Source organism: Bos indicus, chromosome 16 (genome assembly GCF_029378745.1).
Source record: "Bos indicus isolate NIAB-ARS_2022 breed Sahiwal x Tharparkar chromosome 16, NIAB-ARS_B.indTharparkar_mat_pri_1.0, whole genome shotgun sequence".
Taxonomy (NCBI): domain Eukaryota; kingdom Metazoa; phylum Chordata; class Mammalia; order Artiodactyla; family Bovidae; genus Bos; species Bos indicus.
Window position 1 is genome coordinate 74,444,238 of NC_091775.1, and position 140,967 is coordinate 74,585,204.

The 140,967-nt window shown below is 50.3% G+C and overlaps 3 protein-coding genes and 2 long non-coding RNA genes across 11 annotated transcripts; 1 reads left to right on the top strand and 4 right to left on the bottom strand.

Moving 5' to 3' along the window:
* Positions 1 to 739: 739 nt before the first annotated feature.
* Positions 740 to 1,723, bottom strand: G0S2 (G0/G1 switch 2). Of its 2 annotated transcripts, none has more exons than XM_019976936.2 (2): positions 1,577 to 1,723; positions 740 to 1,430 (listed from the first exon to the last, which is right to left on the bottom strand). In XM_019976936.2, the coding sequence occupies exon 2, from the start codon at positions 1,395 to 1,397 to the stop codon at positions 1,101 to 1,103; it is 297 nt and encodes a 98-aa protein (XP_019832495.2). In that variant the 5' UTR covers positions 1,398 to 1,430; positions 1,577 to 1,723; the 3' UTR covers positions 740 to 1,100. The 2 variants fall into 2 exon arrangements, with proteins under 2 accessions (XP_019832495.2, XP_019832496.2); XM_019976937.2 differs by having other exon boundaries at positions 1,581 to 1,683.
* Positions 1,724 to 15,259: 13,536 nt separating this feature from the next.
* LOC109570806 (uncharacterized) lies at positions 15,260 to 24,104 on the bottom strand. The gene is made up of 3 exons (XR_011560949.1): positions 24,028 to 24,104; positions 17,733 to 20,887; positions 15,260 to 16,066 (listed from the first exon to the last, which is right to left on the bottom strand). It is a non-coding gene; the product is annotated as an uncharacterized lncRNA (long non-coding RNA).
* LAMB3 (laminin subunit beta 3) lies at positions 22,211 to 72,530 on the top strand. 5 transcript variants are annotated; one of them, XM_019976742.2, is made up of 27 exons: positions 22,213 to 22,508; positions 22,676 to 22,840; positions 24,297 to 24,420; positions 28,795 to 28,868; positions 29,107 to 29,245; positions 30,630 to 30,694; positions 31,758 to 31,912; positions 46,100 to 46,214; positions 46,699 to 46,772; positions 51,094 to 51,285; positions 51,790 to 51,853; positions 52,113 to 52,306; positions 54,171 to 54,291; positions 55,032 to 55,220; positions 57,420 to 57,575; positions 57,901 to 58,097; positions 58,296 to 58,407; positions 59,032 to 59,410; positions 60,767 to 60,927; positions 61,066 to 61,286; positions 61,577 to 61,774; positions 62,327 to 62,471; positions 66,172 to 66,379; positions 67,675 to 67,816; positions 68,210 to 68,386; positions 69,355 to 69,508; positions 72,047 to 72,530. In XM_019976742.2, the coding sequence occupies exons 6-27, from the start codon at positions 30,667 to 30,669 to the stop codon at positions 72,181 to 72,183; spliced, it is 3,519 nt and encodes a 1,172-aa protein (XP_019832301.2). In that variant the 5' UTR covers positions 22,213 to 22,508; positions 22,676 to 22,840; positions 24,297 to 24,420; positions 28,795 to 28,868; positions 29,107 to 29,245; positions 30,630 to 30,666; the 3' UTR covers positions 72,184 to 72,530. The 5 variants fall into 5 exon arrangements, with proteins under 5 accessions (XP_070624762.1, XP_019832301.2, XP_019832298.2 ...); XM_070768661.1 differs by lacking the exon at positions 29,107 to 29,245 and having other exon boundaries at positions 22,211 to 22,508; XM_019976739.2 differs by lacking the exons at positions 22,213 to 22,508; positions 22,676 to 22,840; positions 29,107 to 29,245 and having other exon boundaries at positions 24,221 to 24,420.
* A 910-nt stretch (positions 72,531 to 73,440) lies between these two features.
* On the bottom strand, positions 73,441 to 104,514 carry CAMK1G (calcium/calmodulin dependent protein kinase IG). 2 transcript variants are annotated; one of them, XM_070768663.1, is made up of 14 exons: positions 104,287 to 104,514; positions 103,290 to 104,164; positions 94,754 to 94,874; positions 88,785 to 88,913; positions 85,795 to 85,869; positions 83,067 to 83,205; positions 82,297 to 82,420; positions 80,536 to 80,611; positions 78,760 to 78,872; positions 77,928 to 78,006; positions 75,962 to 76,049; positions 75,313 to 75,731; positions 74,420 to 74,547; positions 73,441 to 74,285 (listed from the first exon to the last, which is right to left on the bottom strand). In XM_070768663.1, exons 2-13 carry the CDS (start codon positions 103,381 to 103,383, stop codon positions 74,457 to 74,459), a joined length of 1,548 nt encoding a protein of 515 aa, XP_070624764.1. In that variant the 5' UTR covers positions 103,384 to 104,164; positions 104,287 to 104,514; the 3' UTR covers positions 73,441 to 74,285; positions 74,420 to 74,456. The 2 variants fall into 2 exon arrangements, with proteins under 2 accessions (XP_070624764.1, XP_019832539.2); XM_019976980.2 differs by lacking the exon at positions 103,290 to 104,164.
* LOC139176450 (uncharacterized) lies at positions 100,882 to 103,283 on the bottom strand. The gene is made up of 2 exons (XR_011560950.1): positions 103,136 to 103,283; positions 100,882 to 101,167 (listed from the first exon to the last, which is right to left on the bottom strand). It is a non-coding gene; the product is annotated as an uncharacterized lncRNA (long non-coding RNA).
* Positions 104,515 to 140,967: the final 36,453 nt, after the last annotated feature.

The window sequence follows — 140,967 nt, forward strand, 5'->3', positions numbered from 1 at the left end:
GAGTGAAATGTCCGTACCTGGCAAGGGCAGGAGGAGAGTGGCTTCAGGCTCCTGCCCCTAGCTACTTCTTTAAAAGCCACTGTTCGTCACTTTTTATGCTGATATGCTGAGCCCTACAGAGCCACGGAGACTAGTTATTAGCACAAAGGAACCTCTGTCCCTGGAGGAAGGGGACTCAAGCCTGTGATGACCAGTCTTTCCCCCTCTTAAATGAGAGCTTCCCACTGTGATTCAGTTTGTGAGGAGGAAGGCTAGGTGGAGCTAGACATTCAATGAAATGTTCTTGGGAGATTGCCTTCCCTCTTCTCCTGGCAGCTAGCTAGTTTTCCTCCTTGCCCCCCTCGCCCCCAAATACAGTTAGGAGGGAAGAGCTGTTAACAGGGCCCTCTGGTGCACAGGTGTGAGATGGCAAACAGGTTCTCTGCCCTAGAGTTAAACAGCATCTCTCTTTCACTTACTCTAGCTTGTTTATCTTCTGAGCTTGAAATGCGAGTCTGGTGGGACTTAGAAAAGCTTCTGTCTTGCCATTCTTAACACAAAGCAAAAATAAATTCTCAACAGGCTTACAAGCCTGTAACATCAATATCAGAGTCGGGGAGCAGTGAAGCGAAAGTTGCCTGGTCTTCAGTGGACGCTCAGTCCACTGGCCTTAGGTAAGACCCCAGCACTTCAGCCCTCCCTGGAGCCCATGCTAGGCAACTGTGCCCCCCTCCACCCCCTCAGGAATCAGATGCTGAGATATATACAAAACGTTTTTTTATTTCAAAACGCAGTCACTGTAATAATAATAATAACAACAACAATAATATAAAAAAGCGTTTCTCCTCCTTTCACCCTCGTGCAAAATGCCAGATGCACTCAGGTGGCTTGAAGGTACCTAGCTTTGGACGTGGCGTCTTCCTGCAGTGCTGCACAGCAGCGAACTCAATCCCAAGTTCCTTTTGGTGGATCCGCGTGGTAGTTCAGTTCTAGAAGTCGGTGGCTTCTCAGAAGCAAGTTCAGACAGCACAGGACGCCCGCTCGAGCCTGCCCTTCCGGCTCTGGCGCACTCGCCCCTCTCCGGGGTCTCGCTTCCCTTCCCTCCGCCGGCCCCCGAGCTCCTAGGAGGCGTGCAGCCGGTTGGACAGGGCCCGGCAGCCCTGGACTGCCTCCAGCGGCTTGCCTTGCTCCCGCGGGGCCGACTCCCCCCGGGCGGCCCGCAGCTCGGCCAGGGTCGCCTCGCGCTCCCGCCGGCGGCCGGCGGCCGCGAAGGGGCCGCACACGGCCTCCATCAGGCCGAGCACGGCGCCGAAGAGCGCCAGCACGCCGCCCAGCACGTACATTCGCACCAGCTTCGCGCTGGGCTTCTGCGCCATCAGCTCCTTGGCCAGGGGAATCAGCTCCTGGACCGTCTCCATCTGGGCTGCGGGGCTCTCGGGGTGGGGGGTGACCTGCGGGAGCAGCGGATCGGGGCAGGGGGACCTTCAGCCTCCGGAGGCCGGCTGCAGCTCCCGGCTCTCTCGGGGGGAGGCCTGCAGGGAGTCGGGGGCGCACCGGGGACCCCGCGTCCCGCCGCGCTCCTCCGCGCCGCGCTCACCTACAGGGGCGCCGTCCGAGCTGGGGCGGCGGTCGCCGTGTGCGTGGGCCCCGCGCCTCTGCGTTCCGCTTCTCGCCTTCCTCCTAGCCTCGGGATGGGGACTCAGCGCCCCGGGGCCGCTTATATTTGTTTCTCCGAGCCCCGCCTCCTGGGCTCCCGGGACACCGGCCAGAGAGAGGAGGGGGAGGAAGGGGAGAGGCGGGGCAGGCACCTTGGGGTAGGGGCCACGAGCTGTGCACGCCGCCCCGGCAGTTGCTAGCCCGGGATGCGGGGGGCGGGGGCCTGCGGCCGGGGGCGGGGAGGAGGGCCTGGAAGTACAAAGGTGAGGACCCGGAGCCCCGGGAGGAATCCGCGCCCATTCCCGACCTCTTTCTTAATGGTGTGGGTGGATCACAGCTTCCCTCATCCGGGGAGGTCTGGAAGGACCCCTGGTGAGGACACCTGAAAGTGAAGTCAAAGTCGCTCAGTCGTGTCCGACTCTTTGCGACCCCATCGACTGTACAGTCCAGGGAATTCTCCAGGCCAGAATACTGCAGTGGGTAGGCTTTCCCTTCTCCTGGGGATCTTCCCAACCCAGGGAGTGAACCCAGTTCTCCTGCATTGCAGGTGGATTCTTTACCAGCTGAGCCACAAGGGAAGCCGGGGTTCTACTTAACTGAAAAATTAGTTTTCATAAAGAAAGTTTGTCATTTTCCCGCACGTATAGGGAATTGAGGTAGAAGGAAAGAAGAGGGATCCGGTTATGAAAACAGAAAGGGTCTCCAGGCTCTGCATAACGAACGAAGTTTGTGCTTATAGTTATATTTCTGTCTGGTCTAACTGGTTTAGTCATGGGTGCTTGCATTGCTAGGGTCACTTGATGGATAACTATTCATTGAGGCTGCCCTTTATGCACAGATGTGTGTGTGTGTGTGTGTGTGTGTGGTGTGATGTTTGTGCCGTAGGGGTTTGTACTTCTGTGTATCAGGGAACTGCCATTAAATCCAAACTCCCCACTACCACTTAAGACGTGAAGTTGAGCACTGGGGCGAGGTGAGCATGGAAAGGTGGGCCTTGGGGAAAGTTTGCTGGCCTGAACTGCAAATATTTACTGCGTTCCTCAACAATTATTTGCCACTCCCCTGGACCTGGGGGGCAGCGCGGCTGTACCAGCTCTATTTAGCATAGAAACAGTTTAGGAGCAGAAAGATGAGACTAGACCATTAAGGTAAGAAGCTAAAAAGTAGAGAATACCCTTGGAAGCATGAAGAAGGTAAGGTTGATTTTAACCAGGATTAAACTTCATCACCTTAGTGGCGTGGGGCGTGGGGAGGGTGGGTGGGGCAGGGAGGGTTCCGGTTTAGCCTTGGTTATCCATAGATCAGAGTTAGTTAGCAAGTAGGGGAAAAGGAGAGACCCTGGGCCAAAGCCCTTCAAGCAGAGAAAAGGAGAGGGCAGGAAGAGGATGGGGAAATTGGACTGGCCAGACAATTGCAAAGGTCAGTGATGCAACCTTGCAATAGCTTGGCAATGTCAGTCAGGCTGAGCCCGAGGGGAGGGACCCGGAAAGGGCTGTTGCAGGGATTACCTATTGGGCTTGTTGGAAGTTTTAACAGTAATTTTTCTTGGGAGTCTGAGGCAATTTCCTGGACAAATGAGTTTAAAAAGACAACAGTAACACCTGCCCTTCACCCTGTAGTTCAGTTAGTAGGATTTGTGTGCAGCTTGGGCAAGGTTACCTAAAGAGCTTATTTGAAATTCTACATTTTAATCTGTACACAAGCAGGCAAGGTGACCACGGGCCAAATGGGGATGATTCCTGGAGCTTGTGTCCCCTACTTATTATTCCTTTAACCTTGTCAGGCAGGAAGCTTCTGTAACCAGGGAGATGAATATCAGTCTTGGCATTTTCTTTGACTCTTTCTTACAATTTTGGAGAAGTCTTTAATAACCAACAGAAGTGATCTGTGAGCTTTCCCAAGAACTATGTGAGTCTGAAGTACTGTGACTTCTGAATGAGCGTGCGTTGTCATCTTAACATGAGGACTTTCACGTGGTTTCTGCTCTGAGGGTGAGTCAGCCCCTTGGAGCTTTGGCCCCCAAACTCCAAAATGGACACTTCAGTGAGCATTTCCGGTATTTCTGTAACTCAAGAGACACAAGCCGCATGTCTCCCAAGGTCAGCAAGCTGTAATTTATCTGGGGTTCCCCTTTCTTGTGACTAACCCTGGCACATCACGTCACCTCAGATGAGTTCCCCTGTTTCCCTCTCTGATAACCTGGCTTTGACCCCGAAGGCCTTACCAGCTTGCTGGCCAGGGCTGGGCAGAGGACAGGAGCAAATGGCAAGGACTAGGGTGACTGGTGGATTTGCTGTTCCTGGTTTAGGTGGTAGCTAGGGCTGAGTGCAAGATGGTGGGAATAGAAGGTTGAGAAATCCAAGGTCACCAATGCTAGGAATTTCTGACTCTGCTCCTCTGTCTGGGTGGGAAAGAGGCCAACCAGGGTAGGAAATTTGTATGCAGGTGAGGAAGCAACAGTTAGAACTGGATGTGGAACAACAGACTGGTTCCAAATAGGAAAAGGAGTATGTCAAGGCTGTATATTGTCACCCTGTTTATTTAACTTATATACAGAGTACATCATGAGAAACGCTGGACTGGAAGAAACACAAACTGGAATCAAGATTGTCAGGAGAAATATCAATAATCTCAGATATGCAGATGACACCACCCTTATGGCAGAAAGTGAAGAGGAACTCAAAAGTCTCTTGATGAAAGTGAAAGTGGAGAGTGAAAAAGTTGGCTTAAAGCTCAACATTCAGAAAACAAAGATCATGGCATCTGGTCCCATCACTTCATGGGAAATAGATGGGGAAACAGTGGAAACAGTGTCAGACTTTATTTTTCTGGGCTCCAAAATCACTGCAGATGGTGACTGCAGCCATGAAATTAAAAGACGCTTACTCCTTGGAAGAAAAGTTATGACCAACCTAAATAGCATATTCAAAAGGAGAGACATTACTTTGCCAACAAAGGTCCGTCTAGTCAAGACTATGGTTTTTCCTGTCGTCATGTATGGATGTGAGAGTTGGACTGTGAAGAAGGCTGAGCACCGAAGAATTGATGCTTTTGAACTGTGGTGTTGGAGAAGACTCTTGAGAGTCCCTTGGACTGCAAGGAGATCCAACCAGTCCATTCTGAAGGAGACCAGCCCTGGGTGTTCTTTGGAAGGAATGATGCTAAAGCTGAAACTCCAGTACTTTGGCCACCTCATGTGAAGAGTTGACTCATTGGAAAAGACTCCGATGCTGGGAGGGATTGAGGGCAAGAGGAGAAGGGGACGACAGAGGATGAGATGGCTGGATGGCATCACTGACTTGATGGACATGAGTCTGAATGAACTCCGGGAGTTGGTGATGGACAGGGAGGCCTGGTGTGCTGCGGTTCATGGGGTCGCAAAGAGTCGGACGTGACTGAGTGACTGATCTGATCTGGGAAACTAAGCATGTGATTTGACTGTGCTGATGTCCCTTGAAAGATGCAAAACCTTGTATTGAATCCTGCAGGTCAGACACAGAGTATTTAAGTCAAGGTCACAGTTGTAGCGCAACAAACCATCCCCATTTGCCTAGGGCTGAGGGATTTCGGTAAGATGCGGGACTTGCACTGCTGAAACCGCAACAGTTCCAGGCAATCCAGAGGCCCTTGCTGTTGTTCAGTCGTTAAGTCGTGTCCGACTCTTTGTGACCCCCATGGACTGGAGCATGCCAGGCTCCTCTGTCTTTCACTATTTCCCAGAGTTTATTCAAATTCTTGAGTTACTTTCATTTCATGTACCTTAATTTTAAACACCACTTTATCCTACCATTCCCTGACCAATGCCCTGCTTTATTTTCCTTCATAGTCCTTTATGCTTGGATTTATGTTGATGTAATTATGAATTTGCTTCTGTGTTTTCTTCTGCATTGTCTGAGGATAACCTTTATGATGACCAGAACTTTGTTTTATTCTTTACTGGCTCCCTTGGGCCCAGTATAATCCTTGGCACATAGCACGTCCTAGATAGGTAACTATGGGATTAATTGGAGAAGGCAATGGCAACCCACTCCAGTACTCTTGCCTGGCAAATTCCATGGATGGAGGAGCCTGGTAGGCTGCAGTCCCTGGGGTTAATGAGTGTCTTCCCTATTGGACTGGCAGGGGAAGAGACTATGGTTATTAAGTTTGCCTGCAGTCAGACTTTTAGTAGATACTCAAAGAAGCATTCAGGGTTTATTTGTGTATTTTTTTTTTTTCTTTTGGGGCAGATTTTTTTTTCCCTTTGTTTGTTTTTAGTTCTCTGTTTTCTAATCCACCTCAAACACTACCACCAAATGAATCTTCCTAAAATTAAGTTTTTATTCTTAAGTGCCTCTTGAAAGCCTGGATGGTTTCTCATTGCCCACGTGATGAACTTTTGGATTCTGCATGTTCAGTTTATTTGGTCGATATTCTTGGTTCCAGGAACTCTACTGTCTGATCTTCCCTATTCACCCAACCTCATATCTCATTCTTCTTCAGCAAGTTGCCTTTGTTCCCCAGACAGGTTTTGCACAGCCCAAGAAACAATTCCTTCTTGTTGCTCATGGCTCACCTCTGCTGCCCCTCTTCTTCCTACCTGAAAAGCTCTCCTCTTTCTGCTCTGTCTTCCTCCTTCCAGGTTAGGTGCTCCAAGAGGCCCCTGCTGCCTGCCCTCTCCAATTCTGTGAATTCCAGCTGCCTTTGTGGCTGGCACTGCCCAGGTTGGCACTGCATTGTGTACTGGTTTGTAGAGCACTTGCCTTATGTCCTGGGGGCTTTCCCTGTGTCTACAGAAGGCCAGGCCTTTGTAACATTCACAGTCCTAACATCTAATAGGAGTCCAATCAATGCTAGTCGCATTGACCTGCAAGTCAGAGCAGGGATAATGGTTGCAAAATGGTCAGTAAAGACTCTTTGGGGAGGTTATTTTAGGGACAGTGTCTTGTCCTTGGCTCAGAGCCACGGGCTTGAAATTGCGCAAGACCTGGCAACTCGGCTGAGTCCCTTCCACTCTGACTCCCTCACCTTTCACTTCCATTTCCAACCGAGTGTCTGACATTGCAGTGATTGGCTCACTCTCAGGCACCCTTCCAACCTGCTCCCAGGACCCCAGGGCCTTGACAAATCAATACTGAGGAACAGACCGTTCATAGACATTTTGCTTTTGTCCCTCATGGCTTCTGGCCAAGCAGAGCCACTAGTTGCTGGAACCAGCAGCATGGGCTGGGAAGAGAAATGCCCTGCAGCCCACATAGCACACACCCAGTACTGTACTCTACAAGTTTTTTTTTTTTTACTTTATCATTTTTTGTTGGAGTATACTTTGCTTTGCAATGTTGTATTAGTTTCTGCTGTACAACAAAGTGAATCAGCTATGTGTATACATATATCCCTTCCCTCTGGAACCTCTCTCTCCCCACATAACCCCTATACTTTACAAGTTTGAATCCATGCAAGGAACTTCCTTCAAGCGCAAGTACTAGCTGGACTTAGTATGGGGTTCTGGGGTCAATCAGACTTGGGTTCCTTCAAGTCTGACTCCTCTTTCCAGGGTCTGATCTTGGACAAGTGACTTAACTTCTCCAGTCTCCATTTGCTCATCTGTAAAAGGAGGGCGATGCTCACACTAGGGCCCTATGATGGGCTTGGCGGTCTGGTGCGAATGAAGCAGGTGATTGAGTCGTTATTTACTCTTCAGGTCTTTGCCTCCTGCTCCATGTCAGCAATTCTCTTGGTCCTGTATCCTGGCCCAGGACATTCGTGTTCCCTAGGTGGGAGTGGCGGCAATAAGGACCAGGATCTTTGCTGATACTTTGCTGAAGTATCAGCCATATGTCTGATACTATGTCAAGTATAGCTATAAAAAAAAGCAGAGCACAAAATCCTCCTTGTCTTCAAGCAGCTTATCGTCAAGCAGAGGACCCCAGACATTAAATAAGTTATGACAGTCTACTAGGATGAGCACAGTCAGAACTGTATGCCAGGGAAACAAACAGAATGAGAAATGTATGGATCCGATTTAGGGAGGAGATGGTCAAAGAAGGCCTGAGAGTGGGTGATGTCTGAGCCGTTAGGGTGTTAAAGCAGGGTCCAGCAGGGTCCACGGCCTGTTAGGAACGTGGCTGCACACCAGGAGGTGAGCGGCAGGTGAGTGAGCGAAGCTTCATCCAGCACCCATCACTTGCATTACCGCCTACCCCATGCCCTACCAGCCCCGCCCCCATACGTGGAAAAATGGTCTCCCAGGAAACCGGCCCCTGGCGTCAGAAAGTTTGGGGACCGCTGTGTTAAAGGATACATAGTGTTCACCAGGTGATTCTGGGAGGGAAAGGAGGGGTTGAGGACTGGGGCTTCAGGATGAGAGAGGCCTGCGCAGGAAAAAGGGAGGATGCATGAGAGACATCGCACGGTCCAAGAGGAGGTCTGAGAGGTGGATGTTGGAGCATAAAGGCTGGGTTTGGGGACATGGCAGGAGAGGAGGAGGAAGTATTGGTAGGAAGCAGGAGGCCGACATCAAGCAGTTACATAAACGGTCACCGGCTTCTGCCATGCCTGGGAACGGTCACACACTCCCTTCTAGAGGCACATTCTCCTTGGCTTCCGTGGTATCAGATTCTCCTAGTTTTCCTGCTGTCCTATTATGGACACTCTTTAGTTCTTTTCTCACTTTTGCTTTTCATCTAACCTCTCAATGTCAGCATTTCTCAGGACTTAGCCCTGGAGCCACTTTTCTTATCCTGCATGCTCTCTTTAGGTAATTTAGGGTGCTCCCAAGCCTTCTATTACTGCCTCTTTGTAGATGACATACAAATCTGAGCTCTAGACCTGTGTGTCTCCCTTCCTATTCTACATTTCCACCTGGACATCTTGCAGATATCAAGCTTACCATGTCTAAAGCTAAATTCAATATTTTTACTCCATAAACTTGCATAACTTTCTTTATTAATCTGCTGCTGCTGCTAAGTTGCTTCAGTTGTGTCCGACTCTGTGCGACCCCATAGACGGCAGGCTCCCCCGTCCCTGGGATTCTCCAGGCAAGAACATTGGAGTGGGTTGCCATTTCCTTCTCCAATGCATAAAAGGGAAAAGTGGAAGTGAAGTCGCTCAGTCGTGTCCAACTCTCAGCGACCCCATGGACTGCAGCCTACCAGGCTCCTCCATCCATGGGATTTTCCAGGCAAGAGTACTGGAGTGGGGTGCCTTTGCCTTCTCTGTTCTTAATCTAGGCCTTACTATTTACTTAGCTGCTCAGGCCTAAGCCTGGGAACCATCCTTTGCTCCCCTCTCTCGGTCATCTCTCATATGCAAACACTCAGCAAGACTTGTCATTCTACCCCTTAAATATCTCTTGATTTTATTTGCTTTGTATCCTCTTTGCCACCCTCCTAGTCAAGGCCCCCATCGTCTTAGCTGGACTACTACTGTGCTCCAAGTTTATCTGTCTGCTTTGGGTCTTGATCCATTCAATCCAATCCAGTCCAATCTAATCCAGTGTGATCTTAAAAAAAAATCAAACCATGTCACACTTTTCTTTAAAACCCTTCAGTGGACCCCACATTGCCCTTTGGGTAATGGCCCAGATTCTTGGAAGTTCACCCATGATCTTGTCCTTTGTTTTTTCCCAGTTTCATTATATATATAATTTCCCTCAAGCTTCGCTCTCTCAATGCCACCCACACCGTTATGTTCTTTCACAACTTCAGGTCCTTCCTCATGTTGTTCGTGTCCCTTAGAACACTTTCTTCATGTTTCTCGCTTGACCTTGTGAACTCTTACTCACCCTTCAAGTGTCACCACCCCCCCACCTCCTCGTGGAGGCATTCCCTACTGCGCAGATGAGGCTAGTTCCCTTTGCTGCACGTGCCCACACAGTCACCTCATTGTCCCTGTCATAATTATTGTCTGTGTCCATTGCAGGACTGTATGCTCTGTGAAGGTAGGAAGTATCTCTCTTCTGCTCAGGACAGTGTTCTCAGACTAGCACAATGCATCACTCGTCAAGGTCTTTAGTCATAGCAACAGTTTTTCCAGTAGTCATGTATGGATGTGAGAGTCGGACCATAAAGAAAGCTGAGTGCTGAAGAACTGATGCTTTTGAACTGTGGTGTTGGAGAAGACTCTTGAGAGTCTCTTGGACTGCAAGGAGATCCAACCAGTCCATCCTAAAGGAGATCAGTCCTGAATATTCATTGGAAAGACTGATGCTGAAGCTGAAACTCCAATACTTTGGCCACCTGATGGGAAAAACTGACTCATTGGAAAAGACCCTGATGCTGGGAAAGACTGAAGGCGGGGGTAGAAGGGGATGACAGAGAATAAGATGGTTGGATGGTGTCACCGACTCAATGGACATGAGTTTGAGTAAATTCTGGGAGTTGGTGATGGACAGGGAAGCCTGGCGTGCTGTAGTCCATGGGGTTGTAAAGAATCAGACATGACCAAGCAATTGAACTGAACTGAACTGATCAGTTTGTCTTAGATTGAATGGGTTATCTTATAGGAAGTGGGAACCATTGATGAATTTTAGGCAGCAAAATAGTTCTGGCACATAATATTGAGCAGAGGTTTGTGTGCTTTACAATAGGTTATTGTTGGTTATTCATTTTAAATATAGCAGTGTGTACGTGATCTTCCCAAATCCCTAACTATCCCTGACAATTGTGTTTATTTTCTAAGTCTGACACAGCCACTTTTAAGAAAGGGAGATTATCCAGATAGACCTAAACTAGCAGGTGAGCCCTTCAAAGGAATTGGGCTCTTCCTGAAGAAGAAATTCAAAGTGTGAAACTAATTCAAAGTGAGGGAAAATCTCCTTTGTTAACTTTGAAGATGAAGGAGGCAATGTGGCAAGGAATGTGGGTGATCGTGGCTCCCAGCCAACAGCCAGAGAGAAAATGGGATGTGTGTCCTGCAACCATAAGGAACTGAATTATCCTGCAGGTACATCAGCTTGAAAGAAGACCCTGAGCTCTAGATGAGAATGTAGCCACCTGAATATTAGCCTTGGGAGTCTCCGAGCTGCTGTGCTCAGACTTCTGAGTTACGTAAGTGGGAGCTTATAATTGAATATTATTTTAAGCTACTAAGTCTGTGAATTTGCTATGCAGCAATAGGGAGCTAATGCAAGGAGCATGCTAGGCGCTCCCGCTGGGACGACGGGAGAAAACCCAATGAAAACTTGATGAGGATTGTGAAAGAGTCCCCAGGATAAGGAGAATCTGGCTTCGATTATATGGCCCACCATCATAAGCACTTTCTGAAGACATCTTGTACTTCCTTGCCTTTCTCTGTTTCTGTCATGTTTACCCAGAAAGATTTAACCATGGTTGGAGTCAGCTATCTGCTCTGTATCTATTTGCACCCAGTAAACTGGAGACGTTTGTCCAATTAGGGTGTTTATTTTCGATAAATTTGAGATCACAAATTGAAAATGAGCAGTTAGCTATAAGTTAATGTTTTCCTAGTCATTTTTCTTATTCTCTAAAAAGACTTTCCCAGACTTTCTCCCCTCTTCTCAAACAGGCTATTATCCTCTTCTTTCCTCAGGCCTCACACCCTGGAAGGAATGAATAGGAGGAATCAGAGAGGAGCTGCTTCATTTTCCAACCACGAAATCTATCTGCGTCAACACATACGTTCTCCACCTTCTGTCACAGTACCAGGGAGGAGGCATCCTCAGTTCTTCCTATAGAGAGCTGCCCCTTCACTTCATCCTGGCTCACCTATTTAAGGTCTTGGGAATCTAGGAGTAACTTAGGTTGCTTTGGGCTGCAAGTGAGAATCTAATCCAAAACAGTTTAACAGTAAGAAAGCGCTTTAGTTTCACAAGACAGGGTTTCCAGGTTTAATTCAGAAGTGTGCATGCATGCATGCTAAATCGCTACAGTTGTGTCCGACTCTTTGTGACTCTATGGACCATAGCTCGATAGGCTCTTCTGTCCATAGGGATTCTCCAGGCTCTAGTACTGAGTGGCTTGCCATGCCCTCCTCCCGGGGATCTTCCCAACACAGGGATAGAACCTGCATCTCTTATCTCTCTTACATTGGCAGGCAGGTTCTTAACCACTAGTGCCACCCGGGAAGCCCTCAGTGGTGTAACATTATGAAAAAAACAAAACAAAACACGGTTCTTTCCCGTGTTCCATCTTCAGCATGGAGATTGCCACAGTCTGGCTCACAAGGTATTTTTAAGATAGCTTCCTCTGTTTTAGGCATCGTATTCACTATGACAACCCCTGGTGAAAGGACAGAGGCTCTTTGTTTTCTTTTATCACCAAAGAAACCTTTCCTAGAATCTTCCTAGAGACTTACTCTCATTGGCCAGAACTGAACTAAATGCCCATCCCTAAAACTGCATTAAATGATGATCTCCTGTATTGCAGGCGGATTCTTTACCAGCTGGGCCACACAAGAGAAGCCCAAGAATACTGCAGTGAGTGGCCTTATCACTTCTCTAGCGGATCTTCCTGATCCCAGGAATCGAACCAGCGTCTCCTGCATTGCAGGGGGATTCTTTACCAATTGAGCTATCAGGGAAACAAAAGCTACTTATGCAGGAAAGGATTACCGTCATGACCTTAGATTAGTGGTTCTCAAAGATTCTTCCTGGAGCAAGAACAGTGTTACCTGAGAACTCATGAGAAAAGTAGGTTTTTGTTGTTGCTGTTTTGGAGCCCTACTCCAAACCTACTGAATCAGAAACTCTGGATGCTGGAGTAGCTATTTGTGTTTTTAAAAGCCCTGTGGGTCATTCTGACCCATGCTAAAGCTTGAGACCCACTGGCTAAGGCTAATCTTTGAACTGGGGAAAGGACAACAGCCCTGGGGACTTGAAAAGCCCTGGGGATCTTTAAGCAAGTAGGAAGGAGGCTAGGGATTTTGGATAGGAAGTCAACTTCCTGCCAGAGCCTTCCTCTTTCCTGAATAATCATTTTCTCCTTTATTATGGCATCCCATCAACATACAAACATACTCTAATATCTGTGTCTTAAAAAACCTAGTCCATGACCCCAAATCACTGTCCAGCTGCTACCAGCATTCTTTGCCCCTCTTCATAACTGGAACTGTTTACTAACAGTTGTCTACAATCACTGTATTTCTTCATCGACCATTCATTCTTTGACCCACTTCCAAATGGCTCCCATTAGCACCATCCCAACAAAATCTAATGGGAAGCTTACTAAATGAACTGAATTTTGTCCAACAGATAGAACCATTTCTTCCTTCTAGAAACATTTTCTCTCTGCTTCAGGGTCACTGTGCTCTCTTGTTTTTATCATGCTGTGTTAGTTGCTTCTTCCTAGCTCTTCTTCGTTACATCTTTCTCCTCTATCAGCCAGTGGTTCTCAGTCTTGAATACCCATTAGAGTAACTGGATAGCTTCTAAAATTTCTGAAGACCAGATTGCATTCTAGGCCAGTTAAATCAGAAATCCCTCCAAGTAGGACCCAGGCATTAGTAATATTTAAAGCTGATTCCAGTGTTCAGCGAAAATTGAGGATCACTGCCCTTGAGATTGGGGTACCATAGGGTTCTATCATAACCTGCTTCTCCACCTGTATTATCTCCGTAGGTCTGGGGTTTTCAGCTCTGACTCTACTTTAGAATCATCCTGGCAGCTTTTAGAAATTACCATTGCCTGGAAGTTCCCCCAGATGAACTGATTCCTAATTCCTGGGGTGATTCCAATGTGTAGCCAGAATTATGAACCACTTCAAAGAGGATTTCCTGTAATTCCATGGATTGAGGCGTGGTGCTTTCCTATAGGAATTTCTGTAGTGATGGAAATGTTCTAAATCTGCGCTGGATTTAAATGTTCTAAATCCAACATGGTAGCCACTAGCTTCATGTGGCTGTTGAGCACTTGAAATGTGGCTAAAGTGTCTGATGAACTGAATGTTTAATTTTATTCAATTTTAATTAACCTAAGTTTAAATTAAATAGCCTTGTAAGTGTGGCTAATGTCTACCATGTTGGATGGAACACTATATGCTGATTCTGAAATCTGAGCTCCAGGGTGACACATTAAGCTGTCCTGGTACCTCTTCTTGGGTATCGAATATAGTGTTTTTAACTTAATAAACACGTAAAAATGGAACTTTCTCATTGTCTTTTTCAAAATGTACTCCTCTCCTAGTCTTCCCAATCTTGGTAAAATTTTAACCACATCCTTCCCAACTTTTAAAGTCCCAAACATGGAAACCAGCTTTTTGGTTTTGTTTTGTTCTTTTTTAATTTAAATTTATGTATTTTAATTAGAGGCTAATTACTTTACAATATTGTATTGGTTTCGCCATACATCAACATGAATCCACCACAGGTATGCACGTGTTCCCTTCTTTGCCTCATCTCTTTCAGCCAGTTTTCAGCAAGCCTTGTTTGCTTCCAGATATGTAACTTGGCTCTGTCTTTTCACCTCTAGCACCTGCCACCTGAGCTAAGCTGCCTTTATTGCTCACAAAGAGTAGTCAAAGCTAGAGTCATTGCATCCTTAATACATGCTTTCTAAGACTGTTGTATGTATTACCTCGTTAATCCTACAAACAACCCTACAAAGTGGGTAAACTATTGTCCCCACTTTTGAGATGGGTAAACTGAGGAACAGAAAGCTTAAGTAGTGTGCTTTGGATCACACAGCTAGTCAGAGGCAGAAATGGGATTCAAAACCAGATTGTCTGACTCGAGGGTCTGTATTTTTCACCTTCACTTTTCTTTTTCTCTAATTGGTTACAAGGCCCCATGTCAGTGGTCTTAATCCTGGCTACAACTTGGAATCACCTGAGGAACTTTCAAAAATACCAACTTCACGACCCCCCAGCCCATGTGTGTTACTCAGTCGTGTCCGACTCTTTGTGACTCCATGGACTGTAGCCTGCCAGGTTCCTCTCTCCATGGGATTCTCCAGGCTAGAATACTGGAGTGGGTTGCTTCTCCAGGAGGTCTTCCTGACCCAAGGATCAAACTTGGATCTCCTGTATTACAACAGATTCTTTACCATCTGAAGCACCAGGGAAGCCCCCACCCCCTAGGCCTGGGGGCATCAGAAATTTAAAAAAAAAAATAGGGAATTCTCCTAATTTAAACACATAACCCAGTGTTTAGAAACCACCCCCTGTCTGAGACATGCCCCTGTCCACATGTCCCACTGGTTTTAGCTCCCACCTCAGTCATACAGTTCTCTTCCCTTCTTCCTACCTCCAGAAGACGCCACACTCTTTCCAGCCACAGAAATTTTGGACTTCTCTTTCTTCTGCCTGAGACACACTTTTCTGTTATCCCCTAGGGCTGAGTAAGACTTCAGAGGTTCTAATCCCTGAAAATATTGAGGGCTCTAATCTGCCCTTGTAAATAAAAATAAAAACAGTATTAAACTTTAAAACATATGTAGGGGAGACAGAACTCTAATTCTGCCCGAGGTGCCTGTTGTTGTGTCTTTTAAAATAGGTACTCGGGGCTGGTGCACTGGGATGACCTAGAGGGATGCTATGGGGAGGGAGGTGGGAGGGGGGTTCGGGATGGGGAACACGTGTACACCCGTGGTGGATTCATGTCGACGTATGGCAAAACCACTACAATATTGTAAAGTAATTAGCCTCCAATTAAAATAAATAAATTTATATTAAAATAAAAAATATATATATATTAGATTTAAAATTTTTCAAAATAAATGTTGTTGCCTCTACTTTGCCGGCACCTTAGATACGTGTTTAAAAAAAAAAAGGAACTCCATCCCACAGCTAACTGGGTCTAGGTGGCTGTGTTTGTCTCAGTCCATTCATTCACTGGGGCCCACCAGTGCAGGGCTGGCACAAGCTTTGAGGGGGGCATTGAGTCCTGCCTTGCAAAGTCCAGCCCTGTATCTCTCAGGCTTATCCCGAGGGTCACCTCCTCGGAGAGAATTCTCTTACCTATCCTTTCCAAAGTGATACTTCCAACACTCCGAGACTCCCATCTATCATATCACCCTGGTTTAAAAAAATTTTTAATACAAAGCACTAAAGCTTCAATTGTCGAAGTTTACTTCTTTATCATGTGTCTCCTCCGGAAGGGAAGGGTCTATCTTGTTTGCTGGTTTTTTTTTTTTTTTTTTTGGCCTAGCCTAGTGCAATGCCCAGTATAAAATTCATGTTCAGTAATTATTTGTTTTTTTTTTTAAATAACTGTACTTATTTATTATTTATTTTCGGCGTTTCTCTGGTTGTGACGCACAGCCTTCTCGTTGTGGTGGCTTCTCTTGTTGCAGAGCCTGGGCTCCAAGGTGTGTGGGCTTCAGCAGTTGGGGCCCATGAGCTCAGTAGTGGCAACTCCCAGGCTCGGTAGTTGTGGCACACGGACTTAGTTGCTCTGAGGCACGAGGGATCTTCCCCATCGAGGGATCGAACTCGTATTGCCTGCATTGGCAGGTGGATCCTTTCCCACTGAGCCACCAGAGAAGCCCCAGTAATTATTTCTGAAATGAAAGAATGAATGAATGCAGGCTGGTGTATGGGAAGTCATAGTGAGTAGTTTCATCGCAAAGCTGATGGGTCATATTGGGTTCTTACCATGTAAATGGCTGTCTTCAGGGGGTGAGATGGGAGAAGTGAGTTCACAAAGAGAGGAGACTCCCGGCTGGTTAAAAGGAGGAAAGAACCTGGTACCAGCAACCCGGGGAAGACATAGAGCTAAGGAGAGAGGTGGCAGCGGGAACCGGCCGTAATGTTGGATGGATTCTGGGGACAGTGAAAGCTGAATGTTTCTTTTTAGGTTGTAATTTCCCTATGTCATCTTCATATTTTCAGTAAAACCTCTCAAACTCAGCAGCTGTGTCTTTTGTCTTTAGGAGAATGGAGAAAGGACCACACATTCTTGTTTGGGGCCAAAACAGGCTGGAGCGATCAGGGGCGGCATGAAGAAATTGTAAAAAGGAAGCTAAGCGTGCTTGAGAATAAGCAGCGACTAGAGAGAATTTGCATCATCTGTTAGCATCTCCCTAGAATTCTCAGAATTAGGGTTGTTTGCATAATAGAGGAAAGAGTGACTCGGATAGCGAAAGAAGATGAGATCCCTCTGGCTGCATGATTAATGAGTTGTTTGGCAATGATGTACTTAATGTCTGTGTCCCAAGAGACAGTAGTCGCCCTCTGGACAGGGATGCATCTGATTTATTTACTACGGGGTCCCTGGATGCCTGGCATTGGGTGGGTACTTAGTAAATGTTTATTTTGTGAATGAATGGCTCAATATGTCTTTGTGTTTCTTGGTCAAAAGTCAGAAGGGTTTGCTGAGACGTGAGGAGAAACTGGAAGAAAAGCTCAGAGTCTGAGGATGAGGACCAGGCAGAAGCTGTGGGCGGAGGGGGTGTCAGTGAGCAGGCTGCTGTGCCGGGAGGATTCAGACCCAAGCTCAGGCCCTGAGGATAACTGGTGAGGGGGACCGGGTCCTGTTAGAGACCCAGGCAGAAAGGCCAGAAGAGCAGCTGTCAGGATACACAGAGGGATGTAAACGAGAGATGTCGCCCGCAATGCTCGTGCCAGCCCTGGGACATTGCTCGTCCCCAGTGAATGAATGGACTTAGACAAACTCATACACCTAGACTCAGTTAGCTATGGGATGGAGTTCCTTTTTTTTTTTTTTTTAAGTTGCCAGTGTTTTAAAAAAAGATTTTAAAACCGTGGACCATTTTTTAATTCTTCATTGAATTTGTTACAGTATTGCTTCTGTTTTATGTTTTAGGATTTTTTTTTTTAGCTTCAAGGCATATGGGATCTTAGCCCCCCAACCAGGGATCAAACCCGCACGCCCCTGCACTGGTGAAGTCTTAACGACTGGTCACCAGGGAAGCCCCTGGCCTGCACGCCCCTGTGCTGGCAAAGTCTTAACCACTGATAACCAGGGAAACCCCTGGGGTAGGGCTCTTAATGGACCAGGCTTGACGCTCATCGGCCAAGGGTTGAGATAGGCCTGAAACTCCTGGCGGAAGGACAGGCAGGGGCTGACAGACCTCCTGCTACGCGTGTCCCTTGGCTCTGGAAGTGACCAAGAACCCTTGAATCGTGTTTAGTTCTTACTTCCCAAGACCTTCTCTCCCTTTGTGCTCTCCCCTCCCTTGGACCCATATTTACCCAGTTCATTACCTCTCAGGCTTCTTAAAGCTTGGATGTCTTGAGGACCCGGATCCATGGCTCAACTCCAGAAATGTTTCAATGCCAAATACTGAATCTACTTCCAATTTGACTCCTGGCCATTCTGTCCCCAGCCATGGTGGACTGGGCAGGAAGCACAGCCGTGGAAGTCTGCTGATCAGTGGATCAACTCCTCGTGAATTTTCTCACGTCCTAATTCTTAAGGGGATAAAAATGGTGTTTCTTTTTCTGGATGATTTTCTATCTATGTTGTCTTGAGAGGGAGTTATAGGATGATATTCACGACATCATATTCGTCAAACACGCTTTGGCAGGTTTTTCCTTGCATCAAGGATTCACACTAGCACATCATGCTGAGTTGCCTCAGTCATGTCCGACTCTTTGTGAGCCTATGGACTGTAGCCCACCAGGCTCCTCTGTCCGTGAGATTCTCTAGGCAAGAAGACTGGAATGGGTTGCCATGCCTTCCTCCAGGGGATCTTCCCAACCCAGGGATCAAACCTCTTATGTCTCCTGCATTTCTTTACCTAGTGCCACCTGGGAAGCCCCACTAAGACATCAGGATACATTTGTTGAGCCTTTAACTATGTGTAGACAATGGGTGCGCGTAACTCAGCAGATAAAAAGAGTGGCCAAGGTTTGCCCTTCTCCTTAAGGAGTTTGCAACCCAGATTTGGGAGCAAATCACAAAGTAACTAAATCTTGAATAGCCCTAAGTATGTAAATATGAGAAAGAAGGGATTTACAAGACAGATTAGAACTGGTTGTTAATTGAATTGTATCTGTAAAGTCTACTACTGGAGTTTGGGAAGAATTTACAGAAAATAGCAGAGAAGCCATCACCTATCCAGAATCTAATCTGAATCTTGGATTTAGAATTTGGCCAAGTACACAAGAGGTGGGAAGGGCAATATAGACAGTCAGAGCCAGATGAAAAGAGCCTAAGAGTGGTCAAGGGAATGAAATGGCTGGATCAGAGCACTTGTGTAAAGCAAGGCTGTGTGAATTAGGGCCAAAAATGCAGCTTTTTTTCCAGCAGGACTCTGGGAGCCTGACTGTGGACTCTGTCTGGACTTTAACCTGGAGATGGTGGAGCGTGTATAGGTCAAAGTGCTTACCAAATCCAACTTCGCAAATGGAGCGCTAAGCCAAAACTCACAAAACAAAATGCAGTAGGAAAAAGTGCAAAGGCCTGTATGTGCTTCTGTATGTGTGCACCTGTGTATGTGTTTGTGTGTACATGCATGTCAAGAATAGCACAAATTCAAGACGACACCGAACGTGGATGGTTTTAATGATATTCGACTTGAAAAAGATGGAGGCGTTGATGCATCTATAAACTCATTATGAATCCTTGATGTTTGTCTGGGAAAAGCCTCCTGCACATCAGGACGCAGCAGTAGAAGCAGAGTCATAGTCTTTTCTTCCCCCAACTCCTCAAAGAGGACCATTTTGCTGAAGTGAGCCCATATCCAAATAGCTTCCCGAGCCCTTTCCTGTGGGAGAGTTTTATTCTCACATGCTATTTCCTCCTGGGTTTTTCTTGGATGTAGGGCCAACTTTGCTTTCTCAGATCACTGTGCATTTTCATGCAGAGATGGCTGAACCACTTGAGATGATGTCTTCAGAAGCTGTCAGGGAGAAAAAGTATCAGTGTGCAACCAGGTGACTGAGCATTTTTCTGTAACTGAAGGGTGTCCTGGGAAGTGAAACTCAGGGCTAAAGCGAGGAGAGTCCTGATGGACTAGGATGGTTGGTTAACAGCATATCAGAATCTTCTTGAAGATTTGCCCTCATCCCCAATGGGTTTTCCCTTAGAGTCTGGAGTGATGTTAATGTCTCAAAGATATTTACCCTCTGGGTACCACTTGTAGAGATGTCACTGCCTGTGCTTAAGGTTTTTCTATGAGGCCATCTTGTGATGCTTTGTTGCTGTTCAGCTGCTCAGTCGTGTCCGACTCTGCGACCCCATGGACCGCAGCACGCCAGGCCTCCCTGACCATCACCATCCCCCAGAGCTTGCTCAAACTCATGTCCATTGAGTCGGTGATGCCATCCAACCATCTCATCCTCTGTCGTCCCCTTCTCCTCCTGCCTTCAATCTTTCCCAGCATCAGGGTCTTTTCCAATGAGTCAGCTCTTCGCATCAGGTGGACAAAGTATTGGAGCTTCAGCTTCAGCATCAGTCCTTCCAATGAATATTCAGGACTGATTTCCTTTAGGATGGATGGTTGGATCTCCTTGCTATCCAAGGGACTCTCAAGAGTCTTCTCCAACACCACAGTTCAAGAGCATAAATTCTCCAGCACTCAGCCTTCTTCATGGTCCAACTCTCACATTCATACGTGACTGGTTTTGCAAATCTAAAACATTCACTATGGCCATTTTCCCTACCAGTTTCCTTGAGGAGTCACAGTCTATAAATTATTCTGTCACGAAAATTCTATTTTTTTTTTTTTATGAAAAGCAAATTCTGTCAGTTTGGGGAGGCCAAACATTGAGTGGGAAGAGCAGGGATTTGGGGAACTTAAGGATCCGCTGTTGGATTCTGGTTTCACCACATACTGGTTGTGGTGGACAATACTATGTGGTCACTAAGTCCTATTTCCTTTTCCTCCTGTGGACATGCAGAAAGATCTCTTTGGAGCCCTGTGAGTAGTTCTGCCCAGTAGGTCCTAAGCACATGACTGTGAAGCCTGGGGTAACTGGAGAGAGTTCCTCGGTGCCATGTAACCTTGTCGCCGAGGCTGTTAGGACCACGGTCCTGGCTGCTGCAGATACGAGATGGCAGCTGTCCCTGGGGAACTGTGTGGAGCAGAGGCCCCCTCCTCTCGCCGTCGTCTTGCATTGCACTCAGCGCAAGCAGCAAATAAACGTTTGTCGGTTGTGTTAAGCTGCTGAGATTTTGCAGTTAGTTTATTACTGCAGTGACCTCATGGACTGTAGCCTGCCAGGCTCCTCTGTCCATGGGATTCTCCAGGCAAGAATACTGGAGTGGGTAGCCATTCCCTTCTTCCAGGGATCTTCCTGACCCAGGGATCGAACCTGGGTCTCCTGTATTACAGGCAGATTCTTCACTGTCTGGGCCACCAGGGAAGCCCATATTGGCTAAAACACTAGTTCTGTGTCTTCATCACTTCAGGCTGCTGTAACAAAATACCACAGATAGGTGGCTTAAGCAACATGGTATTTATTTTCACAGCTCTGGAGGCTAGAAGTCCAAGATCAAGGTGCCAGCAGAGTGGGTTCCTGGTGAGAACTGGCTTCCTAGCTTGCAGAAGACTGCCTTCTGGCTGTGTTCTCACTTGATGGAGACAGACCCTGGTGTCTCTTCCTCTTCTTCTAAGGGCACTAATCCTGCTATGAGGATTCCACCTTCATGACCTGATGTAAACCTAATTATTTCCCAACATCCCCGCCTCCTGATACCATCACATTGGAGTTAGAGTTTTAACATATGAATTTCTGGGGATACATATTTAGTCAACTGCATTTGGAAACCTTGAACAAGCTACCAAATAATGCTGAAGCTATAAAAAAGGGAATAATAATAAATCCTTCAAACAGCCACCCTAAAAGTCTGCTGTGATGCTTGAATGAGCTATTGTAGATGTGATGTTGAGTGATGCCTTACTTTCTCACACATTTACTAAGGAACTGCGTTAAGTGCTTTCTTGAAATAGATCTAACAACCTCAAGAAGCAACACTTCCTAAGAAGGGGAAACCACGTGTTATGAAATATACAAAGATGTAGAAAACTTGTAGATCACTGGGGCAGTCTGTGGGTTTAGTGGACAAGGTTCAGGGCAAAGGAGGGAGCAAAGAGAGGAAAGATGAATCACTTGTAGGTGGACAAAATCTCTCTCCTTCTGAAACATTTTACTTTTTATTTTTTACTGATTGTTCTAGTAAAATAGCCTTATTGTGGAAGATGAGAGCATCAGAGGAACTGTAAAGAGATGAAAAATGTTAACATTTTGGATATTCTCTCCCTGTCCTCTGGGTATTTTTCCTTTTTCTTTTTTAAAATTGAATTATAGTTGATTTACAATATTGTGTCACACACACACACACATATATATGTACACACATATTCTTTTTTTGACTCTTTTCCATGATAGTTTATCACAACATACTGAATCTAGTCCCCTTCACTGTATAGTAAATGCTTGTTATTTTTCTGTTTTATATATAGGAGTGTGCATCTGTTAATCCCATATTCTCAAATGATCCCTTTCCCCTCCTTCCCCTGTGGTAACTGTAAATTTGTTTTCTATGTCTGGATCTGTTTCCATTTTGTAAACAAGTTCCTTTGTACTATTTTTTAGATTCCACGTATGAGTATTATCATGTAATATTTTTCTTTCTCTGTCTGACTGACCTTATTTGGTATGATAATCTCTAAGTGCATTCATGCTGCTGCAAGAATTTCATTCCTTTTTTATAGCTGAGTAATATCCCATTGTACATATGGACTTCTCGGGCTGCTCAATGGTAAAGAAACTGCCGGTCAGTGCAGGAGCCACAGGGACCACAGATTCGATCCCTGGGTCTAGAAGATCCTCTGGAGAAGGAAGTGGCAACCCATTCCAGTATTCTTGCTGGGAAATCCCATGGATAGAAGAGCCTGGTGGGCTGCAGTCCCTGAGGTCACAAAAGCGTCGGACACGGCTTAGCCTAAGCAACAGCAGCAGAAAGCAGAGGCTCCAGAGGGAAAAAGTGCCTTTTCTCTGTCACCCTCAGACTTGCTGGGCAATTGCTCCGAGGTAAGGAACAAGCTGCGGTCCAGACCAGCTTTGACTCCTCTCTTTATCAGGTGTTGGACTCTGGTTTTATTAACTCTTGGAGGCCATAAAACAATGTCGGTTATGCTCCAGCTTGCTCTTCTGCCCTCTGTTTGTAAACACCCCACCCCGTGTCTTTCCCTGTCTAGGAAGGCCAGAAGTGTCACCTTGCTCTCAAGGAACTTAGCTCATCTGGCCCCCTGAGTGCCTCTCTTCCTTTCGGGTCCAGATCATTGCTCTTCGAGAATTTTACTTCGCCCCAAGGAACAGAGTGGAATGGGGGACCCGAGGCCTCCCAGTTGGCCCACTGTCTGGTAAGAGAGCTGTCAGACATCTGGATGGAATGGGGTTTGCTTTTGTTACAAGCAGCTGTGAAGACTGCTGCTCATACCCCAACGCCTGTGTGTGTGACGCACACGTGGGGACAGACTTTGATAGAGCACACGGCCAGCCAGGTACTTTGCTGGGAGTCCTGTATGCAGCGTTCCCTTTGATCTTTACAAGGATCCGTGAGGTGGACTGTTATTTGTCCCATTGGATGCAAGTAGCCTTGGCTGTGCAGAGTCACACAGCTGGTGAGTGAAGAACCAAGACTTTCCAACTTTTCTTTCACTTCCAACTCTAGGCTTTTAAGTGCTATCCTAAGCCACCAGCCCTGAAAGCAGGGCATCCTAAAGCTGGAGGGGGCTTCGAGCATGCTAAGTCGCTTTACTCGTGTCCGACTCTTTGCAACCCTATAGTCTGTAGCCTGCTAGGCTCCTCTGTCCATGGGGTTCTCCAGGCAAGAATACTGGAGTGGATTGCCATGCCTTCCTTTAGGGGATCTTCCCGATCTAGGGATCGAACCAGTGTCTCCTGAGGCTCCTGCGTTCGCAGGCAGATCCTTTACTGCTGAACCACTGGGGAAGCCTGGAGGGGGCTTCGAGGGAGCTTTAAAAACATTGTCAATGTCCCTGCCCCTCTGCCCACCCATTAAATCTCTGGCTGGGGCCTGACCTAAGTATATGATTTTGTAAGTTCTGCAAGTAATTCTGAGGGCAGCCTGGATTGAGAACCGGTAAAATCCAACATGTCTATTTACAAAGGATGAAACTGAGGCCCAGAGCAGGGTTCTCCCAAGTCTGTGCTTTTGTTGAGAAGCAGAAGTGGCATTAGGTCCGGGAGCTGTTCAAGTCCATCCAGAGACCCTATGTGGCCACAAGCACTGAAGGGAAGTGCTGACTCCACACCTTCAGGTGCGGTTGATTCCAGACAAGAAGCCAGACACACCTGTGCCCACTCCCCCTCCAACTGCAAGAGGCTCATTTGTCCGTACTCAACCCTCAGACGCCAGTCTGAACAGTAGGAACCTGAGTTTCTCTTCCTGGTGGCCCTTTTAGGGATGACGTTTGGAATTTTAAAGTCCCCTCTGCTAGCGCAGGGAGCCGATTTCCCGAGGCTGGTTTCCCCTGCCCTCTGACTCTGGTCCCTCTTGGCCATGCCCAGTGGGTCCCGACCTCACCTGTGGCTGCATTTCCCGCATCAGGTATAGCCTCTCTCCTCTCAGCCACGTGGCCAGCTCCACATGGCAAATTTGTGGCCAAAGTGCACAGAGGTTGGACTTAGGTTCTGAGAACCTAGTTCGAGGAGGGCAATGACTGGACCGTAGAGGGAGGGGCGGTGGGGGGTGGAGAGGGGCCGTGGTTTGAGCCAACCCGTCTGAGGAGGCGTGGGTGCTGAGTCACTCAGTCATGTCTGACTCTTTGTGACCCCATGGACTGTACCCCCCAGGCTCCTCAGTCCACAGGATTCTCCAAGCAAGAATATTGGAGTGGGTTGCCATGCCTTCCTCCGGATGGAGATCTCCCCGACCCAGGGATGGAACCCCCATCTCCTATGTCTTCTGCATTGTCAGGTGGGTTCTTTACCACTAGCACCACCTGGGAAAAGCTCGGGAATTTGGGAGGTCAGCAAAAGTGGCAGAGATGCCGAGATATTCCTCCTTCTCGGGGGAGCCGGGAGCCAGCCTTCAACCTCACCACACTGCCGGCTGCACTGGGCTATACCCCTCAGGAGGGGGGGGCATCTGGCAATGCACCCTAGGACCTGGGAGATAGGACCTGGAAGAAACTGGGGCCCTGGGCTCAGAGGAGGGGATTCCCCTTCCTCTGGTGACAGGGGAGTTGTGTCATCCAGTCCTCACATTCTATCTTGTTTGTTTAATCTTGTCAGCAATCCGTGCTAACCTTCTCTGTCCTCCCACCCCTTGTGGGGCCCTCCTGTCCTCACTCAGAGCAGCTTCCTGTTGGCATGATGGGGAGATCCTGCCCATATATGCCAGAGGCTCTGAGATGGGGCAGCTGGAGCCCAGTAACTTCTCCACCTGTGCCCACACAGAAGACACTGTCTGCATGGGAAAACAAACAGAAAGTCACCTCGTGGGGGGTGTTCTGGGTGTTTCTGTAGCATCGGTGTTTTCCCAGGAGTCTCTGGTCCATGTTAGTGCTCCAAAAGCACAATTTTCAGATATCAGGTCCTGATTAGGTTTGGGAAACATCAAGTTCAGAGGCTGGTGGACTCTGGTCAAGGCTTACCAAGTGTGGAGGCAGGGAGTTTGGGCCACTTTAAACTCTAAGTAGTGGTTAAGAAGTTGAAGCTCCAATACTTTGTCCACCTGATGCAAAAAGCCAACTCATTGGAAAAGACCCTGATGCTGGGAAAGATTGAGGAGGAGAAGGGGGTGACAGAGGATGAGATGGTTGGATGGCATCACCAACTCGATGGACATGAGTTTGAGCAAACTCTAGGAGATGGTGAAGGACAGGGAAGCCTGGCGTGCTGCAGTCCATGGGGTCTCAAAGAGTCGTCCATGACTGAGCGCCTGAGTAACGGTGGTGAAGAACCTGAGTGCTGAGCAACTGGTCTGGTTTCCAATGACCACTTACTAGGGGACCAAGTTCTTGAAGATGTACCTCACTGTCCTCATTTTCAAAGAAAGGATGATAAGTATCCACTTCATGGGGACACGGTGAGTATGAAATATGGGGATACATTTACGAGCTTAGAACAGGGCCCAGCGCGCAGCGAGCTCGCCAGAGGATGTCAGCTGTGGTTAACTTCGGCCGACTGCCGGGTCTCTCCCAGACCGCAGGCCTGGGCTGATCGAAGTGCTGCAGGTCTGATGGCCGTTCAGGCTGGGAAGGGGAGGGAGGAGGAAGACGGACTCTGTGGAAGAGAGTCACCCTGCGATGGCAGCCCAGGGCCCTGTTCTGCCTTCTCCGGGTCCCCGCCCGAGGCTGGGCTCCAGCCTGAGTTCAGAAAGCCTGGGTCGGGCCCTGTTCTAAGCTTGTAGATGTATCCCCACATTTCATACTCACCGTGTCCCCATGAAGTGAACACTTATCCTTTCTTTGAAGATGAGGACAGTGAGGTACATCTTCAAGAACTTGGTCCCCTAATAAGTGGTCATTGGAACCCAGACTTTCTGAAACCCTGAGTTCAGGAGGAAGACAGACTCTGTGGAAGAGAGTCACCCCACGATGGCAGCCCAGGGCCCCGTTCTGCCTTCTCCGGGTCCCCGCCCGAGGCTGGGCTCCAGCCTGAGTTCAGAAAGCCCTACCTCTTCTCTCTGCGTGAGGAGTGACCGACTGTCTGGGCGGCTGAGCAGCTGTGGCCGGAGTGTAGACACGCCAGCTTTAGTCACATGGCGGATCCACAGGGCCCTTCCTGGAGCTCACCCAGCCCCACAGACGAGGACTCAGCCATGACTCACTGGGTCCAGGTGGTGCCCGAGCCGTGAGTCACCCGGTGTCCCTTCCTCTTACACCTGGGATTTGGCATTCACGGCCTGGACCAGGTTCTCTTACCTTCTCAACCTCTTCTCTTCTCTTCTCCCTCCTTCCCTCCATTCTTTGCTTCGTAGGCCTTTCTCTCTCACTCATCAGACCCTGGCTGATCGCCCTGGCAACATGGACGGCTTGAGCCTGTCAGATGGGTGATGGAGATGGCAGCTTCTCAGGCCACCCCTGAGATGTCGTGAGGGATGGCGGACAAGCAGGCAGAGGGGGAGACTTGCCTGCCCGGACACGGTGTCGTTTCTGTAACCTGGGGGCGTGTGTGCGTTAGTCTCTCAGTGACATCTGACTCTCTGCGACCCCATGGACTGCAGCCCTCCAGGCTCCTCCGTCCATGGGATTTTCCAGGCAAGAATACTGGAGTGGGTTGCCATTTCCTTCGTCAGGGGATCTTCCCGACCCAGGGGACAAACCCGTGTCTCCTGCACTGCAGGTGGATAATTCTTTACCGCCTGAGTCACCAGATTAATTCTGTCAGCTGCCTCTGCCTTTGGAAGGGGGAGCTAACAGAATTGCTGGATGGACAGACGTGAGTACGAGAGGAACAGGGGGTCAAGGAGAACCCCTTTCCTGAGCATTGGTTCTAATAAGCCAAGGCTCTGGGGAGCTGAGGGTGGGGGCTCTGGGGCAGGATGGTGGGTGGCAGGAGAGGAAGGAGACGTGGAGGGGAGGCTGTCGGAGCAGTGCCCAGCTTGCTTTTAGTCCCTGCCAGGTCCTGCCCTTGCTTCTGCCTCTGTATTAGACTTCTTGTCTCTGAACAAACTGAGTTCTGAAGTTTACGGCCGGTGCCTTGGGCCCTGCTGTCCTGGGGGCTGGGGGGTGGGGGCTAGATCCCCACTGGGAAGTGCTCAGCATCCCCGAGGGGTGAGGCTGGCTGGCTGGGCCCTCCTTGGGGTTTGCCAAAGCAACATCCTGGACTGGGCTGGGAACGCGGAATGGGGTGCAGGGGCCCACACAAAGCAATTGGCTTTCCCCTTTGTGAAGCCAAACCACGCTGGGACCTGCCCTGGCCTGCACCTATTTACCTGGGCTCCTGGCCTCTTAAGGGGAGAGGAGGAGGGGCGTTTAAAGGGCTCAGCCTCCTGCTGCCTGCCCACCCCGCCTGTCTGGGGATCTGGGATGGCAGCAGCTGCTCCTTCTGCTGAGTTAACTATTCCTGAGCTCTTCGTCACATCGTCTTCCTGGCGGTGGGTACAGGACAGAGCTCCATGAGCAGCCAGGCTTCCTGGAAGCCCTGCATTCAGGGAGTTGGCAGGGTGGAGAGAGAGACCAGGCAGGTGGGCTTAAAGCCCCGGGGGTGTGAGCAGTGACCTTTCCCTGCAGGGGGCTGTAGGGCTGTGTGTGTGTTCTTGCTGCAGAGGCAGGGCCCAGGAAGGCCAGCTGCTTGTACTGATCCTGGCTTGTTAAGCCAGATTTTATTGGAATGTTTACACGGGTCAAGACGCTAACATGTACGGCAATGTCCGTTTTTTCATCTAAACGGCTTATTGTCCATTTGCTACTTAGGGTATTTCTCCTGCCTATCTAAATCTCTTGGGCTATATGAAAATCTGAGGGTTAGAAATGCCCAGTTTACCATTTAATCCACAAAATCCTCCATTTTGCCCTGAAGGATTCTCAAACCAGTTTCTTGGACACAACCCTCCAGTTCCTGCTTAGGAGACACTGACAGGCTGGACTAGCTCAATTAGAGTCTCTTTTAATAGAAACTTGGAGGTGACTGTGTCCAAACAATGCCCAGGTAGGCTGTGCCCGGCCAAGATCTGGACTGGGTGTCCTTCCAGATCTCTCTAAAAACCCTCGGACCCTCGCCTGGTGGAGGGGAGGCATGTCCTCCGAGACCAGCCCCTGTCTCTGGTCCTGTGACTGTCATTACAGCCACTCGCAGCCCAAAGCCCCGAACCAGGAGCCGCCCAGCGTCCCACAAAGGCAGCTGTGTTCTCAGGCCTGGCGGGGGCCCAGGGGAAGTCGGTCCAGCTGTGCCTCAGCCCTCCCTTCCCACCCCTTGTGGTCAGATCTGTTTTCTGGCCCTCCGGGCAGGCATTCTTGCCCAGTGGGAAGGGCTGGGAGAGCAGCCTTTCCCTGAGCTGGGAGCCGTGACTCACAGGTAGTTACCTGTCCTTGGGCTCCCTGCCAAGGCTGCGAGGGAGCCAGAGGGGAAACATTTAGAGTTCATGCCTGTTGAGTCCTCCTAAGCTTTTCTTGGGTGGGTTGGGCTCTGACCCCTTCCTGATGAACCAGACCTTTTAATCCCCCCTGCCCCACAAGAAGCAGGGGTTTTCCACTTTTTTGCTTTCCCTTGGGAGGGGTCTGGTGCTTTCCAGGGTCCTCGATGTTTGTGTCTTCTTCCCTTCCAGCTCACTGACAGGTCTGGGGCTGTAATACCCAATATGCAAGCCCTGATCCTTCTGTTCTCTGCATGGTCTTCTGTCCAGGGTGGCCCAGGATCCCGGGAGAGGCTGACCTCTACGAGCCTTGGGAAAGCACCCAGCGCAGCGGCTGTCACAATGTGAGTGGCCATCACCCCCTCACCCCACCGGTCCCCAGGAATCCTGGTCTCCAGTCATCACTCACATTTCCCTGGTGCAACCCCCACCCCCCCACAGCAAGTAGGTGGGCACTGCCGATCTTGCCATGAGGCCTCCGGACCGCCTCCACCTGCCCAGTCCTGTCTGGGGTGGCGGGTGGGGGTGCTGTGACGGCAGACGGGTGTGCCAGCGGCCAGATTCCTGAGTCCCGCCCTGCAGCCGGCGACGCCCAGCCGGGGAGTCTCCAGAGGTGAGGCCGTTGTTTAAAAATTGGGAGCCAGGAGAGGAGACCCCCACATTCAAGGGGAGCGTCTCGGAGAGGTGATCGGGAGAAAGAACAGCAGCAGCACGGAGCAAGGTCTGTTACCTGTCTCATCTGCCCCGTGGGGGCGGGGTGGGCCCAGGCTTGTGTGCCTGGGTGTCTGGGGCCTGGCTGCAGGTCCAGATTCCTTCCTCTTCCTGGGAGCTTCAGCTGAGCCCACTGGGATCCAAAGGCTGGGTGTCGAGTCTGCCACTGTTCGGATTGCTTTCTCCCATCTGATAAGCGTCTCGGTGACTTAGAAGACAGCAGGTTCAGAGCTGGGGCTGGACACAAAGAAGGAAGGAGAGGGTGGGCTGGCCTCTTCTAAGAACTTCTCACAGTGCCTAGTTCCAGGCAGGGAGGGGGCGAGGTTGCAGCCCCTGGAGGAAGCCAGATGATGGGTCTTCCTCTTGGGCCACAATTAGCTTTGTGAGCTCAGGCCACCTGTCTCTTCCCTGGGCCCCTGACTGCTCTGATAGGGGATTGGAGGGAGTTTGAAGCCTCAGGATGTTTGATTTAAAGATGTCAGGGGGTCGCCAGTCCCCACCTGCCCCGTCCTGCCAAATCCCCCATTCCTCCATCCAGGCCGAAAGAATGTGTGGCTGTTGTTGGAGCAGAGTGGGCATCTGATCCGAGGCAGAGGTGGGCGCCCCATGAGCAGGGCGGGGCTTGCCTCAGCAGGGCAGCACCCTGCCTCTAGGACCCTTCGAGTATCACCCCCACCCCAGCCTCCTTCAGAATCCCTGCTCTGTGACCTCCCAAACCCCAGCCCTCCTGTACAGCCCCAGTGCATCAATGGAGACATTTTGAGTTGCTCCCAGTTCACATGAATTCCTCACTCACTTTTTAAACACTTCCAGGCCTCCCTCTCTTTCCCCGTTGTATTCCACAACCTGCTCAGCCTAGAGAAGCGGGCACCACAGTCTCACCCTCAGGGTGGCCGTGGCTGATACTGGAGACCATGCCAACAGCAGGAGAGGGCTCCCCTCCAGGCCACCAGCCTCTTTGAGCCACTCGCTGTTGGGCCTGTAGGTGGGCCAGGGCCTGAGAAAGGCCAATCCTCTTTCCTAGGGTGACATTGAGGCCACAGACTTCTCCTGCAAAGGGCCTAGTCCTTTCTGGCTCCCCAACTTGCTCTGTTGACCATGGGGGGCAGGGCAGGGTTGATCCCTCCCATCTGTTTCAGAGCGGGGAGCTGGAGTCCAGGAGGATGTAGTGACATTCTCCCAGGACAGCCTGGAAGTCACGTGCCAGCTGGGACAGGGGGCCAGGTCTCTAGCGTCTTCCAGGTTTTGGCTATAGATGCGCCTGCTGTTCAGAAGTGTCCTAGACCAAGGCCCTGAGTAAAGGCTTCTGAGAAAACTCGAGCCAGAAACAGCAAAGGGCTAGTGCAACCTAGGGGTCTGTGTGGCTTCACACAGGCTGCTTTGCTCTGCCCCAGGTGAGGTCCTGAGTGGAGGTCGCCTCGTCAACTGAAGATGAGGCCGCTCCTTCTCCTGTATTTTGGTGAGTATCCCTTCCCGTCCTTCTGGGGCCTGTCACACAGCAGAGAGGGGACCAGCCGTGGGTGGGAGGACAGTCTACCAAAGTGTGAACATCACCCATCACCCGGGGTCCTGGGGTTTGGAACACTTATCTACTGGGATGCCCATGAGGTTTCTCTGTCCTGGGGCCTCTGAAGAAGATGAGACTCTTGAAAGGCTCCCAAATGTCTTCTTCCTCCTACCTGAGGGTGGTTCATGGCAGCCCCAGTGCTCTGCTGCTGAATTTATTTTCCATCTTCTCACTCTCTAACTGGTCCCAGAGCCATCATGGCTTGAGTTCTCGATATTCAGGGAGCTGCAGCTGTGAAGTGAAAGTTGCTCAGTTGTGTCCGACTCTTTGTATCTCCATGAACTATACAGTCCATGGAATTCTCCAGGCCAGAATACTGGAGTGGATAGCCTTTCCCTTCTCCAGGGGATCTTCCCAACCCAGAGACTCGAACCCAGGTCTCCTGCATCGCAGGCAGATTCTTTACCAGCTGAGCCACCAGGGAAGCCCAGGAATACTGGAGTGGGTAGCCTATCCCTTCTCCAGGGGATCTTTCAGACCCAGGAATAGAACTGGGGTCTCCTGCGTTGCAGGCGGATTCTTTACCAGCTGGTTATTTGCAAAGTGTGACAGCGTGAGTTTTAGAGATAAAGGAGCAGACAGAATGAAAGTCTCTCCCTGTGTCCCCCAGACGGCCAGCAGCCAGCGCTGCTCCATTAACAGGCGAGGAGAGCTGTGGCCAAGCGTGTGTCTGTAGCTCAATTCTAAAAGCCACATATGGATGCCACATTTCAGGATCAACTTCTACTTTTTTAAAGCTGAGAGTTACAGACTATAAAATCAGCTTTTTTAAAAAACCAAACAGCACCAGGATTGCAACCGTTCCCACCACCAGCGGGTCAGAGCATGAAGGCAAGGAAGAGGGTCTAGCCCTGCCAATGGATGACTGCTTCCTTGGGGGGCACTGGGGTGGCCGGCTAGACTGCCCTCTCTTTAGGCTGTGCCCAAGCACCCCCTAAGCCCCTTGTGATTTCAGGCTTGCCCAGCCTCCTGTGTGCCCAGCAAGCATGCTCCCGTGGGGCCTGCTATCCACCCGTTGGGGACCTGCTCATAGGGAGGACCCGGTTTCTCCGAGCTTCATCCACCTGTGGCCTGACCAAGCCTGAGACCTACTGCGCCCAATATGGTGAGGTAGGTTCTTCCTCCACGGCCTCCAGGGGTTGGAAGAGGGCGAGCTGGGGGTATGCAAGGAGCCCGCCACCTGTTCACTGAACACTTAGAGTGGACTAGGTGTGGGCCCAGCCCCATGCACTGTGGGGAATGTAAGCAAAGCATAAGGCAGGATCTCTGCCTCTCAGGAATTTCCACCTTCGATGGGCAAGAGAAAAACATACTCAAAATGACTTATAACTGAACAGCTCCTTTTCCTCTTTTGCTTAATAAAGCTGGAGTTTTTCTCAGCCCTTGGGCCTGGGCAGGATAGTCGCTCAAATCTGGGGCATAAGCAGTAGATCAAGACCAGTCCTTTAGGTGTGTGGAGGGTGAGGTGCCAGCTTTGACGGACGGAGTCAAGGCTGGTGGCACACAGATGCTGGGATGTGTGCATGGCTTGTCTTCTTGCCAGAGCGGGAATGGAGCTGTGCCCTGGCCACTCTCTGCTGCCTTCTCTTCTGCCCATGTTGGGCTAAGGGTGGGGCTGGAGCTACCGGAAGACTGTGTGATTGTAGGCTGGAGGCTGTCCTTCTGGGTTTTCTAATTGTCATGTGTGAAGAGCCAACCTGTTTACCTCCCGTCTCTGCATGTTTGGTCTGCATGTTTCACCACCCTGGGTGAAGCGGGAGGCTTTATTTATTTATTTATTTTGCAGAATTTCCTTTTAATTAAAATTTTTTTTGTGTGTGTGGGATGGATTGGGAGATTGAGATTGAGATAGATACACAACTGTGTATAAAGCAGGTAACTGATGAGAACTGACTGTGCAGCACAGGGAGCTCTACTCAGTGTTCTGTGATGACCTAAATGGGAAGGAAATCCAAAAAAGAGGGGATACATGTGCGTGTTCATATCGCTGACTCACTTAGCTGTATAGCAGAAACGAACACAACACTGTCAAGAAAGCATCCTCCAGTGAAAATTAATAAACATATTTTTGGAAGGATAGTTGCTTAATAATGTTGTGTTAGTTTCGGGTTAGAGCAAAGTGATTCAGTTATCGTCTTTTTTTTAGTTTCTTTTCCATTATAGGCTATTTTAAGACATTGAGCATAGTTCCCTGTGGTATACAGTAAGTCCCTACAGTAAGTTGGTTATCTGTTTTATACCCATCAGTGTGTATCTGTTAATCCCAAGCTCCTAAATTATCCTTCCCCCTGGGAAAATATTCAAATTGCCATTAAAGGACACAGATCGGTGAGGTAAAGCAAAGGGACTTGGGGTTAGCAAGAAGGCTCAGCGGTTGAGCTGATAAGGAGCCCAGCTGAGCAAATCCAGGCATTGGAACGCTTGGCTTATTTAAGCAACTGATTTGTTTTTCAAAGAGCCACTGTGATTTTCCTGCTTTCCTTCTGGGCCTTTCTGGTAGGAACTTTGCTTTTCTTTTCCCTTCAGTAAGTTTGAGGTCTTTCATTGCTCCTTGTGTTGCCCAAGGTGGAAATCACCCAGTGTTTGCTTGTTTCCCAGCTGCCTGTCTCATTTGGCCTTTTTTTTTTTTTTTGGCCCTCAATACACAGATTTGGACAAAGGAAAGAGGGAGGAAGTCGTTTTCCCTCGAGTCCCTGCATCTTTGGCATTAAAAAGACAGAGCAAGAAAGGGAGTGAGCGGCTGATGGCCCAAAGGCAGCTTGGGGTGTCTGCGGTTCCCTCTCTCTCAGCGCTCCTTGTCCTCAGGGCCATGCCTGGCGTCTGACCCCACCTCTGGCCTCACTGCTCCCTTAGCCTCCTGTGTCCTCTTGGCCGCTTGTGATCATAGATGGCACTGGGTCCTGGCTTTGGAGGTGTTGCGCGGAGGTGGCTGTGGTTTCTGCACCTCACCCACTTGGATGTGAGAAAGCCCATCTGACAGTGTTGGGAAAGACAGCCAGCAGCAGGCGAGTCCTCCCTGTGGGCCTAGATTACTCCACCGGCATCAGGGAACCTGGCAGTGGGGAGCTCTCCAGACAACAGAATGAGTCCAGCTGCCTCCTTCCCACTCACCCTCCAATTTTGTACCACTGAGCCATGTCTAAAATTTTCAGGGTGTCCTCTGCTGGGTCCTCTCTTTGGGTGGAGCCACCTTCAGGGATGGGAATCAGGCAGGGATCTGAGGCTGCTGAGAGAGGCTCAGTACCAGGCGTGCCTGGACAGCCGCCCTCCCTCTAGGCCACACTCCATCCTGTCCTGCCCTCTGCCTCTCTCAAATGCCCCAGGGAGCTAACTGCCTCCCCTGCACTTAAGCAGCAGTTTGAGAACACGTGGGAGCTTGCAGAAGAGAAGGCTAGACTTTTGCAACCCAGGGGATGGATAAACCTCAGCTATTTTGCTGCTGTGAAAGTTGAGATGCATTGGTTCTTTCTTCCCCTTGTCTACCAGGGGGAATACATCCATGTAACCTATCGGAAGAGGAGAGGAAGGGCATCTTGAGTGCAGTGTGTAGCCCAAAGTCTGCCACTAACTCATGGTGTGATCTTGGGCAAAAGATCACCCCCTCTAAATCTCGCTTTCCTCTTCCATGAACGAGTGTTAGACCAATGGTCTTTCGTGTCGCTCTTTGCTCCAGTTTTCTTTGGGAATGAGCTGACCGTGGGGAACCAGCTTCTCTCCCCCACCTGCCTCCTCTCCGCCTTGTCTGATTTCTCTTTCCTTCTTTCTCCCCGGCCTCCCCTCCCAGAGGCCATTGGTTGCCTGTAGTGAAGACATACATGAAGGCATGGATACTCCTCTGTCCGAGTGGACCCTGAACCCTCCCCGGGCACACGGGTGGCTGTGTGATGAAAATTAGGAATCCAGATACAACTCTGATGAGTTCTAATTTCAGTTTTTAAGTTTATTTTTATTACTAAACGATATTATTGTAAAGCTATAGTTTATTGAGCACATATTATATGTCTCAGGCATTAGACTGAGTCCGTTTTATATAAATTATCTCAATTAATTTTCACAGTGCTCCATGAGGTAGCTCTTATTATCCCCATCCCCATGGGAAGGTCTGGGTGTGTGCTGGGATTCCCTGATGGAAATGCATAGGAACTGAGTTTTCTGAGTGGCTAGAGATGGTGCTGCAGTGGCCAGGCCCAGCTGGAGAGGAGGGCGGCATGGTACAAAGCTGCCTTGCCAAGGCCTGCCCCTCAGCCCCAACCTCCCCATCCCTCTCTGCCAGCCCCTCCTGCCACATATACACCTTAGTTAAGTCAGAGCCCCCGGTTAGCGCCTCTGTTCTAGTTTCTTGCAGGGGTGACATGGTGGGCCCTGAGCCCAGCAGAAATCACCCGGCCCCTGCTGCCTGCCTGCCTTCTGGGGTGACGTAAACGCAAGTGCACTAGGGATTTATGACTCTTGGACATTGTAGCATTGCTCGCTGCCCCCTGGCAACTCTGGGGAAACTCAGGGGCAGTGGGGACGCCTTCCAGTTCCAAAACGGCCTCTCCCAGCTCCTGACCTCAGAGCATGGCTGCTTTCTCCTGGGCCAGTCTTAGCCTGTCGGCCCATCGCCTCTTCTGCCTACTTTTGTCTCACTGGCTTCATCCTATTGGCCTTCGTGTCCATACTGCAGCCTTGACAAAGGACTTAGGACTCGGCCAGCTTTGCCTTGTCCCCCAACGCCCTGCCCAGCTTTGCTGTTCTGGGTCTCCCTGCCTTGACTACCCATTAACTGTCCGGACTTGAACCCAGACTGGTCTTTACCGAAACTGGCTCTCTCTCTTCCAGCTCCTAGGTAACCTCTGGGTAAACTCACTATACCCTTTCCCCCTAAAGCCCAAGGCATGGATGAAAATGTCTGTGATGTCTCCATACCCTCATTTCCTTCTGTGCTTTCCCCAAGCCGTCGATCCTCATTTGAAAAGGGGAGGGATGATAGCACCCACTTCAGTGAGTTGCTGTGTTCGCACATACTGAGTTCCTTCTGCCGTGTCCAACTCTTTGTGACCCCATGGACTGTAGCCCTCCAGGCTCCTCTGTCCACGGCATTCTTCAGGCAAGAATACTGGAGTGGGTTGCCATGCCCTCCTCCAGGGTTGTGTGGACCACATAAAAAAAGGAGCCAAGTGACCATGGGCCTGGTGTCTGGAAGGGGCTACATGTCCCAGCCCTTTGCCCACTGGCCTCCCGGGACCTGTGTCTGCATGCAGAGGCTGCCCCACCTGTCAATCATTCTCCTGAGCACTTCTCAGATCAGGACGTGCAGTTGCATAATTATTGAAGTCAACCTGCCCTTGGGCTGGCCCACTGACCACCGCACATCTGATTTTCAGTCTGGCTGCTGGATAACCCAGAGGCAGTCGTGGTTAGTGAAGTCTCCTGATGGGGGGTGAAGACTTTCTAGGTCTGGTCCTGTCTCTGACACTTAGAAGAGGAATGTGACCTTGAGAAGGTCATGGCTTCTGTCTAGACCGCCATTTCCCCATTCATGAAATGAGGGAATTAGTCAGCCTTTGTTGGTTCAGCTCTCACACGTGTGCCAGGCTTCTGGCTGGGCTGCATGTGACCCTGAGGGTCAGCCATGATCTCTGCCAGGTGGGCCCTGGCAGGGGCTGAGCCATGACCTTCAGTCCTCTCTGGGCTGGTGCACGCTGCTTGGGGAACAGAGGGGTTTTGCTTGGAAGCTTTCCAGCCCTGATTTCTGCTCTTGACAAAGTCTTCTCCAATGTTGTGTCTGTTCCCTTAGATGCTTTATTTATCCCCCACTCCCTCCCTTTCTGGGGGAAAACTTAATTATCCAGCTGCCTTAATAACAGTCTTACACAGTGCATTCCTCAGGTTAATTAGCTGTGTAAACCAAACAGCTGTCATTTTTATCTCTTGGAAACAAGCTGAGGACCAGTAGCCAGTTGACATCCCTTCCTCTTAACACACACACACACACACCCCACATAAGCACACTCACACCCACAGGCACACACCCAACAACCACTGCCTTTCTGTGTTTGACAGATATCTGTTTTCTTGACCTCTGGCATGGCTAACGTGTACACAGAGAATGTGAGAATGTGTTCAAATCCATCCTGAGGTCCTTGTCCTCTGCTCATAGAGGACTTTGAGCCTGTCTCTGACCAAAATATCTGCCCTCCTGTTTCCCAGGAGATCTTAGCAGATCTGAAACTTTCAAATCTCCTGCCATTGTGAATCTTCATTAGGATGAAACATCGTTGAGTTCTTTGTTTAAAATACAGATGCCCTTGGGAATGGCGTCATATTAATCTATCATCATTTATATTTCAACAAGGGTTTGCTTATCAGAAAATTAGCTGTGGCTTTTGCAAAGGATCCCAAGAGAATGAGACCAAGAATGAGTAACTTTAGAAGAGATAGCAGAAAATGAAAAAGATCACTGCGGGAAAGAGTCGCTATCAGAGGGAAGCAAAACTTGGGATGTGGAACGTGAAATTTGGGGGTCCTGGTTACCAGCTTTGGACTGGGGAGTGCGTCTTGTGGGGTTAAAAGGAGGGAAGGGAGTAAAAAGGTGAGATGGAAACCTGAACACAAACTTGGGCAGCCTCACGACTTTGTTGGCCTGGCCTCTCACACCGCTGCTTCTTGAATCAGGTCCCTAGAAGCTCTCTGCCCTTGCTCCTTTGCCCTCAGCGGTGAAAGGAACCACTGTCAATGGTAGAACTTTCAGAGGTCCAGGAATGCAAACCAACAGTCTGCACTCAGGTCTAGGAGGACACCTCTGTTTCTGGAGAAGTCTGGGCGGGGGGTGAGGCTGCCCTTACTAGGGGAGAAGAGAAGGAGCATCCTGAAAACCACCTCTAGTCCCTGCAATGACCCATGGTTGTCACGTGACTGCTGTGTCCCTCGAAGCCCTACAGGATGAGAAGGTTTGGAGACAGAGCGCCTGGGAGAGGAATTCCTGCTGCTTCTCTTCCTAGTCTTGCGGATTTGGACACATTTCTTAGCTTCTCTAGGACTTGCCTTCCTAATCTGTCAAATGAAGATACCCACTTTGGATCCAATATGCCTACCTCAGAGATTTTGGAAGGATAAAATGAGATAATGTATGTGTCATGCTCAGGTCAGAGTCTCAGTTCAGTTCAGTTGCTCAGTCGTGTCTGACTCTTTGCGACCCCATGGACTGCAGCACACCAGGCCTCCCTGTCCATCACCAACTCCCAGAGCTTACTCAAACTCATATCCATCGAGTCAGCGATGCCATCCAACCATCTGTCCTCTGTGGTCCCCTTCTCCTCCTGCCATCAATCTTTCCCAGCATCAGGGTCTTTCCCAGTGAGTCAGCTCTTTGCATCAGGTGGCCAAAGGATTGAAGTTTCAGCTTCAACATCAGTCCTTCCAATGAATATTCAGGACTGAATTCCTTTAGGATGGACTGGTTGGATCTCCTTGCAGTCTAAGGGACTTTCAAGACCCAACTGTGGTGCTGGACTCTCCAACACCACAGTTCAAAAACATCAATTCTTTGTCACTCAGCTTTATGGTCCAACTCTCACATCCATACATGACCACTGAAAGAACCATAGACTTGACTAGATGGACCTTTGTTGGCAAAGTAATGTCTCTGCTTTTTAATATGCTATATAGGTTGGTCATAGCTTTTCTTCCAAGGAGCAAGCATCTTTTAATTTCATGGTTGCAGTCACCATCTGCAGTGATTTCAGAGCTCCCAAAAATAAAGTCAGCCACTGTTTCCATTGTTTCTCCACCTATTTGCCATGAAGTGGTGGGACCGGATGCCACGATCTTAGTTTTTATCTGAATGTTGAGTTTTAAGCCAACTTTTTCACTTTCCTCTTTCACTTTCATCAAGAGGCTCTTTAGTTCTTCTTCACTTTCTTCCATAAGGGTGGTGTCATCTGTGTATCTCAGGTTATTGATATTTCTTTCGGCAGTCTTGATTCCAGCTTGTGCTTCATCCAGCCTGGTATTTCACAGGATGTACTCTGCATATAAGTTAAATAAGCAGGGTGATAATATACAGCCTTGACATACTCCTTTCCCAATTTAGAACTAGTTTGTTGTTCCATGTCCAGTTTTACCTGTTGCTTCTTGAGCAGCATACAGATTTCTCAAGAGGCAGGTCAGGTGTTCTGTTTTCCCATCTCTTGAAGAATTTTCCACAGTTTGTTGCGATCCACACAGTCAAAGGCTTTGGCGTAGTCAATAAAACAGAAGTAGATGTTTTTCTGTACCTCTCTTGCTTTTTTGATGATCCAGTGGATGTTGGTAACTTGATCTCTGGTTCCTCTGCCTTTTCTAAATCCATCTTGAACATCTGGAAGTTCGTGGTTCACATATTGCTGAAGCCTGGCTTGGAGAATTTTGAGCATTACTTTGCTAGTGTGTGAGATAAGTGCAGTTCTGTGGTAGTTTGAACATTCTTTGGCATTGCCTTACTTTGGGATTGGAATGAAAACTGACCTTTTCCAGTCCTGTGGCCATTGCTGGGTTTTCCAAATTTGCTGTCATATTGAGTGCAGCACTTTCAAAGCATCATCTTTTAGGATTTGAAATAGCTCAACTGGAATCCCATCACCTCCACTTTGTTCATGGTGATGCTTCCTAAGGCCCACTTGACTTCACATTCCCAGATGTCTGGCTCTAGGTGAGTGATCACACCGTTATGGTTATCTGGGTCATGAAGATCTTTCTTGTATAGCTCTTCTGTGTATTCTTGCCGCCTTTTCTTAATATCTTCTGCTTCTGTTAGGTCCATACCATTTCTGTCCTTTATTGTGCCCATCTTTGCATGAAATACTCCCTTGGTATCACTAATTTTCTTGAAGAGATCTCTAGCCTTTCCCATTCTATTGTTTTTCTCTATTTCTTTGCACTGATCACCGAGGAAGGCTTTCTTATCTCTCCTTGCTATCCTTTGGAACTCTGCATTCAGATGCTTATATCTTTCCTTTTCTCCTTTGCCTTTACCTTTTCTTCTTTTCTCAGCTATTATACTCATGCAGTGTAATTTTGCAGTGTTGTGGTATTCATCATTTTGGTCATCGGCTTCAGAACTGAGCTTTCTGAACTTGGTTTCGATGGAGATAAGAGCTGTACTGAGTTAAGGCTTTGGTCAAGATGTTAGTTTATGACAGTGCTTCATAGCACTGGGGCTCCACTCCCACCTGGCCCCAAAACAGGCCCTGATTTTTCACCTTTGCTGGCAATATCCATTGACATATAAATGATGAGGCTTGTGGATCAGAGGAGCTTCCCAGGTGGCTCAGTGGCAAAGAATCTGCCTGCCAAATAGGAGATTCAGGAGACACCAGTTTGATCCCTGGGTCAGGAAGATCTCCTGGAGTAGGAAATAGTAGCCCACTCCAGCATTCTTACCTGGGAAATCCCATGGATAGAGGAACCTGCTGGGCTATGGTCCATGGGGTCGCAAAGGGTCGGACATGACTGAGCACGCACACACACACACACACACACACACAGATCACAGTGGGAGTCTAGTGGAGACTAGTCTCGTCTTGCTGACCAAGGCCTTCAGGGTCCGTCTTTCCCTGCTCACTTTGCTGGGAAGAGTGCTTCTCCAGCACCATGTTTGGCCAACGTCTTATTTTTCTCTTGCTTCTTTTGCATTCTTGTTTGGAGTGTCTTTAACCTCTGAGCAGATAAGCTGGAGTTGGGGAGAATTCTAATAACATGTTAGAGCAAGAAGGAGCTTCATTATCTCATCCCACCCCTGCACTTTACCAATGAGGGAGCTGAAGTGGAGGGAATGTCTTATATGCAGCTGCATTTTTTTTTTTTTTTTTTTTGGATTCCGGCTGTCTTTCTTTTGGCCCTGGCTGACAGCCATGACCCTGACTCCAGCTCCTTAGATGGACATAGGCCGTCTCTGACTTGCTCGGGGGGAGGGAGCTGGCCATGGCTAAGCAGAGCCTGTTTTCCATTTCCCTGCAGAATTCGCTCCCTTTTCTGCTAAGACACAGAGCTTTGATTTGCCTTGCCTTCCTTGTTCCACCCTCTCCACTGTGATTGAGGCTCCCGCTGTCTCATTTGCCCTCCCATAGTTCTCTGGTTTGTCTTCCAGCCAGACTGCTGAGCTTCTAGAAAGCTCCAGGATAAGGGAAGAGGCCCAGCCTTTCCAGACAGAGAATGAGCAGGAGCCAAGCTGGCTGGAGGCCTGACAGACTGAATGGATAATAACGCTGCGTCTCTGAGGTAGTCCAGCCAGGGGAGTGCTGGCCAAATGACCCTGGAGAGGGAGGCAGCTGCGGCTGGGAGCTTCCATCTCTGGGAGAGACAGAGGCATGTAGCACACACGAGGGGAAGGGCCTTGTGTTGAGAATCTCTCTCTCTTTCACACACACACACTCACTCATACTCACACACACACTCTTACACACATACTGCATGTAGACGTACAGGAATAAAATGGAAAGGGAAACTGAGGCCCAGAAAGAGAAGGAATTGGCAGCCTGTCTTCATGCGGGCTTGTGCCATAAGCCACCCTATTTCAGGTCTCCTTCCCTCTGGTTGGTTGACAAGCAGAGCTGCTTAAAATACCTGTCCCAAGCCTGGAGGCTTAGGCTGTGTCTGAGGATTGAGATAAATCCCTCCTTTAGCTACGTTACTGTGATGAAGGCACATAGGTGTTCAGCTCATGAGCCCATCTGATCCATCATCACTGTCTGTACATGTGGAGGCAGGTGGCGGAGGCCTGGGGTGCCCCAGACTGACTGTGAAGACAGGGAGCACACAGGGTGGCAAGACCGTGCTGAGTATCCTGGGCCTTTTGAGTTTGTTTAAAACAAGGCCTGGATATAAAAGTTAATATATATTCAAGGCATTGAAAGTTATTAAAAAATAACTAAGAAAAAAAAGTTACCTGTAATCCCGTTTCCCAGAGGTAATTAGGTTAAGCTGTATGCAGCTGCCATTTTTGTGGGTCAAGATAGCTCAATATTAGCCATTTCGTTTGGTTCAACCTAATATATTGGTGCACTGCCTTCTACCTACTGATTCCTTAAAAAATATGGATTTGTGATCATGATGTATATACAAGCTTCTGCCCAACTTTTTTCATAAAACATTATCATTTTTTTTCATAAAACATTGTAAGCATTTCCCCCATGCAATTAAAATCTTTCTGTCAACAGTCTTTTGAAAAGTTACATAATATTCCATCATTTAATATCAAGGGCATTTGCCGAGTCCCAGGTTGGGTTGTTCTAGCTCCCGTGTCCCACGGCCCAAGGAAAAAAAGAGCCTTGTCTCTGGCACTCTCTTGGCCAGAGAACAGGCTGGGATCCGTTCCCAGTAAGCCCAGAGGAGCTTGGATGACAGGTCACCGGAAGGCAGCTGGCCCCTGTCTCTCCACGGGACACGTGCTGAGCTCAGACAGAGGATGGGCGGTGGAGAAGTTTGCCTCTGGGAGGCCAGGCAAAGTGGGGAGGAGGGTGTGCCTGCTGCCAGGGACCAGAATAGGATCCTAGAGGAGACTCAGATGCCAGTAAGAGGCGGCTTTTGCCCAGAAAGGATTATTTTAAGTGCTCAGGTATTTGTGTTAGCCGCTGACATACGTGCAGTCTCCGCGCTAACTGAGTGAGGTTAGCCTGACAAACTAGCTTTCTTCCCAGAGCATTTTCTCTGCTGTGGTCAGCCTCAGGGTGACCTGAGCCCTGTGGGTGAGACAGAGATGGTCACCCTTGACCGTACTTCTTTGCTGCAATGTCAGTGCACCCAAATGGTTTCCTAGTGGAGAAGAGAGGATGGCAGAGAGGGAGGGATGGAGGGGAGGAGAGAGAGAGAAGAGGAGGGGAGGAGGAGAAGAGAAGGGCGTGGGGAGGGATCCTGTCTGGTGCTGGTGCCGGCACTAGCCATCAGTCATTGGGAAAGTCACAGAGCCTCTTGGAGCCTCAGTCTTCTCACACCTGCAACGGGAATAATATTACACGTAGGGTGGTTGTCAGGCTTAAATAGGTTATTGCACTGAAACTCTTGATACAGTACCTAGCATGTGGTCGGCACTCCAGTCATTTCATGTTGATTTTGGTCATGTCCTCACTCTCTCACACCTCTCTTTAAACTCAGGAAGGGAGGGTCGAGCAATAATATAAATGAAAGTGCGAGCCTTTCCTGAGCATTTCTTGCTGCTGCTGCTAAGTCGCTTCAGGCGTGTCTGACTCTGTGCGGCCCCATAGACAGCAGCCCACCAGGCTCTGCTGTCCCTGGGATCCTCCAGGCAAGAACACTGGAGTGGGTTGCCATTGCCGTCTCTGTGAGCATTTACTATTCATTCCAGAAGTATTTACAGAGGACCTACTAAGTGCTGGGCACTTTGCTGAGCAACTGGAATACAGCATAAAGGAAAGTAAGTTCTGCCCTTGTGGAGTCCACATTCTAACAGGGGGAGGCAGATGGCAAATAAACACTGGGAGCAAACGCACGGACACTAAATGAACAGCTTGTCAAGTGGAGATCTTACTGTGAGGAAGAATGTAGCCCGGCAAAGGATGGACAGTGGCTGCTGTTTTATATAAGGCGCGCGTGCCAGCCATTATGTGAGCACTAAACATCTCCCCACAGTATTTTAAGTACTTCATAATCATTTAAAATTCTTTTTCATTACAGTTTATCGTAGGATATTGACTATAGTTCCCTGTGCTATACAGCAGGGCCTTGTTGTTTATCTGTTTTCTATGTAACAGTTTGTATCTGCTAGTCCCAAACTGCTAATTTAACCCTCCCCCCACCCCACCTTTCCCCTTTGGTAACCATAAGTCTACTCCCTATGTCTGTGAGTCCATTTCCATTTTGTAAATAGGTTCATTTATATCATACCAAAATTATAGTTTAATAAAGCACTTAAGGAAGTGATGAGGACACCTTCAAGCTCCAGGAAGGGGACAATCCTCTTGTTTTGCAGATTGGTGGTGGGAGCTGGAAAATGGGGTGGGAAGCAGAGGCTCACAGAGCCAGGACTCCTGGCTCCCCACCAGGCTTCATCCACTGTTCCAGGCTTTGCTCAGTGGCGCTGGGGGAAGAGCAATGTTGGGTGAAGAGTTTCTGTAACTCAAGGCACAGACTTGACACGTTAACTCTTCCCTTCGGGACTGAGCTGTCAGCTCCACAGGTTCAGCATGTCTGCTGAACATGTGGGTCATGTTCAGATGGTCCACATGTTCAGAATCCCAGAACACCCATTCTGATGGATCTGATGACTGAGCTGTCAGCTTCACAGGTTCAGCATGTCTGCTGAACATGTGGGTCATGTTCAGATGATCCACATGTTCAGAATCCCAGAATCCCAGAACACCCATTCTGATGGATCATCCTCCCCAGCTTAGGGCCTTCCCTGGATGGGACCAAGGTTCAGGGGCTGCAAAGCCTCAGAGACGGCTTCCTGAGCTTTCTCCTGGTTCTGCTGGGTGGAGGCTTAGGGGAAACAGAGGCAAGGGGTGTGGGGAGGTACCATCGCCTCTGCCCAGAAGGACTTGCAATTCAGGGAGGTTCTCGTCCAAGCCTTGCTTTAACATGTGCGTTAATCTGGAGCCCTCTGAAAAGTGTTCTTTCTGCTGGACACAAGGTTTGGGACCGTGGTTACTCAGAGAAAACAGGTTGTATGTGTGTTGCATGAAGAACCTAGGCAAGGTCATGATGTCTCAGTGGTGTGTGTGTGCGTGTATGCGCCAGGGCAAACACATGCAAACATATGCAAATGTATGCACATTCACACATTATGGACAAATTAAAAGAACAAGGGCCAATCCTCTGGCTGTGTTCTTTTCCTTGATGATCTCTGCCCTGCTCTGGAGCCCATGGGGTTCAGTTCAGTCTCTTGTCTCACTCCAGGGTATGGGCAGACCAAGGAAGGTTATGTTTTGGGGGGACCTCCCTGGTGAGGCTGTTTCCTCCTTGGCTGCCCACTTTAACCCAGATCTTCATGGGGAAGAGACCCTGCCTTCAGCCCCAAGGCTGCAGACTTCCTCTGCCTTCCTGACCTTGGGACACCTGCCTACAAAGCTCCATCTGGTTGGACATCCTGGGCTTCTCTCCTGTGGGTCAGTTCAGTTCAGTTCAGTCACTCAGTCATGTCTGACTCTTTGCGACTCCACGGACTGCAACGCCCCAAGCCTCCCTGTCCATCACCAACTCCCAGAGTTTACTCAAATTCATGTCCATTGCGTCGGTGATGCCATCCAACCATCTATCCTCTGTTGTCTTCAATCTTTCCCAGCATTAGGGTCTTTTCCAGTGAGTCAGTTCTTCACATCAAGTGGCCAAAGTATTGGAGTTTCAGCTTCAGCATCAGTCCTTCCAATGAATATTCAGGACTGATTTCCTTTAGGATTGACTGATTGGATCTTCTTGGAGTCCAGGGGACTCTCAAGAGTCTCCTCCAACACCACAGTTCAAAAGCATCAGTTCTTCGGTGCTCAGCTTTCTTTATAGTCCAAATCTCACATCCATACATGACTCCTGTGGGTAGGGGATGCCAAACTGGGAAAGATCCTAAAGTCACAGATGTCAAGTGCTGGAAGGCCTTTAAGATCATCTAAATGGTACTAGAATGTTGGCTTCCTGATGGCTGGGTCTTTATTTTGTTCACTATTACAACTCCAGAGCCCAGAGCAGGGTCTAGGATGTAGTATGGCCTTAATGAATATTGTCAAATGATTGAATGTCTCTACTTCAATATCCACTCAATTGACAGAGGAGAACTAGGACTGAACCCCAAATTCCCTTGTCCTTTTTTCCTGTCCCCTTTCCTAATCCTAAGAAACTCCACTTTCCCCAGGCTGCCAGGATTCAGCGAGATGAGCGATAAAACTCTCTAGCCTACACCTAGGACGTGGTGGTGGTAGTTTGGTCACTGAGTCATGTCTGAGCCCGGGGACTGTAGCCTGCTAGGCTACTAAATCGACGTGAGCTTCTCCTTCTTTCTTCTTTTTGCCCTTAGCACTCTTTGCACATTTCTCTCTGAGGCAAGGTCATATACAAAAATTAAGTTTTTACAGCCTCATACCTCTCTCCCAATGACAGCATCTATTTACTATTTACCTAGCTATGTGTTGGGGGCTGACACAGAGGACTTAAATGGAAAGATGACCAGTTAGTCTTGTTTTGAGAGGCTGGTCGTTCTAAATGTATTAATGAAATCCATGAATCCCTTAGGGGAGCATTTCCATGGAGAGAATGCTCTGGGCTCTCAGTATACACAGGGAGAATTCCCAGTACACAAAGGCCCCACCTGTGAGTCTCTGATGTCTTCCGCAGTGGCAGATGAAATGCTGCAAGTGTGACTCCAGGGTGGCTCACAATTACAACAGTCACCAAGTGGAGAACGTGGTTTCATCCTCGGGCCCCACGCGCTGGTGGCAGTCACAGAACGGTAAGCGCCTGCCACCACCTCCACGTGCAGGGTGCCCTGGGGCCCTTTGGGTTTTCCCATGGCTTTCTTATGGTGGTGGGACACGGGTGGCTGGTGAGCAGAACCTTCTGTCTTTGTATTTGAGGCCTTTCGGATGTTGTAGGTAGAAGAATTTATTGGAGGTTAATGAAAAGGTAAGAAGAGAGAGAAATGCCTTCATTTCATCCTACTTGGTCGCAGTGGGCTTGCTGAAGGAACTGGGCTTTGGGAACAGATCTGTGTTGGGCTGAGGAGTTGAAAGTCTAAAGGTTTTAAAGACATCAAGGGACAGTGGGAAGGAAATTTGGCCGAGGAGACATGGGATCTTGAATAGGTGCTATACGTAGAAACGTACTGGCACCACGCCTCTCTGAGAGGGAGATGGGAAAATCAGAGTTAGATTTCCCGGAGCCTGGGAAGGTAGACAGTCTCTGCTCTAACGTTCCTGGGTTTTGTGTCTTTCCAGATGTGAGCCCTGTCTTTCTGCAGCTGGACCTGGACAGGAAATTCCAGCTTCAGGACATCATGATGGATTTTAAGGTGTGTTTCCTGGGTATGGCAATGGGTAGGAGAGGGGGACTCTGGGCCACGTGGGCTTGGACTCATGGGGAGCTCAGGCTGGAGGTGATGGTACCACATGCGGGGTGGGTCTCCCTTCCTCAGGTTGGGGCAACACTTAACCCTGAGCCTATATCATGGTGACAGCAGAGGTACCACTTCCGGGAGATCAGTGGCACCTCCAGGCCCCCTCTGTCCTCTACCTTTCTGCACCTCCCATCCTCAGCCCATCTAATTAATTCAGCTCTTCCAAGACCAATTCTACTTATACAGTTGTGTAATGACAGCTCATACGGTTGTGTATACTCTGTTTTAATAACTTTGCTGATGAGATGGAGTTTAACCAACAGCAAGGAACTGGCCAAGCCACATGTGAGATGTGCTTTCAGAGCCATTGGTTCGTTCAGTGCCGTTACTTGTCAGGTTTTGAGTCTAGCCTTTGGAGATATGCCTTTTGGAGGGCACATTTTCATTCATTAGTGACAGGGTCTTTTCTTTTCCTTTACAGAGATTTGATTTTATTCCTTCTACGGGAATATTCAAATATTTAATGATAAATCTTGGTTGATGAGAATAGATGATCAGGATAGGTAATATTGAACTGGGAATATAAAGCAATAGGACCTAATTCCTACATGACTGAGGAAGTTGCTGTAAAAACCTCACCTCAAGAATGATAAAAGAGAAACTGTTAGTTGCTCAGTCATGTCCAACTCTTTGCAACTCCATAGACTGTAGGCCACCAGGTTCCTCTGTCCATGGAATTCTCCAGGCAAGGATATTGGCTGGGTTGCGTTCCCTTCTCCATGGGATCTTCTGACCCAGGGAAGATGCAGGGTCTCCAGGGAAGACCCCTGACCCAGTGCAGGGGTCTCCTGCATTGCAGGCAGATTGTTTACCTTCTGAGTCACCAAAGAAGCCTCAAGAATAGGTCTCAAGTATTTTGAGAAATGCTAGAGCCATTTGAATAAATGCCCAGTCCCTAATGGTGACAGCTTTGAGAGGCAACGTTCACTTGGATGGATACTCGTGGTCTTATTGCTTTGTCATCACCCATTCATTTGTCCATTCTTGCTACACACGTATTGAACATCGATTATATGTTGCTAAACAGCTGAATAAAACTAGATCACAATCCTCAAGACAAAGAACCAGTAGCAAGACAGTGGGACGTGTGCTCTGATGTTGGTAGGAAGAAGTACTAGAGACATTAGCAAGGGGGCACCCAGCTTGATCTGTCTTTGGTGGGGATGATCAGAGAATACACCCACAGGAAGATGAAACTTCTTAGGCCGGTAATAGCCAGGAGAAGATTAAGTTCATTCCAGGCAAAGAGAATAGCAAAGTACAAAGACCAAGAAGCAAGAGACAAGAATGTATATAATTGGGGGAGGGGGCAAAAGAATGCACACAGGGTCTGGAAGGGCAAATGTGTGTATGGTGGTGAGAGGTAAGGATACGGGAGGCTACAGACTGAAGAGAGATGAGTTTACAGATGTGAATGGGGAGAAGGAGAGTGGATGAAAGATTCATGTATTCATTCAACAAATGTACTGAATGACTACTACGTGCTAGATGCTGGGGGGACAACTGTGAACCAGCTGGACAGGGGTGCTTGTGGTTTACTGTCATGGCTCTCAACCAGGTTGTATTTGGCCATTTATAGACCAATTTGTGGTTGGCACAGCTGTGGTCATGCTATTGACATCTAGTGAGTGGAGGTCAGGGGTGCTGCTAACCATCCTATAATGATGAGGATGGTCCCCATGGCAAGGCATTAATCAACTCCAGATATTAACAGTGCCAAGCCAAGGTTGGGAAACCCTGATCTGGTGGGAGAAAAAGAAAAAAAAAACCCAGGAAACCAAGAGATAAGTAATGGGAAATTGTGGTGACATTTACGACGGCAGCAGATGAGATCCCAGAATAGGAAATGATGTGGTGGGTGGGCAGAGTGTGGGCAGAAGAACGCAGGTTAGGTGGGTATAAAAAGATCTCTGTGAGGAAGTGACATTTAGCTGAGAACAAAAGAAAGAACCCACCAGGGGAGAGGAGTATCCCAGGCCAAGGAAGCCACATGAACAAAGGCTCTGAGGAGGGAGCAAACGGGCTGTGACTGAGGGCGTGAGGAGATGGAGGTGCACAGTGGCATGGTCAGGAGTTCAGATTTATTCAGGAAGAGCAAGCAGAGGACTTGGATAGATAATCCTCTATCTATCCTCTATGCCTCATAGATAATGCCTCTAATAAAGGAGGGCGTACAGAGGGCCAACAGGTCCATGAAAAGATGCTCAGCATCGTTAGCCAGCAGGGAAAAGCAAGTGGAAACCACAGCGAGCTGGCACTTCATACCTGTCAGAATGGCTATCATCAAGATCAGGGTGCCTAGCAGGTAGGATTCCAGGCTTTCACCGCCATGGCCTGGTTTAATCCCTGTAGTCGGGGAACATCCCGCAAGCCGTGTGGTGTGGCCAAAATAAGACGGGTGAGGTAAGTGTTGGTGGGGATGTGGAGAAAAGGGAACACTTGTTTACTCTTAGAGGGAATGTAGATTGGTGCAGCCACTGTGGAAAGCAGTATGAAAGTTCCTCAAAAAGTTATTAGAAAAAAAGTCTACCATATGATCCTGCAATCCCACTTCCAGTTGTATACTGGAAGGAAATGAAGTCACTGTCTCAAAGAGATGTCTGTAACGCCCATGTTCATTGCAGTATTATTCACAATAACCAGGAGATGCAAACAACCTAAGTGTCTATCAATGGATGAATGGGTAAAGAAAATGTCATGTACACACACACACACACACACACACACACACACACGTGTATACACACACACACACACACCCAGAGTCTAGAATATTCAGCCATGAAGAAGGAGGGAGATCTTGGGACAACATGAATGGATTTTGAGGGCATTCTGCTAAGTGAACTAAGACAGACAGATGAATACCACATGTCTTCACATATATGAAAGAAAGTGAAAGTGAAGTCGCTCAATTGTGACCGACACTTTGCAACCCCATGGACTGTAGCCTACCAGGCTCCTCTGTCCATGGGATTTTCCAGGCAAGAGTACTGGAGTGGGCTGCCATTTCCTTCTCTAGGGCATCTTCCCAACACAGGAATTGAACCTGGGTCTCCTGCATTGCAGACAGACGCTTTACCGTCTGAGCCACCAGGGAAGCCCTATATAGGGAATCTTAAAGACCTGAACTCATCAACGTAGAGATGAAGATGGTGATTGCCAGGGGCTGGAGGGAGGAAGAAATGGGTATGGGGTGCTGCTCATAGGATATAAAGGTCCAGGTATAAGATGCATAAGTTCTGAAGATCTGATGGACAACGTGGTGACCATTATAATTATTAACACTGTACTAGATACCTGGAAGTTGTTAAGAGAGTAGACCTGAAATGTTATCATGACACAGGAAAAGATTATTATGTAAGAGGATAGACGTGTTAACTCACTTTATTGTAATGATCATTCTGTTATATATGACTATCAAATCATCACATTTGATGATGGCGTATATTGCACTGGCGTATATTGCACATCCATAATATCTCAATAAAGCTTGGAAAGAAACAGAGTAGGGAAGCCATTGGAAGGTTTTGAGGAGAGAAGAGTCATAGCCCGTTTTACATTTTAGAAAGGAAGTTCTCTTTGTGTGGAGGTTGGGTTTTTGAACCGAAAGAAGTTTTCCAAGCTGGAAGCTGTCAGCATAAAGACAACATGGAAAACCATGAGAAATGGATGGAATCACTGAGGGCAGAAGTAGGCCAGTGCAGACCCATTGAAGGGTCTCATGCAGGGAGCCATGTGATCAGATAACCCTGCAGGTGAAGTGTGGGGGCGTGGCTTGGAAAGGCTGAGGCGGGCTTGAGTTCTAGGCTGTTGCAGGAATCCAGGCTGAGCGCGATCAGGGACCTGAGCTCTGACCATGGATGTGGGAGAAAAAAGAGGAAAGGACAGAATCAGTGTTTGGCTGTAGGAAGCCCCGTGGGAGAATTTTCTGGCCTGACTGCCTGGGTGGTGGACTGAGTAGGGATCGTGCCTTCTGGAAGTTAGATCTGCTTTCTGTTAGTTTGCAGAAGCAGGGAAAACCTGCTGGGGCCCGTGGTTTGCCAGCAGGATCAGACCGCAGTGCCCCTGAGCCTACTTGCTCCGTGCAGCCCTCCTTCTCCCTCCTCACTGGGGTTCTCAGGGGCCGCCAGCACTTAAGAGCGTCTTTCTGTGACCGTGTCCCCCAGGCGGGGTCACTCAGGCCTCCCTCACCCCCCCACCCTGTGTGTCCCTGCAGGGGCCCGTGCCTGCAGGCTTGCTGATCGAGCGCTCCTCGGACTTCGGCAAGACTTGGCAGGTGTACCAGTACCTGGCTGCTGACTGCGGCTCTGCCTTCCCCTGGGTCCGCCAGGGCCAACCCCAGGGCTGGCAGGATGCTCGGTGCCAGACTCTGCCCCAGAGGCCTAATGGGCACCCGAACGGGGCCAAGGTAGGAGAGGGCACCCTGAAAAATAGGCATGGGGAGAGGTTTCCCACTTCTTGTCACTCATGTGGTCACCCAGGCTTTGGGGAATCTGTGAGAACCCTCCCCCTCCTTCGGGCAGAGCCTTGCTATCTTTCCTGAGCTCCCCAACAGTGACCCCTCTAGGAGAAGTACATGTGAGTGCATGCTCAGTCATGTCTGGCTGCGACCCCACGGACTGTAGGGGTCCTCTGTCCTCGCCAAGATCCTCTGTCCATGGGATTCTCCAGGCAAGAATGCTGGAGGTGGGGTGCCATTTCCTCTTCCAGGGGATCTTCCTAACCCAGGGATCAAACCCACATCTCTTGCGGCTCCATGTAGGCAGGCATATGTTTACCACCATGCCACCTGGGAAGGAGCCCTCTGGACACCCTCAAGACATTTGGCAGGGCATCAAATGGAAAAGAGGACTTCTGGGCTTGGCCACAGCTCACCTCTTCCTGGGTCTCCCCTTACTCCGCCTCTCTGCAGGTCCAGCTCAACCTTATGGATTTAGCCTCTGGGATCCCAGCCACACAAAGTCAAAAAATTCAAGGTCAGTGTGGCTACTCCTCTAGCCCCCGGCCCTGCTTAAGCTCGTAGGGGTATGGTGCTGGCCAGCCACTCATAAGGCCCGAGTCAGGGTTGTGGGGGGTCTTTTCTGTTGTAGGAGGGTTGGGGAAGATGGGTAGTGAGACCAGAGTTCCTTTCCTTATTGTCCTGCCCTAGGAGACTCTGTGTCTAAATTCTGTTTTTTTTTTTTTCCTTTTCCCCCCATACCTGCCCCCTCCCTCCTTGCTGTTTGTTCTCCGCAGAGCTGGGGGAGATCACCAACTTGAGGGTCAACTTCACCAAGCTGGCGCCTGTGCCCCAGAGGGGCTACCACCCTCCCAGTGCCTACTACGCTGTGTCCCAGTTGCGTCTGCATGGGAGCTGCCTCTGCCATGGCCATGCGGACCGCTGCGCCCCCAGTTCCAGAACTCCTGCCAGCCCCTCCAGCGCCGTGCAGGTGTGGCAGCCCAGGGCAGGAAGGGAGAGGGGAGCGGGCGGGGCAGACTGCGGGCATCCTCGGGACCCCTGGAGAGGGGTGGGGCACTTGATTGAAGACTTGAGTATTGACTGTTTTAGCGATGGCGAAGATGAGTGTAAATGGTTATCGTTTTCAAGGTCCCATTTGGTAGCACTTCTTTGGATCTGCTTTATTATTTGAGATGATTTTTATTCAGTAACATAGATGTAAGTATAAGTATACGTGTAAGTAGAAGTACATGCATGGGTATTGCAGGGAGCTCAAGGCATTGATTCTTAGCCCTGGTCATATATCATAATTTCCTGGGGAGCTAAAAAGATCACCGGGATCCCTACCTCAGACACTCTAATTGTATTATTATTATTTAAAGCTCCTGGTGATTCTAACAGCTTGCCAGGATTGAGAGTCCCTGGTTTGGGGGACTTTGAATTCCCTTTAGAGGTGAGATATGGGACAGGAGGAGAGAACAGAGGCTAACACGGATGCTGAGTTCACCCCAGAGCAGCTGAGTCAGATGCGTCAGGGATAGAAAGGGAAGCTCCAGCTTAACAAGTGACCCAGGGGCGTTTGCTGGGAAGCCAGGCTTGAGAGCCATCAGCAGAGGAGAGAGACCCTTGGACCAAGAAGCAGAGGGAGCTGTCATTTCACTTTCCTGCTTCTACAATATTAACAACCGGGAGCAGGATACTTGTTCTAGTGATAAAGGCACACGATGAAATCCTATCAGGTGGCCTGCTAGGGAAAATAAGGGGACAGGAACATTGCGCAGCCTTTTCCTTTCCACTTTCTGGGCCAGTGCTTCCCCCAGGCTGCAGAGGAGGCCAGAGGGAGACTGGTGCCAGGGATGTGACAGCCGTTAGGGCCCAAAAACACAAGACCAGAACACAGGCTGAGTGTGATCACTGGCGTATAAGGATGTAGAGGAGGGCGAGGGCCTGCCCAGCCCCGGTGGTTCTTAACTCTGGCTACTCCATGGAAACACCAGTTTATAAAGTACTGATGTCTGGGCCTTGTCCCTGAGATTGGATGGAATTCGGCCTGAGCATTTATATATATAAAGCTCCTCAAATAATGCTTACGTGCGTCCAGAGTTGAAATCCATGGAGTTAGAGGGAGCAGGCAGGCCTGATGAAGGATGTGCCATTCCAGCTGGGAAGGATCTCGCTGGTGAACAGAGGGGGAAGGGACTTCTAGGAAGGAAGCAAAGCATCAGTACAGGCCACAAGGTGGGGAGACGTGGGGCTTGTACAGGGAGCAGCCAGTTCAGCTCAGCTGTGCTGTTAGGGGCGAGTGGAGGGCGAGCATGGAGCAAACACAGTGCGGGTCCTGGATGCCAGCCAGCGGGTGGTGAGCTTAATTTGGAGGACGATTAGCACACAATTGCTATTCTATTTCTGCACCTTAATGAGTCTAGTAACAATTCATCATCACAGTCTCATTAGCCAAACAACTGCAGTCATAGCTTGTTGGAATATAAATCTCCAGAGGGCCCACAAGAATTGCAGTTTACCAACAAGGCTGTGGGAGCAACCTTCCAGGCGCTGTTTTGCATTGGGCAGTATGGGGATGGCCAAATGCAAGGACCGCGCTTTTAAAAACCCAACAGGAGGAGCAGTGTAGATGTGCATGCATACAAACACACGTGTATGTACACACGCACACGTGCACCACACAAGCCGGCCTCTGGGAGTGTCAGAGGAGCTCAGTGCAGGCTGGAGGAGCTGGGGTCCGAGCTGGACCCTGGGGTCTAAGCCGAGCGGAAGGGTCAGAGAGGAGAGGGCAAGTCTGTCCCTGGGACGCTCCTGTGATGGTTCCTCCTGGTGACCGATGGCCCCGCCCCCAGGTCCATGAGGTCTGTGTCTGCCAACACAACACCGCCGGCCCCAACTGTGAGCGCTGCGCGCCCTTCTACAACAACCGGCCCTGGAGACCCGCGGAAGACCAGGACCCCCACGAATGCCAGAGTATGAGCCTGGGACCCCCCACCTCCCCTGCAACCACTGGCTGGGGTGCTGGCCTCTCTGGGCCGTGATGACCTCCTCTGGGACACGGGGAGAATCTCATCTTTATTAATATTTAAATCTAAACCAATTGCCCTGTAACTAAAGCTCTCCTTGCTCTTTGGGGAAGAAGAGGGCCTGTGAGTCGCATCCTCCCACCGCCCAGACCTCACAGGGACCACGGGCGGGTTCATATTTCTGATGCCACATGCCGTTCGTGCTAACCCAGGTCCTCCTTCCTCCAGCCTCTCCAGTGCTTTATCCTGTGTAGGACACACTTGGTCTCCCTGTTGTCATTCTTTCTCTTTCAGATGGGCCCCTGGGGGCAGGGCCCTTCCCTCCATAAATGAGGACAGCCAGGGTCCCAGCCTAGAGAAGGACAGTGACCCAGCAGGAGACCCATGGTGGCAGTGGGGGAGGGTTGGCATGGGACGTTTGAACAGCTCTCTCTTTGGCCCCACACGGATATCATCCTGGGATGAGTCCCCACACTGGGAGTCGGGAGGCCCGCGTTCTCCGTTTTCCTTTCTTACTGTATGAACTGAAATAAATTAGACAAGCCTCCCTGGGCTTCAGTGTCCCCGTTTTTCAGACCTGGGCATCTTACAGAGTCACTGGGGATGCCAGCAAGTTAGCATGGAGCGTGCTTTGTAGATGCCAACGAGGCCGGTCTAGTGTTCAACCCCAGGAATCTCCTTTTTCAGGATGTGACTGCAACGGACACTCAGAGACATGTCACTTTGACCCAGCCGTGTTTGCTGCCAGCCAGGGGGCGCACGGAGGTGTGTGTGACAACTGCCGGGACCACACTGAGGGCAGGAACTGTGAACGCTGTCAGCTGCACTACTTCCGGAACCGGCGTCCTGGGGCTCCCATTCAGGAGACCTGTATCCGTGAGTAGGGGCTCATCTGTCTATTAATCTGCTCTGGGCTCAACAGAGCACACGTCCCTGAGGACTCACATGAAGTCCCCATGAAGACTTGGGGGCAATTGTTTTGACTTGGCTGTGCCTTCCTAAGCGAGTCACCCAGCCTCTCTGGGTGTCAGTCAATTGGTCAGTCGGTCATTACATAGAACTTATTTTGAGTATGCTGCTGCTTAGTCACTTCAGTCATGTCCGACTCTGCGACCCCATGGGCTGCAGCTCGCCAGGCTCCTCTGTCCCTGGGTTTCTCCAGGCAAGAATACTGGAGTGGGTTGCCAGGCCCTGCTCCAGGGGAATTTTCCCAACCCAGGGATTGAACCCGGGTCTCCTGCATTGCAAGCAGATTCTTTGTCATCTGAGCCACCAGGGAAGCCCTTTTTGAGCATAGGAAAGAAAAAAGTCAACATCAGATACAGTTGCTGCTGTCAGGAAACACAGACTGTTTGGTAGTAGAAACCACACACGCAGGAAAATGAGGGTGCACTTGGCCCGTTTACTTGCCTTTACCAGATCCAACCAGGCCATTCTGAAGGAGACCAGCCCTGGGATTTCTTTGGAAGGACTGATGCTAAAGCTGAAACTCCAGTGCTTTGGCCACCTCATGCGAAGAGTTGACTCGTTGGAAAAGACTCTGATGCTGGGAGGGATTGAGGGCAGGAGGAGAAGGGGATGACAGAGGATGAGATGGCTGGATGGCATCACTGACTCGATGGACGTGAGTCTGAGTGAACTCCGGGAGCTGGTGATGGACAGGGAGGCCTGGTGTGCTGTGATTCATGGGGTCGAAAAGAGTCGGACACGACTGAGCGACTGAACTGAACTGAACTGAACTGAACCAGGTTGTGATGTGGTTTGCTTATTTTTCTGTTTCCGCCAGCATTAAGAACTCCTCTATGGCAGGGATTATTCTTGTATCCTTGGGCCCTAGCACAATGACAGATGAATAACTGATGCTCCAGAAATGTTTACTGAAGAAACATAAGAGACCCAGGAGTGACTAGACACATTCACAGGGGTCAGTGGGGCTTCCTGGGTGGCTCAGCGGTAAAGAACCCACCTGCAATGCAGGGGCCCCGAGAGATGCATGTTCAATCCCTGGGTCAGGAAGATCCCCTGGAGGAGGGCATGGCAACCCACTCCAGTATTCTTGCCTGGAGAATCTCATGGACAGAGGGGCCTGGCAAGCTATAGTCCGTGGAGTTTGAAAGAGTCAGACGCAACTGAAGCGACATAGCGCGCGTACAGCAAGGGTCAGTGAGTTTGTACAATTCGAATCGAAAGCACTCTGATTCAGGTGGATTAATCAGGCAAAACTTTCCAGAAGTAAGAGTCTCTATTTTGAAAGCTGTGAAAGGGGCCAGGTGTTAGGGTGAAAGAAAGTTGGTTCACTTGCGGTTGATATGATCTGCTTACGGAAAGAATGAGAAAAGCTTGGGTTTGACTTCCATTTCCAGCACTACTTGCCGTATGACCCTGAGTATGTTATTGGAACATCTCTGAGCCTCAGTTTCCTCATCTGTACAATAGGGATAAGCATGGTCAATTCTCAGGGTTATGATAGGATTACATAAGGCAACATGTAAGAGTGCCCAGCTCAGTGCTGGCCACAGAGTGGTTTGTTCAGTATATCATGCCAACTGAAACTTTCGTACTACATAACATGTGCCAAGGACTTCCCTGGTCGCTCAGCTAGCAATGCAGGAGAATCCACATTGCAATGAGTTCCAAAGAATCTGCCTGCAATGCTGGAAACCCCGGTTTGATTCCTAGGTTGGGAAGATCCCCTGGAGAAGGAATAGACTACACAGTCCAGTATTCTTGTCTGGAGAATCCCAAGGACAGAGGAAGCTGGCGGGCTGCAGTCCACGGGGTCCCAAAGAGTCAGAAGTGACTAAGCGACTAAGCACAGCACAGCACAGCACAGCAACACGTGCCAAGCCCTGTGCTACCTGCTTTATTCCTCATAAGAGGCCCTATGAGTGTTAAATAATTATCCCCATTTTATAGATGAGCAAACTGAGGCACAGGGGACCTTAAATAACTTGACTAAGGTGGTCAGGTCGTAAGCCAGGAAGTGGGGTAGGGAGGATAAGAATTTGAACCAGAATGCGCTCCCAATGCTCTGCTTTTCCTCTCTGCCGCCCTGGTGCCGCCTTTGTCTTGCAGCCTGTGAGTGTGATCCCGACGGGGCAGTACCTGGAGCACCCTGTGACCCCCTGACTGGCCAGTGTGTGTGCAAGGAGCACGTGCAGGGGGAACGCTGTGACCTGTGCAAGCCGGGGTTCACGGGGCTCACCTTCTCCAACCCGCAGGGCTGCCACCGTGAGTAGAGGGTCCCAGCCTGCCGTGGGGCGGGGCAGCGGCCCTGGGGCCGGCCCTGCTCCCCATGCGGTGTGCCGGGCCGCTGTGCCAGCAGCCTCCTGCAGGCCTGACTTGGAAGGGGGACAGAGCCCGCCCGGGGGAGGCGGGCGGCTGGCCAAGTGGCCAGGTGCTGGGACTGGAGGGAAAGCGTGGCGGCCTGGCTTTCCAGGTTTTCTGCGGGGGAGCGGCCCTGCCGGGTTCGTCTCCCTGATGCGTGTCCTCTGGGGGGTGGTGGGGACAGATTTGGGTGCCCCGCCCCCAGCTCAGCAGCCCCTTTCCTGTGCAGGCTGTGACTGCAGTGTCCTGGGCGCCCGGCGGGACGTGCCGTGTGACGAGGAAACTGGGCGCTGCGTGTGTCTGCCCCACGTGGTGGGCCCCAAGTGTGACCAATGTGCCCCCCACCACTGGAAGCTGGCCAGCGGCCGGGGCTGCGAGCCCTGTGCCTGCGACCCGCACAACTCCCTCGGCCCCCAGTGCAACCAGGTACACTGCGAGCTGGCCCCCACGCCCCTGGAGAGCCCCGGAACGTCCCTCCCTGTGGCTCTCGGCCTTGGCAGGCCCGAATACGTGCGCCTGCGGCGGGGCGTCCTGGGTCTGACTGCGGAGCTTGTGTCCTGGCGGGAGCCCCTGCGGCTGGGGTGCGCCGGGGAGTCCCGCTCGCTGACCCGCTCTCCCCCGCAGTTCACAGGGCAGTGCGCCTGTCGGGAAGGCTTCGGGGGCCTGACCTGCCGCGCCGCAGCCATCCGCCAGTGTCCCGACAGGACCTATGGAGATGCAGCCGCAGGATGCCGAGGTGCGCTGTCTGAGTGGTGGGGGCTACGCCGTGGGGGGTGCGTGCTCGGCTGGGCTTGTGCTGGGGGGCGTGTGGGTCTGTGGTGTCTGGTCCACGGGGGCTGGGCCCTGGCAGCCCGTGAGAGTACTTGGCCCCTGCTAGCCCATCCCCATGTCCCCGTGTTTCTATGTCTCCATGTCCCCGTGTCCCGGTGACAGGAGGGCTGCTTTGCGCCTCTCTTCCCTGAGAAAGCGTCTCCCAGCTGTGGGGCAACCCCCTCCTCCCTCTCCACTGATGCGGAAAGTGAGCCCCGCGGTGGTCAGTTTGGCAAGTGGTGGCGAGAGCAGGCAGACCCCAGTCTGTTCCCAGCCCTGTTGCCCCCGGCGGGGTTGCTCCCCGTCTCTGGGCCTCGGCCTCCTCGCCTGGGAAGGGGCACCCTGCCTCGGGTGCTTGCGCCCGTGATGGTGGGAGAGCAAGCGTGCCCACCCCGCCAGAGCGGGTGCGGGTCAGAGTGCACGCGTGCGCTCGGGGAGCGAAGCTCGGGGCCGCGCCTGCACGAAGGGGCTGCTGAGTGAGCCCCGCCGCCCTCGCCGTGGCTCCCCGGCCTGGAGCGCTGGCCCCTGACCATCCTTTCTCCCGCCCCAGCCTGTGACTGCGACTTCCGGGGCACCGAGGGGCCAGGCTGCGACAAGGCCTCGGGCCGCTGCCTCTGCCGCCCCGGCTTGACGGGGCCGCGCTGTGACCAATGCCAGCGGGGCTACTGCGACCGCGCCCCGGTGTGCGTGGCCTGCCACCCCTGCTTCCAGACCTACGACGGCGGCCTCCGGGAGAGGGCCCTCCGCCTGGCCGGCCTCCGCAATGCCTCCGCCGCCCTGTGGCCCCAGCCGGGCCTGGAGGACCACGGTCTGGCCTCGCGGATGCTGGACGCCAAGAGCAAGATGGAGCAGATCCAAGCCACCCTCGGCGATGCCTTGGTCACGGAGGAGGAGGTGGCCCAGGTGGCCAATGCCATCTTCTCCATCAGGTCATTCCCTCTCCCCACCGAGCCGTTGGGGTCCACGGAGGGGCCCATATTGCTTACAGCCCTTTACCCTCTACCAAGCCTTTTCCTAGGGCTTCCCTGGTGACTCAGAAGATAAAGAACTTAACTGCAATGCAGGAGACCCAGGTTCGATCCCTGGGTCGGGAAGATCCCCTAGAGAAGGGAATGGCACCCACTCTGGTATTCTTGCCTGGAGAATCCCATGGACAGAGGATTAGTCTGTCTAGGGCTAGTCCATGGGGTCGCAAAGAGTCGGATAAGACCGAGCAACTTCCACGTTTCACTTTCAAGCCTTTTCTTGGACACCTCTCTTTTTCACCGTCACTGCAGTCCTGGGAGGTTGGTGGAATGGGTGTTACTATGTCAGTCTTGCCAGTGAGGAAATGGGCACAGCTTGGTGACATGACAGAACCAGCTATCCACAGAGGGGCAGAGTGGGGGACCAGGAGTGCAGGCGCCAGCCCAAGTGCCTGGTGCTCCTGCGGGCGTCAGCTCTGGATGAGTCACCCTGATGGAGGGCATCCGAGAGGCAGGGCTCTGAAAATAACTTGTGTTTGCCTTTGGAACGGGAGCGGTCCCACCCACAGCCCCCTCCTACCAGCAGAGGCCTCTTCTCAGTGAGGTTTGGTTCCGAAGTTTTCATAATGAGTTTTGCCTTCCCTGAGCCCTTGCTGACTCGCTGACCGTGGGGGGCCCGAGCCACCCCGGTATGCGGTTGGCCTTGGTCTCAGAGCTGAGCAGGGAGCCTATGGGTATCTAATGGGCTGGGCGTGCCGGCCTGGAGGGGCCTCCTGAAGGATGGTGCACATGGAGCAGAGGCTGGCCACGGAGAAGGGGAGGCTAGTGGCAGGGACTGGTCAGGTGGAGCTGCAGAGGGCCGGGGAGGGAGGAGTCTCTGCAAACTCAGTGACCATGGGTCAGGGCAGGTGACCCCCTTCGGGCAGAAACAGACCGACAGGTCAGCAGCTCTGGGAGCCCTGGTGGGGAGAGGAGAGACTCGGGTGCCCAGGGTCCAGGCGTGGCTGATGGCAGCCTGTAGGGACCCCAGGAGGAGAGGGTCAGGGAAGCTCCTCGTGGAAGCTGGTGTGGGGACGCAGAGGAGAGCTGGGAGCCTTAGGCTCACACCCATCCAGGAGAGAGAGGTTTTTCTGGATCTGCCTGCCTATGGATGGAGGGAGACGATGCTGGCTTTAGCGTGGCAGAATCCTCTCCCGTCTGCGGCTTTCCCTGATGGCCTCTGTTTCTCCTGACTCAGTAGCTGTTTCTCCGGGGGCATGGCTGGGTCTGGGAAGCAGCCCCTCTCCTGTATTTTAGTGGAAACTTCTCCCCCTACCTTAGGCGGACGCTTCAGGGCCTACAGCTTGATTTGCCCCTGGAGGAGGAGACCTTGTCCCTCCCGGGAGACCTGGGGAGTCTGGACAGGAGCTTCAATCGCCTCCTCGTCACATATCAGAGCAAGAGGGAGCAGTTTGAAAAGATAAGCAGTGCCGACCCTTCAGGTGAGCGGGGTGAGGGGGGAGCGTGGAGACTCCACGCCGGGCCAGGCTTCAGCTCCCCTCCCGCTGGTCCTCCGCCTCCAGGCCTGGGGGGTCCAGGGCTGGCTCAGTGAACCTCTCTTCTTTCCCCTCCTGCACCAGGAGCCTTCCGCATGCTGACTGCAGCCCATCAGCGGTCATCCCAGGCTGCTCAGCAGGTCTCGGACAGCTCCCGCCGGTTGCTGCAGCTCAGGGATAGCCGGAGAGAGGCGGAGAGGCTGGAGCAGCAGGTGGCAGGAGGACCAGGAGCCGGTGGTCCCCAGCTCGCGGCCCTGAGGCTGGAGATGGCCTCCGTGCCTGATCTGACGCCCACCATCAACCAGGTGACGCCTGTTGCGGAGCCCGACTTTCCCCCTCTGGCCCCCTGGCCTGGCTTGTCACACACCAACGGCTGCCCCACCGTTCCCACCGGGGCTGTGTAGACCCCACCACCACCCCATCCATCCTGACCCTCAGCCCCTGCATGGGCTGCTCAGCAGCGACGGAGCCAACCAGTTTCTGGGGGCCCGGTTGCCACAGAGACGTCTGTTGGCTGTTGGCTTCCCAGGTGTGGGATGGGAGTGGTTGTTGCAGAGCCTTGGGGACCCCTTTTGACACCCCCATCTCTCCACAGCTCTGTGGGGGCTCCAGGGAGATGCCTTGCACCCCGGGAGCCTGCCCTGGGGAGCTCTGTCCCCGAGACAACCGCACGGCCTGTGGCTCCCGCTGCAGAGGCGCCCTCCCCAGGGCAGGTGGGGCCTTGTGGACGGCGGGGCAGGTGGCCGAGCAGCTGCGGGCCTTCAGCACCCAGCTCCAGCAGACCAGGCAGATGGTAGGTGTGGCGGGTGGCGGTGGGCACCCGTAGTCAGGGGAGGCAGAGGGGACAGAGCCCCCGGGCGAGTCAGAGCTCCCGTTTGGCAGCCAGGAGACACAATCCCAGAGGTGTCAGCTGACTTGCCCGCATGGCCCCACAGCCAGTGGGGCATCTCAGGTGACTCTAGTGGAAAAGAACCCGCCTGCTGGTGCAGGAGACATAAGGTACTCAGGTTCAGTCTCCCCTGGAGGAGGGCATGGCAGCCCACTCTAGTACTCTGGCATGGAGAATTCCCATGGACAGAGGAGCCTGGTGGGCTACAGTTTATGGGGTCACGAAAGACTCGGACATGACCTAAGTGACTTAGCAGGCGGCAGGCATCACGGCAAGTGAGAGATGGAGGCCAGTGTTTCTACATCACTTCTTGTGAGGCCAAACAAAGCTAGTTACACGTCTCCCAGGTGGATCCCAGGTAGCCAATGCCTGCAGACCCCCACCCCCTCCATGGGGGCCGCCGAGAGGCTCCCTTGGGGACTTTGACCCCCGCTGACCCACAGCGTGTGTCCGCAGATCAGGGCAGCGGAGGAGGCCGCCTCGCAGGTCCAGTCGGACACTCAGCGCCTGGAGACGCAGGTGAGCGCCAGCCGCTCCCAGATGGAGGAGGACGTCAGACGCACGCGGCTCCTCATCCGGCAGGTGCGGGAGTTCCTCTCAGGTGAGCCGGTCCTCACCCTCCCTTGGGCTGATGTGTCCATGCCTGCTGGCCCGCAGGGCCCTGTTTGCTGTCCCCCGATCCCCCACCCCCTACTTCCCATTCCTCCATCAGCGCCTCCTCACCCTTGACCAGTCCGCGTTTTCACCTGGGTGGCTGCTTCCTCTCCCATCTCCTTCCAGCCTCTTCTCCACCCAACAGCCTGAAGCATCTTTGAAACATGTGCAGGTGGGGTGGCATTCCATGCATACCTAACATCCTTCATTCCACAGCCTCTGTCACCTCCTGGATGTGGCTTGGAGCCCGGCTGTTTGACTCACGAACTGTCCTTGAACAGGCCAGCTCTCTATTTGACTCACAAACTGTCCTTGAACAGGTCAGCTCTCGCTAACCTCAGGGGTGCTCTCTCTCTTTCTCCGTCTGGGATGCTGTCTCCAAGGCGACTGATTCTTGCCCTCCAGGTCTGAGTGTACATATCTCCCTCGAGGGGACTTTCCTGATCACCTTCTCTGGTCAACCCCCTCCCCCAGCCCCCTCTGGAGTCGGCCCTTCACTGCTCTGAGCCTGTGGTTGTTGAATTCTTCTGTCAACGAGGGTGTTGCTTGTCTCCGCACCAGACTCTCAACTCCAAGAGGCCAGGGACGGCTGTGTGTCTTGTTCACTGTGTCCCTGAAAAAGCACCCAGTGTTGGCTGAATGAGTAAAGGAACCCGAGGCACTCCTGAGCTGCCCTGGGGAGTGGCAAAAGATCCCAGCACAGGGCTCAGGAAATTTGTTGAACTTTGAGCAAGTTGCTTTCCTCTTTGCCTCCATGTTCGCTTCTGCCAACCGAGATGAGAGTATTTTACAAGTTTATTCTGGGCATCAAGCAACTGATGGAAAATGTGTTTTGAAAAATGAAAGGTTCCTCAAGAATATGAACCAATATTACTATATTTCTGGTCCCTGACAGGGTATTTGCTTGGCTGGGAGCCAAGGGCCTGGTGTAACAGTATTTCCTCCTGCTATTATTGGGGTGCCTTGGCTCCAAGAGCCCAGAGCTCCCTCCTGAGTGCATGTGGCAGGTTGGAGAGAAGCAGGAAGGATCCGCCTGATGTGCCCCGAGTGGCCCCAGGCCAGGCTGCAGTCAGCACCCCCTGGAGATCCTCAGAATGGGGACGTGCCGCGTGCATGCTGGCCAGTGGGGCCTAACAGTGGACGAAGGGGCAGGCCAGAGTTTGGGGCTCAGCCTCCCAGATAAGGAGGCCTTGCCCCCGAGTGAAGCCGAGTAAGGCTGACCCCCTCCTCCTGCATCGACCCCAGAGGTGAGAGGGGGTCAGGAGCCTCTCCTTGGGGTGCTGCCCCAGCTCCTGTGAATGGGCAGGGAGCTGCCGGGCTGTGGGATGCCTGCTGCCCCCTCAACTCAGATTGAGTCCTGGGACAGGACGCAGGGCAGAGAGGAGAAGAGGGGCCTCAGCCAGGATGGGAAGGAGCCAGGGCAGTTCTTACAGTCTCCAAGGTTCTCGTGTCCAGGCTCCTACTGCAGCGGCATGCGTAGCAGCTGCTGTGGGCACGCAGGGTCACCCAGCGAGGGCGGGAGAGCGTGAGGCCAGTGGAGGAGGGAGGGGACCCCGTCTTTCCCAGGTCTTCAACGGGAGTGACAAAAATAGTAAATCAGGTGTACGGAGTTCTTACTAAGCGCCAGGCACTGTTCTAAAGTGCCTCACGTGGATTACATTATTTAATCCTGCATGCCTGCCACTTTGTAGATGAGGACGCCAGACACAGGGAGGTTAAGAAGCCTGCCCACGGGCACCCAGCTTGGAGCGGGTGTGGGTAGGGCTCGCCTAACTCCAGGGTCCACACTCTAGATCATTGCACTCTGAGATGGAGGCCCCCCACCTCGCCACACACACACACACACACACACACACACACACACACACTTGCTTCCTTGTGTTTGCTCATATTCATCTTCTTGCTTTCTCTCCCCTGCTCTGCCTTGCACCTGCTAATTCCTATCCACCCTCTAAGCATCCTCTAAGTATCTCAGTCTCCAGGAAGCCTCTCTGGACCCGTCAGAGCGGGTTAGCCGCCCCTCCAAGGGCACCTAAGTGGTTAGATGCCCCTCCGCAGGTGCCGCCCTCACACCCCGTGCTTGGCCCCATCACCCAGGGTTGTGCTCCCTGGTCCCCCTAGATTCCAAGCTCCACGAGGGCAGGGACCAAGTCCATCTGGTTTGCAGCCTCTGCGCCCCACGTCCTGCTGCTCAGAGCGGTGAAAGTTTGCTGAGCCCACCCTGAGACTCAGAAGCCCACGAAACTGTGTGATTCAGACCAAGCCCTCGGGCGCAGCTGAAGTGAAACGGAACGGAGGAAGGGCAGGCGCTCGGTGGGGGTGTGCTAGCCGTGGGCTGTTGTCTAGGAAGGCGTGTCTAAGCTGCATTTTGAGAGTAGGACTCTGGGTTAGGCGAGCAGTTGATGGTCTCTACTGGGAGGTCCTTGTGAAAGCAGGTGGTTGGGGAAAATCTCACTTGATTAAACTCAGCTGCAGTCATGCCCTGGGCTCCTGCAATGTGCTGCTCTGGCCCCGTAAGAACCCAGCAGCAAAGAGGCACGGTTTCCACCTTCCAGGAATGTCCTTCCATCTGGCATGGGGAGGGGATTTGGTCTGGGACCTGTGTAGCCACCTGGTGAGGAAGCTTTTGATTGCAGAATAAGGCTAGACCTGGGGCCCCCAGAAAAGTCCCAGTCACGGGGCAAACCATCTGGATAGGCAATGCCCTCTTCCTTCCCACAGCGGTACCAGTGGAATCTGTAGAGTGACCACGGGGAAGGAGACGCCACCTCTGTACATCTGATCTTACTCTCTGACCCGGAGGTGGTTTGTGAAATTCCTGATAATTGTTTCCTATCAGCTCCTTCCACAGATCGGGAGACTGAGCTCAGAGAAGCTAGCTAACTTGGCCTAGGTGGCTTGAGTAGAAAAGGGGAAGCCTGGGTCTGGAGCCCCTTAAGCCACTCATTCGCTGTATACAGAGTGCCTCCGAGTGCCAGGCACCGTGCTCAGGGCTGGGCTATAGCCGTGGCTGAATGGCAGTCCCTGTCCTCACGTTGCTTACGTTCTAGTGGGGAGTCAGACGGAAGATCTGACAAACGAGTAAATTGTTCGGCATGTGGGTGGTGATAAACGTTCGGGAGAATGATGAAGCTGAGTATGAGGAGAGGGAACGTTGGCAGAGGGTGCAGATTACCACCCTCGATCAGATGGCCGGGGCCCGCCTCCCTCAGAAGGTGATGTGTGAGCAAAGCCCTGATGATCATCTGCCTTTGCACAAACAAGCACTCTGGCCCGAGGTGGAGGGGGCACGTGGCAGGGGTCTTATTGCCAAGGAAGCAGTTCCAGTTCCTGGCTGGTGTCCCCACTCCGGGGCCGCTTACGTCTGCGCTCCAGGCATTGTTCGGGGCCAGCTGCCTGGCACTGCCTCCTCTCTCCAGCCTGCAACTTCCTGTGGTGCCACATAGTTGCCACAGCTGTGCCAACACCCCTCCTCCCACAGCAAGGCGCCCGGAAATTCTCAGAGCAGGGTGCCTGGGAGGGGAGGGCGGCAGCTCTGTGGGCAGCTAGTCGGAGATGCCACGGATGCCGCTGGGCCTGGGGGAGGCCTATGACCTTGGGGGAACATGTCTGGGCTCCCCCAGTCCAATGGGCGGCTTGTCTTCCAGATCCCGACACTGACACAGCCACCATCCAGGAGGTCAGCGAGGCTGTGCTGGCCCTGTGGCTGCCCACCGACTCGGCCACAGTCCTGCAGAAGATGAACGAGATCCAGGCCATTGCGGCCAGGCTCCCCAACGTGGACCTGGTGCTGTCCCAGACCAAGCAGGATGTTGCTCGGGCTCGCAGGCTGCAGGCCGAGGCCGAGCAGGCCAGGTATGGCCTGGCGTCCTGAACTCTTCTCCCAGGACTGGGCTGGGGTTTTGCTCCCTGGCTGTGTGGCTGGAAGCAAGAGAGGAACCTCTATAAATCAGGGGGGTCCTGGGAGACAGGAGGGGTGCTGACTGTGGTGGCAGATGGTCAAGTGATACCCAGCGTCCAGGCTCAGGTTCACTCAGTGTGGCCCCGCCTTCCATACTGGACACCGTCCCCAAGGGCCGCCTCAGCTCTTGCGGTTGGGGAAGTTCAGTTCAGTTGCTCAGTTGTGTCCAACTCTTTGGGACCCCATGAACCACAGCACACCAGGCCTCCCTGTCCATCACCAACTCCCGGAACTTACTCAAACTCATGTCCATTGAGTCGGTGATACCATCCAACCATCTCATCCTCTGTCGTCCCCTTCTCCCGCCTTCAGTCTTTCCCAGGATCAGGGTATTTTCAAACAAGTCAGCTCTTCACATCAGGTGGCCAAAGTATTGGAGTTTCAACTTCATCATCAGTCCTTCCAATGAATATTCAGGACTGATTTCCTTTAGGATGGACTGGTTGGATCTCCTTGTAGTCCAAGGGACTCTCAAGAGTCTTTTCCAATACCACAGTTCAAAAGCATCAATTCTTTGGAGCTCAGCTTTCTTTATAGCCCAACTCTCACATCCATACATGATTACTGGAAAAACCATAGCCTTGACTAGACGGACCTTTGTTGGCAAAGTAATGTCTCTGCTTTTTAATATGCTGCTAGGTTGGTCATAACTTTTCTTCCAAGGAGTAAGCATTTTTTAATTTCATGGCAGCAGTCATCATCTGCAGTGATTTTGGAGCCCTAAGAAATAAAGTTAGCCACTGTTTCCACTGTTTCCCCATCTATTTGCCATGAAGTGATGGGACCGGATGCCATGATCTTAGTTTTCTGAATGTTGAGCTTTAAATCAACTCTTTCACTCTCCTCTTTCACTTTCATCACGAGGTGTTCATCACTTTCATCACGTGGTTGGGGAAAGCGAACCTTATTAAACTCAGCTGTAATCACGGCCTGGGCTCCTGCAGTGTGTTGCGCTGGTCCCCAGAGGAGACAGCAGTAAAGAGGCTTGGTTTCCACCTTCCAGGAATATCCTTCCATCTGGCATGGGGAGGGGGGCTTACTAGGGTCCTGGAATGGAAAGCTACTACTGAGTTAGTTCTCAGCCTCTTTCCTTGGCTGGAGAAGGTACTGTCCGGGACTGGAGAGCGCTTTCACTCAGAGCTCTCCCTGAGTGAATTCTCCACTGTCCCTTGTGCCCGTCCCGCCCCAGGAGCCGGGCCCATGCGGTGGAGGGCCAGGTGGAAGAAGTCCTGGGGGCCCTGCGGCAGGGCACGCTGGCGCTGCAGGAGGCCCAGGACACCATGCGGGGCACCCGCCGCTCCATGCGGCTCATCCAGGACAGGGTCGCTGAGGTAAGTGTCCCACGTGGGGGAATGAACGTTCAGACCCGGGCATGAGGCAGAGACAGTGTCAGGAAGGGACCTGGCTGGGAGCTGAGATGGGGCCCTAAAGAATCAGGGGCTACAAGCCTTGGCCTGGCTTCGAGCTTTTAGTTTTCTGGCCTCGTGGCTGATGCAGAAGCAGGGGTGGCCTGTGAGCTCCGGCAGGAGTAAGGGGGGATGGTCAGCTGAGCCGGTGAAGGCTGGGAGGCTTGTATGCTGGGGGCAGTTAGGGGATTGGATGGGGGTGATAGTGATGCCCTGATTGGAGGCATCAGTTTTTGTGGCCCAAAAACTGGAAAGAAGACCGAAGGTCGCTGCCTATGAGACCCACCCCAAACCCCCGGTCTCTCTTTTTCCACAAAGGTTCAGCAGGTACTGGGACCAGCAGAAAGACTGGTGACCAGCATGACGCAGCAGCTGGGGGGCTTCCGAGCACGGATGGAGGAGCTTGGCCGCCGGGCCAGGCAGCAGCAGGCACAGGCAGCCCAGGCCCGACAGCTGGCAGAGGAAGCCAGCAAGGAGGCGCTGAACGCGCAGGAGGTACGAAGAGGGCAGAGAGAGCCCGAGGAAGCACTGTCAGTGGGAGCAGGAGTGGGCTCTGTACACTTGATAAGACCACGGCTCCAAAGCATTTTGCATGGGCATGGTCGCTTCAGTCCTGTCCAACTGTTTGTAATCCTGTGGACTGTAGCCCGCCAGGCTCCTCTGTCCATGGACATTCTCCAGGCAAGAATATTGGAGTGGGTTGCCATGCCCTCCTCCAGGGGATCTTCCTGGCCCAGGGATCGAACCTGTCTCTTATGTCTCCTGCATTGGCAGGTGGGTTTTTTACCTCTAGCATCACCTGGGAAGCACCTCCCCCACCAAAGCACTTTAAGTACCAGTTACTCTGAAATATACCTGGGGTGGGGGGTAGATGGAGCTTCTGGATTCTTACACCTTTGGCTGCTTTTGGTGGAGCCACTTTGGGGATGTTGGAAACAGCTGGTCCAGTTCCTCTCCTTTCACAGACAAAGTGGATTTTGTCCAGGCACAACGCTTGTCTACAAAGCAGGGCTCTTGACACCCGACCCAGAGCTTATCCTCTGTCTGCGGCTTCCCAGCCCAGACAGGCACTCTTGATTTAGCACAACCTGAGCCCCATCACTGTCAGAATTAGATCAGAGAGAAGGTCAGAGGGCCATTCTCAACATCTCCAGGGTACCGGTGGTCCTGGTACAATGGCCAAGCTGCCAGGCATGCTATTAAGTGACAGCCATGTATCCGGCCCTGCGCTGGCAGTGAGCTGGGAAGTGACAGGCGCTGCGGATGGAGGGAAGTACAGAAGTTAAGGTGTGATTTGTGGCCCAGGGGCTTTTATAGAGCAGACCCACCCCATGGGGGATATTAAAAGGCACCTCATCTCCGTGTCCAGATGTGGGTGATATCAACTCCTTTAGCCAAAGGCCTTTAGGACTTTGGACGATGGTGATGATGGTGATGCAGAAATGGTTTTTCCTTTTTTTCAGGGGTTTGAGAGAGTAAAGCAAAAATATGCTGAGTTAAAGGACCGGTTGGATCAGAGCTCCATGCTGGGAGAACAGGGCAGCCGGATTCTGAGTGTCAAGACGGAGGCGGAGGAACTGTTTGGGGAGACCATGGAGATGATGGACAGGATGAGAGGTGAGGGAGTGGTCCAGGGCCTTGGACCGCGGGGCATCCCTGAAGGCTGCTGCCAACCCAGGGTTTCTGAGGCCCACCCTTTGGAGCTAGCAGTACTAGGGGAGTGAGAGCAATTGGGATTTCCTGAGTGCCTAACAGGGACAAGGCCTAGAATGGGGCTGTGAGCAATGTGGTGATGTTCACAAAACTAGGCCTGCCTTTGAGGAGCTTGCAATTCAGAGGGGGGCATTTTTTCCTGTTGGCCATTAGCTTCATGAAACTGCATTTAACAGCACAAGGAGATCTGTGATGAAAGCCTGAATAATAGGCGCTTGAGGGGCTCAGAGGATACATAATGTCAGAGGGAAATGTTCAGTGACGGCAGTGTTCAAAAAAGATCAGATTTGAGGTGGGCCTGGAAGGATGAGGCTGTGAGGAGGAGGAGGGGCATCAGGACAGGGTGGTTAGGGAGGAAATAGAGGATATGGGCAGGACCACCCTCCTGGGGAGGAGAGTTGACGAGGACGAAACTCGTGGTAGCGAAGGAGCAAGGAGACACGTGGCTGGTGCCCACGGCCGACCCGCACGCCAGGAGGAGGGGGATAGACACAGCCCTGGAGGCAGTAGGAAACCAGCCAGCAAGTCGTAATGAATGGAGCTTTCAAAAGCGTTCTGAGGCTCCCCAGAAAGGCGAACAGGGGCTTCCAGGCTCAGTCTCTTAGGATGCGATGATGGGGTCACGGCCCTGGGGTGCCCTGTGAATGCCACGACCAGAGTTTCTTTGAATTTTGGAGAAAGCTTTTGACAAAATTCTGTTTGGCTAGCCAGACGGACGGAATGGACAAAGGTGGGCTGGTGAGTCGACAGTGAGTGGATTCGAGGCTGTGGCCAGCTGCACCTGAAGCAGGAGGTGTGAGGGGCTGACCCAGATGGAGGAGCCCAGCCCCGGGCCAGTGCCTGCCCTGCCTTGTCCATCAGCGTTCTGTATGAAGACAGAGAATGTGCTAATCAAATCTGGGGATGGCAGGTAGCAGATACACTGGGTGACAGAACTAGCATTCTGAGTCTCAGAAGGATGGGCTGAAGCTAACAGGATACAATTAAGTGAAGAGAAACATTCTCAACCTGGCATTGTCTGCACTCAGAAGTATAGCTCAGGTAAGGCCGGGCTACTCAGGGGCTAATGTAGCTAAAAACTTTATGACTGGTAAGTGATAAATGCTTACACATTGTTACTCACCTGAAAAAGATGCAGGAATTTTGATATAAGCCAGAAGTGCCTTGCTCCTGACAGAAGAGCTAATAAATGCAAAGCAGCCAAAATAAGGGGAGTAATGGCTCAAGGGCAATATTAAAAATATGTAGTAACTGGTGTGTCTTACGCCTACTACCAGCCAGGAAAAAACTCACTGAAGCAAGCATTTACCTGCTTGCTGGAATTTACCATTAATTGTAGGGTTATGGGGAAGATCATGCATAGGGAGCCCCTAGGAATGAGAACGGAGGGGGAGAAGAGCAGCTAATAAAATGTCACTACTTATCATGGCCCATAGGTCCATATGGGGGCCTACTGGCTGAATGTCAACCTGGTAATAACCCCTGCTACACTCCACTGATAGTCTCACCTGGGAGATGGGGTTCAGTGGGGGCTAGTACATCTCCAGAAGAGATATTGACGAACCGGTGTACATCGGGGGTCAGGGCGGGGGTGAGCAGAGTTGGGAAGTAGGGAAGGCCTAGAGATTCTATCAGGTGAGGCATGGAGGAAGGAACTAGGGCGGTTTCCTCTGGGGAAGATGCGGCTCAGACATGTGAAGGACTGCCGTGTAGGAGGCATAGCAGATCGAGTCTTAACAGCCCAGGAGACAGACCCAGGACCACGGGGTGGAAGCAAGACATGCTCAGATTCTGGCTTAATGAGAAGATTTTGTAATGAGGACTGCCTGAGGATGGAGCCTTGTGAGGCAGTGACCCCCACTGCCGCCCTGCTCTGGGAAGTTGAGGCTGAGGCTGAGTACCAGCTCCCATGAATGCCGAGCTGCCTAGGACAACAGGAGGGACAGGCTGGACCAGATCCCTTCGGAGTCCTTCACATCCTCCACACATAACCTGGGAGGTGGGATGCGTAATGGACCAGTGGGGCAGGACTAGGTGTATCTGGAGTGTCGGGGAGAGAAAACGGGGAGGAATCCAGCCTTGCAGCTCTTCTGCCCTGGTGCCCACCAGGATCCCTGGTGGGATGGCAGCTGACCGGGTCCACCACAGCGAGTGTCTAACCTTGGTGCCAGGGGCCTCCACCATCGGCCTGGGACTGCTCCGCCTAGAGCCGAGGAGAACCATAGGGGCAGGGGACCCCCGGGTCCAGTCCTGGCCTGGTTTCTCTAAAAGTGGGAGAAGGGGCTGGGGAGAGCTGCCTTGGGGGGCCAGGCTCCCCTCGGGGTGGAGGTGGTTTCTCGGGCAGGTGCAGCTCCAGGTGGGCGGGAGGGGACGGAAGGGTTGGGAATCTCGGTGCATCTCACTGGCTCCTCTCCCCACTCCGGCTGTTCCTTCGGCCCTCAGACATGGAGTCAGAGCTGCTTCAGGGGAGCCAGGCCATCGTGCTCCGCTCGGCGGACCTGACGGGGCTGGAGCAGCGCGTGGAACAGATTCGGAACCACATCAACGGGCGCGTGCTCTACTACGCCACCTGCAAGTGAGGCGGGGCCTCGCCCGCCGCCCCCTCATCTGCCCTCTCGGCTCCCGGGGCCCTGGCTGGCTGGCAGTTCTTTCCTGCTCCAGGAGACTCTTACGCAGCCTAAAGCACAGCCGGAACCACCCCCAGGATGCAGCTGAGCCTGGGCCGGTGGGGCAGCTACAGCTGGGTGACGGCGACCGTGGAGGCAGGCCCGTGTCACCATGTCCAGCGGCTCTCCAGTGCAGGGCGCTTGGCTGGGCAGGGTCCTTGCCCTTCATTCTCCACTGAGGCTGAAGTCCTGGGCCCACACAGAACTGTAACTCAAAACGTTGCACAAGGGAAAAGTCCAATAAAAATCTTGGGAAAGGAGCCTGGAGGTCCAAAGAGGGGAAATATTCTGTCTCCCTGTTACATAAACCTTTCTCGCCTGTTTCTGTCTCTGGTCTGGGGTCCCTGGGTGCTCCCCTGCTCAAGCCCAAGGCCTGGTGGCATATGAAGCATAGGCTGACACTCTCTGCCCAGTCTAGCTGGCGCACCACCCAGACTGAGGGAGACGGGGCCCATTTGCTCCAGGAACTGACTGAATTCCTTCCTTAAGAGGCCAGAGGAGCTGTTTTCATCTTTGAACAACTATCCAGTTTCTCATTTGTAGATGGAGAAATAGAAACCCAGACATGGGGAGGAAGTTGTTCGAAATCACACAGCTCCGAGAGGCAGAACTAAGACTAGACTTTGTGTCTCTTGGGATTTTAAAAAGAAGCTATAAACGTGTGTGTGTGTGTGCGTGTCGGCAGATATGCAAGCGGCACGAATATTTGTGTGTTAACTGTGGTTCAGGCGCCATGCTGGTGTTCTGTCTACATTAACCGCGTGGTCGTTACGGATCACAGTATTTATGGAGCGTGTGCATTTTATTTCATGATATGGGTGGCAGTGTTGTTCCCATTTGATAGGCGAGGAGACCAAGGCCCCAGAGGCTCACAGATGTGGCAGGCAGGGCTGAGCTGAGCCTCAAACCCACGTTCATCTGTTACAGGCATTAGGATGGATGCTGGGCCGGGCTGTCTGGGTTCCAACGGCGCCTACTTCCAAGGGGCTGTTGGAGAGGAAAATGAGTCGATGTGTATAGCTCACGACACTGGGTGCCTGGCCCACCCCACAGAGCTCCTGCCCTCGCCAGATCCTGCCTGACCTCCAGCTCTCCATGCGTCTTCCACTCCGCAAAGCCCAGAAGCCCCTGAGCTGCTTCTGACTTAGAGAAGGACCAAAAGAAGTCTCATAGAGAAAAATATGTCCATTTTATTCAGCACAACACAGAGCAGGAAGCCGGAGGGGGCGGAGGACAAGAAAACAGGGGTGGGACAAGAACAATGAGCCTGATTTTCAGGGAGAGAAAGGAGCAGAAGCAGGATTTGAATGACAGGCTGAAAGGACAACAGTCGACTTCCAATTTTTACTTAATTGAGTGTGTGTGTGTGTGTGTGTGTGTGTGTGTGTGTGTGGAGGCGTCCGGCCAGGATAAAAAGTGCTTACAGTACCTAGTGGTGGGTTTCTGTTTCATCTTGGAGGGTGTGGTACTGCTTTTGGACGGGGGTGGAGGCATAGGCCGATCAGAAGTGGATCGTCTGGGAGTTAGGGAGTTGGGAGGTGAATTCGGAGAGCTCACAGGCAGACTGCGATGCTGCCTGTCGCTCATGCAGACTGACAGGCCCCTCTGTCAAGGAGAGGCAGGAGCATGTGTGTGCTGAGTGGGGAGGCAGGGTAGCTGCTTCATATGGCTTTGCTCAGAGATGGCAACACAGATGGGCCAGCCCGTTAAGCTTTTCACGACGACACAGACCTGGGCACGAGCTGTCTACGCACCCTGCACAGAGCCACCCCAGCAGGGGTGGGTGTGTCGGGGTGGGGGGCATGGAGCAGGCAGGCCCGGGAGGATGCCACTTCTCCTGCCCGCAGCTTCCCGAAGCTCCACCGCGGCTGGGGCTCGCTCCTGGGCCTTCAGGGAGGCTCTGGCCTGGGCGGCAGCCGGCTGCTGCATCCGATCAGGTCTTGGTCTGCTGCTTTCCCTCCCGCCGCAGGGTAGACTCCAGGTTTGGAAGGGCGAAGAAGAGTTGAGTATCTCTCCTGGAGAGGAAAGGGGTTGAGGGTTGGGGTTGGGGGGTGCTGCCGCCTCTAATACCCTCTGTAGCCCGTTGTGGAGACTCCGGGGCAGGGCTCTCCCCCTGAGCTTGAGGCCTTCCTTCCTCTAGTCCCCTCACCTGAAAACTGTAGTGAGACAGACATGGGCCCTGGGGATCACATGATGAGACAGACTCCAGTCTGCCCCACCCGGCAGTGGGAGCTGCCGCCGGCTTTCACTGGTACCATGACTTCTGATTTGAAGTTCCTGGAAAGGAAACGTCGCAGCAGGCTGTGGAGTATTTGGAGAAGGAGGAAGGGCCGCGGTAGCCCTCTGTGCCTGTGGCAGCCACTCAGACCTCCCTTCATGAGGTGCAGAAAGTACAAGCCTTTACAGAGAAGACGGATGAGATAAGCAAGCCCCCTAGTCCTCCCAAAACACAGTGTCCCTGGAATCTAACCCCCACCACTCACAGGTACACACTTTCCTGCAGGCGTTTATAGTCCCTGATGCCTCACTAAACTCTGACAGCAACACTGTAGGGTTTCCCTGGTAACTCAGAAGGCAAAGAATCTGACTGCAATGCAGGAGACCTGGGTTCGATCCTAGGATGGGAAGATTCTCCTGGAGAAGAGAATGGGTACCTAGTCTGGTATTCTGGCCTGGAGAATCCCATGGACAGAGGAGCCCATTGGGCTATAGTCCACAGGGTCGCAAAGAGTCAGACACGACTGAGCAACTTTCACTTTTCCTGTGGGGCAGACTGAGCAGGTGTGATCCAATCAAACCATTTTACAGACGGGGAAATAGAGACACAGATGGACATGTCGGGGGCCACACAGCTGGTGAGGGGTGGGGACTGGGCTGGAGGCATCTCCATTGACGCCCCCGACCCTTTCCAGAGCTTTTCTACACCACGGAGCTGCTTCCAAGTGGGAGAGGCTCCCAGGTCTATTTTTTTTTAGCTGCATTGTCCTGAGTTCTTTCAGCCCCAGGTTGAGCAGGACTAAGCCTGGGGCTGGAAATACGTACTGTTTTTTGTTGGCCTTTTTGAGGAGCGTGGGCTCGGAGCAGTAGGAGGCGTTTGCTTTGGTCCCGACGTTCGTGCAGCTGGAGCAGCAGCCGCAGGGCCCGATGGCCAGGGGCCCCTGCTGCATGGGCACCAAGCTGCTGCTGATGCGGAGGGAGCCATTGACCAGGCAGTTGAGGGACCTGCCCCCGGGGGCCGCGGGCTGGGGGCCGTGCCGGCAGGGCAGCCGGGTCAGCGTGGGGGCCGCCGCGCTCGGGCCTGGGGCGGCGGCTGTCTCGGTGATGGTGATCTCCGGGGAGGTGGGTCTCGAGGCTGCAGGGACGGGCGGCCTGTTCTCCGCCTCAGGCCGGACCCCCGGGCTCTGAAGGTTCATGTGCAGCTTCCGCATGTGGTGGACCACAGCCGCTGCGTTGAAGGCTTGCTGGGGAGACACGAGACCCGTCTCTGAACGTCTCCACCCCAGAGGGCCTCCAGCCTTCCCTCTGCCCCATGGACGCTTGAAACCAATGTGCGCACCTCTCATTTCACAGAAGGGTCCAGGGAGCTCCGGCGTCTGCCGGGAGACCCCAAGGAAAGCCCCCCGCCCCAGCTGCCCCAGCCCAGCCTCCAGGGCCCAGACGGCCTGCCCGCCTCCTGGAGAGGACAACTCACCCTCCACTTGCTCTTGGCGAAGTTCTTCTGGATCTGGAGGCTGACTGATGGGTAGATGTCCCGGTGGAGGGCTGTGTTTCCGTTAATCCTGTGGATGTGGAGGGGACACCTGGCTAGTGGTGGTGACGGGGACTCCGTCAGGGGTTGGGCAGAGGCTGGGCATGCAGATCCAGGGTAAGCTGCCTGGAGTTCCCCAGGACAAGGGCTGGAACCCCCTGGAAAGGTCATAGGGGGCCTATGGTTTAGAAGGGCTTCCTAGGTGGCTCAGATGGTAAAGAATCTGCCTGCAAGGCAGAAGACCCAGGTTTGATCCCCAGGTCAGGAAGACCCCCTGGAGAAGGAAATGGCTACCCACTCTAGTATTCTTGCCTGGAGAATTCCATGACAGAGGAGCCTGGTGGGCTACAGTCTATGGGGTCTCAGAAAGTTAAACATGACTGAGCAACTAACATTAGTACTACTACACTTTAGAAACTTGCTTTTGAGCTGGGTGGGCAACCTATAGCCTCATTGCCTGCTTTTGTAAGTAAGGTCTTACTGTGACACAAACACACCCATTCATTCAGCTATGGGCTATACTGCTTCCATGCTGTGAGGGGCAGATTGAGTAGTTGCCATGGAGACGATATGGCCAGCGAAGCCTAAAACATTTACTACATTTACTATCTGGCATTTTACAGAAATAAAATTTACTAATACCCCATCCCTTACCCCTGGCCCAGTGTCAGAGGGCATTTGGCTGTTACTATCCTTTGACTCTAAACTTTGCACAGAAGCCACCTCCTCTCGGAAGCCTTCCTCTATGAGGCCACCCCCACAGAGGCTGCCTGTTCCCTGTCCCCTGAGCCTCTTATCCGTCCATCTCTAAGTGTCCTCAGACACTTGCCGTGTAAACAGTATTTCCTAGGTACTAAGGGACCTGGAGAAGTAACAGATGTGGCCCTGCTCACTGGGGGCTTACAGTGCAGGTTGGAAGCCTTGTTTCATGCCATGAACTAGAGTAATTCATGGTGAGCTGTGTGATTGTTAAAGAGAGATGGGAAGGTCTGTCTAGACTGCAGGAGCCAGGGCTTCAGAGGAGGACACAGACGGCTCTGGATCCTGAAGGATGCGCATCCAAGGCAGGGCCCTCGAGGTGGTGAACATGTGACCCAAGGTGAAATGTGGAAAGAGCTTGGGATGGAAGAGGGTAGGAGAAAAATAGTCATTAGGCCTTTCTGGAATAGAGAAGGTGTGTTGGGAACCCTGACAAATGAAGTTGGAGGTGACAGGCCAGGCCAGATTAGGGAAAACCATGGCTTGCTGCAGTAGGAACTGGGGAGCTTGTAAATTTTCCAGCAGGTGGGTAGCACACAGAAAAGGAAGTGTTTCAAGACTTTCTTTACCTGCTTTGTGTGTATGTGTGTGTGTGTGAAGCCGCTTCAGTCGTGTTCAACTCTTTGAGACTCTATGGACTGTAACCTGCCAGGTTCCTCTGTCCATGGAACTCTCCAGGCAAGAAAACTGACGTGGGTTGCCAAGCCCTCCTCCAGGGGGTCTTCCTGACCCAGGGATCGAACTCCTGTCTCTTGCATCTGCTGTACTGACAGGCAGTTTCTTTACCACTAGCACCACCTGGGAAGCCCCTTACCTGCTTTACCAATTGGTTGCTTTGTGATTGTTCTCAAAGCGCCTCGCATGGAATAGGCTTTGATCCCAGAGTAAGATGATGCTCTTAAGCAGAGTAAAGTTGTCTATCTGGCTGCATCTGATTCCCGATTTGATGATCCAGCTGCTACTGTTGGATCAGAATCCACCTCATTAAATGCTGTTTATATCTCTGGCTTGATCTGATCTGTGCCCTTTGGGTGCTATACCAGTACACAGCTCAGGGCAAGCAGACTCCAGGGAAATGCGTTGTGAAAAAGTCAGCGTGGTGTCCGAGGAGCAACAGCAAGGGTGTGGAGCCCACCCGTGCCTCACTCACCAGGGGTGCCTCAAGGCCTTCTCACAGGTGTACCGCTCATTCGGGTCCTTCTCCAGCAAGTGGCAAATAAAATCCTTGGCTGTGGGGAGCAACCAAAGACACAACAGCTAAGGACCAGATCTCATGACTGATGGAGAGTCACTTCCAGGCTGGTGGGTGGCACAGAAGGCATCTTTAGCTCATCTTCCAAAGAGGCAATTTTAAGAGTCTTGAAAGAGAAAAAGAATCCAAACCACCGAGCAGCAACCAACCTGAAATCACCAGAGTGGCTCCACGCAGCTGTGTCACCCACACAGCACTGCAGATACATCTCTGGTCACGAGGCACCCCGTGCCTGACGCCACGCGGGTGCCCGCCTGCACCAGTCAGGGGCCAGCACCACACATGGGCACACGCGTGAATGCTGGCTTAGCTCTGATCCCCACTTAAATGGACCCAAGGACAAATACTGATGGCCGTCGCTCACACAGACCTTGCAGGCTCTCGGCTGGACAGGCGAAAGGCAAAACTCGGTCTTGGTTTTGTCCTTCCTGCCTGGAACGCGCCCCTGGGCTTGCTCTGCCCTCCTGGCCCCTCGTCTGAAGTACCTCCCTGCTTTTCTAGGCATCCCACGGTTCTGCCTCCAGGAAAACAAAAGCAGGAACCTTAGATGCGAATCATTTATTTGGCCTTTGAACCAGATGAAGATTTCTCCACTTTCCTTGGCAGCCTGTTCTGTCAGATTCCCCTGGGACCGTTAAGAGCCAGGACTGTCATCCGTTATTAAGCTCTCTTCTCTTGGCAGCCTCTGCCTTGAACCTGTTATTTTGTCTTTCCCTCAGACTGGTCTTACCTGACTCAGAAATGTCATCCCAGAACGGAGATTCAAACTCATAGTAGCCTTCCTTGATCTTCTCAAACAGCTTAGACTCAGTTTCTTCGTAGAAGGGGGGATACCCACACAGCCTGCGGTGGAACAGCAAGGTATATGCTGCTGAAGGACCCCGTCCTGGGCCAGCCGCTCCCCTCTGCCCAGCCTCCACTATATACACGGGCAGGCAACAAGGGTCCCCAGTCAGCAGCGTGACCAGTACATGGGTCTGCCCCTGATTCATGAATGATGCATGCATGTGCTAAGTTGCTTCAGTCATGTCCAACGGATGCAGGAATGATGCAGGTTCCATCAGATGTTTATGCAGGAACCAAAGTTTGGAACAGGTGGCCCTTTATATCCTACATTATATCCCCCAAACCCTCACTTTCTCCCTCCCCCTGACTCTGCATGGGTGCAAAGTCACTTCAGTTGTGTTGCACTCTTTGGAACCCTATGAACTGGAACCCACCAGGCTCCTCTGTCCATGGGATTCTCCACCCAGGAATAGTGGAGTGGATTGCCATGTCCTCCTCCAAGGAACCTTCCTGACCCAGGGATTGAGCCTGTATCTCCTGCGGCTCCTACATTGCAGGGGTATTCTTTACCACTGAGTCCCTGGGGAAGCCCCCATGATTCTTGAAAAGTGAAAGTGTTAATTGCTCAGTCATGTCCAACTCTTTTCGATCCCATGGACTGTTGTCCAGCAGGCTCCTCTGTCCATGGGATTCTCCAGGCAATAATACTGGAGTGGGTTGCCATTTCCTTCTCCAGGGGACCTTCCCAACCCAGGGATAGATCCTAAGTCTCCTGCGTTGCAGGCAGATTCTTTACTATCTGAGCCACCAGGGAACTTTGACTCTTTAGATGATGTATCAACTATCTTCAAGAAGGATGGTAGAAATGTCTACTTGAATGTAACTTTCCAAGGGATTCTTTTTAGGCTGTTTTGTTCTTCATTCTTTAGAACCTAAACCACTGATTGGCACAGAGGAGACAGCCAATGACAATTTGTTGAGTATATCATTGAAGAGAAGACTTATTCAACATACTTTGAGGAAATAGAGAAATGCATCCATACTGAGGAGGAAATGATTAATTTCAGGTTATTTTCCAAGAGCAAAGTTTGCTATCAGTGAGAAGGGATGCCGGGCAGGGGGTGGTGAGCAGCTTTGGAAAGGAGAGCCTGAGAACAAGAAGTCCAGTCTCCATTCGAATTGCGAGGGTGAGCTGGGGATTGCTCTCGAGTCACTGCAGGGCAAATAGACCTCATTTAGGCTTGTGGAGGAGGAACCATGACGAGGTTCATCCAGGCCATCATTTTGCCTTGGGCTGACGTTATCAGGAGAGAAATCTGAGACGCGAATATTGTGCCCCCTTGGCTTCTAAGTTTAGGATGTCTCCTCCTTCTTTAACTGTTCATTCTATAGAGTGGGATTCAGTACATTTATATACAGTAAATGGGGGTGGGATGCAGAAAGCGGGAGTGCCGTGTGGCTGCACAGTGGGTTCACACTGAACTCTGCTTTTATAACTGAGTGGCGATCAGGACAAGATCCTCTGGAGCTGTGTGCATTAGTAAGTGTGTGTGTGTGTGTGTGTGTGTGTGTGTGTGTGTGTGTGTGTGTGAATGCACGTGGACGTGCACATGCTTTGGAGGTGGATGCTGCTTGAGGTGCTGAGATGGGGAGGAGAGAAGAAAGGGTGAGCAGGCGCTGAGACTCCTCAGGAGCTGGGCCAACACCAGCTTCTACTCACAATATGTAAGTGATGACGCCGATGGACCAGCAATCCACAGCCTTGCTGTAGGGTTTCTGGGCCAGCACTTCTGGAGCTGCAGTAAACCATAGGAAGAGTCAGGCTGAGCAGGAGCAAGAGCAGAGGGTGAGGGATGCACGTCAAAGGTCAGCAAGAGGCGTAGAGAAGAGGGTTAGGGTAGCACCTGGGATGAGTTGATGTTTAAGGCTAGAGATTCTCCTACAACACAGACAGTGTCTCTCCCAGCAGGCTAAATCTTTCTCCAATACACGAGGAGGTCCCATGACAGGCCCCATGACTCCTCCATCAGACTGGGGATCTCCAGGGCTAGGTTTCCTCCTTTAGACTTAGTACTCTGGAGGCAGGGTCTGTAGCTTTCCACTCAGATGGGAGACCCCCAGGGCAGGGATCCTTAGGGAAATCTGCAAGGTAAGGACTTTTTCCTCTCACGAGATGGGGATCTCCCTGAAAACAGAGGTTCCATTGATTGAGGAACTTCCAGACGGCAGGTAGGAACTGTCCCATCAGTCTCTGTTACCTCCTAAGGGCAGGCCTTCATCTTCCCCATCAGCCCAAGAGCTCCATGAGGGAATGGGCCATGTCTTCCTTTGACTGGCAGCTCTGCAGCAGTAGTGAGCTGCCTTCGGTATTTATCCCAGATACCAGTGATTTGTATCCAGTGGACTCAAAACCTGTTGGTAAGTAACCACCTCTCTTTCAGGGAGAGAGAAGATTCCCTCTGTTGAGTCAGGGTTGTACTTCCTACTTCCAGCCCCAACTACTCTTGATGAGTGGCCAAGAGAGAAGGGGCAGACGTGGATGCTCTAAGCTTTGGCTTTCTCCTTCCAAGAGCCCAGGAATGCTTTCTCCTGGTACCCTGCCTGTTGGCACCTTTTGGGGGGCCCTGGAAGCCTACAGAGCTATGAGGCAGGGGGCCCCACTTCTGCCAGTTTCCTAGGCTATGTCCTTGGGTATATATTTGGGTGCCCATATTTAAGTTCCTCAGATTCAAACTCAACACTGCACCTCCAGGATACCAGCAGTTGGGGGGGCTGAGGTCTCCTCCAGACTGGGAGAAAGGAGAGAGGGGGGCTACTGGCCAACCCCTCTGCAATCTACAGATCTCTGGGTTTGTGGTCTTGTTTCTGTCCCTGGTCTAGGTGGAAAAACAAAAGCAGGAAGCCTTGCTGCAAAAATGAGAGCCAAAGTATAGACAGGGCAGTGGGAAGGCTCAGGGTAGGATGTCTTTAAAAGATGTAGGGTTTGGGAGCAGGCAGAGGCGTTTCAGATAGATTGAAAGTGAAAATGAAAGCTTCTCAGTCATGTCTGACTCTTTGTGACCCCATGGACTATACACTCCATGGAATTCTCCAGGCCATAGTACTGGAGTGGGTAGCTGTTCCTTTCTTTAGGGGATCTTCCCAACCCAGGGATCAAACCTAGGTCTCCCGCATTGCAGGTGGATTCTTTACCAGCTGAGCCACCAGGGAAGCCTAAGAATACTGGAGTGGGTAGCCCATCCCTTCTCCAGCGGATCTTCCTGACCCAGGAATCGAACTGGGGTCTAGTGCATGGCAGGCAGATTCTTTACCAACTGGGTTACTCAAACCTTATACCAGATAGATTGGGTGGCCCTAAACCTCACACGTGACTGCTGTACTGGGATCCCACTGTCTCCTCACAGCAGTCTTTTTCTGTGAGTAATATCCACGTGGAGGGATGTAGCCAACTGGTCAACCTCCCTTCTGTCCCCAGACTCACCCACGTAGCCTGGGGTCCCACAGGCAGTGGACATGACACCATTCTGCTCCATCTTGGACAGCCCGAAGTCTGTGATCATGATCTTAGAATTCTCCTCGGGGGTGAGGTACAGGAGGTTTTCAGGCTGTGAGGGAAGAGAAATATCATGTAACGTAGGATACAATCACCTGAAACACACATTTATTTCCTTTCCCCCATATCTAATTTCTTAGGAAGCTGTATCCTGGGCTTCTGACTTTAAGGCCAGACTTATTTCCCTCTGTTTTTCCTATCTTCTTCCTACTTGACCTTCATTCACCATAACTCAGCACCATGTATTTTGCTTTTGGCCCTGACTTTACTTAGCTTTATAGCTATTGATGTACTAACCCTTCCTTCTTCTCATCCCCAACTACTCCAAAATTGTTTTGTTTTTTGAGGAAACCAACCCTTATTTTGTCTGATCTTTCTAAACTCTGGTACATGTCTGGTGCAATGTTGACTCTCAATAAGTATTTATTAAATACTGTATTCAAGGCTGTGTTCAAGGAACAGCATGGATTTTCTCGGTAACCTTGTAGGGTGAGGATAGTGAAAATCAGAAAAAGGCTGAGGTACAAATTAACAATGATTGTTCAGTCACCCAAGATTTGTTTTAGAATCCGAGAGTGAAAGGGACCTTAGGGATCATCTGGTTCAACTCTCTCATTTTACAGAGCTTAGACTGCCCACGATCCATGCAGTTTCCCAAAGAATCATTCCATGTTTCCCGGAGGGCCCCATCTCAGCACCTTTAAGTCTCTGTGGACGATGCCGTTCTCATGGAGGTATTTCACAGCTGACAACACCTGCTGGATCACCAGGCTGGCATCCTTCTCTGTGTAGACGCCCCGTTCCAGAATCCGGTCAAACAGCTCCCCACCAGAAACACTGTGGACACAGGGGCAAGTGCAGGAATCCAGCCCTTATTTCAAATCAAAGGGATGTGAATGCCTTTGTTCTCGAGCTCTGGGGACATAGCGCCCTTTGATGGAGAAGGCAGGTTTCCACGCACCACCGTTCAAGGGATGCCGGGGGAATTACTCCAATCTCAGGATACATCCTTTTGAGTACCTGGAGTGCTATCACTAGGGAGTCATTTCTTTTAGCCAATCATTGACCTCTCTCTAGAAACTCTCTTTTAAAATGGAAAATACCACGGTTTAGGGTTTCGCAAGAAGTCAGTTTTCAACTAATACAACATTGTAAATCAACTATATTCCAATCGTTGCTTCCTGTGGACATATTTCACAGCTGCCTTCTTTCCTGGCCTGGGACACAGGGAGCCATGACAAAAGGGAGAAGTGAAGCTGAAATCAGACAAAGTGGGAAAGAGAAGGAAGTCCAGATGAGGCTAACTGGGCTTCTGCCAGGATTTCTTTCCTCATTTTGGAAAACTGAGTTACCTAAAGCTGAAATTATGAGGTGGAGTCATAGCAGTGTTTTTAGGCTCGTGTGGTACAGTATCTGAGAGTTCACAGGCGCTTGAAGATCAGGTCCAACCTCACGTCTTGCTGTTCTCTAGGCTACTTGCACCAAGTTTTCTGTCAGTGCTGGAACGCGTCAGTGGCACAGAATTCCCTCCCTAAGACAGGTTGTTATATTTTTTGGCATCTTCTTAATATTTCTATGTATTATGATGGAACTTGGCTCCCTGCAGTTTCTACAAGTGACATTGCTTGTGGATATCCACACACGTAGGCACCATGCAGCAATAAGGGAGCAGAAATTTCTTTTTTTTTTCCCATTTAAAGTAATATTTTTTTTTCTAATTTTATTTTATTTTTAAACTTTACATAATTGTATTAGTTTTGCCAAATATCAAAATGAATCCTTAATCAAAATGCACACCGTCCTGTTCCTTTTGTTTCTTCCTGAAGCTCTGGGCTCTGTTGTGGGAGCTGGAGGCTCATGAGAAAGATATTCTTTGTCCCTGACTGTGGATTCCTGACTCACAGCAGCCTGGGTCCTAGAGCTGATGCTCTAGAAGGCTTGGCAGGACTTTGTGCATCGGTGCGTGCTTGATCATGTCTGACTCTTTACCCTGTAGCCTGCTAGGCTCCTCTGTCCACGGGATTTTTCCAGCAAGAATACTGGAGTGGGTTGTCATTTCCTCCTCCAGGGAATCCTCTGGACCCAGGGGTTGAACCTGTGTCTCCTGCATTGGCAGACAGACGCTTTAGCACTTGAGCGACCTGGGAAGCCCTTGGCAGTACTTTGGTGACATCTAAACCTGCCCACCCTCCCACCTGGGTGACTTGTGCTAATTCTGTTGACTTGGTCTCATTAAGACGCCATGTGATCCCTGCTCACTTGTTCGTGCTGCTCTGGGTCCCTCTAAGCTCACTCCCTTGGCTGCTTGCTACCACTATTCACTGGGCCTCACGTGAGTCCAAGAGTTAACAGCCTGAGTAGACTCAATAAAATTCCTGGGGAATCAGCCTATCAGTCAAAAAGACTGCATCCACCTTTGCTGAGATTGCAGGGTTAGCGTATGTGTATGTGTGTGTGTGTGTGTGTGTACCTTATACACTGAAGCATCTCTGAGCCTAAGGATGAGCCCTCAGGGGCACTGACTAGCCCTATATCAGTCACTCTCAGGCATAGCTTTTATCTGGATGTTACCATCACATGGACACCTTTGTAATGTGGCACCATTTCTATCCAATACACGGACACAGGAACAGTCTCAGCTTATTTTTAACACTGGGTGGCTCTCTTTTGAGAAAGTCACTCTTTCTATTGAATTGCTATCTATCTACTTATGGCTTCTACTTCCACGGTAATTTTACCCTGGAGTGATGCTAAGATATTTAATACCCAGTTTAGAGAACACGGGGGGCTTTCCTAGTGGCTCAGATGGTAAAGAATTAGTCTGCAATGCAGGAGACTTGGGCTTGATCCCTGCATTGGGAAGATTCCCCTGGAGAAGGGAAAGGTTACCCACTCCAGTATCCTTGCCTGGGGAATCCCATGGACAGAGGAGCCTGGCGGGCCACAGTCCACGGGGTCGCAAAGAGTCAGATACAACTGAGCGACTAACACTTTCACTTCATTTTCTTTATGGACCATGGACTTATGGGTCAAAATGGACTCAAGCCACAGTGCCAGAGGAAGGTTCTGGAGGCCCCCTGCTATGCTGGGCACTACCCTTTCAATTGTAGGGTTGTGAGGCGGTCCAGAAAGTCTGAGAGGCATAGGGAAGCAGGGGAGGATGGACAAGTTAGGGCCACAGCCATTTCAACAAGTGGTAAGGCTACACTGGTTCATACCAACTCAATTATCAGCCCTAGTTTTAACTCTCGGTCCACTCAGAACACATCCACAACCAGAAAGAACTCTTGGCATGTCAAAGCCTCTTGAACTAATCCTTGATTTGTCTTTTAATCACAATCCTTCCCTTACCACCGACAAACCTCTTCTAGGCTTCTAAGGCCCCACCAGACTCTGTGTCGGGGAAGAGGGTCACCATGCACTTACAGCTGCATGACCAGGTAGTAGTGAGTGGTGCTCTCATAGATGTCCTCCAAGGTCACAATGTTCTCGTGCTTGATCCTGAGGAAGAGAGAGGGTCACCGTGAGTGACCTATGGTACACGTGGTCCAGATAGAGAAAGCAGATCTAGCCTAGATGGACTTTGATTTCTTTCAGAGACTTCTGATGACAATGTTTAGGAAGACATGATCCTTGTGACGCCTTCCTGATAAGTAGGCAGTCACAAAGAAATTCCAGAGAAAAGATTCCCAGCATGGTATTCAATTCGCATTTATGAGTGGGTAACTGATCCTCCTGACTTCAAGGAACAAACACCTCACTGTTACTCCAGAAATCTCTTTAAACTTTACCTAGAGAGAAAGCTCAAAGAGCTGAGGGAAGCTGAGGGATCTGTGATCATTAGTTTATTTTGAAAAATGGGGCTCCAGGTCTCCTTCGGAAACATCCCATCAAGTGTGATCCCTCAACAGCTGGGATGTAGGTTAGCTAAGCCTCCTCATGGATAACCTAGAAGGAAGCATTGCAAGATGATTGTTCCAGGATATTGTGAGTAAGACAGATGCTCATTTTGAGGGTCAGTTCCATGGGAAGCCTTAGATCAGTGATTCTCAAGCGGGGGCTCTTTTGTCCCTCAGGGGATCTTTGACAATATCTACTGACGTTTTTGTTTGTCACAATTGGGGACGGGGGATGTGTTCCTGGCATTCAGCAGGTAGAGACAGTAATGTTGCTAAGCACCCTGCAATGCTTAGGACAGCCCTCAACACAACAAAGAATTAATTGGTCTAAAATGTCAGTAGCACCTAGGCCAAGAAACCCTGCCCCGGACTACCTTTGTCTGGGATTACTCAGAGGCTGAGTCAAGCAGAATAATCATATTAGCTGAGGGGTTGGTTTGCAAGCAGCAATTCTGTGCATGCCCATCCAGGAGGAAAGTCTCTACCCAGGGGAAGAGGTAGTTTTACCCAGGGCTGTGCAGTACAAGGATTAACTTCAACTTGGAGACAGCTGAACTTGAGTTCAGGTCCATTTGCTACTTGGCTAATCTTGGCTGGTTTACTCAAACCTTTCAAACCTTGCTTTCCTTGTCCATACAGTATATCCCTCCCATAGAATTATATCAGGATGAAAAGTGATAAGACACGTAAAATGCTTAGTACAGCGCTTGAGGAATAGTAAGCACATAATCAGGAGTAGCTAGCATCTTGAAGACGTTAAAAAAATACAGACTCCATGCAGTGACTGTGATGGATTCATCTACATTTATAAGCTGATGATGCTAACAGTAATCTATCGATGATTTACTCACTGAACAAATACTTATTGAATATCTATGCTGTTAGGGACTGGGATACAATGTAATGATAAGAAGGACCAGTGAGCCTATAGTCTCTCTCTACCCTAATCTCTCTGGAGCCCAGACCAACACTTCTACCAGACACTCCTATGTAGAGCTATCTATGTAGAGATAGCTGGATATATTTATTCAATATGTATAGAGGTAGGTGGATATTTATATTCAATATATTGCAACCCATTGCTATTTCGTCTCAGCCTACACATCCTTTCCATTTGCTGTCCTAAGCAATGAATGATATGCCTGTCCACAGAACAGTTCCATCTCAAGGTCTTTTTTAATGCTTTTTTTCTTTTATACTCCTTCCAGCCAACCCCAACCACCTCGCTCTCTGAAATATCTCTGGGATTCAGTCTTCCTGCTGCCACGTGATCTTGCCACCACCTCTGGTCCTCATCCCTGGCCTCGATGATTGAGAAAGTTTGGCAGTTGGTCTTCTGCCCTCTAGGCTGGCACCCTCCAATCCATCCACCACCATGCTTAAGAGGGATGGCTCTAAAATATAAACCGACCATGGAAATTTTGCCTTAAAACCCCTTGATGACTTTTCTCTGCCAACAGAATAAAGCCGATATTCTTTCTCATGGCATCCCACACCCTTTCAGGTCCCCTTCTCTGCTGCTTCACCTGTCCCTTGACGGCGCCCACTCTCAGTTCAGGGGCTTTTCAGTTCTAACTCTCCCCTCATGTCCCTTGCCCTTCCATGATCCTATGTTCATATTTATGCTACACTTGACCTGACTTCTCTTTCTGCACTGCCCTTCCTGTCTCCATAAAATGCTACTCACCCATCAAGGTCTGTTGTCTTTGAAAATGTACCTAAAATTCATACTCACGAAGACACACATACAGGCAACACGAATCTCTGTCTCTTCTACACTCTGCCTTTTGCTAGTGTGGCTCACAACCAGTGGGACTGGCATTTGTTATGGGCACCTCTGTCTCTGCTAACAAAGATATGAGTTCCTGAGGATAAAGCGTTTTTTCGACTTCATCTTTGTGGTCCTGATGCCTAATCACTTTTGGATTACTGTAGGAGTTCCGTAGGGGTTTGGTTTCTGAGTCCTGTTGTAAACATTTGATGACTTGGTAGTGTTGTCTCCATCGTGATAGTTGGAACACTGAACCTACATTTGCGTTAGAAGAAATTGAGGCTCATTTCCAAATCTTGTACTGCTGCTGCTGCTAAGTCACTTCAGTCGTGTCCGACTCTGTGCGACCCCAGAGATGGCTGCCCACCAGGCTCCCCCATCCCTGGGATTTTCCAGGCAAGAACACTGGAGTGGCTTGCCATTTCTGTACTACTTCCTTAAGTGTTACTTCTTTCTGGTGTTGACTTTCAATTGATTTTTGGTCCTTTGAGCTAATTACTTTGTGGTCTATGTGTACCACCAGCTCTGCTCTCAGTTGATCACTAGTTGTTTTGATGAAAAAAAAAATCAGCTAGGATAGCTGTCTGGCTAATATAGCTGATGGATCAAACTGACTCATCAGCTCGAGCAAAGGGAGTTCATACCTTTGGGGGTGGAAATCCCACCTCAGTCTCTCTCAAAGGTCATTTGTGAAGGAAAGGTTGTAATCCCCTGGTCGTCCTTGACCAACAGTAAGACCCACTCACTTTTTCAGCACAGCGATCTCATTCTCCAGGCTGCTGTCCCGGAAGGCAGGTGACTTTTTGATGCACTTCAGGGCAAAGAGCTTCCCAGTTACCCTTTGCTTCACCAGGAAAACTTCTGAGAACGCTCCTCTGAGTAGAGAACACCAAGAGATAAACATTAGTACTGGCAGGCGAGGGAACCCTGCTGGAGACAAAAGCAAAGGGCAGATGAAAGAAGGTGTGGCTGGTAATTTGCTTCATTGTCATCATGGGCACCATGGCAGATCCTATCTGACATGCCATTGTATTCTTTGACTCAGGGGCTAGAGGGCTGGTTGCTCTGGCCTAGTCCCACGATTTGGAAATGATTCTCAGAAACTCCGCTTTAGGTCTGCAGATTTCTCCTCTTGGCAAACCCTTTAAGGAGAGGCCACCGCTGATCTTAGAGAGGCAGCGTATGGCAAATTCTGTAAAGAAGTGCCCAACTATACGCTTACAACCCCAGCTGCTGTAGCTTCGTGGTTCCCCAGTTAGGGCAGCCTTCAGGAGCTCCTTAGTAAAGGACTCACTAAGCTGCTTTCAAAGCACAGAGCTCAAGTAATTTACACCAGAAACACCAATGGTGGAGACACTCTAGCTGCTGGTGAAGATGCGTGAACAAATGCTACAACTGTACATTCTGAGAAAACTTAATAAAAAAAAAAAAAAGAGAGAGCGAGAGAGGTCACTACAGAGTCAATTTACTTGTCTTCTCCCAACATGGTGTGGGCTTCCTTGATAGGAATAATTACTCCTGAATATTCATTGGAAAGACTGATGCCCAAGCTGAAAGTCCAATACTTTGGCCACCTAATGTGAAGAACTGATTCACTTGAAAAGACCCTGATGCTGGGAAAGATTGAGGGCAGGAGGAGAAGGGGACAACAGAGGATGAGAGGTATCACTGACTCAATGGACATGAGTTTGGGTAAACTCCAGGAGTTGGTGATGGACAGGGAGGCCCAGCGTGCTGCAGTCCATGGGGTCGCAAAGAGTTGGACACAACTGAACGACTGAACTGAACTGAACTGAAAGAATCTGCCTGCAATGTAGGAGACTGCAGTTCCATTCCTGGGTCAGGAAGGTCTGCTGGAGAAGGGATAGGCTACCCACTCCAGTGTTCTTGGGCTTCCCTTGTGGCTCAACAGGTAGAGAAATTCACCTGCAGTGTGGGAGACCTGGGTTCACTCCCTGGGTTGGGAAGATCGCCTGGAGAAGGAAAAGGCTACCTACTCCAGTATTCTGGCCTGGGGAATTCCATGGACTGTACAGTCCACCGGGTCGCAAAGAGTCAGACACGACTGAGCGACTTTCACTTTCAGCATGGTGTTGTCCCTGCTTGGCAGTTAGAAGTAGCACTGAGAGATGGGGCTCTAACCTGAGAGAGAAAAGACTCCTCTGTTAGTTTTAGAGGCTGATGACTACTGTGATCCAACCATCAGCGGCAAGGGGGCTGAGCATCTGCTTGCTCAGTAGTATCTGTGAGAACGAAAAACAGAGCCCAGCTGCTCTGGGCAGGCTGTCTGAAGATGGAGAAGTTGGAACCCAGTGAGAACACAGGGTAGGATTCCAAACTGCAGGCTTCTTGGTTTAAGGGCTGTGTCGGGGGCGCTGGTCCTCTAAAGATGAGGCTATAACAACATTTAGTGAACAGTGGATGCTGGGGCCTGATGTTAGAACCTCAGATTTTGGGTAACAAGTCATATACCCAGTTTCTCCATCCAAAAAATGAGAATGTCAATAGTATCTGATTCGTAGGGACATTGAGGAGAGTATGTGAGTTAGCAGGTGTAAAGTGCATGAAAGTGTACCTGCCATCTAGTTAACCACACGTGTAAAATACTATTACCCTTATAAGTACTATTTTAGGGAGAACACAGGTTAGTAACGAGACGAGACAGAGTTGGGGGGGAAATAGCGGAGCCATCCTCTCCCTGCCATCTGGGGGTTCTAGCATGGAGGCTAGTGGCAGTCCAGCTTCCGGAAGGACATCCAGAATCTGCATTAGAAAGCGCTTGCTGTTTCTGGTGTCTGTTTCCTGCTTCCCCCAGCTGCACTTGGATCCGAGTTAATTAGAGCCTTCAGAGCTTGCTCTATTCATTCATTCACCCATCCCTCCAATCAAGATTTATTGAGCACCTACTGAGTCTTAGACACTAGAGATAAAAAGGAAAGTTTTTATTCTGCTCTTAAGCAGCCTGTAAATTAGTGAAGAGCCCAGACAAACGAGCAATTAGCATTCACTTTGAAAAATGCTGTTAGGCTTTCCATGATCGCTGGTTGAGCTGACAGAACCTCTCTGTGTCAGGCCCTGGGATTAGTACTGGTCTGGCTTAGAATCTAGTGTCAGAAATAAGACACAGACAGATCCACAGGAAGTGCTATGACCCCACAGAAAACAGACACTTAAGAGAGGGCCTTGGCTGTGCTTGGGAGGGTGGGTCACACACTGCACAACCCCAGCAGAGGCCGTCACCTCAGAGCCACTGTATGTTTTCATATAATAATTACGATAACATTTTTACTCTGGACCACGAGCTAGAGAAAAGGGCCTTTTTTCCCCCTAATGTGTACAAAGTGACCTCTTGGGTTGGCTGAGAATCACATCATTCGTGGCCCTCTGACTTAAGAACATGCTGAGCTCAGTTTTAAGGGATCAGTGAGGGTTAGCCCAGGGAAAAAACAAGTTGGAAGTGATGTTTCAGGTGGGGGTGAGGAAGAAGCAGGATTAAAAAGCCTGGAAGTGCAGAACAGCAGGGAGGGGTGGGGCTGCTGGAGGGTGGTCCAGCCCCTTTGTTATGGATGAGGCAGAGAACGAGGGGAGATGGATGTGGAGGGACACCGGGTCCTATGCCTGGCTCTGGGTGGAAAATGCTCATGTGTTTGTGTGATGGACGGATGGAGGGAGGGAGGTTGGATGGGTGAACGGGTAGGAAGTTTGGACTGGGATTATCACTGTGTTCCACTCATCTGAAGACCTTGCTTTCCTTATAAAGGAGCGTTGAACCACACGGCCTTAAAGATTCCTCCCACCTGTGATGTTCTCAGGTTTGCCTTCGGACTTCTCCTTTTGCCTGTATCTTTGGAACCGCACGAGGATGGTTCCCTGATTTCAAAGCTGACACCCCCTCTGAGTCCACTTGGAAAAAGAGATCCAACTAAGAGCTTCCTGGGGGATCTGTCCTGCAGTGAGTGGCATCTCCTAGGGTTGTGCAATGTTGTGGTAATTACTGCTCTTCTGCTCAGGCTGCTTTATGCATGGTGTGTGTGTTTATGTGTGTGTGTGGAGCAGGGGCAGAGGAGAGGGATTAGAGGACTTAATTGTGCCGTCTGCCAGACTGGGGAGCAGAGAGCTAGTTTTGAGTGGCCAAGGTTGCATGGGTCAGAAGGCAAGACAGCTGAACTTCAGCGCTAAGAGCACTTGCCGTGATAGAACTTGATTTGCGTTTCCTGCTCTGAACAGCTTTCTGCTCTTGCTGGGAGCAGGGGTGCTAGAAGAGGAAGGGAGGAACCAAGAAGAAAAATCTCCTCCTGGGCCTTGAAAAAAGGAGGCCTGGCGCTCAAAGACATACCCTCTGTAATGGACGACTTTTGCCAAGTGTCCCTACAGCTGCCCAGGGCCCTGGAATTGTGGGTGATGTCTGGATAGATTTCACAAAAGCCTATTTTCCCCTGATGGGTGGTTCCAGGGGAGCTGAGGACTAGGGGGACGGCGCCTTCACTGTGAGATCCTGGCGCTTCCTGAACAGGGCAAGTCGGCGCTGCCTCTCTGCCGAGATCACCCGACCTGGGTAATGCCACGGGGTCTGCAGCCTGGGCTGCCTGTCCCCATCCTGAGCGCCACAGAGGTGTCTTCTCCCGAGCTTCTGTTCGCCTTAGCTGCTGCAACAGCTGTGACTTGCCCCGTCTTGTCTGTCTGCTCCCCTCATATTAGTGCTGGGCTGGGTACGTGAGAACCACCAACAACACAAAATATAGATGGCTGGCCGCCGGGTCCTAGCCCCTTTAAATTCCAGTTTAGTATCCTGAGACCAGGAAGCTGTATTTTTCAAAAATTCCCTAGACTGAAATGAAACTAGGAAATGATTCCTTTTCTTGACTGTGACAGTGGCACTGTGGATATAGGAGAAAATGCCTTCGTTCTCAGGTGGTGCAGACAGAGGATCCAGAGACGATGTGTCATGATGTATGCGACTTGTTTACAAATTGTGCGGTGAAGTGTGTGTGTGTGTGTAAAGCAAATACAGTGAAACGTTAACAGTTGGGTTTAGGTGATATACCTAGCAGAGTTCACTGTACTATTATTTCCCTTTCACTTAACATTTTCATAGTTAAACGTTAGAGGCATAATAAGCTCCCCAGGTGGCTCCCCTATCCCCTGGGGTTTAGAAGCTGCTTGGCAGACTTCACTGAGCTCCTTGAGGGTGGCACACCTCTGTCTCCGAATGTCCTGTAGCACAAGTCTGAGTAGATGGTGAATACACTCTTGTCAACCTGGGCTTCTTTTTGCCTCTTTGCAAAGCATTTTTGATTCACTCATAAGTTGTCCTTCTTTCCTGCCCAAACGCCCCTGCTAACCACCCCTGTCTTGGCAAAGGCCCTTCATGGACAGCGGATGCTCTAAGGCCCAGGGTGGCCGCTGAGACCCTCCTGTGTGCTGAGTGCCACCCCTGCCTGGGATGGGAGGGCCCAGAGGCCTCCTCTCAGGGCCGAGCTGGCTCCTCTCTGGTTTCAGAGACTGTGTGGGCAGCATCACTGCCTAAGGTCACTGCCTCCTAGCCAGGAGGAGGGAGCTAAACTTAGCCAGAGTTGGCTCAAAGGAAAGCTGGCTTGCGTGGACAGCCCACGAAGGGCCCCTCGCATCCCCAGCCCAATTAGCCTAGACTAATTAGCTGACCAGCAGGGGTTTGGAGGCCATGAGAGCCAGTGGCCCGGAGCCGCTGCCAGCCTGCGTCAGAGGCCGCGGCCTCCTGGAGGCAAGGCAGGACTAAGTGGAGAGTCAGCCCCAGGCAGGCTGTCTCTGCTCCACCAGGCGTGCAAGCGCTGTCCAGGGGCAGGCACAGACACCCCAGAGGCGGGCAGGAGCTTGGCTATAACTCGACTTTATTTTTCCAACATGGTGCTTCAGTATGGAGCCAAGAAGATGGTGGTGGTGGTGGCCGTGCACGTGTGCTCAGTCATGTCTGACTCTTTTCGACTCCATGGACTGCAGCCCGCCAGGCTCCTCTGTCCATGGGTTTCTCCAGGCAAGAATCCTGGAGTGGGTTGCCGTGCCCTCCTCCAGGGGATCTTCCCAATCCAGTCATCGAACCCAGCAGACAGATTCTTTACTGTCTGAGCCACCAGGAAAGTCCAAGAATACTGGAGTGCGTGGCCTATCCCTTCTCCAGGGGAATCTTCCTGACCCAGGAATCGAACTGGGATCTCGTTCATTGCATGCTGATTCTTTACCAGCCGAGCTACCAGGGAAGCCCTAGAGGATGGTGACGGTGGGAGGCAATTCAGGTGTGTGTAACCCATTGGCTTCATAGCCTCAGAAGCACCACCTTCTGTAGACAGCAGACAGTGGGTTTGACCTGTTCACTGTGAGGGGAGTGGAATGAGGAAGCCAGGTGAGGAGGCCCAGGAAGGTTCAGGTCACTGGATCCCTGGAAGTGCTCCAGAACTCCTCTTCCCTGCAACCAGGGCAGGACTCACAAGTTGTTATGGATCTGGAAGCAGGGTGGGGTCTCGGGCGGGGGGTGGGAGAAGGCAGAACCTTGGGGAAAGGGCTGAATTGACCTCTGTATCACCCCAGGGCACCTTTCCCTGAACCTCCCCTCGAAGCCCCTACTCTGCTCCTGCAACCTGTTGAGATGGTGTATCATCTGCTGCTGGCCCAGGACAGCTGTCTCCAACCCGCCCCCAACCAGCAGGCAGCCCCGCGCCCCAGCCTTGGCCCCTGGACTCACGATCCCAGCACTTCCATGAAGATGAAAGTTTTCCGGATGTTGGTGGTCTGTTTCTTCCAGGAACTGCAGTCATCCTCTTCCTTTCGACCCATCGCCTCCAGAGTTGAAGCTTCTGGGGATGCTTGGTTTGAAGAAGGGAAGAAAGGATCTGATCAGGTAATTTCTCCAATAGGATGAGAACAAGTTGTAAAAAGGATCTATAATACTCACATCCTTCATGTAACAACTAGGAGTAAGGATGGGGAGCAAAATCCGGATAACTGGCAAAAATAGGTTACATTACCATGACGAATTTTATTGACATGCCACTACATGCCTATTTAGTGTGTCCCATGCTCACAGGGCTTAGACTCTCATAATGGAAACTCCCCCTTGTGCAAATGTCTTTAAGGACAATAACACATTTACAAATAGATTAACATTGGACTATCCACCTTGAAGGGATCTGAACTGTTTATGATACCACTAGAGCTTCCCTGGTGGCTCAGACAGTAAAGAATCTGCCTGCAACGCTGGAGACCCGGGTTTGATCCCTAGGTGGGGAAGATCCCCTGGAGAAGGAAATGACAACCCCAAGTTTTTTTTTTTATTGATTCAGACTACCGAGTCAGCCGGACTTCTATTATCACAGCTTGGCTGCCTCCTCCAATCATTACTATTCTTAACTTCTCTCCTACTATTCTGAGTTAAATGAATGAATAGTAGATGAATGAGCATCGTTTTTCCTCTGCAACTCCCACAACATTTAGCACGGTGCTGTAAAAATAGTTCCTCATTAATATCTGAATTGAAATGTGCCCTGAGTTTATATTAGGCTTCTCTCAGTACTAAATAGTGTATTTATTCAACGGTCAACACCTACGATGTGCCAGGGGCTGTATGTACCCTATCTCACTCCCCCTAGATAGTACCTTCGGGAAACCCTCTTCATCCGTCAGTGTGTGTTTGTTTTCCTGACTGACGTAATGAGAACTGGAGAACCAGAGAAGTGGTCTTATATCCTAGTGTGGTAGATAGAGCAGATCTCAAATCTTTTATAAGGATGATTCAGGATGTATCTGAAGATCAGATCATGTAGCCAAGATTATAGGGCTAATGGTTTGCATTCTAGATTTCTTATTCAAGATTAGGAACAGAAGCTATGGATCTCCTACTATATTATACTGCATTCTAGCCTCTTGACACTTAGTTCTATGGTCTTCAGTCTTACTTAGTGTTTTTCAATGCATTTCTAGACAAATGGGTTCCTGTTACATTTCACTGTTAGGTAACATTGCTTATGGTACTCAGTGTATAACCCAGTGGTCAGATGAAGAACACTGGCTTTAAAGTGCCAGAAGACTGGAGAAGTCAGGAACCAAGCAAGTGAGCTAGTATGTACACAGTGCTAAAGCCTGGATAAACCAAGAAAGAACAGAACCTGAGCTTGTTACAGAAACGATCAGGTCTCCCTGGTCTTCTTTAGGTGAAGGTCAAAGAGGACTCATGTCATAAAGTAGCTTCTAGGTTCTTCTCTGCCTTTAAGTCATACCTGGGGGGCTTAAGACCCTGGAAATAAGAAGAATGTGACCGAGCGTGGTTCTTGCTAGGAGGAAGAGGCGTGGAAAGGCTGACAATTCTGGCCCAAGTGGATCCTGAGAAGGAGATGGGAAGACAGATGGTGTAGTTGGCAGAAGCACACATCTTGGTTTCTAACCCTCTTGGAGTAAGCACCCATCCAGGAACAGAGGAGATCAGGGACGTGGATGAGTGGGCTCCCCAGGACCCTGATGGTGGGAGACTGCAAGCCTAGGAGGAACTCTGACCGCAACCACATTGAACAGTCGCCTCTGGGTGGCCAGGGGTGGGTGGGAAAGCAGGGTCACATGGACTGCAGGGACCCCAGAAGCTTCCCAGGGCCTGAGGGGGCTGCAGCTGGCTTGGACAAGCTCATGGTGTCTAACATGCTCCATGCTCAGTGGCCTCATGTTGTTAGCATGGAATCAGCCACCATGGGAATACTTACACAATGGAAACAGGCAAATGTTACCATCGGGACCTCTCTTCCACTCCTTCTCTTAGCCCCCAAGAGCCAGACGGTAAACATCTACCAGCTTACCTCTGCCCATGGCCCTGGAGAGGGGATATATAACTACCAGGGTGCCTGTCAACCAGAGTCCAGAAGAAGAGACAGCTACAATCAGGGCTTCTCAGATGGAAGCAAATGTCTGGGGTCAGGGCTTTAGTGGAAGGTGTCAGCATGACACCCTAGGGGCCAGATGGAGCCCGGTGCACTGCAGAGGCCCCTGGGCAGCCTCTGGCAAGATCCCCGAGAGCCGTGATGCGAGGCCCCTGATAAGTCTGGGTCCCCCTTCTCCCTGCCACTAGCAGGCTAAGTAAGTACCTTAAACACAGAAGGCCACCTTGAAATAGAACAGGGGGAGGAAAGGTCGTCGCAAGGCTGTGTGTTTTCTTCAAAGACACTGGATCAGCCAAATGAGACTCTTTATTAACCATGAGGTCATATGTTTACGGACAAGGTTATAATGGACAAGGTCAAATGTAAAGTTTCCCTTTTTGCTGTCTGGTAAGGCTGGAGTCCAAGGGGAAGCTTTCATAGGAAATAAAGAAGCTATATTCCCTTTGTACATTTCAGTCTAGTGTGTAAATGTGCAACCTGGCTATATAATGCATGCCAAGTCACTTCAGTCGTGTCTGACTGTGTGCAACCCTAAGGGCTGTAGCCCATCTGGCTCCTCTGTCTGTGGGATTCTCCAGGCAAGAATGCTGGAGTGGGTTGCCATGCCCTTCTCCACCCAGGGACTGAACCCACATCTCTTATGTTGCCTACACCTACCTTGGCAGGCGGGTTCTTTACCACTAGCGCCACCTGGGAAGCCCCATAGAGGCTCTTATTATGAAAGACACATGTGGGCAATGATAAGCATTCTTTAGCATTGGGTCCAGCCAGATGTAGGCCCAGTGTACTCCTCCTTCATATCTCTAGGCCCATTGGTTGATTTATTCCTTTTGGCAGGATGGCAGCCAAGAGGGACCACAGCAGCTGAGGGTCCAGGCACTGGCCAGCGGAGGACCCACCAGCAATGTGATGGGCTGATCTCGAACTTTGAGAGCACAGTCGCCAAGGTGGAGACAAATGAACGCTGAGTGGCAGAGACTGCTTTGGGGAAGATGAGATATTAGAATAGAGGGCTATCTTTAGCCAGGTACTATTCTGCAGATTCTTAGCCCCAAATCTAGCAGCTTCCACTTATCACAGTTATTGGCAGCTGGACTTGGACCAAATGCATCTTACTGTCTAGATACACAACAGCTGAGAAGTCTTGAAGGCTGTAGGGGATGAGGGTCAAGGCTTGGATCTTACAAGGAGCAACAGCATTAGTTTGTGCGACTCCCTCTGTGTCTCCCCCTCCATAGAACAACAGGCCTTCAGACGCCCCTTTTCCAAGTAAGGAGCCAACCCAGAGCCTTCTTTCCAGTGCACGTCCATCCATCCACGGGGCGCGCGTCACTCCCCTTTCTGGAACCCCTTGGATTGATGGTCTCACTCTCCAGGAGGCATCACCACCTCATTAGCAGCTCTGTACTCACTGTTCCTTCTTTCCCATTGCTCTTAAATAGCTTAAAAACACAGTATTCTTAGCCTAAGCTCAGCTATACGAAAACATCTTTCCCGCCCACCCCTACTCCCATACACTCCATCCTAACGATTCAGTTCCATCTTCCAAGCAACGTGGAAAGCTCAGGGCCCCCGTCTGAAACCCCACTGAAGTTCCACTTCATTCCCTCCTTGATCGTGGAGAAATCTCAGGACCTCGCTGCCCCTGTGCACTGGGGGCCTGACTGGACACTGAGCTGGGGCGGGGCAGGGGCAGCCTGCTATTGCTGCCTCTTGCTTCTTTGCCTGGAAATCTTCCCCCTCCTCTCTCGACTTCTGTAATTGAGGCCCTTTCAGTGGAGGAAAAAAAAAAAACACAACAAATTCTGAGGAGGTTGAAACTTCAGTATTGTTTTCACTTGCTTCTAAAGTGATTCCTGCAGAACAATGCCTGGCTTTTAGTTCCTGCTCTGTGGTGTGGTCTTCCACAAGACTGATGGCCTTCCTGATCTCTTGGGAGAAAATTTCATAGCTTGGGGGAGTGGGGGAGCAGGGCGGGAAGACCACGGATGGAAAAGTTCTTCCTAAAGGCTGCACAACCTTCTGGTGGGCTCTGCCCCGGATCGTGACCCTTTCTGAGCTTCTGGGAATGGGCTGGTGGCATCCAGCATGGCTACGTATGAGATTCTGGTGAGAGATGCTCAGGCTGTGAGCCTGGGAGGCAGGCATGCTTCACATACTTCTTCCATAGAACATTGCTGTCCTTGTCTCCTTCCCAGGCTCCATCTGGTCACCGGGGGCGGTGGGGGGGGGGGGGGGCAGTATTAGCCCCAGACAGAACTCGAAGGCGGAGGAAGCTTATCCTCACCATTGTCGTCACCACATCCCATAGGGATCCAGTCACCTCCTGACCCCACCCTGCCCTGGGCCCTCTCTCCCTGGACCCTCATTCCTGTCTGCCCTGATCTGCATGGCTTCCTTAGCTGAAGTTTTCTACTTTGAGTCATAGCCACTTAAGACTCTGCTCCGAGGTGCTTAAAAAAAAAAAAAAAAAAAGAATCAGCAGGGCTAATTGCTTCAGTGTCACCCCACCTGATCGGATGTCCCAAAATCTCAGGGGCACCACGGTAGAATCCAGAGGCATTCAACGCAATCCAAATGTATATCTCCCAAACCAACAGTAGCTTTCTAAGCTGGAAGTGAGTAAACTGGGGGAGATGGACACAGGGAAGGGGAGGATCTTTGAGCAGCAGGTCTGCCGCCTAAACCCAGGGATGATGGCTCTCAACTCTGTCTCTGTGAAGCACCTTCTTCTCCAGGGTCTCACCTGAGGCCTCTGAGCAAGGATGTGTGCGTGCCTCTGGGGCATGTTGGGCAGGCCTCAGAGCCCTCCTGCGGGGCAGGTGTGGCTCTTTCACAGACCCCAGAGGGATCAGCCCACCTGAGACAGTCTCTGGGGTTTCCCACTCCTTGAGAGCATGACTCAGAAAGGGCAGTGGGTCTTAAGAGGGAGGTTATCAGTTGGCTCATCTTTCATAAGAATGTACTCTCTGTCTCCAGGCTGGGGCACACAGAACCAGAGGAATATATACATTGTTTGGCCATAAAGGGGCTAAAAGACCAAAGCTGGGACAGTTTCTGGCCCAGGCCCCACAGTTTCCTGGACTAAATTGCACTTCTCATCATCCCCTGGACTGAGAAGTGCACTGGAAAGAGGTCAGGTTCCGGCTCCAGTCTTGGCGTGGCACCAGTGAGCTGTGCAGCCCTAGGCAGAGTTCTGTACATCTCTGGGCTTTCACCTTTTCCTTAGTAGAAACAGGAAAATGAACTAGATTGGGGTTCCTTGACTTTTTTGTTTTAAGAATATTCGTCCCAGGAGACTCTGCAACCAAAGTGGATTTGCTATCCGCCCCTTCTTGGAGAGTCAAGATCCATGTTAGCTTATTAAAGGCTCTGAGAGTTTTAAAGACACCGCTTCATGTTCTGTAAGCTGGCATCTCCCAACTTTACTAGATTGTAATTGTAAATTCTTTCCTTATGCAACTCCTACGAGCATCCAGAAGATCTAGGCTTGCTCAGAGCCTGCTGGGGAAAATGGGGACTGGGCCAGCTCTGATGCTCTGCGATTGCATACTTGAGCAATATATGACATTTCCAGCAGCGTGCTGTCATCACTCACAGCCCTGCTCTCCTCTTGGTGCGCGGGCACGTGGCCGGGCCTTGTGCGTGCTGTCAGAACCTATCTCCAACCATGGGCTGCAGCTCAAGTGGCTGGTCTGCTTGCCCGGGCCTGGGCCCTGGACCCGAAAGGCCCCTGGACACTTCTTGATGGACAGACTCTCCCAGGAACACCAGCTGCCTCCCCAGCCTTCTCCCTAATCTGGCGCCTCCAAACCCATCTCTGCACGCCAGCTTCTGTCCCCCGCCAGGTCACTGAGGAAGGTTGTTTTTCAATTGCCTCCTGCAGTTTACTTCACTCTCAAACCCACATTTAGGTTTAATCAAACCCTGCTGCACTGACAAGTCAGAATTCACAAGCTGCTTGAGGTTTATTGTGTGACTCTTGCAGAGGAAATAAAGAGGAAATAAGGGGTTTGGGTTGGTGGCTGAGGGGTCGACACATGAGTCACTGGAGAGAGCTGGGCGTGTTCCTTACTCTTCGTGTGTTCGGTTTCCTCCTCTGCTGGATGGGACTAATAATCCCTACTGTCTCCATTTCCCAGAATTCCTGTGGGTGTCCAATACATCAATGGGCACAAAAGCATGCTGCAGCCTCTCAAGCCGTGAGCCCACTTTACAGGCACGGGGATGAATTGCTGGGGGTAGGAGGAGAGGGGAAACAATTGAAATAGGGGTGAGCGCACAGCAGGAGACATGAGTCTGCTGTTTCCCCAGCGGATCTCAGCTCCCACGTGCCTCTCAACTGTGACTCCTTCTCACTGTGATTCTAAAGTGCTTGAGGACACATAACGCTTCATACATCATGGTCCTGAAATGCAGACCAACGATTTTATCTGCTGCTCTCCCAAAAAGGGATCTACTGGAGCACAGAGGGAACCCTGCCCGAGCTGGGTTTCTCCGTGGGCTGATCTCCATCGGGGCTTCTAGTTCTAAGCAGCGCTCAAGGGTCTCATTATTTTTTAATTAATTAATTACTTTTGATTGGCGGATACTTACTTTACAATATTGTGATGGTTTTTGCCATACATAACCAACATGAATCAGTGACAGGTATACATGTGTGCCCCCCATCCTGGAGCCCCCGTCCCACCTCCCTCCCCACCCCATCCCTCTGGGTTGTCCCAGAGCACCGGCTTTGGGTGGCCTGCTTCATGCACCAAACTTGCACTGGTCATCTATTTTGCATACGGTAATATACAAGTTTCAATGCTATTCTCTCACATTATCCCACCTAGGCTTAACTGTGTGTCTGCCACACTTTGCCTTTAAGACCCATTTCCACACGGGAGGTGGGGGAAGTGGGGGGTGGGAGGGGGGCGTCGTTGGTACCCAAGTGGGGCTCACTCTACTGCACCCCTGGGAGGGTGAGAGGAAGGATTGCCGGGAGTGGGAGCAGGAGGAAGGACCATCTTGAGCTCACGATGGCGTGGGTTACACCACTTGAGAAGCTCTGAGTTATGCCATGCTTCCCCTTCCCCACCTCCCTGCTCCGGGGCATTGACAACCATCCACAGCCTGTGCAGCGCCCCCACCCCACCCCCCCAACCCCATCGCTAGCTAGCTCGGTTTCACGCAGGCGGCTGCCCAGCCCCAGCCCCCTCGCCCTTGACCACTCGTTTGTAGAGCCGGCTCGAAGCCTGTTTGCAGACAGCCGCCCTCCCTCATTCATGCTGCAGCTCATTCACTCTGCTGCCTCTGGCAGGCTGCGGCTGGGCCCCAAGGCTTATTTATTTCTGGCCGCGTGTCTGTGTGTGAATGGGGGACAGGGAGTCAGGGAGGCACTGGCCTCCTAGAGGGGGATTCATCTCAGTCGCCACCGCCAGGAATTGCACCCAGACCCTCAGGTTTTCGCTGCTGCAGACTGAATCCCTGGGTGGGTGATGCCTGTGCTGGGCGCTTTACCTGCATTATCTTGTTTAATGTCTCTCAAGGTAGGGATCGTTAACCCTGTTTTGTAGTGGAGGTACTGACAGGTGGAGATATTAAGAAAAATGACCTAAATCTAACACAGGAAGGGACAGAGCAGGGCACAAGCCCCAGCCCTTCAGACCCCCACAGCAGTCTCCCTGTCCAACCCCCACCCCTCCCCACATGGAACCTGTTGCCTCTTTCCTGGAGGTGGTTGTCCGAATTTCACTTACCTCCAACCTCATCCTCAGGGTGCTCTCCTATAATCCCACCACCAGACTGATTGCCCCTGGAACATGTGGCTGGCTCCCGTTATCTGGGAAGCCTGGATTTCTCAGCTTTCTCAAATTTACGCCGAGGCTGGACATCTATCTAATGCCTAAGTGACTCCTGGCTCCAGCTCAAACCTTTTCTCACTCTAACCTTGAGCTTCTTTCCCAAAGTTTTGCCCTCTCTTTCTAAAGAGTGCTCTTAATACACATACAAACACTCACACCCACACCACATCTGTCTGTAGTATAGTATCACGGAAAGGTCTCTGATTATATCAGAAGATCTGGGTGCAAATGCCGCTGTCATCAAATGGATACGACCATATCCAGCTTTGCCTGGTAGAGCCTCAGAGGAAATGCGACTCGCCCCACCAACCCTATGGGCTTGTCTTAAAGATGATTAATTAAAAGCACATTACTCACTGTCAAGTGTGGTCCCCATATCAGGTATTACTAAGCACTTTGTGCTATGGCCTGTGGGGTCTTGTCTTTGGTCCTAGATAAAGCTTCAGCCAAGTAGGACTGCCCGGGGTCGGACTGTCTCCAGCCTCTGATATGAGAAAGATGGTCTCCTTACCCAAGAGGGAACCCTCTTGACTCCCGTGACCCTTCTCAGAGATTTTCCTCTTCATCGGTTGATCTGATTCCAGAATAAGCAGCTGGCCAGCCATGCAGTGCCGCCAGGGCAGCGGTGAGAGAGCCCCGACAACTGCCTCCGGGAGCTTCAGGGTTAATGTTCGTGCGTCAAAGTTACGTGGAGAGAAGGGGCCCCAGTGCGGATGGGGGTGGTGGTGGTGAGTCCAGACCTCCTGTGACCATCCTGACTTGAGAACTGAACTAGGGAAGTTGAAAGACGGAAGGGGAGACAGAGGCGCCCCCGGGGAAGGCGAGGGAGGAGCCGCGTGACTGACAGCGGTGCCGCCGCCTGGTTCTGCATGCTAACGCAGCCGGGACTGGCCAGGAGGGACTGAGGCTGGTCCTTGGGTCTGTGGAGCCACAGGCTGTTTACTAACCTCCTTTCCCCACCTCCCCGCCCCCGCTCCACACTGGCTCTCCTAATCCTCACAACAACCGAACAGGTAGGGAGGACCAGAACAGGGCATTTGACAGATGGGTCAGAGGTTAAGAGATGCAGGCAGAGCAGGCGGGAGGGAGGTGAGGATGCTGGCGGTCCTGACACCCTGCACATGGACGGCCCCTCCAGGCACAGAGCCGACAGGGCTGCCCCTGGAATGCAGGCGGGCATGGCAGGCGAGGCACATACGAATATTTTGCTCCCCTTTCTCTGCCCAGAAGGGCAGAAGGTTCCCACTCAAACCAGCCCTGAAGTTATGGTCAGATGTCTGCCCCCTCACCAGAGATTCCCTCCCAGACCTCCATTCAGACTTATCTTCCCAGGCAGCTACAACTTCCTTCTGACACCTCCAGAGTCAGGCAAGACAGGACCTGGGGCTGAAATAAACACCCAAGTTGTTTCCAAGAGTGGCTGTTGAAACCCACTCTCTTGGTGCCAGCAGCCTCCGGCTAAGCGAAGAAGGCTCCCCGGACCAAATAAAGAAGCAGGTTCATCTTACCCAGGGACTCCAAGAGAATGGTCCTCCTGGTCCTCCTACTCCAGCTCCTACAGGTCTGGGAGGCTTAGCCGGCTCCAGCTCTTCAACAATACACCGAATTAAAGGGGAGGAATGCAGAGATTTTCTTTCCCAGGACGGTAACCAAGCAGTCTTAAAGGGGAGGAAAAGGAGCTAGGGCGGCTTGCATGTCTCCTTCGTTTCCTCTGCCTTTCCTTCCCTCTGAACAGATCCAGAAAAAATCCTTTTGCCCAGGGCCCCTTTTATGCTGTGTGTGTGATTGTGTTTGCGTTGACATGTGTGATGCAGAGAGGGGAGGAATCAAAGGCAAAACAAAATGACAAAGATTGCCATCGGCCTGAATGCGGTGGTAACAGAAAATCAGAGACTGCTTGCCTCAGTCTCCCTCTTAACCACTCCGTAGCTGGTATATGTTGTCTCAGATACCTTCCTGAGCAATAAGACACCTATACTGGCTGAAGGTAGAGACAGTAGAGCCCCCTGGGTCTTACAGAACGGGAGGAGAAGCACTTGGGTGTCCCGCAGGGGGACACAGTGCTGGACGGCTTCACCCGGTATTGGTGGTAGGTCCCCTGCTTTTAGAAGTAAAGCATTCCGATCCCTAAGTCTGCCATCCTCTTTTCAGTCCTAACCTGTTGGCCCCCAAGGAGACCATTCCCCTCCTTCCGGAAACTCTAGGCTCTTAAATTGTGCCTTTGCAGTTTTTATCACTTGGGTTTTTTGAATAAACACCACATTCCTATGGGTCAGCAATCAGGATTCTATTGAAAGCCAAACAGAAAGGCGTCTCACCCCGTGCACTCCACACCCACCCCTTGCCCCTACCTTCCCTCTACAAGTGGTCGCTTTTACCAGTTTCTCCTGTGTCTCTCCAGCGTTTCATGCAGGTACAAACAAAAGAATATATATATCCCCTGCCCCCCTTTCTTATGTAAAAGGGGACATCTATTTTCATCTCCACAACCTTAATTCCGGTCCCCCTTCTCTCTTGGGTACTGTTGTAATAACCTAGATTCTAATTGGTCCCTGGGTGAAGTAGTCCATTGGGATAGTTAAAAGAGGCTCTGGAGAAGGCTTCTAGGTTGGATGCCTGGGTTGTCTATTAACTGGGTGTGTGACCTTGGACAAGTGGCTTAACCTCTCTGTGCCTCAGTTTTCTCATCTGGTCAATGGGATGATCACTGAATTTGTCTCACGCGTTAGTTGAGTGGAGCAAGACAGAAGGCTGAGAATGATGACTGGCACTTGGTAGGTTGTCGGTAAGTGTGAGCTGCTATTATTCTCTCTCCAACTTTAATTTTTGGTAGAATGATCACCTCAAAAATATCCATTCCCTACAGAATAAAATACAAACGCCTCATCCCGTCATGGCAGGCATTACAGGATCTGTCACGATACTACCCCGCATCCCACCCCATGTGCCCCTGTCCACCCAGCCGATGCTCCAGCCACATCATAGAAGACACTGATTTCTAACATGCCACTGATTTCCAGAGCTCCTGACCTTTGCTTCTGCAGCTCTATCAGGGTAGAATGGCCCTTCTTCATTCTCTGCCTATGGAAATGCTATAGATTTTAAAAGCTCACATCAAATACCATCTCCTCCATGAAACCTTCTATTATTTCCTCACCTCTTGAGAAATAATCACTCCCTCCTCTGTGCTGGTTCCCAAAACTTTTCATCTACCGTTCTCTCTCCTACTCTTTTTCTGCCTTGAATTCTAATCTGTGTTTCCACTGCTGTCTCCCTTCTGGGACTGACAGTTTTTGCTGCTGCTGCTGCTAAGTCACTCCAGTCGTGTCTGACTCTGTGTGACCCCCTAGATGGCAGCCCACCAGGCTCATCTGTCCCTGGGATTGTCCAGGCAAGAATACTGGAGTGGGTTGCCATTTCCTTCTCCAATAGAGAGTTCTTAGCAGAGTGATTTTGCCTCTCTTCCCGCCGTCTTGACCTCCTTTCCCTAACCCTCCTGTGTCTCGCACAGGGTGGGCACTCAGCCAGTGTTTAGTGATGAACCAGATAGGTCCCACCAGAAGTAGAAATGCCTTTGAGAGTCAAATAAATAAGATAGAACTTCTCATGGCAGGTATACTAGTCAGTACTCAATAAATGCTAACTCATCAGTATTGGTCACGAGAATAACAGCATATTATTGCTATGGGTCTAGCTTCCGCTTAGTGCTTAGGTTCTCTGCATATAGCATCGTTGATGGCAGCTCTCCTTTTCCTGCTTGGACACTGGAACCGGGGAGTTTATCACTGTATGAGATTGTCCGGTAAGTTCCATGGGCACCAAAGATGTCAGCAGCTCTGTAGGGAGCTGAATTCTGCCCCTCTGAAGTCTCCCCCAGCGTGCATATACATACCCTCACTCCTTAACTACTTATCAAGCCAGTGCTAGGGATCTGTACTAGGGATTGAAGATGGAAGTCGGACTCAGAATCCACACTCACAGAGCTTCTACCGTCCAAACAGAAGCCAGTCAGTTCTGTACTTTGTAACGCAGAATGTGTTGCTCTGTGGTGAAGAGTACTTTGCATTCTGATACCACTTTGCATCGGGCAAGGACCTGTCTGTGAGCATCCGCTGGCCTCCTCCTGCCAATTCCCTCCCATCTCCCTGCACACTGCTGGTGCTGGCGAGCCACAGCGCTGGGACTGAGTTCTCAGCTGTGCAAACGCAAGTAGGTTCAGCAGGTGTTAGACTGCGTGGGGGCACAGTGTCACCTCTTTATGCCGAGTTCAGAAGGCAGGTACTGACTGGGTCACACGCCAGACATCAGAGGTCAGAGCAGGCACAGAGCATCCACTGCTCTGGTACTGACAGAGGTGACTAGAAAATGTTTCCCAAGGAGGTGGAAGAGAGCTTTGGGTCTGATAACACATGCATACCTATGCACACACACACATGTGCACATACACATCCATGCTTACAGTTAGACCCCCTTCAGATTCTTGTAATGGCCTTATCACTGTTTCCCCCAATCAGCAATTCAACAAAATGTTTATTAAGCATAAACTAAAACACAGACAACAATTAGAGACAAAGCAACAGCAGCGAGGATGCTATTAACTCCCAATTGTCACCAGAGATGCGGCCATGGGGAGCCAGCTGTGGGCTCGAGATGTCAGGACAGGTTTCATGGAAAAGTTTCATGGGAATCAGCCTGGGCCTTAAGGACGAGTAGGCCCAGATCTGGGAGCTGTGGTGGGGGGGAAGGGATTAGGAAAACACAGAGCTTGGAACGTACAAGACGCGTGCTGGAGATGACAGCCTGCGGTGCAGCGGGAGATTAGATTGGCCGGGCAGGGTGTTGAAACAGCGGGGGCTTTGGGCTTGCCCACCAAGGCAGCAGAGCGTCGCTGCAGGTTCAGAAGCGAGGGTACTGATGGGAGCCCAGCGGCGAGGTGTTTGATGCTGGGAGAGATGAGAGCCTGGAAAGCCAGCAGAGAAACTGTGTGGTCACCAAGACCTAAGGCAATGGGGGCCAGAAGAGGGAGCGGGAGTGGGGAGGAGGAGGAATTGGCCTGAAGGGGGCGCCCTTGTCAGTCAGAGAGTGTCCTCTCGCCCCGCAATAGCTGGTGGGTCTGAGCTTATCAAGCAGTTAAGTTCACAGTGACGTTGGCAAAAGCAGAAGCGGTCAGGTGTATCCCCAGGTCCTCACCTCTGCTGTTTCCACGTGGCCACACTTATCCTTCAAATGAACAAAGGGATTTTCCTGAGGTTAGGGTCAGGAGGAGAAAGGGGAGGTGCACTCGTGAGGACAGAGCAGTCCTTTGCCTGTCAAACAGCAGAGTCCTGCCTCCCCTTGGTCTGTGCTGTCTTTTATATTTTCTATGCTAAAATGGCTATTTTTACTTTTTGCTTAAAGAGTTAACATGCACCGCACCGACTCTGTTACTAAATTGCCTCAAATCACAAAATGAATTTACTATTGTAGGTAGAGGAATCATACAGCAAATAAAGGAAAAAGATAAATTCAAAAAGAGGAAATAACAGTAAAGGTCAAGAAATGAGATAGTGGGGGCCGTTCGTTGCTATTTGCCTTTTACATTTAATTATATCTCAGATTGCGCTTTCTGGAAAACAAATGACAAGACATGATGAGGTGCCAGGGTGGAAAAGGGAAGGGAAAACAACCTCCATCCATTCGTTCATGAAGCGAATATTTGCGAGCTCCTCCTCAGTCCTGGGCGATTAAGCTAAGCTCTGAGCATACAGTGATAAACGCAATAGGCACAGCCTCCCCTAATGAATTCCGTGAATTCCGTGTTCCAGCAATAATGTCAGATATGGACAATTACAATTGTGATAAGTACTAAGAACAGTTTAGGGCATTAAGAAAGTGTATGTTAGGGGGATCTTACTGGCCCTGAGGAAGGGACTTTGAAACTGGAGTCAGAAGAAAGAAGAATGAGCTAAAAGAAAAGAACAGCCTGTGTAAAGGCCCTGGGGCGGGAAGGAGCCATACCTATTGGAAAAGCAGAGAAGTACATTGTGGCTGGGCTGGGGGAGCAGGAAGGAGAGGAGCCCCAAATGCTGCTGGTGGAGGCGAAAAGGAGGAAATTGTGTGAGATCTTCAAAGTATGATGGGAAGGATAATGAGCAGGGTGGGGCCGCCAAGGAACAAATCCCAGTGACGTCATAACACATTCCCACTGAAGTTGGTTAATAGAGACCAGAACGAGCTCAAGGAGTGGGTATGAGGGGTGGGGGCATGTAGGGAGGGAATGGAAATGATAGGACAGCAGAGACAGGCTGGCACACAGGTGCGAATCAGTATGATACCTGCTACTTTAGTATTTATGTTTTAAAGATAAGACGCCAGATTTCTAGTGCTTCCAGGAACAGGCATGGGCTGCATTGCTCCTGCAGCCTGTGGTGTGCTCATTTTTTTCAATTTGAGGTGGGCTTATAAAAAGTCTCCTCATCTAAACACCTTTCTTTGGGTCCACAGGCAAAAGGGACCACCCTCTCTGTTCTCCCAAAGCCCATCTCTGCAGGGGCATCCAGCTTGCTCCATCTGATACATGTCAAGTTTGGCCCGTAAGTGACAAGTTCTCTAGGGGTTAGGAGCCTTGCCTCAGTGACCTCTACAATGGCCCTACTGCCTGGCAGAGAGCCGGTTCCACAAAGGTCTGCACAATTAAAGCACTGAGTAAAACCTAAAAGGAGAGTTTTCTGGTGTGTCCTGAGTTTGACCCCATTAATGATGGAGTTCAGCGCATTAGTAACAGGCTGCCATGAGCTGCCTTGAGCACATGCAGAATCCAAAAGAAGATGCCAAACAGTTCTTTTCTTCTGTTTTGTTGCATCTTGCAATTTCTTTAGGGTCCACAGAACTGGGTGTTGGGTGGCTTATTCAGTCAGCATCTCTGGCTACTTCCCCATTCCCCACTCCATTTCTGTATCCGTAGCTGGTGGAATCGATCATGACTCTCCAAGGTCACCAGTGTGACCTTGAAAGACGGTAGGGGGCGGGTTAAGGGTAGTGGATAGGCAGTTATGCGTATCAGTTGCCTGATTCAAAGTTTTGTTAAGGCTGCTTACAAAGCACCCTATTGTGCAATTTGATTTTAATCTCCCTTTTCTGTTTCTTCTTAACCCTGCAGGGGATGGACAAATAGACTGGCGTATAAAAATTATGATGGTGAAAATTTCACTGAAGAATTCAGCCCACGTCACCACATTTACAAACAGAGATGCCCTACACTGGGGATTAGGTGACCAAACATTTGTCCCCAAAGCATTTTTTCTTCTTTTTTTTTTCTATCTAAACAAGCTGGGATTAGTGGAAATTTCAAGGATCTTCCTGTTCTGCTCTGTGAAATTGGGCTAACAGTGTCAGTCTGCCCCATGAGTCTCAGGGTCAAATGACATGAAACGATGTGTGTGGAATATGAAGAGTAATGCTGTGTCTATTTCCGGTCGAAACAATGTGTCCGACGCCAGGTCCCCTGCCTTGGGCAGAGTTTCAGTACAGCAGGGCTGCTCTTGGCTTCTCCAGAGGAAGGTGGGGTAGCTGGGCCCCTCTGTCCCAGAGCGAGCCGCCACTGCCCTCTAGTGGCAGCCTTCTGCCCAGACGTGGTGTCCGCCCTCTGGCTGACAGGGAGAGCAGACCTCTTTCCTGGTAGGACTGTTTCTGACCCATCCTTCGTCAATAAATCCTCACCTCAAATTCTCCATATGTGTGCTCTGGGTGGGTGAGCCCTGATCTTTTCCTTGCTATTCTAGGAACTGACGAGTATGTGTCCGGAGTCTGCTATGGGGGTGGGCAGTGTCAGGGGTCTGCTATGGGGGTGGGCTGTGTCCGGGGTCTCCTATGGGGGTGGGCTGTGTCAGGGGTCTACAATGGGGGTGGGCTGTGTCAGGGGTCTCCTATGGGGATGGTTGTGTCAGGGGTCTCCTATGGGGATGGTTGTGTCAGGGGTCTCCTATGGGGGTGGGCTGTGTCAGGGGTCTTCTATGGGGATGGGCTGTGTCAGGGGTCTGCTATGTGGGGTGGGCTGTGCCAGGCATGGAGATGATTCCCCCTCCACCCCTGCCCATGTTCTGTCTCTCTGAGGAGTGGATGATCTCACACCAGTCATCTGCAGGATGTCAACCTGCTGGAAACTTTCCAGGGGTGATAACTGAGCCTCCCGCCATGTCCCCTGGCCCCCCGACCTGGAAAGGACCCGACAGGACCAAAGAGACAACCTGCTGATCGTCTCCATCCCCATGGTGCCCAGCACAGAGGCGCTCTGGAAGGACCCACCTGTTGAGGAATTTGTCTGCTGAATGCATAAGTTCACCTCCAGGAGTGCCTTCCTGGATATACCCTGAAATTCTCTAACATGTGTACATCTCCTTGAGCATCAGAGTGAGGAGGCTAGGCGTCAGACGGGAGAGCAGACTTGAGACTGCCTTTTAAGTGTCTGATTATGAGTGGCATGGTCCCAGGCACGTTTGTTAACCTTTCTGTTTCTCTCATGCAAAATGCACCTAAGGGAATCACCTTCCTCGGCTAGAGGGTCCTAAGAATTAAATGAGACAATGTACATGAACTCCCTGAGAAAGGATCTGCACTCAGGATGTGGACCCTTTGGGGGTGTGAGTAAGAGAGAGAGACAGGGCAGGGACCCCCACAGAGAGGAGGGCAGCTCAGAGGCTGGGCAGACGGGGAAGTTGCCATGTCCTCGTAGATGGTAGGTGTGACCACGTGAGTGTGCTTTGTAGATGGTAGGACCTAAGAGCTGGACAGCGTTCTGGGGACACACCCACCCCCAGTGCCCACCGCAAAAGTCGCCACAGAAAAGCTCGCTTTCCGTGGCCCTCTGTCCACCCCGGCCGAGGGTAGCTGAGCCCCTTCGTTCTCCCTGCATCCAAAGTTTCAGAGAGGGAGGTGCTCCCAAGGCTGCTGGCAGCATCACCCTCCAAATGTTCTCATCTCCCATTGTTCCTGAGATAGAACACTTAAATAATAGAGCTGATGATAAATAGAAATCAGCAGAAATTGTTTAGTCCTGAGGAAGAAAACCATTGTTTGATTCAGATGCCGGATCTCTTGTCCGACTGTTCACAGTGCTGTGGTCCAAATCTGACCTTGGGAGATGCGCTGAAAGCATCTTGTGGAAGGAGAGGCTGCAGGCAGGAGGCCGCCAGGGCTAGGTCTGCGGGCTGAGAACAATGGCCGGCCTTGTCTCTGGCTCTGGGCCCCGCTCTGGGAACAGACACGATATACTCCATGTCCAAGGCTAGTTTCTGTACCTCGGGTTGGAGGCGAGTCTGCACGCGGGGCGGGGGTGGGGGGAGCGGGCTGGCACGGATGCTTCGTGTTATGCGGTGTTTTGAACTCAGCTTTCAGCACTGCTACCTCCCCTACAGATGGGAGGAAGCGGGAAATGGTCTGCCTGGGCTTTCCAAAACTCTGGGGAAAGCAGCCAAACTACAAGCTTACCGACAGAACAAGAGATGGCCTTCTGGTCGTGGTGGCAAGGCCAGTGTGCTCAGTGGCACTGGAAAATGACTGACTGATCTCGGGCTGCAGAGGTCCTCAGTGAGCCTAAAGGGTCGCGCTGGGGGCCCAGGTCTGCAAGATGAGAAGGAGGGTGGGGAGGAGGCATTTCTTCTGTTCCTCTCCTGGACGAGGGCACAGCAGATCCCGGGGACAGGAGGAAAGGGTAGCACCAAAGGCAGACCTTGTTCCTTTTCCAATCCTAGGAAGCTTTGGGAGGAACAACCCCAGGAAGGAAAAATCCCAGGAAGCTTTTTGAAACAAGGCAATGTCAGTCATTTTGGACATTTCTCTGTAAGGTAAGGTTGACCTCATGGCAGCCTGTGACCAGCTGAGAATGGGAGGATTAGGGAACAAGGCAGAGCTAGAGAGGGAGCTGATGGGTAACAGCTGGTATATCCCGCAAGAGGCCACGTGTGCAGGGCGCAGCAGTTGGGGTCCTGGAGCAGGCAGTTTTCTGAGATCATCCTGCCATATGCCTTCGTGTGGGCCGCCTCCTTTGCCTGAGTGTTCTCTCCTTTCCTGATGGGAAGATTAATTACTGACTGTGCTTTAAAAACAGCTCACATCTTACCCCCTCCGTGAGATCCTCTGTGACAAAGTGATTCATTCTCTCCACAGTGTTTGGCCATCTCTTATTCATTTTTGCTATCATTTTCAAAATGCTAAATTATTAGATGAACGTTATTTCATGAAATATTGAGTCCTTAGAGTAGATACTTGGTCTTTAAGTGCTTCCCATATAGCAGCTAGTAATTTATTAATTCATTCAGCAAACATAAATAAGGATTCAGAGAGGTCAGCTGGCTGGTAGCATGGGGGTGAGATTTGACGGGGTGGCTATCAGGGCAAAACCCGGAAACCCAAGATGAGGGTGGAAACAAAAGCAAAGAAGTGTCCTTGTCCCTCGGGAACTGGACACTGGGTACAGTTCTGATGCAGGGATTCCAGCACAGGAATCCAGGTTGGAAATGAGGTCCAGGAAGGAGAATTCACTGCAGGAATGAAACAGGGACTCTGTCACTGAGTTGAATGTTTGCCCCGAGAAAGGCTGGATGCTGACTGAGTTTCAGGAGCATTGAGCAAAAGGATCTTCTAGGCTCCTTAATGGAAGGCAGTCCTGATGTCCAAGCTGGGATGGGTCTGAGTCTGCCGCTGGGGGCTCAGGGTTGAATGGATCTCAGCTGCAGTTGGAGGACTGATGCAGAGTCATGGCTTTGCCCTCTCTTCTCCACAGAGGGAACCCAGGTATCCATTGCCAGCCCTCCAGCCTAGAGCAGGGGAACACTGGCACAGCCGATGGGATCCCTGGAGAACTGACCCCTGCTCCCTCAGATATTAGACATGCCACGTGCAGCATATGGAAACCACACCTGCAGAGACACGGACGCACCATCCACACCTACTCCCTGTCCATGTTTTCTGCAGAGCCTACATCTAGTTTTAAAATTCAGTAACAGTTCCGTGGCTTTTCTCTTTCCATGGGGAGCATCACACAATTTCTCGATCCAGGAAAAATCTCCTAGGAGAGATCTTGCTCCTAATCCAGATTAGAGAAGGGAGGATTAGAGTCAGGTGTGCTAAACATGTCTGTGGGTGGTGGTTAATCATCACCAAAGCAACCAGAAAGTGAAGTGACAAGTCATGTAAGTTTTAGTCTTGAAGACATTTCAGGTCCTAGTAGCCCTTTGCAAATTCTCATCTCATAGACGAGGTTTTCATTCTAGGTTTGAGTCCTTGTGGGGTGACTTCAGATAAATCTGAGCCTCAGTTTCTTCAACTCTACAATGGAGAAATAATCTTGTAAATTTTGTAAGAAATCTTATAAGTGGGATTCCCTTGTGGCTCAGTGGGTAAAGAATCCACCTGACAATGCAGAAGATACAGGATATGCAGGTTCGATCCCTGGGTCAGGAAGATGCCCTGGAGGAGGGCATGGTACCCACTTCACTATTCCTGCCTGGAGAATCCCAAGGACAGAGGAGCCTGGCAGGCCACAGTCCACAGGGTTGCAAAGAGTCGGACATGACTGAAGCAGTTGAGCATCCAATCTTGTAAGTAAGTACTTGTCAGTAAGTAATCTTGCCTGCATTCAGGTTCTTATGAGAATAGAGGATACAGCTCCTGTGGGGTCTTCACAGCCCCCTTTGTCTTTTCTGGGTACACCCCTTTTTTTGCTGGGAAATTCTCATTTTCTTGTCATATGGCTCTGATGGGAGCCATCGTGAATATGTAGAACCTACCCTTGGTCACAGTTGATGGATCAGTGGTGAGTACAAGTCAATCACGTTTAGTTTTGTTGCTAAATGAGCTTCAAATTTATTTTTTAAAAAACGTTTTCTTTTGCATTTTCTGGGCTTTGTGGATTTTGTGATTGTAGATAATGGGTGGTGGAATTATAGGTAGTTGAGTCTACACATATTTAGATCGCACATGTCTATTTTCTCTATTGGAATATAAATTCTTTAGGGAAGACATGAACACCTCCCCCAGGGGTCCCACACCCTCAAGTTCATCATGACTAATGTGAAGTTAGGAGTAGGAAGCGTCAGGGGTGATAGGGAGCCAGGAAACCAAACGTGACATTGTCTTTCCACCTCTGGAAAGACAGGTTCCTCTGCCTGCATCCTGTGTTACCCTCTTGGTCATCCACCGGGTCCCCTGAGTCATCTGGGGTCCCCCAACCTCCCTCACGCTTCCGTATCCAATAAATCTGCTAGTCTTGCTGATTTCACTTCCTACGAATTTGCCCTTTCTTCTCTATTCTCTATTCCTTCATGACTTGACTCCACCACCTCTTGCCTGGATCATCATAAGAGCTCTGAACTGGTCTTACTTCCTCTAGTTTTGTCTCTCTCCCATCCCCATTCTTTGCTAGCCCTGCTAGAGTGCTTGATCTGTAAGGCAAACCTGAACATATCACTCATTAAGATCCGCCCACAGCTCCCCACGGCTTGCAGGACCAAATCCAAGCTCCATGGCACAGCACAGATCTGGCTCAACTCCTGGCAGGTACCTGATGTTTCGTGCTTCATGGACTTTTTCATGCAGAACCTCTCCTTTTGCTTAGGATGCCCGTCCTGTGTTCTTCACCTTTAAAAGTCATCTCAGGCTTCCACTCCTTGAAGAGCCTTCTTTGGACTAGGTAAAAAAGTCTGTGACACTTTATCACTCTATTTATGTGTCTTTATCACTCAGCACATGATTTTGTGTTGAAAATATTTCTCTAATGACTGTCTCCTCAGCTGGACTGCAAATCCTTTGAGAACAGGGACTGTGTCACATTCATCTTTGTAGCCTTAGTTCTTACTTAGTGCATGAATAGAACTTAGTAGATTCTTAAGACGTGCTGAAAAAGATGTGAGTGTGAGAAAGAAACTTCTGGGCTCATCAGGGAACCTCACGTGGTTGACCTGCCAGTGTCTGCTTGCATGGAGGTTGAGTAGATTCTGAGAAAGCACCTCAATGTATGTCTGCTGATGGGGTCCAGATATAAGAGGCCACATCTTAGGAAACCAGGATGGTTCTATAGAAGCCCACGTGCAGGGGAGCCAAGGAATGCTCCAGGAGAAGGCACTCTGAGGCACGATCAGCTTGCTCCTGGGAAAGACACTGCTTGTTAGATGGGAAGAGTATAGACTGGTGGTGGTCACTGGGAATCACCTTTGGCTTGGTGCTAATATGTGCTCTCCAGAAGAAAAAGCGCTTTTTACTGAACCCAGAAAGTGTCGTTTCAGCAAACTCTGTAAGCCATTAAGGCACAAAGAGCCTCTTAACAGTGTTCCATGAAGGGGAAAGAGCCATTTCTGACGGGCTCCTCTTCATTCTCAAACTGGTTGTGCACAACAGGATAGGTACTGAGAAGGTCAGGACACTGAAGACGGTGTGTGATGGATCAGTGATGGTCACCAGGGAGGAGCTGCGTGGCTCAAAGCAGGTGAGATCAGAGGGGCATGTGCAGAGTCCCCAGGCATCTCAGAGCAGCAGCAGAGAGACTCGCTCAAGGGCCAACATGAAACAGCCCCTGAGGATTTGCAGTAATACTTGGGGCAACTTTGCAGAAGGCTTCCGGTTTGATGAGAACTGGAAGGGTGGAGTCGAAAAGGAGGGGACATTTGGGTTATTACTCAGGGGGATTTCCACTCTGTACTGATAGGCAAGCTGGAGAAATTAAATCTAGAATCTAATTAATGGGTGGTTTCTTTTTCTCTTTACCCCCTGGACATGGGCACCCCATCTGGCCTGGCAGATGAGTTGGTGGTTGCAGGAAGGTATACCCTCCTGTTATGGGTTGAACTGTATTTATCTCAAATTCATATATGGATTTTGAGATTTCCTAACATACATCACCAACCACCACCCCCCTCCAATGCCAGTAACTCAGAGTGTGACTTTACTTGGAAATAGAATCCCTGCAGATGTAATTAGTCAGCATGAAGTCATCGGGGTGGGTGCTAATCCAATATGACTGGTGCCCTTATAAAAGGGGACATTTGAACACAGATATGCACACAGAAAGTACACCATGTGAAGATGAGGGTGGAGATTGGGAGGAAGCCTGGATAAGCCAAGAAACACTACAGATTGCTGGCAAACCAGCAAAACTAGGACAGAGGTGAGGAAAAGACCTTCCTTCGTGACTCCCTGAAGGAATCAACCCCACCAACTCCATGCAGAAGGCTTTCAGTTTGATGTGAACTGGAGGGGTGGAGTGGAAGCGGTAGGGACATTTGCGTTACTACTCGTTGAGGTTTTGAACACATAGCCTTCAGAACTCTGAGATAGTACACTTCTGTTATGTAAGCCCCTCATCTGCAGTCCTTTGTTACAGCAGCCCTAGAAAATTAATGAGATTCCCTGGTAACTCAGTTGGTAAAGAATCCTCCTGCAATGCAGAAGACCCTGGTTTGATTCCTGGGTCTGGAAGACCCCCTGGAGAAGGGATAGGCTATCCACTCCAGTATCCATGGACTTCCCTGGTGGCTCAGATGGTAAAGAATCTGCCTGCACTATGGGAGACCTGGCTTCGATCCCTGGCTTGGGAAGATCCCCTGGAGAAGGGAACGGCTACCCACTCCAGTGTTCTGCCCTGGAGAATCCCCATGGACAGAGGAGCCTAGCGGGCTTCAGTCCATGGGGTCGCAAAGAGTCGGACACGACTGAGCGACTAGGCACAGCACAGCGAACTACTACACCTTCATAGGGACAGATGGGGCTGAACTGGGGGTAGGAAGCTCGAGCAGCTGGGCAGGGATGAAGCAAGGCAGTGCCGGACGCGCCTGCCTACCACCCTCCCCGCTCCCCCAACACGGGCAGGAATGCGAGCTGGGGAAGGTCCCAGGTCTGTCTCTGTGGTTTGTTCTCTCAAAATGTGAAATCCTCAATCCTCATTTTTTCATTCTCAGTCTGGAGTCAGAGCCCATGGGGTGCCCTCCAGGAGCTGTGTAAGCAACATGCTTTGCATGTCACAATTAGCTGACAAGTGAGTGGTTATCGCTTGTTTTTCACAGCCCCATTCGCACTGCCGGCCCATCTGACTCTTGCAGGAAAGGAAAGACATGATCTCACGCCTTTGACCACCTGGAGGTTCAGTCAGAGAGAATCGCTTTAGTCGCTGCTTTACAGCGCTGTGCCTTGGGAGTGCCAAGCACACCCCTGGGCAGACCGAGACCCTCCCAGCGCAGGCCTTCAGGGTAGGGTAGCTGACTGGAGCACTTAGTTGATTCTCAGTCGTCTGTCTTCTGTCAGACCCCAGGTTGTGGACAAAGGCTTCAACTGTTAGCAGAAAATGATGTCTGTTGAGCGAGTGTGTGTGTGTGTGTGTGTGTGTGCGTGTATCTGTGAGTGAGTGTGTGTGAGAGAGAGGGAGATGGATGGAATAATTGGCCTTGGATCTTTGATAGCTGTCTAAACAAAATAGCCAGTATTTTTAGATCGCCTTGAAAACTGTAGCGTTTCAAAAATCATTGCCAGGGAGATTTTGAACTTTTATTAAGAAAAACAGGAAATGAGAGAATTGTAAACCCCAGGGAAGAAATCTGACATTTTGAGGCCAAAGACTGACTCCCTTTGATGCACTAACAAGGATCATTGAATATCCTGTGGTTGGGTTTAACAAATCCCTCTCGATGATGTAACCCTAGAAATACCAGGAGTGACTGCTGCTGCTGCTGCTGCTAAGTCGCTTCAGTCGTGTCTGACTCTGTGTAACCCCATAGACAGCAGCCCACCAGGCTCCCTCGTCCCTGGGACTCTCCAGGCAAGAACACTGGAGTAGGTTGCCGTTTCCTTCTCCAATGCATGAAAGTGAAAAGAGGAAGTGAAGTCGCTCAGTTGTGTCCGACTCTTAGCAACCCCATAGACTGCAGCCTACCAGGCTCCTCCGTCCATGGGATCTTCCAGGCAAGAGTACTGGAGTGGGGTGCCTTTCCAGGAGTGACTAGAGAAGGCCAAACCGAAGCGCAGAATTTGAAGCTCTGATCATCGAAAAAGCAAGAGAATTCCAGAAAAACATCTATTTCTGCTTTATTGACTATGCCAAAGCCTTTGACTGTGTGGATCACAATAAACTGTGGAAAATTCTGAAAGAGATGGGAATACCAGACCACCTGACCTGCCTCTTGAGAAACCTATATGCAGGTCAGGAAGCAACAGTTAGAACTGGACATGGAACAACAGACTGGTTCCAAATAGGAAAAGGAGTACGTCAAGGCTGTATATTGTCACCCTGCTTGTTTAACTTATATGCAGAGTACATCATGAGAAACGCTGGGCTGGAAGAAACACAAGCTGGAATCAAGATTTCCGGGAGAAATATCAATAACCTCAGATATGCAGATGACACCACCCTTATTGAAGTAAGTGAAGAGGAACTAAAAAGCCTCTTGATGAAGGTGAAAGAGGAGAGTGAAAAAGTTGGCTTAAAACTCAACATTCAGAAAACGAAGATCATGGCATCTGGTCCCATCACTTCATGGGAAATAGATGGGGAAACAGTGGAAACAGTGTCAGACTTTATTTTTTGGGGGCTCCAAAATCACTGCAGATGGTGACTGCAACCATGAAATTAAAAGACGCTTACTCCTTGGAAGGAAAATTATGACCAACCTAGATAGCATATTCAAAAGCAGAGACATTACTTTGCCAACAAATGTTCGTCTAGTCAAGGCTATGGTTTTTCCTGTGGTCATGTATGGATGTGAGAGTTGGACTGTGAAGAAGGCTGAACGCCGAAGAATGGATGCTTTTGAAGTGTGGTGTTGGAGAAGACTCTTGAGAGTCCCTTGGACTGCAAGGAGATCCAACCAGTCCATTCTGAAGGAGACCAGCCCTGGGTGTTCTTTGGAAGGAATGATGCTAAAGCTGAAACTTCAGTACTTTGGCCACCTCATGTGAAGAGTTGACTCATTGGAAAAGACTCTGATGGTGGGAGGGATTGGGGGCAGGAGGAGCAGTGGGTGACAGAGGATAAGATGGCTGGATGGCATCACTGACTCGATGGACGTGAGTCTGAGTGAACTCCGGGAGTTGGTGATGGACAGGGAGGCCTGGTGTGCTGCGATTCATGGGGTCGCAGAGTCGGACACGACTGAGCGACTGAACTGAACTGAACTGATGCCGTAGACTATCGCCCTCTGCTGGCCATTCTTGAATCAGCCGAAGGCCCTCTCTGCACCAGAGACCTACTCCGCTGGTGAGGGAAAATCAAACTCTCTGGATTTCTGTCTCCTAGATGTACTTTTTTCTAGCTCCTCCGTTCCCCATTTCTTATGAAATTGGGATTTAAATTTACATAGGGTTAAAGATCTATTTATTTATTTATTATTATTTTTGGCTGGGCTGGATTTTCGTTGCGGAGAGCAGGCTTTCTCTAGTTGTGGCGAGTGAGGGGGGCGACTCTTCATTGCAATGCATGGGCTTCTCACAGTGGCGGCTTCTCTTGTGAAGCGTGGGCTCCAGGCGGGGCTTCAGTAGCTGTTGCCTGTGGGCTTAGTAGCTGAGGTTCACAGGCTCTAGAGTGCGGGCCCAGTAGTCGTGGTCCACGGGCTTAGTTGCTCCAGCGGCCTGTGGGATCTTCCTGGACCAGGAATTGAACCCATGTCCCCTGCGTTGGCAGGTGGATTCTAACCAGCAAACCACCAGGGAAGCCCGAATGTGGGTCTTTGATAAGACACAATAGAGGAACGGTTTTCACTGGCATCACCCATGACGTTTTGAGAGCCTATCACTATCAGTGGGAGAAAGGCTCATTTTTCATGTAGGTATTCTAATCTGAAGAGCTGTTTTAGTCACCACTCACTGGGATTGCCCTTCAACAAGGCTACGACTCAAAGCCTGCTCCTACAATGCTTTCAGATAGGAGCCGAGCTCAACAGTAGTGAGAGGAGGTGCTGAGACTTCCATGGTCACATCACAGCTGGCCATGTTCCTCCGGGTGGATCAGGGCCAAGGGGAGGGGTTGGGGGTAAAGAGGGACAGAGTGCGAGTAAGGACATCCCTGGGTCCCCATTTTAGGAGGACCTGTATGATCTGGGAGGCAATTCTATAAGAAAAGTCAAGAGATGTCTTATCTCATCCTTTTGATCACTGAAAAACTACTAGGAAGACTGTTCTTCTAGGGGAACTTCCTTGGCCTTCTGGACATTGTGGGCCATCAGTGAGGGCCTTAAAGACCTTCTGTTGGAACTGGATCCCATATTAATATATCCGGCTTGAGCCAACTCCATATATCAGTAGCGTTACTGGTGTGGTGTTGCTCTCTGTAGAACTGTTTATATTTAGAATAGTCTGAACTATCAGCTTATCCAGAAACTAGGCCCTCCCACTAGAGTCTCCTCTATTCTCTCTTCAAAAATAAAATTAACTGCACAGCGATGGGGCAGACAGTGGTTGAAAACATGGCCTCTAGTGTCGGACTGGCTGGATGGCAATCCCAGCTGTGTGTCTCACTACCTGTGTGGCCTGGGAAAACTACATCAGCACACGTTGTTTCAATTTCCTCATTCGTAAAATGGAAGCATAAATGGTACTTACCATTAGTGCTGTTGTGAGAGATAAGTGAGTTAACACACAGGAAGCACTTAGTTCCTGGTACATAGTAAGCACTCAGTGGTTATTGCCTACCATCATCACCACCACCATCACCACCACCACCACCATCACCACCACCACCATCACCACCACCACCACCACCATCACCACCACCACCACCATCACCATCACCACCACCACCATCATCACCACCACCACCACCATCACCACCACCATCATCACCACCACCACCACCATCATCACCATCACCACCACCACCATCACCACCACCACCACCATCATCACCACCACCATCACCACCACCACCACCACCACCATCACCACCACCACCACCATCATCACCACCACCACCATCATCACCACCACCACCACCATCACCACCACCATCATCACCACCACCACCACCATCATCGCTGCCACCACTATCACCACCATCATCACCACCACCACCATCATCACCATCATCACCACCACCATCATCACCATCATCGCCACCACCACCATCATCACCATCATCACCACCACCATCATCACCATCATCGCCACCACCACCATCATCACCATCATCACCACCACCATCATCATCATCATCGCCACCACCACCATCACCACCATCACCACTATCACCACCATCATCACCACCACCACCATCATCACCATCACCACCATCACCACCATCATCACCACCACCACCATCACCACCATCATCACCACCACCACCATCACCACCATCATCACCACCACCACCATCATCACCATCATCACCACCACCACCATCATCACCATGATCACCACCACCATCATCACCACCACCACCATCATCACCATTATCACCACCACCACCATCATCATCATCACCACCATCATCACCACCACCACCATCATCACCATCACCACCATCACCACCATCATCACCACCACCACCATCACCACCATCATCACCACCACCACCATCATCACCATCATCACCACCACCACCATCATCACCATCACCACCATCACCACCATCATCACCACCACCACCATCACCACCATCATCACCACCACCACCATCATCACCATCATCACCATCATCACCACCACCACCATCATCACCATGATCACCACCACCATCATCACCACCACCACCATCATCACCATCATCACCACCACCACCATCATCATCATCACCACCATCATCACCACCACCACCATCATCACCATCACCACCATCACCACCATCATCACCACCACCACCATCACCACCATCATCACCACCACCACCATCATCACCATCATCACCACCACCACCATCATCACCATGATCACCACCACCATCATCACCACCACCACCATCATCACCATCATCACCACCACCACCATCATCATCATCACCACCATCATCACCACCACCACCATCATCATCACCACCACCACCACCACCATCATCACCACCACCACCATCACCACCATCACCACCACCATCAGCATCACCACCACCACTATCATCATCACCATCATCTTCCCATCATTACCATCATCGTAACCATCATCATCGCCATCACTGCTCTATGATCAGCATGTAAGAAGCTGAAAGCGTGTCCCGATAACCACCGTTCCACGTTGACGAGGTTGCACACGTTCCTGTGAGGGAGCGCATGTGCTGGACGGGCAGGGTTGTAGTCCAAGTGACCCGCAGCATCCAGTCCAACTCCCTCTCCTTCCAGGGACATGGCAGGCTTCTACCTGGAACATGGGCAGGGCTTTGTGAGTGGTTGTGGCTGGTGAAATGTGAATGCGCATAATTAGTGTCCTCACTTCTGGGCTGAGACAGTTAAAAGCCCAAATGTGATTCTTCACTTTCTTTTCCTTTGTCACAGCAGCTTAGAAGGTGACATGTTCCAGCAATTACAGCTATAAGATGATGAGCCATCTGTTGACCCGAGTCCTCCAGTGACTGTGTGTAACGGAGATGCGCTGACTCGTATTCCATATGCAGCTTGAACAAGAAATAAACTTTCATGGTGTGAAGCTACTGAGATTTGTGAGTCATTACTGCAGCACAGCCCAGCCTGGGAGTTCTCAGTCTGGTCTGCTCACCTGGGATCCTGTTAGAAATGCAAATTTTCAGGCTCCACTGCACACATACTGAATCAGAGGCCGAGGGTGAGGCTGGGTTTTAACAGCCGCTCCAGGTGAATCTGACATAGGTCAAGTTTGAGAACCACTGCTCTGACTGATCCTGAATAGCACAAGAGGCAAAGGCCAGGGAAAAAGGAGGCCTGCTCTCTCAGCTCCCAGTTACACAGGTACTTTGACCCTCTAGGTAGCTGCTGTTTAGGATGATCCCTTCTGCTTCACCCTTTCCCACTGGTAGAGATATTAAAGCATTGGCTATCTCAGAGATGGTTGGATGGCATCACCGAGTTAATGGACATGAACTTGGGCAAACTCTGGGAGACAGGAAAGGACAGGGAGGCCTGGTGTGCTGCGGTCCGTGGGCTTGTGAAGAGTCAGACATGCCTTAGTGACTGAACAACAACATCTCAGGATAGTTAACATCAGACAGATCAAGGCCCAGGGTTTTACTTGAAGTCAACAAATCTCTTCATTTACTTGAAGTCAACGGGTTCATTGTTGCTTTAAGATGGTGAAGGCTTTCTAGTTCTTTCAAGTGTGTCTGAAACCCTGGGGATTTACTGCTGTCTTTCTCACTCTCTGCTCCACAGTCCTTCCTTTCCCCGGGGAGGACAGAGTCTGGTGGTCCCCATTTCACCAAGGAGGAAAATGAGGCTCAGCATGTTCAAGTTATTTGTCCACGGAACGGTGTCACAGCATTGCACTACAGCCCTGGCGCTCAGCCTCATGTGAGCAGGGGCTCAGGAAGTGGCTGTAACAATAAAGATACAAGGACATTAGCTCGCCTAATACATTTATTTAATTGTCTGAGCTCAGCTGCATCTCAGTCCTGGTGCCCATCGCCGTGCCTGGATGGGTCCCAACAGCACTAAGGAGGCATCTTGGCAATGCACAGTACAAGAGGGACAAAGCAGATGACTGAGCAGGAACAATCGGATCCAACACTTCGCGAGTCTTTTGCAGAAGAGCTGTCTCAGAGAAATGACAGCCTGTGGTCAGCAGAGGGCAGTATTGTTCTAACAACTACTGTGTGGGGAGCAGGATGCCTGCTCCCATCCACCCTGGCAATACTGATAGAATTGACAGAGGCCAGAGGGTGCATTTAAAGAACAAAAACAGCAACAACAACAAAAATTCTATATACCCACCATATTATTAGGCAATTAGCATTGCTTATATAATTCTTTCAAATTTCTATCTGAAAATTTTCACATTAAAACATTAGAAGAAGAAAGAGGATAAAGCCCTAAGTTGGCCCAGCTCAGTCCCATGGCTAGTGAGTATCTCACCCATCTGGACCAGTCCCACAGCTGTGGGATGGATGTGTTGGCAGCGGCCTTCATTAAGCATCTTATTCTTAACATTCATCGTATTCTCGCCACTCAGAGACCTGCCCCCCAAGAGCTACCTTGCTCTCTTTCCTTCCCTGTCTTTTCTTTCTTTCTCTTCTTCCTCCCTCACACTCTCTTCTTCACCCCTGGTGTGAATCTAGGCAGATGGCTGATGGGGTAGCAGGGCCAGGTACTGGGAACCAGGTGTGAAAAACACAACCGATCCTTTCCCTTAAGGATTTATATTCTTGGCAAGGCAAATCCACAGAAGCAGAACTTTGAGGAGGAGAAGCAGGAGAACATTTAAATCCTGTTCTCTGAGCCATAGGAGAAGCCTCAAACTCAAGTCTTGGAAAGAGGCTCTGAACTTCTTCAGGTCTTCATCACCATGAACTTCCAAGAATGTACCTCTTCCGTGTCTCCAAGCATCCTGCAAGGTCTTCCAAGGTAGAGCTTATCCCTATACCCAAGGGATAAAGGGACAGACTTCTTAATTTGGCCATGAGAGGGCAGCTCAGCTCACCCCAGAGGTTGCAGATACCCTTCCTCTAGGGTTGTTGGAATCCACTCTTACACCGCCTGAATCACTCCAGGGCTCCTGACCCACGGATGGCCTAGAATTGGGGCAGGCCTCCTAGGGCCACTCCAGCCAGAGGCAGGGCTCAGCCAGGTTCCACACCAGCCTGGCTCCCTGTCCCCAGGTACTGGCTGAGGCCTCTGAGAAGGATGCTGTTTCCTGCTGTTTTGCTGCCAAAAGGAGCCAGGATGTCCCCCTGCCGCCCCCCGGGAACTGGGTGCTGCGAGGTGAGAGCACCATTAGCAGCTGTGGCTACACTGGCATTAGGAGATTAATGAGGCTTTTTGAATAAGGAATGTAGCTACAGCCAACTGTTGGCAATTAGTTAGAGCAAAGCCATGCTGTGCTTCGGATCTGTCAGCTGGGACCCCCAAAGGAGCAGAACAGCAGGAAGGGCTAGACAGAGAGGAAGAGTTGAAATTCCACCTTTCCCCTCCTAGGCCAGTGCTCTGGCTGTTACAACCCCAAGCTAAGCCTTCCATGACCGTAGCCATCTGATATCTGCCATGTTGACTGGGGGCACACAGAAGGCAATGAGGGTTTTTAAGGGGTCATCTTGTCCACCAGCCCGCCTCCACTTAGGAGCACATAGCAACGCTTCTCAAGGTCGGATCTGGGTCTAGATGACCTGGGATCCTGGAAACCTTGCTCCCAGGTGATTCCCGATGCTTCTGGTCCAGGTTGGGCACTTTGAGTAGTATGGCCCAGAGCAGCTGGGGGAGGGGGCGGGGGCGAGGGAGAGCCTCTATTTCATTAAGCTGAGGTCTTAGTGTTTATCCTTCACCCATCATTTATTTGTTCATTCAACAGTGTCCACTCTGTGCCAGGTAGCTGGATGCACAGGTCTAAGCACAGAGGTAGGTAAAAGTAGCCTGGAGTAAGCAGAGTGATGCCCTGGGGGCTAAGAAGAGGAGACGGGGGAGGCAGGGTGGGCGCAGGACTGGGCACTAGGGAGGGCTGTGGATTCTCGGGGAGCCCGTGCCCCTCCTCCCTGCTGAGAAAGCCTCCCTGGTGTTGCAGTGACTGCAGCCAGCAGCTAGGCAGGCAGAGGGGAGAGAGAAGTGATACTCACACCATCTTCTTTTTAAGAGAGGAAATGCATCTTAAAAGCAGTGGGAGCTAATTTGCTCTTCTGTAATCAATCACCCTGGACAGAAAACAAAAACACATCACAGCAAGCCGGGAATGGCTGAGAGCAGGCAAGGTTGGCAGGCAGGGAGGAGATTTTTCTTTTAATGAGTTTAAAGGAAAATGACTCTTAAGGACATTTGGTATACATGTTCACGTGTGTGTGTGCGGGTGTGTGCGTGTGTGTGTGTTTCTGTGACGATCTTTTTCAGACTTCTAAGCAGTCCATCCCAAAGGAAATCAGTCCTGAATATTCAATGGAAGGACTGATGCCGAAGCTGAAACTCCATACTTTGGCCACCTGATGTGAAGGACTGACTCATTAGAAAAGACCCTGATGCTGGGAAAGATTGAAGGCGGGAGGAGAAGGGGATGATGGAGGATGAGATGGTTGGATGGCATCACTGACTCAATGGACATGAGTTTGAGTGAACTCCGGGAGTTGGTGATGGACAGGGAGGCCTAGCGTGCTGCAGTCCATGGGGTCTCAAAGAGTTGGACATGACTGAGCGACTAAACTGAACTGAACTGAAGCGATCTCTAGCTCTCCCCACTGTCTGGCCTCTTCTCTGATGCATGTGTGGGCAGCGGGAGGTGAGGACTTCAGGTAAGGCTTCTCTGTCCCTCCTCCCACTTGGGAAGATGCCCTGGAGGCAGGGAGCTTCCCCTTACCTCTGCTGTCTGGCTCGTAGCTGGACAGATGCTGTTCCCTCCTGAGCCTTAGTTTTTCTCCCTGTAGAATGGGGAGGCCCACATTGCTAGGCTGAGAAAGAGGAGGGCCGTGACTGACACTGGTGAGGTAAACTCCAGGAGACCTGGTGCTCTGGCTGTTTCCATCCGGATCGTGGAACTGGGGTGGGGGAACAGCTCCAGCTCCGGAAAGAGCGCCCCATCGGGAGCACTGCGTTCACCCCATGCTGTCCCCAGCTGCCGCGTCTCACTGCTGAGATGTGCCTCAGCCAGCTCCTTTCCTAGCGTTCTCTTTCCTTCCCTGTCCTTTCTTCCTCTTCCTCTCCCTCCTCCCTCATGCTCTGTCTTTCACACCTCTATCTGTGCAGCTGCATTTTTCAAATGGAAGTTGAGACATGGTTTGACCATGGTTCAGAGTAGTTGAAATCTGGACATTCATGGGCATCCTAGGATGTGTCATCAGTCTGTTGCTGTTGTTCAGTCATTCAGTCGTGTCTGACTCTTTGTGACCCCATGGACTGCAGCACGCCAGGCTTCCCTGTCTGTCACCAACTCTCAGAGCCTGATCAAACTCATGTCCGTTGAGTCAGTGATGCCATCCAACCATCTCATCCTCTGTCTTCCCCTTCTCCTCCTGCCTTCAATCCTTCCCAGCATCAGGGTCTTTTCCAAGGAGTCAGTTCTTCTCATCAGGTGGCCAAAGTATTGGAATTTCAGCTTCAGCATCAGTCCTTCCAAGGAATATTCAGGACTGATTTCTGTAAGATGGACTGGTTGGATTTCCTTGCAGTCCAAGGAACTCTCAAGAGTCTTCTCCAGCACCACAGTTCAAAAGCATCAATTCCTTGGCACTCAGCCTTCTTTGTGGTCCAGCTCTCACATCTGTACAGATGATCACTCTAAACACTCTAATTTATACTTCCTCCTTTGCCCTACTGCTGCTCTGGGCTATAACTCCACAGCCATAACACTCTGAGTTGTGGTCAGCGTGATGCCAAACATCCAGATGTTTAGAAGTGTCCAGACGGTAGATTTAAGTTTTGCAGTTTTGCTTACTCTGGGTGCTTGAAGCCCTTTGGACATAATTCAGTAAAACAAACAGGTGAATAAGTAAAGATAACCTCTATAAGCCAAGCAGTGAGTTGTTTAGCATCTTGTTTTCAAAATAACTGGGATACAGATGGGGATTTTTTTCCTTCTTGCTGGCATTTTGGGTGCTGTATGTCACCTCAGCTGTCTCTGACCATGCTTTCTGGGGATTCTCCTAGAAAAGAGAGTCTTCCAATAGAACAATCTGAGAAAGAAACACCATTGCTTGGTTTTCTGGACCCACAGAGGCTGTAAAGAGTGTAGTTTCTCATCCAAATCCTTATCACCTCATCCATCCATCCACCCATCCACTCTTCTACTCATTCATCCCCTCTCCATCCCTTCATCTATCCACACAATTCCTGCTTTTCTTTCCTCTCTACTTTTATGCTTCCTGCCTTCCTTTCTAATTTTCCTCCTTCAAAACTATGTTCTTTGCATTGTACTTGGTGCTAGTCAGAGCCTGCTAGGCCTCATAGTGTATCGGGTGAGACAGATGTGAACACAGCTGTTAACACGCAGTTAGTTGTAGAGCATGCACATTTTTACCCAGATCCGTCTCTGGACAATCCCACCGTTTATCTATCTCCCTTTGGCCTCACATTTCCTCTTCTTTCCCTGATGGGCATTGTCTTCAGGAGTTCACAGAGTCCTACAAAAGGGCTGCTCCTTTGTTAACTAGATCTCCTTCCCAACAAGTTCGGGAGGTTGGAAGGAGGAGTGATTTATATATAAAGGTTTGAATGGTGTCCTTTTCTCTCCTCTTCCTCTTAACTTCTTAATTCACGCTTCTGCACAGAACAGCAGCCCTTCCGCCAAGGAGCACAGTAAACTTCTGATGAGATGAAGGACTTTTCTTCCCTGCAAACGTCCTGCCCTCACATCACCACCCCCAAAAGGGAGCAGATGGGCTGGGAGGGACAGCCATTTATTCATTTCAGTTCCGCCTGGGGTCTGGCCTGGTGGGAGACTGTAACCAAAAGGAGAGAAGGCTTGTGGGTTTTGGAGCTTATTTAAACATATTTACAAAACCCAAGACTGGTTAACTAGGGAAGCAGAGAGACAGAGGTTTGTATTGGGTTATAAGATTAATAAACCAATTAAATAAAGATGGCAGCAGCCTCGCAGCCCCACTGGGGCAGGAGGCGAGTTTGACAGCTGCTCTTTTCTGATGATTTCCACACACTTTAGAAGAAAAGACAGCCTGGGCTTCCCCCCTTCCATAAGAGAATACCCCAGGCTGTTGTCTTGTCTAATCACTCACACTGCTACTCAAGTTGTTTTCTAAGCCTGTAGGTCGAATGTCATGGTTAGCCAACTGGGAAAAAAAGAAAACAAAAGCTATTTCTTCTTTTCTAATCCTTAAAAAAAAAAAAAAAAGCACCAGTATGAGACCATTTATTTCTCCCTGTGATGCACATTCCCAGGTAGGCAGGGGAATTCTGGGAGTATCCTAGGCAAACCCCAGAGAAGTCTAGTCTGGCTCCCTCTCTGTTGTGCGAGCACACCTGTCCACAGCTCAGGCTCCCCCAGGGTCAAATCTGGGTTTGGTGTTTTTCGAGTATTACATTAGGTTTAAATGTTCCTCCCGCCCCCCACCTCCCAGCCATTGCTTGGGGCATAATTAGTGGAAAAAAACCAAAAAGGCCCTTTTGCAAAGTCTAGTGGAGACCCTTCCTTTCTAAAGCAACAAGTACCCCTGTTCAGGCAATGACAGCGAGGGGTGAACCCCACACTCCTCCTTTTCTCGAGACCTGTAGGCACGCCCCTTTCTTGGCCTGGGGACGGAAGGCTCCTTGATTAAAACTGAGTGAGACTGTGGACAGACAGGCGCCCCCCACGGGCCGGGTCAGTTTGGAGCCCTCGCCTGCACTGCTGTCTGAGAGCACAGAGGGTGTGAAGGGCTTCCCGCCCGGCTAGGCTGTGCAGCCCTGCGTGCTCTGGGGGCCCCGCTCCATCAGCTGCCTTGGCTTCGTTTTCACAGCCGTCAGATGTGTCAGATCTGGAGTCTGTCAGATGCTGGGGGTCAGGGCAAGTTTCAGGGAAGATTCTGGGCGGTTAAGCTTTCTCATTTGCAGGAAGAAAACAAAAAGTGAGGGGTAATAATTACAGAATGATGATAATTTAAAAATCAATTATAAAAAAGAATAATTATAATAAAATCAATTCTGTCCACATTATGAAACTGGCAAAAAAAAAAAAAAAGAAAAAAGAAACTGGCAGAGACGCAGGATGAATAACGTACTTGGAGAATTCTAGAAAAAAATGAGTATTTGTAGTTATCAGGAAGTGCCTGGATGCTTTTCTGGAACAAAACAGGGAGTGAATCAATCAGTCAGATTGACCTGGGACTTACCGATTTCTCTCTGCCCAAGTTTAACCCTCTGAGCTTCGCTTTAAGTGGGTATGACAACACTTAAGGTCAGAAGTGTGGACTTTGATGTCATGATTGGGCTTTCTCACTTACTAGCTGTTGATTAATATTGAAAGATTTATTTGAGCCTTATTTTTCTCATCTGTAAAATTGGAATGATCATACCTCTTGCCCTGTAGGATTATTGTAAAGACTGATTCCCATCACTCATGTAAAGTTTACAATTTAGTTCTGGTGTGCGTCGGTGTGTGTGCATCAGTCACGTCCGACTCTGCGAACCTATTGACTGTAGCCTACCAGGCTCCTCTGCTTGTGGAATTTCCCAGGCAAAAATACTGGAGTGCGTTGCCATTTCCTACTCCAGGGGATCTTCCCAATCCAGGGATTGAACCAGTGTCTCCTGCATTAGCAGGTAGATTCTTTACCACTGTGCTACCTGAGAAGCCCTTTAGTGTCCTGTACATAGTAAGTATTCACCATAATAACTATAACTATATATCGTAACCTTAATTATTCCTATTAATAAATGAAATCACATGTATATAAACATCCTGCACAGTATCTGGCACATGGTAGATGTTCAATAAAGCAAAGTCCCCACATTCTCTCTTTCCTAAATGAATAAATCAGTCTATGCATGAAAAACCTGGCTTAGAGGGGCTTCCAGCTGAACAGAAAGACTGCTGTAATAGCGGACAGAGCCAGAAGGGGTCCCAAGCCTTAGAAAGCTCTTGGTCCAAAGAGTCACTGTGTTCTTTAGAAAAAAGAAGCCCTTAAGGAATTATGTAGAAGCACAAGGTAGCCAATCACGACTCTGCAGGAAACCTAGAGCTGGCCTCTGCTGCCAGGACCCCTCCCCAACCCCGGACTCAGAGGCAGCGCCATTCCGTTTTGCTCACGTGCCTTCCAAAAACGCATCCTAAAATCTAGGTGGTGCCTCCAACATGCTTAAGTAAATATTTACAATTTTCTCCATAAGTTGAAATCATTTCAGAGGATATCATAAATATGGACTCTTTAAACGAAAGTATCATCACTAGTTAAATACATTCTTTGGAATCTAAATACCATAATGATTTATATCCACCTTCATCCATTTAAAAAGCCTGTGAGTAAACTTTTAACAGTGAGAATTTTATTTCATTCTCCTTCTTACACTTGTCTTTCTGTTCTTTCTCAGAATTTTATTCTAATGTAGTAAGTTTTTGTATTGGATAATCCTTTATTGACTATTGAATATACATTTCTGAAATAATACTATGTATGTGTTATATATGTGTCAGAAATTAAAAAAAACATTTTTAATTGTGATTAAAAAACACATAAAACTTACAACGATAACCATTTTTAAGTAGTGTTAAATATATACACATTGTTGTATATGTTTTTAATATAAAAATATTTCCATAAAGTTCTAAATATTAAAATTGTTTCTTGAATGAGTGATCATTATAATTATTATCAGTGTACCAAAAATCAAAATATAGTATATATGACATAAATTTTGTCAATAATAAATTAAATAATAAAAATTCATGTGGCTACATTTCTTAATGAGGTTAATGGGATTGTCCTAGTTGGATAACAAATATTACATATTGCTAGAATGAAAAATGGAGCCACATCAATGCTATGTTTTTTAATTTTTTTAAAAAATTCTATTCTTTTCTGAAGACTAGTTGCTTTGTTTTTCTTAGATGTGAACACTGACAGATCTTACTAACACAAGTAAGTGGATAGGAACAGGAGATATTTTGATAACTTCATTAATTATTTGAAATCTTTTTGGGTTAAATGCCCCAAATCACACAGTGATCCATCTTCAAAAATTATTTTCTTCTTTAATTTTGTTGAAAAAGAAAAAGCTTCCTAAGGCATTTGTTATCCATCATTAGAACCATTCACTTTTTCAATTTCTGAGACTATCCTAAAGACTTTTCTAAAATTTATTAAATGACTAATAACTACATCTGCTATTTTTTCACCTTGTCTAGTTCAACTTATTTATAAAAATTGGAAAATTAAAATATCGTTAATTTCAATCCACTTTTCCCAATGCAATTTTAAGAAATAAAATACTTGTATTTTATAACATGTTTAAATACCTTTTGGTTAAAACCTTAGAGCTCAAATTTAGCCCTTTTGACTTATGGAAAATGCATAATCTATTTAGAAACACTAGTCTTTCTTGTCAACCCAATCTGCAAAAGAGATTTACTTTCTCTAAGAAAAAGTCTGACAAATTTTTAATTCAAATCAACATTATAGTACATTTGGGGGGATATTATGAAACCTACTATTAAAAAAGACTGCTTCTAATCTTGTAAAAATGATTATTAAAAGCAGACAAGATGAAGGTCATGAAGCATATAATTAACCTATTTCCTGAAAAGTTGTAGAAACAAGAATAAACCCATTCTCTGTTTTTCATCAGTTTGTCGTAATTCAATGTTTTGTGCCCAAATTTAAGTTATTTATGAAACAAAAAGCATGATGAAAAGTGTAGCATTTTTTGAGTAATTCTGTATGTACTGAACTTTAGAATTAATTTTTGGAAATAAATAAGAATCTTGTATGAAACACAGAAATAACTCCTTTAATTTCATAGACATTGAGATAAATTTTCTAACACATTTAATGAGAGGAAAAAGTATATATTGCTAAAAATGAGTTTGTCCAGCAGCTAGCATTTAATTTTCTTTCTTGATTAATAGGAGTTGTAGGAGGGAAAATATTTAAACATTTTATAAGATGAAGTAATCTCAGGATTGATTGTAATTGAAATACATATCTCACTATATTACTTGATAAAATAGATTTTAACAACCTACTAAATAATGCACACTGCATTCAAAAGAAATCACATAAAACTTTTATCTGTGGGTTATAACCAGTACAACTTCCCAACTTCAGTAGCCCCTGAAAAAGCTTCTGCTGCTGCTGCTAAGTCGCTTCAGTCGTGTCCGACTCTGTGCGACCCCGTAGACGGCAGCCCACTAGGCTCCTCTGTCCCTGGGATTCTTTAGGCAAGAACACTGGAGTGGGCTGCCATCTCCTTCTCCAGGAAAAAGCTTCAGTTGTGTTTAAAAGAATCGGTGTTACAAACCTGTGCTGGTGCAGCGCTCAGAGGTTTTGTTGTTCTTTGCTGTTTTGGTTTTGGCTCATCCTAGAATTGAGTATTGAGAGAAGTTGAGAAGGATCACTTTTCTTTGCTATGGTGGGTGAGGGAAAGCCATTTTTAGCCTTCATTAGTGCTTACAACGTTGTCTTTCCTTTACTCTCCCCAGACTCTGTCAAAGCCATGAGGTTTTGACAAGACTTAAGGAATGCAGAGCTGCTGTCCTTACCCCGAATGCCAACATACCCACTGTGTGTCCTCCGTAATACATCTGACGAATGCCACTGATGAACCTGTCTGCAGGCAGCACCAGAGACACAGACAGAGAACAGACTTGTGGACACCGTGGGGGAAAGAAAAGGTGGGACGAATTGAGAGAGTAGCGTGGAAACATACATGTTACCTGTATGGCGCAGGGAGCTCAGACTGGTGCTCTGTGACAACCTAGAGGGGTGGGATGTGGTGGGAAGTGGGAGAGAGGCTCAGGAGGAAGGCGACATATGTATTTCTGTGGCTGATTCATGTTGATGTATGGCAGAAACCAGCACGATAGTTATTGTAAAGCAGTTATCCTCCAATAAACTTTTTTTTTAAAAAAGGCACTTCTCTAAGGATCCACCATGTAGAATGTGGCTTTCTTTTACCTAAAGAACGGATGAAACGGAAGGAATGGAAGTCCCGAGGTGGGGTTCTTGTGCCTTAATTCACCAAAATAGTATCTTTAACTGTCCTTTTTGTTTGGTGTGCTGAAGGATTTTACATCCTGGAGAGAACACCATAATGGAGTTGAGAACGGGTGAAAGAAACACTTTTCTTTTGTAAAAACAAAAGAAGGGTGATTAAAATGGGGGAGGATGAAAAAAGGGAACCAGAAATTTGAGGACTTGCAACTGATAAAATTAACCATATCTGCGGACCCCTAGGAAAATCCATACATGTTGAATGTCTTTTTCCAACATCTATATGCATATGTATACATATACACATGCACACAGCCTTACAAGCTCATATCCGCTGTATACTCCCAAACGTTCTCTCACACACCTTCACACTTACACATACTCTTGTGCTCACACGCATATAGACTCACAGACTCACAAACGCAGAAAAGTCCATATATTCTCACAGTCACTCACACTGACTTACATAATCACATACATCCGCACACACCTACACTCACACAAAGTATAGAAGTTGGTACCAGGCCCAGAGAGGTCTTTTAATTGCCTTAGGTCACATAGCACATGGAGAAGGAAATAGCAACCCACTCCAGTGTTCCTGCCTGGAGAATCCCATGGAGGGAGGAGCCTGGTGGACTGCTGTCCATGGGGTCGCAAAGAGTCAGACACGGCTGAGCGACTGAACCACCACCACCACCACACAGCACAGCTGTGTGCTTCAGCTTTAAGGCTGCTTTTCTAAGACATCATCTGTAACTCTCCTCACCTAGGCTGCAAGTTTGGCTTGTCTTCTAGGAGACTGGGAGTGATCGGATTGTTGAGATGTTTGGCCCCTCACCTTGCTAGGATAATAAGGTGCCAGATCTTGGCAAGTTGAACTGAATCCTGTGCTGTGTCAGTCTGCTTGCCCTCGGAATCAGCAGTGTTTCTCTCGGAGGTAGTGCAGCCACGGAGACCGGTCCTGACAGCATAGGAGTCCAGGAATGTCGCTAACTGATGGTTGGTTCTGGCATCAGTTGATGCCTCTGGCATCAGCGAGAGGCAGCCTGGTTGCCTGGATGGGGTGGTCACCTTGGGATACGGTCCCAGGCCTGCCCCAGGTGTGCTGTGTGACCTAGCGCAGGTCAAACACCTCTCTGGACGCCCCACCAACCTCTGTAATGTGCCTGGGGGTAAGCATGTGTCTTAAGTATGCCATGCCTGTGAGTGTATGAGTGTGTGGATATGTGTCTGAGCGTGAGTTTGAGAGTGTGTGGCACGTGTGTATGTGTGTGTGTGTGAGTGTATATGTGTTTCAGTGCAACAGTGTTTGTAAGTGTGAAGTTGTGTGTGTGATCAGTGTATATGTGTGTATGTGTACATGCAGATGTTGTACAAAAGAAGGGTGAGACAAAGGGGAATCTCTCTTGGGATTTTGAGAGATTCGGGAGTTGGTGAAAGACAGGGAAGTTGTGAAGTTCTGGGAGCTGGTGATGGACAGGGAAGCCTGCAGTCCATGGGGTCGCAAAGAGTTGGACACGACTGAGCGACTGAACTGAACTGAACTGAACAAGGGATTTCAGATCATCATAGTACCTCCCAGTAGTGGGTGAGGACGCATGAGATTACTCTGTTTCCTTCAACAGACACTGATGGGTACATGCAATATATGTCTGCTGCTGGGCCCAGAGTAGGAGCTCAGTGCTACACCAGGCCAGTGTGGTTCTTGTCCTCACGGAGCCTATGGTCTTGGATTCAGATTAGAACACAGGCTTTAGCACTTCCATGTGAGAGTGACCACAGGGGCTGTTAGGGACTGTGGGATCACAGAGGGGGCCCCTGGATGCAGCTGGAGACAGTGCCCTTCCTGCTGGGCCTGAAGTGGGCACGGTCCTAAACAGAGTAGAAGCAGGATGCTCTGGTGGCTGCCCACTACGCTGTGCTGTGTTCAGTTGATTCAGTTTTGTCCGATCCTTTGCGACCCCATGGACTGTAGCCCAGCAGACTCCTCTCTCCATGGGATTCTCCAGGTAAGAATACTGGAGTGGGTTGCTGTGGCCTCCTCCAGGGGATCTTCCCAACTCAGGGATCGAACCTGCATCTCTTATGTCTCTTGCATTGGCAGGTGAGTTATTTACCACTATCATCACTGCTAGCTAAATGTGGCTGTTGAGCACTTGACAATATGACATGTCCAAATTGACATGTGCTATAGGTGTAAAATCACTGCAGATGGTGACTGCCGCCATGAAATTAAAAGACACTTACTCCTTGGAAGGAAAGTTATGGCCAACCTAGATAGCATATTCAAAAGCAGAGACATTACTTTGCCAACAAAGGTCCGTCTAGTCAAGGCTATGGTTTTTCCTGTGGTCATGTATGGATGTGAGTGTTGGACTTTGAAGAAAGCTGAGCCCTGAAGAACTGATGCTTTTGAACTGTGGTGTTGGAGAAGACTCTTGAGAGTCCCTTGGACTGCAAGGAGATCCAACCAGTCCATTCTAAAGGAGATCAGTCCTGGGTGTTCTTTGGAAGGACTGATGCTGAAGCTGAAGCTCCAATACTTTGGCCACTTCATGTGAAGAGTTGACTCATTGGAAAAGACTCTGATGCTGGGAGGGATTGAGGGCAGGAGGAGAAGGGGACGACAGAGGATGAGATGGCTGGATGGCATCACTGATTCAATGGATGTGAGTCTGAGTGAACTCCAGGAGTTGGTGATGGACAGGGAGGCCTGGCGTGCTGCAATTCATGGGGTCGCAAAGAGTCGGACATGACTGAGCGACTGAACTGAACTGAACTGAACTGATAGGTGTAAAAACATACTAGTCTTTGAAGATGTAGTGTGAAAAAGAATGTAAATATCTTAATATTTTATTATCTTAATCGCATGTTGAATGTTGGATACATTTTGGATGTTGTCTAGTTGTTCAGTCGTGTCTGACTCCGCCATCCCATGAACTGTAGCCCATTGGGCTCCTCTGTACATGGAGTTTTCCAGGCAAGAATAATGAAGCAGGTTGCCATTTTTCTTCTCCAGGGGATCTTTCCCACCTAGGGATTGAACCTGTGTCTTCTGCATTGGCAGGTGGATTCTTTACCCCTGAGCCACCAGGAAAGCCCAACATTTTGGATAGATTGAATTACATAAAGTTTATTATTAGTGATAAGATCACCTATTTCTACTTTTTTTTTTCAATGTGGCCACTAGAAAATTTAAGATGGTATAAGTGGCTCGAGTTCTTCTGGCATTTTTCTACTGGCCAGCAGCTCTAGGCAACAAGAATGGTTTGTGCAGAGATCCAGAGGTTCTGCGGTCTGTGCAGAGGTTCAAGGGGTTTGGAGAACTGGAAGAGTTTTCTCATTGCTCAGATTGGGGGTGGGGAGAGAGCTCGTGAGAATGGGAGAGGTTGCGGGGCAGCAGTAACATGAAGGAGCCTGTGAGCCCTTTCAAGGCATCACTGGAGGAGAGTTCCCTGGTGGTCCAGTGGTTAAGACTCTGTGCTTCCACCACAGGGATCACAGGTTCGATCCCCCTGCTTGGGGAACTAAGATCTTCCATGCTGCATGGCATACCACCCCAAAAGCATCACTGAAGGGAACAGGGAGGATTTTTTATTTTGCTGCACTGGCTCTTCACTGTGGTCTGCGGGCTCTCTAGTTGTGACACGCAGGCTTAGTTGCCCTGCAGCATGTGGGATGTTAGTTCCCTGGCCGGGGACTGAAACCACATCCTCTGCATTGAAAGGTGGATTCTCAACCGCTGGAGCACCAGGGAAGTCTCAACAGGAAGGATTTTAAGCAGGAACATGCCTTGAATGGGCTACCCTGGAGGCTCATCAGTAAAGAATCTGCCTGCAAAGCAGGAGACGTGGGCTCGATCCCTGAGTCAGAAAGATCCCCTGGAGGAGGGCATGGCAACCCACACCGGTATCCTTGACTGGAAAATCCCATGGCCAGAGGAGCCTGGAGGGCTTCAGTCCATACAGTCGCAACGAGTCGAATGTGACTGAAGCGATTTAGCATGCGTGCAGGCCTTGAACAGATGGACATACTTTAGAAATTCTCCTCTGGCTTCTTCATGGAAAATGGAACAAGAAATGGAGGCAAAATTGACAGCAGAAAGGCCATGAAGGAGGTTCTAGTGGTGACCCAGACGCGAGAAGTCAGTGGCTGGGCTTGGGGGTTCCCAGCGTGGATGCAGAAAAGGAAGCATGAGTATACTTACGACAGTCACAGAATCACTTCTGTAGGGAACTCTACAGGAACCGAAGTCTTCAGCGTTTGCATCTGATATACGTGGAATCCTAAAATCACAGACTGATGGGGGCAGGAAGTTATCTGGCCATTCTTCTTTAAAGCTTCTAATAGAATGAAGCTGTTTAGTCCCAAACCTGAGGAACTCCACAACAGGTGGGTGATTGCTTCCTGGGCAGGAGACAGAAGGTTTTCTTCCCAGGGGAGGTTTGTCAGAGCGGCAGCTGTGTGAGTATCCCCTGGAGAGCAGGCCCCATGCATCTCTGAGAGGTTTGTCTGGAGGTGGCGGTCCCCCCGAGCAGCTGGGCCCCGCACGGTCCTCTTTCTGCAGAGGTCACTGCTTTGGCAGATGCTTGGGAATTGCCAGGTGCCTATTAAGAGCTCCTGGCTCCTTGGTGCTGCCCACAGTCTCACACCCTTAGGAATTTGATGGCCCTGATGTAGAAATTCAGCCACTACTTGGCAGCTGTCCTTAACACAGTCTCCCAACTGGTTCCCCCATCGATGATTTTGTGCACTGGCCCCAGCCTCAGATTCTTGGTGATGCTGAAATCTAGTTACTCTCCACCCCTGCCTCAAAATCTTCCAAGGTGCCCCACGTTCCAGAGATGCAAACCCACACACGCATGCATTCTAAGTTTCTTCAGTCGTGTCCGACTCTGTGTGACCCTGTGGACCATAGTCCGCTAGGCTCCTCTGTCCACGGGATTGTCCAGGCGAGAATACTGGAGTGGGTTGCCATGCCCTCCTCCAGGGGACCTTTCCGACCCAGGGAATGAATCTCTTAGGTCTGCCTGCATCAGCAGGTGGCTTCTTGACCACTGGAGCCACCTGGGGAGGCCAACACGCCTTCACAGGCTCTTCAGGGCTCTCCACAATCTGGTCCTCTTCCTCCCCTCATCTCATTCTTCTTTCCAAGTCTCCGACCCTCTGCGGTGCTGACCATCTGCGAGTCTCAGAACATCCCCTAGTTTGACTCACACTGGTTTCTACCTGCTATCAGCCTCGCAGCTTCTCCCCTGAGATGTAGTCTGTGCATTTCCCAAGGTCATGGAAGGCTAGTGCCTTCTTGAAGCCTTCTCTCTGCCTCACCGTCATTCACCCCAGGCTCTTCTGCCCTTCCACATATCCCTCTGTCAGGCACATGTCCGAGCCAACCTGTTTACACGCTTTCCTTCCCTGCCGTGCTCTGAATTGCTTACAGGCAGGGACTCTGCTTTCTTCGTGCTTGGATGGATAAGAAACACTAATGTCGTTTTGAGGCCTTGGGATGGATGGACTCCTACTTTCAGCCTCACACAGGGGCCTGCCTGGCACAGTCCTTGGATCAGGAGGCCGAGCTAGGACCAGAGTGAGTGAGGAGCCTAAGGTGCGAAATATAGAAAAGCATGCAAACAAAAGAAAGCATGAACTCTCAGGCGCCCACCCTGTGCTGGCCTGATGCGGGGAGTGAGTGTCTCCTAGGTGCCTCCCTTGCCTGATCCTAGTCTGAGCTCTGGCAGGAGGAAGGGATTGGAGAAGTCTTGGAATCTAGAATGGGTCCAACTATATGGACAGGCCAGATTCCAGAGTCCAGTTCCTCTTCTCACACTGACACACGAAGCGATCAAAATGAGCCCATGCCCACGGGGCACGGAACTCCCAGTGTGATTCCAGAGCCCACTGGCACCAGGCGAGTGACAGGTTCCCAACAGATGGGAGGGCCTAGGGATCCTGGAATGACTGATGCTTGGAACACTCCCGAGACAGATAAGATGACAGCGCTCACGTGACATCCCTCTAAGGGAGTAAGGTACCAGCTGTGGGCTGGGGCGTGGCACCAGGGAGTAGTCTTAAGACGTAGAGCCAGTCAAAGCATATGAACCAGCAGGGCCCCTAAGTAGTGACTAGGGTCTAAGGTTAGATCAGGGACTTGAGGTTAATTGATTAGAACTTATGAGTTGCTCCACATTTCCACGGGCCAGCCTCAGTGGGACTGAGTGGGGAAGGAATGGAAAGAATTACACCCTGGCGGGAGTGTGGACAGCGAGGACAGCCAGCCTGTGTGCCAGGAGCACCAGGCCCTGTGGCCGATGGCACCGGAGCACGGGGGTGTCACAGAAACCCCGCCTTCTTCCCTGGAGCCGTCTCTCAGGATGTGGGCAACATGAAGAAAGGGGACGTGGAGGGGAGGCGAGGCAGAGAGGCAGAGGCTGTTTAAATATGGCCCAAGCCGCATCTGTACTGGTTTGTGGATGGAAACAGAGCGTTCATGAAGAGTAGCCAATGGTGTAGT

Coding starts and splice junctions, on each gene's coding strand:
- LAMB3 (XM_070768661.1), top strand. CDS start 30,667: ATGAGGCCGCTCCTTCTCCTGTATTTTG. Junction 55,221..57,419: donor CATTCAGGAGACCTGTATCC/GTGAGTAGGGGC, acceptor TTTGTCTTGCAG/CCTGTGAGTGTGATCCCGAC. Junction 68,387..69,354: donor AGGCGCTGAACGCGCAGGAG/GTACGAAGAGGG, acceptor CCTTTTTTTCAG/GGGTTTGAGAGAGTAAAGCA.
- G0S2 (XM_019976936.2), bottom strand. CDS start 1,397: ATGGAGACGGTCCAGGAGCTGATTCCCCTGGCCAAGGAGCTGATGGCG.
- CAMK1G (XM_070768663.1), bottom strand. CDS start 103,383: ATGGCTGGCCAGCTGCTTATTCTGGAATCAGATCAACCGATGAAGAGG. Junction 80,612..82,296: donor TGGGACCCCAGGCTACGTGG/GTGAGTCTGGGG, acceptor GGTTTACTGCAG/CTCCAGAAGTGCTGGCCCAG. Junction 75,732..75,961: donor TCGCCAAGAGCAAGTGGAGG/GTGAGTTGTCCT, acceptor GTGTCTCCCCAG/CAAGCCTTCAACGCAGCGGC.